The sequence below is a fragment of the Mesoplodon densirostris genome, chromosome 11, assembly GCF_025265405.1.
Source record: "Mesoplodon densirostris isolate mMesDen1 chromosome 11, mMesDen1 primary haplotype, whole genome shotgun sequence".
Lineage (NCBI taxonomy): Eukaryota > Metazoa > Chordata > Mammalia > Artiodactyla > Ziphiidae > Mesoplodon > Mesoplodon densirostris.
The window spans coordinates 8,503,667-8,647,845 of record NC_082671.1 but is presented as its reverse complement, the minus strand read 5'-3'; the positions used below and the strand labels follow the sequence as shown (position 1 = coordinate 8,647,845).

The following is a 144,179-nucleotide window of genomic DNA, read 5'->3' as shown; positions in this document are numbered from 1 at the left end:
GATGTATCTATCTGAGATGAGTTAACTGAACTGACCAGTGTCATTTTAGGCCCTTCCTGAAGCCAACTTTTCCACAGCCCATCACCCATTTCAAAATCTGTTACTGATTCATCAGTCAAGATGGATGGATCAATACATAACTGTCTCCTACTGGGAGACCAGCTGAAATTTCTTATTTGCATCACATTCTATTGTTAATTTGAAATTTTCATTGACTCACAGATATTTTGAGCATCAGTACGGTTTTGAGTCTATTGCACTGGAACAAATCATTCCTAAACTTAGCTACTTAAAACAGCAAACATTATTATCTCACATTTCCTATGGATCAGACATAAAAGCATTACTCAGAGGGGTCCTCTGGCTCAGGATATCTCAAAAACCTGCAATGAAGGTGTAACTATGGCTGTCATTTCATCTGAAGGCTTGACTGAATAAAGAACCACTTCCAAGCTCACTCATATGGCTGCTTGTGGGATTCAGTACTTGTGGGTTATTGGAATGAAGGCTTTAGTTCCTTTAGGGCTAATGGCCAGATGCCCCTCCCAGTTCTATGCCATGTGAATCCTCATATAGGGCTCTCTAAAACATGGCAGCTCGTTCCCATTAGAGTAAGTGAGTATGACAGCAAGAGAGTATGAGCAAAATGAAAGTCAGAGCCTTTTTGAAATTAATCTTGGAAGTGACATTCCATCACTTTTGCTATATGCAAGTTAGAAGCAAGTCACTAGGTCCAAGCCACGCTTAGGGGAAGGAATTTAAAAAGTGCATCACTGAATAGTCTGAGGGAATTGAATGAATTATGCTGATTGATAAAAAAAATTATTTTAGCAGCAAGAATTTATGGTGAATGGTTAAAAGATCATACGGTTCTCAGGGCAGAGATAGATGTGTATCCAATGAGGTGTTTCTTTATTTATAAAACTGGGGGGGAAATAGAATAGACATCAGAAGGTGTGATGGGAAATCTCAATTCTTTGTACAGTTTTCAGATGTAAGCCTATCAACAGAACTAGAGCCAATTTATTAAAGAGGGGCTGGGTACTCTGATGAAGGACCATGAGTGGGACCACAAGTATATGTAATATACTCTTTCAATTCTTTTTCAAATGAACTATATTTAGCTGCAGGCAGAACTCTTACATTGGTTGACTGATCTGTGGAATAAGAGCAGTTATGGAAGAAAAAGTCAAGTGAAAATCAATGAATCTGCATCTGAATCTCCACATCCATCACCCAGAAATAGTTAATCAGAAGCAATCCCACATTTGCAGGCAGGGGGGTAATTGCAGATATTAGTAGAACCATCGAAAAGCTTAAAAATAAACAGTGATGGTCCTTTCTGTATTCCCATCTTTCCTTCTTCTTGTGTTTTTTTTTAAAAAAAGTCTTATTGAGATGTAATTTATATAACATAAAATTCACCCACTTAAAATATACGATTCAATGGTTTTTAGTATACTCATAGAGTTGTCCAAGCATACCACACATTATCTCAGAACATTTTAATTGCTCCCAAAAGAAACACCATACCCATTAGCAGTCCTTCTGTCTCCCCTCTCCATACACACCCCCACCTTCAGTCCTATAAAACCAATAATCTATTTACTGTGTCTGTGGATGTGCTGATTTTGGACATTTCATATAAATGTAATCACACAATATGTCATCTTTTGTGACTGACTTCTTTCCTTAGCATACTTTCAAGGTTTATCAATGTTGTACTTCATTCAGTACTTCATTTGTTATTATTATTGCCAAATCATATTCTATTGTATGTATATACCACATTTTGTACATCCAGTTGGTAGACATTCTGGGCTATTATAAAAAATGTTGCTACGAATGTTTGTGTACAAATTTTTGTGTGGACATATGTTTTCATATCTCAGGTAAAAAAAATAGGAGTTATAACAGAATTGCTAAGTCATATGTTCTAGGTCATATGTAAAGGTAAAAGAGAATAGAACATTAAAAATAAATATAGCTACTTCAATTTAGTAACAAACTAACAACATAAAAAAGGATAATTTGTGACAAGAAAAAAACATAAAAGGAGAAGAATAAAAGGATGGAACCTGTATGGGCAAATGAAAATAAGATGCTATCAGCAGAAAAAGGACTATTTTATCTATAAGACATTTAAACAAACCACATGATAACTACAAAAAAACCTGGAGCAGAAACACAAAATGTAAAAAAAAAGGAAGTGGAGAAACACATCATAGAAAACCACCAAACTAAAATGGCAAACAGAAACACAAGGAAAGAGAAACAATGGAGATATAGAACAACCAGAAAACAAAAGATAAAATGGCAGTACAAAGTCTTCATTTATCAACAATCAGTCTAAATGTAAATGGATTGAATTCATCAACTGAAAGAAACACAGTGGTGAGGTAGATTAAAAAACAAGATAAAACTATACGCTATCTCTACGCTTATCTCAGTCTGAAGATGGACACAGGCTCAAAGTGAAGGGATGGAAGATAATACTCCAAACAAATGACAGCCAAAAGAAAGTGTGTATAACTATACTTATATTAGACAAAATAGTCTTCAAGCCAAAAAGGCTCCCATTTCACAGTGATGGATGGAAACTGGACTTCTGGTGGTGAGTGAGCAAGTTATAGTGTATACAAAAGTCAAATTATAATATTGTACACATGAAACATATGGTGTTATAAAACAATATTACCTCAATAAAAATAGAAATCAAATAGATTTGAAACTTAATAAAGTAAGAAATAAAGTCAAATATATACTTTGTTCGACCAAATACTGAAGTAAAAATACAATGGAGGGCTTCCCTGGTGGCACAGTGGTTGGGAGTTCGCCTGCCAATGCAGGGCACACAGGTTTGAGCCCTGGTCCGGGAAGATCCCACATGCTGTGGGGCAACTAAGCCTGTGCGCCACAACTACTGAGCCTGCGCTCTGAGCCCATGAGCCACAACTACTGAGCCCACGTGCTGCAACTACTGAGGCCCAGGTGCCTAGAGCCCGTGCTCTGCAACAATAGAAGCCACCGCAATGAGGAGCCCGCTCACCACAACGAAGAGTGGCCCCTACTCGCCACAACTGGAGAAAGCGCACACCCAGCAATGAAGACCTAACGCAGCCAAAAATAAATAAATAAGTAAATAAATAAATTTTTAAAAATACAATGGAATATTATTTAGCCATAAAAATGAATGAAGTTGTGATACAGGCTGTAACATGGATGAACCTTGAAAATGTCATGCTAAGTGATACAAGCCAGATGTAAATGGACTATATTGTATGATTCCACTTATGGGAGGGACCTAGACTAGGCAAATTTATAGAGACAGAGAGCAGAATAGAGATTACAGGGAGCTGGGGCAAAGGGGAGCTGGGGAGCCATTGCTTAACGTGCACAGAGTTTTCTGTTTGGAATGACAAAAAAGTTTTTGAAATAGATAGTGGTGATGGTTACGTAAAGCTGTGAATGCTCGTAATGCCACTGAATTGTACACTTAAAAATCATTAAAATGGTAAACTTTGTGTTATGCGTATCTTACTGCAAAAAACGAGAAAGAAAAAATTACAAGAATCTAGAAAAAATATTAAAAGGATGGTGAGCAATAAAACCAATTAAATATGAGAATTAAGTCTAAGTAATGGCTTTAACTAGGGTTATAAAATTATGTGAGCATAAAAAATAGTTCTTTAAAGAGAAATGGGAAACCTACAGAAAAATTAGTGATTATAACAGCAATCATAATAACAACACAATTCTAAAATCTTTATTTAGAAACCAAATATGTAACAAGGTGGGGAGGAAAGAGAAGAAACAAGTATTCAAATTTCTTAAATTTTCAGTGTATTTTTTTTTCAATATTGATATTTGAACACTTCCCTTAGGGAATTACCATTATTTATTTTTTATAGTTTGACCATAGGTCCTTAAACCCAATGTGTGAGTGGGAATAAAATAAAATTGAGGTGAGTATTAATAGCATAAAACATTCACATTCACCTCAATCTCTGCCAGCTAACTCCATGGCAAACAACCAGAAGTACATTTTAATGCTTGTCTAATCTTTCTTAGACAGTGTAGTAAGCATTTTATAATCAGTGCCTCATTTAAACTTAACAGCATTTCTAGAAGGCAGGAATAATTTGAAGGAGCACAAACATAGGACGAGGCAAACTTATTGTCATCTCTCTCATTGAGACACAGACACAGAACAGTCTAAGGCTTAGAGCAAAAGGAGGCAGGAAACAAGTTACCTTCACTGGTAAATCAAGGTTTTATAGGTCTAGAAGACTGAAGATAGAGGTAAACAAGCTGTAAAGAATAAATTCAAGATGTGTTATAAACTAACAGGAATATGACATATTTGAGAGAGAGCAGTTGGAGATACCTAAGAGGACAGGGTGCATGAAATAGGATCATAAAGGCGTAACCTAAGGGAGTGCCTAGGAAAAGGTCTAGGAAATCCTGGAGAAAGTAAAATTATGAAGCAGCTGAGGTTGCTAAATAGGATGTATGAATTTCACTGATGGGAATCAAGGAAGAGATTTACAGCTGTGCACACACACAACACACACACACACACACACGCACGCACAAGTTTTTAGATACAATCCCAGTAAAGGCTTACCTAACAGAAAGACTAAGCATGTGCTTAGGGTACCACCAAATTATTGCATTCAAATGCAATTGGAGAAAATTTTTTCATATTTTAAATGAGAACAAACCATTGAAGGAGTAATTGTTGGGAAATAACCCAGAATTTTGTTGAACTTCCTTATATTTTAAGGTTTACTATATTTTTATTTTGAATTATGTATATGAAAGAGCACCATGTCTTCAGATCTTGGAATACCCCGAAGGTCTCAATTCGACCCTATGTTCAACTCTTTTTTTTTTTTTTCCTATGTTCAACTCTTGCTACCATCCTTTTTCTATCTTCCATCACTCCGTAAGGACCAGTAACTTTTAAGCCAGGTCAACTAAATAGGATTCCATAACATAGTCTTACGAGAAAAAAGTGACAGGGAAAACTGATAGTCTTTTAACCCCAAATCATAGCCTTCCAAATCATATGAGCCTTCCTGAACACACGACCGCCCTCATTTTAATTGCTGTAATTCAGAGTTGCACGTTTTTACTTCCTTTCTCTGGTTAAGAAGAGGTCATAGCCCTTGCATTGACTGCATCTTCTCATTCCTTCCACACTTACTTCCCCTTCATGCTTACTTTCTCCTTCCCTCACTAACCCTAGAGACAGTAGCCAAGGAAGGAGGACTGGGGAAGGAAGAAGAGTATGGCAAGAGGTGAAAAATGCAACCACAAATTCTCCTGAATAATAAACTCAGCATTTCCTCCCATGCTTAGTTTTGCTGATTCCAAACATGCTTACTCAGTAGTCCTGCTGACACACATTTTCTTCTGTCTCCCTTTGCTTTGCTCCTTGTTCTGCTTTCCCATATCTTTCTGAGTTAGTTACTTATGTTTCTTCTTTATAAAATAATTTTGGGCCTTGTGTGTGAATGTACATATTCTAAAACCTTACGTAACTAAAATATTCTGCCGTCTTCACATGTGACAGATGACTTGATTGGGTAGAATTAATGGAACATAAACATTTTCTTTCAACAATTCCTTATTCTGTATCCATTGCCATCTGTTGCAGAAGGTAAATCTGAGTCCAGTGTTGTTTTATTCCTTTGGATTATAGGTTATCTATTTTTCTCCTCAGAATTTAAGTAGAACGTCATTATATGTATGTCTGGTTTTTGACATTTTCAGCTTGTAGGATACTTTGAAAATTATAATACATTCCCATCCTCCACAGGGATGTGGCCACATCCCAATTCATTTTCTATTCCTGATCAGTAATTAGAAGCATCAAAGTCTTAAAAAGGACAATTCATGATGGCAGCTAACTTCATTTCAGCTGAAGTTCAGATCTGAGCAGTTGATCTTGACAAATATTTGTATGAGTAAAATCCTTTGGTCAATATTCACGTTTTATTAAATCCTGTCTCTGTTTCTCATTCATTTAACTGCCCATCACTAGGCAAATACCAGAAATATTAGGAGAAAAGTGAGGAGGCTGATTATGTCACCCTTACACAGATTAAGATGTTTGATCTTGGACATATTGTTCAAGACTCTTATTTTATTCTTATGGGCTCCTGATAGCTTGTGGGACTGGAAATGTACTTACAAGTTCTGGACAGTCCTAACATCCTGAGATCAAGGATGCATGGTGTTCATACATGTTTTTTCTAGTTCTTTCAGACACCATCAGGTAAGTCATTGTTAATTAAATACAAAAACATAAAATGTGGAGTAGACACTATATTGTATTGAGTTTGTTTGGGTGAAAGGAAAAGCAAATTGTGAACATAAACTGTTTTCTCACAAAGAACTCTTAAAAGGGAAAAGCTGAAATTTCAAATCTTAACTGAAGAATATTGCAGAACTCAAATATCAAATGCTGAGGAATGTCAAGTACTAAAGTGAAATCTAAGCTACCAGGGATAAAATTGGAGTCCAGATTTAGAGCAAAGGGTTTATATTATGGGAAACATGGAGAAAGAGCAAGAAAAGATTGAGAACAAGAAGAAAGGTCAGTGTCGGATTATCCATAACATATTCAATAGCTGCTGTGTACAAAAAGTGTAGTTGTGTTTGACTAGCTTAAAGAACAAATGCAAGGCTAAGCAAATGATAATTTTCAGGGGGATCGTGAACATGGAGGGGCATCCATAACGTTACTTGGTAGAGAAAAACAATTTATACTCAACATGGGTGTAATCTAGGCAAGCTGTAAACCATAAAATTGTGATATTAGGTAGGTTAGCCATAGCAATTGTTGGATGGAGTAGACAGAAAGATAAGCAGTCTGTGGCTGGTGATAAAATGGTACAAAGACAACATATTGCTTTTGTCTCATAAATATCTGTTGTAAAGCAGGACCCCCAGTTTTGTTTTTTTTGTTTTTTTTGTTTTTTTTTGCGGTATGCGGGCCTCTCACTGTTGTGGCCTCTCCTGTTCCGGAGCACAGGCTCTGGACGCGCAAGCTCAGCGGCCATGGCTCACGGGCCCAGTCGCTCTGCGGCATGTGGGATCTTCCTGGACCGGGGCACGAACCCGTGTCCCCTGCATCGGCAGGCGGACTCTCAACCACTGCGCCACCAGGGAAGACCAGGACCCCCAGTTTTGAAGCACTCATTGATTTGGAGAGGAAGTGAAGACAGTAAGTGATGCACAAGGGGATCATCCGGAACAAATGACTGGAACTGGTACATGACAAAAACTATCACAAGGACGAACAATAGCAGAAGTCCATTTACTAGAATTGAGGGAAAAGAAAATCAGTGTATGATGGAATCAAAGCCAACTATTTGTCAATAAGCAGGCTGTAATGAACTATTTATACACAACAAGCATCATATTATGCCACCATCCACACTTTATACGTTCAATGTAAATGGCGAGTTTGCAAATGTGAAGCTTAAATTTATACTTGATGTGCTAGAACATTAGGCAAAATAATCTAAGAAAAAGGACATATTGAGTTAATTAAGGTGAAGAGCATAAAGGAGTCAGAAGACATTGCATTCTGGGGATGTGAGGAAAAAATATGTATGAAAGACAAAAAAATTTCCAGAAAAGTTGAAAAATAATAGTTGAAGAATTTGAAACCAAGGGAGTCCTGGTACTCTCTATCACAAAGGATAATTAGCTCTAGGTGGCCATTCTCCATAAAGGGCAAAAGAAGACTAGACAATTAATGCGAGCTCAGTCTAATTCACTACTAGTATAACCTTATATATCTATCTCCTTTTAAACAAATTCTGACAAAAGTTATATTTTCTTAGTAAAGATTATTTCTTATTTACTTAACATAATGTATGTGTTACAATCAAAAATATTTGTGAATGTTATTATTGTCTAATGATATATTTCAAAAAATAACAAAATCTTTATTCACAAATTAATGTTTCCCTCTAATATAATCCAGAAAATATTTTTATTTTATTCAATATTTTTCAGCTTTATTGGGATATAATTGACATATATCCCTGTGTAAATTTAAGGTATACAGCATAATGGTTTGAATTACATATATTGTGAAAGGATTCCCACAGTAAATTTAGTTAGCATCTATTATCTCATACAGATATGATTTAAAAATCAGAAAATGAAAACATTGTTTTCCTTGTGATGAGAACTCTCAGGCTTTACTGTGTGAACCACTTTCATACGTGGTGTCATCAGTGTTAACCATAAACATCCTGCTGTACATTACATCCCTAATTCTTACCTATCTTATAACTGAAAATTTGTACCTTTTGACCACCTTCCTCCAAAAAATATTTTAAAATTATGTATCACATTGTCTAAATTCATGCAACCTAAATCAAGTTATAAAAACTAGGCCCATTGATAGCTAAAATTCTTCAATCATTAATGGTTATAGTTTCAAATTTTGGGTGTATAGAATAATTTAACTATATCCAAATAATAATAAGCGGCAGCAACTTTTTAAATTTTTAAATTTTATTGGAGTATAGTTGATTTACAATGTTATGTTAGTTTCAGGTGTACAGCAAAGTACACAAAGATTCAGTTATACATATACATATATTCATTCTTTTTAAAATTCTTTTCTCATATAGGTTATCACAGAATACTGAGTAGAGTTCCCTGTGCTATATGGTAGGTGCTTGTTGGTTATCTATCTTATATATAATAGTATGTGTGTGTTCATCCCAAGCGCCTGAATTATTCCCCCATGCCCCGTTTCCCCTTTGGTAACCATAAGTTTGTTTTGGATACCTGTAAGTCTGTTTCTGTTTTATAAATAAGTTCATTTGTATCTCTTTTTAAAAATTAGATTCTACATATGAGTGATTTCATATATTTGTCTTTCTCTGTCTGACTATTTCACTTAGTATGAGAATCTCTAGGTCCATCCATGTTGTTGCAAAGGGCATTATTTCATTCTTTTTCTATGGCTGAGTAATATTCCATTGTATATAGGTACCACATCTTCTTTATCCATTCCTCTGACAATGAACATTTAGGATGCTTCCATGTCTTGGCTATTGTAAATAGTGCTGCAGTGAACATTGGGGTGCATGTATCCTTTAGGATTATGGTTTTCTCCGAATATATGCCCAGGAGTGGGATTGCCGGATCATATGGTAATTCTATTTTTAGTTTTTTAAGGAACCTCCATACTGTTCTCCATAGTGGTTTTACCAATTGACAGTCCCACCAACAATGTGAGAGGGTTCAGTTTTCTCCACACCCTCTCCAGCATTTATTGTTTGTAGACTTTTTGATGATGGCCATTCTGGCTGGTGTGAGGTGATACCTCATTGTAGTTTTGATTTGCATTTCTCTAATGATTAGTGATGTTGAGCATCTTTTCATGTGCTTTTTGGCCATCTGTATGTCTTCTTTGGAGAAATGTCTCCTTAGATCTTCTGCTCATTTTTGATTGGGTTGTTTGTTTTTTCAACAATAATAAGCAACTTTTAACATCCTTGTCAACTATGTTCCAGATCCACTTCATCACATTACCTTTGATCCAATCTCACTGCTACATACACCCACTTGAAGGCTCCCAAACTGTTCCCCTTAAAGTGTAAAATATTTTTATAATTTTTACTAACTTTTTCAACAACAGTAATTGAAATATCCTGTTACCTCATTTACTGATATAATTATTTTTTACTACTGTAACAAACCCGTGTTTTTCAAACCAGTGGTTGGAAAAAGTTGCTCTCTTCCAAATTTCCTAAAGTTTATTTATTTACTTATTTTTAAAAATTAATTAATTTTTTTTTTTTTTGGCCATGCAGCACGTGGAATCTTAGTTCCCCGACCAGGTATCAAACCCATGCCCCCCTACAGTAGAAGCGCAGAGTCTTAACCACTGGGCCACCAGGAAAGTCCCTCCTGAAGTTTATATTTCATGAAATATTAGAATGCGAAAAGGACCTTACATATGATCTAGTTCAGCAGTTTTCAGACTTGAGTACCTGTATCTCTGGTGGTATTTCCGAAGGTCATGCTGGCAAAGAGGGCTTAAAGGAAATCATTGCCCAGATCTTCAATTTCATATGAACTTTGCTAAAATTTCTCCCTTCCAAATTCCCCCATCACAACTGCTTTTCTCTACCTCACAAAAGAAAGAAATATATCTTTCTTTCCTCTCAATCTGATCAAGGTACACTTCCCTGGAGTGTAGTAAACTCCAATGTGTCAATTAATATAACATGAAATACTGGTTCAGGTTTAAAAGAAAATTTCTCTACTTGTAGGTGACAACTACATTTGAAAGAATGTTTCCATTTCTTTGCTTTTAGTAAAATTGTAACCGAGCAGGACCCTATGAGGCCTTCCCAGAATAGACCCCCATTCATGTCCTCCCCCTGCCTTTTGAATTATTCTATATTTGGATTTTAACTTTATACATAACAGGAGCTGTTGGCCATTATATATGCCTCTTGTCTTCTTTTTTTTTTTCTCAGTTTAGGTACTACTAATTGAACCAAGGTGGTAGTCTCCTTCAATGTGGGCTGTTTTTATATTTCAAGGACATGATAAGAGTTAACTTCAAGTTTTCTCCTAAGAATATTTTTGTGCTCTCAGGGTTAGTGTTCTGAAAAAAAGTATTTTATCATGCCAGCTTTCTCTAACTGCACATGCCAAAAGAACAAGTTTTGGAATTTCAAGAGAGTTTCATCGTAACCAATTTTCTCCAGAGTCTAAAGAATATTGTGGCCACACAGTATTAAATCATTTTTTTCCTTAGTCATAGACTCATAGCTATAGGCACTTCTGGGAAGCATGCAGTTAACTTCTTCCACCTGGTAGGGGTTTCAGTATCTGCAAAACAGCTCAAAGGACATGGCTCAGAATGTTATCTATAGTCCTTGAGGAAGAACTAAAAGTCCTTGACTTTTTTGAATGGCTGAAGTATTTTTATTTTGTCTTGATTGACTGTTTTCCTTTCTGCATTTTCTCACTTCTCTGATTAAATTTATTCTTTCACTAAAGTTTTCTATAGACAAAAAACAGGCAGAGGACATGGGTCGGGGTCTATTCTGGGAAGGTCTCATAGGGTCCTGCTTGGTTACAAAATTGAAGGAGTATCTGTTAGAATGGTTGACTGAGTCATCATTAGTAATAATTATTAATCATATTTCATTACATGATTTTTTTATTAGAGTATAGTTGATTTACAATGTTGTATTAGTTTTTGCTGTACAGCAAAGTGAATCAGTTATACGTATATATATATCCACTCTTTTCTAGATTCTTTTCCCATATAGGTCATTACAGCGAATTGAGTAGAGTTCCCTGGCTTACACAATAGGTTCTTATTAGTTATTTATTATATATATAGTATTGTGTATATGTCAATCCCAATCTCCCAATTTATCCCTCCCCCCTGCCCCCCGCTTCCCCCTCTCATCACAATAAGTTTGTTTTCTAAATCTGTGACTCTATTTCTGTTTTGTAAATAAGTTCATTTGTACCATATATGTACCACATCTTCTTTATCCATTCCTCTGTAGATGGACATTTAGGTTGCTTCCATGTCCTGGCTATTGTAAATAGTGCTGCAATGAACATTGGGGTGCATGTATCATTTCATTACATGATTTTTGGAATATACCTTAAAAGGAGTTAAACAAATCAAATGGCATTGCTATAACAAAAATTTCTCCATTTCTATTTCTATTATTTATCTGAACAAGATTTCACAGCATTTTTTTAACATCTTTATTGGAGTAAAATTGCTCTACAATGGTGTGCTAGCTTCTGCCCCACAACAAAGTGAATCAGCTATACATATACTTATGTCCCCATATCTCTCCCCTCTTGCGTCTCCCTCCCTCCCACCCTCCCTAACCCACCCCTCTAGCTGGCCACAAAGCACCGAGCTGATCTCCCTGTGCTATGCGGCTGCTTCCCACTAGCTATCGGTTTTACATTTGGTAGTGTATATATGTACATGCCACTCTCTCACTTTGTCCCAGCTTACCCTTCCCTCTCCCTATGTGCTCAAGTCCATTCTCTAGTAGGTCTGCATCTTTATTCCCATCTTGGCCCTAGGTTCTTCATGACCATTTTTTTTAGATTCCATATATATGTGTTAGCATATGGTATTTGTTTTTCTCTTTCTGACTTACTTCACTCTGTATGACAGTCTCTAGGTCCATCCACCTCATTACAAATAACTCAGTTTCTTTTCCTTTTTTTTTTCTGCTTTATAACAAATTTAATCAGTTATACATATACATATGTTCCCATATCACCTCCCTTTTGCGTCTCCCTCCCACCCTCCCTATCCCACCCCTCCAGGCGGTCACAAAGCACCGAGCTGATCTCCCTGTGCTATGCGGCTGCTTCCCATTAGCTATCTACCTTACGTTTGGTAGTGTATATATGTCCATGCCGCTCTTTCGCTTTGTCACAGCTTACCCTTCCCCCTCCCCATATCCTCAAGTCCATTCTCTAGTAGGTCTGTGTCTTTATTCCTGTCTTACCCCTATGTTCTTCATGACATTTTTTTCTTAAATTCCATGTATATCTGTCAGCATACAGTATTTGTCTTTCTCTTTCTGACTTACTTCACTCTGTATGACAGACTCTAGGTCCATCCACCTCATTACAAATAGCTCAATTTTGTTTCTTTTTATGGCTGAGTAATATTCCATTGCATATATGTGCCACATATTCTTTATCCATTCATCAGTTGATGGACACTTAGGTTGCTTCCATGTCCTGACTATTGTAAATAGAGCTGCAGTGAACATTTTGATACATGACACTTTATGAATTATGCTTTTCTCAGGGTATATGCCCAGTAATGGGATTGCTGGGTCGTATGGTAGTTTTGTTTTTAGTTTTTGAAGGAACCTCCATACTGTTCTCCATAGTGGCTGTATCAATTTACATTCCCACCAACAGTGCAAGAGGGTTCCCTTTTCTCCACACCCTCTCCAGCATTTATTGTTTGTAGAGTTTTTGATGATGGCCATTCTGACGGCTGTGAGGTGATACCTCATTTTAGTTTTGATTTGCATTTCTCTAATGATTAATGATGTTGAGCATTCTTTCATGTGTCTACTGGCAATCTGTTTATCTTCTTTGGAGAAATGTCTATTTAGGTCTTCTGCCCATTTTTGGATTGGGTTTTTTATTCTTTTGATATTGAGCTGCATGAGCTGCTTGTAAATTTTGGAGATTAATCCTTTGTCAGTTGCTTCATTGGCAAATATTTTCTCCCATTCTGAGGGTTGTCTTTTCATCTTGTTTATGGTTTCCTTTGCTGTGCAAAAGCATTTAAGGTTCATTAGGTCCATTTGTTTATTTTTATTTCCATTTCTCTAGGAGGTGGGTCAAAAAGGATCTTGCTGTGATTTATGTCATAGAGTGTTCTGCCTATATTTTCCTCTAAGAGTTTGATAGTTTACGGCCTTACATTTAGGTCTTTAATCCACTTTGAGCTTATTTTTGTGTATGGTGTTAGGGAGTGTTCTAATTTCATTCTTTTACATGTAGCTGTCCAGTTTACCCAGCACCACTTATTGAAGAGGCTGTCTTTCTCCACTGTATATTCTTGCCTCCTTTCTCAAAGATAAGGTGACCATATGTGCGTGGGTTTATCTCTGGGCTTTCTATCCTGTTCCATTGATCTATATTTCTGTTTCTGTGCCAGTACCAGAGTGTCTTGATTACTGTAGCTTTGTAGTATAGTCAGAAGTTAGAGAGCCTGATTCCTCCAGCTCCGTTTTTCTTTCTCAAGATAGCTTTGGCTATTCGGGGTCTTTTGTATTTCCATACAAATTGTAAAATTTTATGTTCTAGTTCTGTGAAAAATGCCAGTGGTAGTTTGATAGGGATTGCATTGAATCTGTAGATTGCTTTGGGTAGTATAGTCATTTTCACAATGTTGATTCTTTCAATCCAAGAACATGGTATATCTCTCCATCGATTTGTATCATCTTTAATTTCTTTCATCAGTGTCTTATAATTTTCTGCATACAGGTCTTTTGTCTCCTTAGGTAGGTTTATTCCTAGGTCTTTTGCTCTGTTTGTAGCAATGGTAGATGGGAGTGTTTTCTTAATTTCACTTTCAGATTTTTCATCATTAGTGTATAGGAATGCAAGAGATTTCTGTGCGTTAATTTTGCATCCTGCTACTTTACCAAATTCATTGATTAGCTCTAGTAGTTTTCTGGTAGCATCTTTAGGATTCTCTATGTATAGTATCATGTCATCTGTAAACAGTGACAGCTTCACTTATTCTTTCCTGATTTGGATTCCTTTTATTTCTTTTTCTTCTCTGATTGCTGCGGCTAAAACTTCCAAAACTATGTTGAATAAGAGTGGTGATTGTGGGCAACCTTGTCTTGTTCCTTATCTTAGTGGAAATGGTTTCAGTTTTCACCCTTGAGGATGATGTTGGCTGTGGGTTTATCATATATGGCCTTTATTATGTTGAGGTAAGTTCCCTCTTTACTTACTTTCTGGAGGGTTTTTATCATAAATGGGTGTTGAATTTTGTCAAAAGCTTTCTCTGCATCTATTGAGATGATCATGTGGTTTTTCTCCTTCAATTTGTTAATATGGTGTATCACGTTGTTTGATTTGCGTATACTGAAGAATCCTTGCATTCCTGGGGTAAACCCCACTTGATCATAGTGTATGATCCTTTTAATGTGCTGTTGGATTCTGTTTGCTAGTATTTTGTTGAGGATTTTTGCATCTATGTTCATCAGTGATATTGGCCTGTAGTTTTCTTTCTTTGTGACATCTTTGTCTGGTTTTGGTATCAGGGTGATGGTGGCCTCGTAGAATGAGTTTGGGAGTGTTCCTCCCTCTGCTACATTTTGGGAGAGTTTGAGAAGGATAGGTGTTAGCTCTTCTCTAAATGTTTGATAGAATTCATCTGTGAAGCCATCTGGTCTTGGGCTTTTGTTTGTTGGAAGATTTTTAATCACAGTTTCAATTTCAGTGCTTGTGATTGGTCTGTTCATATTTTCTATTTCTTCCTTGTTCAGTCTTGGAAGGTTGTGCATTTCTAAGAATTTGTCCATTTCTTCCCGTTTGTCCACTTTATTGGCATGTAGTTGCTTGTATTAATCTCTCATGATCCTTTGTATTTCTGCAGTGCCAGTTGTTACTCGTTTTCATTTCTAATTCTATTGATTTGAGTCTTTTCCCTTTTTTTCTTGATAGTCTGGCTAATGGTTCATCAATTTGTTTATCTTCTCAAAGAACCAGCTTTTAGTTTTATTGATCTTTGCTATCGTTTCCTTCATTCCTTTTTCATTTATTTCTGATCTGATCTTTATGATTTCTTTCCTTCTGCTAACTTTGGGTTTTTTTTGTTCTTCTTTCTCTAATTGCTTTAGGTGTAAGTTTAGGTTACTTATTTGAGGTGTTTCTGTTTTTTTTTTTTTTTTTTTTTTTGCGGTACGTGGGCCTCTCCCCATTGTGGCCTCTCCCGTTGCGGAGCGCAGACTCAGTGGCCATGGCTTATGGGCCCAGCCGCTCCACGGCATGTGGGATCTTCCCGGACCGGGGCACGAACCCATGTCCCCTGCATCGGCAGGCGGACTCTCAACCACTGCGCCACCAGGGAAGCCCTGAGGTGTTTCTTAAGGTAGGATTGTATTGCTATAAACTTCCCTCTTAGAACTGCTTTTGCTGCATCCCATAGGTTTTGGGTCGTCATGTTTTCATCATCATTTGTTTCCAGGTATTTTTAAAATTTCCTCTTTGATTTCTTCAGTAATCTCTTGGTTATTCAGTAATGTACTGTTTAACCTCCATATGTTTGTATTTCTTACAGATTTTTTCCTGTAATTGATCTCTACTCTCATAGCGTTTTGGTCAAAAAAGATACTTGATATGATTTCAATTTTTTAAATTTACCAAGGCTTGAATTGTGACCCAAGAGATGACCTATCCTGGAGAATGTTCCATGAGCACTTGAGAAGAATGTGTATTCTGTTGTTTTTGGATGGAATGTCCTATCAGTATCAATTAAGTCCATCTTGTTTAATGTATCATTTAAAGCTTATGTTTCCTTATTTATTTTCATTTTGGATGATCTGTCCATTGGTGAAAGTGGGGTGTTAAAGTCCCCTACTATGATTGTGTTACTCTTGATTTCCTCTTTTATGGCTGTTAGTGTTTGCCTTATGTAATGAGGTGCTCCTATGTTGGGTGTGTAAATATTTACAATTGTTAAATCTTCTTCTTGGATTGATCCCTAATCATTATGTTGTGTCCTTCTTTGTCTCTTGTAATAGTCTTGGTTTTAAAGTCTATTTTGTCTGATATGAGAATTGCTACTCCAGCTTTCTTTTGATTTCCATTTGCATGGAATATCTTTTTCCATCCCCTCACTTTTAGTCTGTTTGCGTCCCTAGGTCTGACGTGGGTCTCTTGTAGACAGCATATACACAGGTCTTGTTTTTATATCCATTCAGGCAATATATGTCTTTTGGTTGGAGCATTTAATCCATTTAAATTTAAGGTAATTATCGATATGTATGTTTCTATTACCATTTTCTTAGTTATTTTGGGTTTATTATTGTAGGTCTTTTCCTTCTCTTGTGTTTCCTGCCTAGGGAAATTCCTTTAGAATTTGTTGTAAAGCTGGCTTGGGGGTGCTGAATTCTCTTAGCTTTTGCTTGTCTGTAAAGATTTTAATTTCTCCGTCAACTCTGAATGATATCCTTGCTGGCTAGAGTAATCTTGGTTGTAGGTTTTTCTCCTTTATCACCCTAAATATGTCCTGCCATGCCCTTCTGGCTTGCAGAGTTTCTGCTGAAAGATCAGCTGTTAACCTTATGGGGATTCCCTTGTGTGTTATTTGTTGTTTTTCCCTTGCTGCTTTTAATATTTTTTCTTTGTATTTAATTTTTCATAGTTTGATTAATATGTGTCTTGGCGTGTTTCTCCTTCAGTTTATCCTGTATGGAACTCTCTGTGCTTCCTATACTTGACTAACTATTTCCTTTCGCATATTAGGGAAGTTTTCAACTATAATCTCTTCAAATATTTTCTCAGTCCCTTTCTTCTTCTCTTGTCCTTCTAGGACCCCTATAATTCAAATGTTGGTGTGTTTAATGTTGTCCCAGAGGTCTTAGAGTGTCCTCAATTCTTTTCATTCTTTTTTCTTTATTCTGCTCTGCAGTAGTTATTTCCACTATTTTATCTTCCAGGTCACTTATCTGTTCCTCTGCCTCACTTATTCTGCTATTGATTCCTTCTAGAGAATTTTAAATTTCATTTATTGTGTTGTTCATCACTGTTTGTTTGCTCTTTAGTTCTTCTAGGTGCTTGTTAAACTTTTCTTGTATTTTCTGCATTCTATTTCCAAGATCTTGGATCATCTTTACTATCATTCTTTTTCAGATAGACTGCCTTTTTCCTCTTCATTTGTTAGGTCTGGTGGCTTTTTGCCTTTCTCCTTCCTCTGCTGTGCATTTCTCTGTCTTCTCATTTTGCTTAACTTACTGTGTTTTAGGTTTCCTTTTTGCAGGCTGCAGGTTTATAGTTTCCATTGTTTTTGGTGTCTGTCCCCAGTGGCTAAGGTTGGTTCAGTGGGTTATGTAGGCTTCCTGGTGGAGGGTACTAGTGCCTGTGTTCTGGTGGATGAGGCTGGATCTTGTCTTTCTGGTGGGCAGGTCGACGTCTGGTGGTGTGTTTTGGGGTGTCTGTGGCCTTATTATGATTTTAGGTAGCCTCTCTGCTAATGGATGGGGTTGTGTTCCTGTCTTGCTAGTTGTTTGGCATAGGGTGTCCAGCACTGTAACTTGCTGGTTGTTGAATGGTACTGGGTGTTGGCATTGAGATGGAGATCTCTGGGAGATTTTCACCATTTGATATTACGTGGAGCTGGGAGGCCTCTTGTGGGCCAGTGTCCTGAACTTGGCTCTCTCACCTCAGTGGCACAGCCCTGATGCCTGGTTGGAGCACCAAGAGCCTGTCCTCCACACAGCTCAGAATAAAAGGGAGAAAAAAAAGAAAGAAAGAAGGAGATAAGTTAAAATAAAATAAAATAAAATAAAGTTATTAAAAAATAAAAAATAATTATTGAGAAAAAGTTTTAAAAAGAGAAAAAAAGGGCAGACAGAACCCTAAGACAAATGGTAAAAGCAAAGCTATACAGAAAAAATCACACACAGAAGCATACACATACACACTCAGAAAAATAGAAAGAGGGAAAAAAATATATATCCTTGATCCCAAAGTCCACCTCCTCAATTTGGGATAATTTGTTGTCTATTCAGGTATTCCACAGATGCAGGGTACATCAAGTTGATTGTGGAGATTTAATCCGCTGCTCCTGAAGCTGCTGAGAGAATTTTCCCTTTCTCTTCTTTGTTTGCACAGCTCCCGGGGTTCAGCTTTGGATTTGGACCCGCCTGTTTGTATAGGTTGCCTGAGGGCGTCTGTTGTTTGCTCAGACAGGACGGGGTTAAAGGAGCAGCTGATTCGGGGGCTCTGGCTCACTCAGTCTGGGGGGTGGGAAGGGTACGGAATGCGGGGTGAGCCTGCGGTGGCAGAGGCCGACGTGACGTTGTACCAGCCTGAGGCACGCCGTGTGTTCTCCCGGGGAAGTTTTCCCTGGATCACGGGGACAACTCCCAGGAGGCTCCCAGGAGGGACAGTGTGGATAGTGACCTGTGCTTGCACACAGGCTTCTTGGTGGCTGCAGCAGTAGCCTTAGCGACTCATGTCCATCTCTGGGGTCTGCGCTGATAGCCGCATCTTGCTCCCGTATCTTGAGCTCCTTTAAGCGGCGCTCTTAACCTCCTCTCCTTGTACACCAGGAAACAAAGAGACAAGAAGAAATCTCTCTTTTTAAAAAAATTTATTTTTGGCTGCGTTGGGTCTTTGTTGCTGTGCGTGGGCTTTCCCTAGTTGCGGTTAGCAGGGGCTACTCTTCGTTGTGGTGTGTGGGCTTCTCATCGTGGTGGCTTCTCTTGTTGCAGAGCATGGGATCTAGGAGAACGGGCTTCAGTCGTTGTGGCACATGAGCTCAGTAGTTGTGGCTCGTGGGCTCTACAGTGCAGGCTCAGGAGCTGTGGTGCATGGGCTTAGTTGCTCCACAGCATGTGGGATCTTCCAAGACCAGGGCTCGAACCCTGCATTGGCAGGCAGATTCTTAACCACTTTGCCACCAGGGAAGCCCAAGAAGAAGTCTCTAGCCTCTTCGGGAGCTCCATACTTTTTCCTGGACTCCCTCTTGGCTAGCTGTGGTGCACTAGCCCCCTTCAGGCCAACCCTAGTCCTCTCCCTGGGATCTGACCGAAGCCGGGGCCTCAGCTCCCAGCCCCCACCTGTCCAGGCGGGTGAGCCGACAAGCCTCTAGGCTGGTGAGTGCTGGTCAGCACCGATCCTCTGTGCGGGAATCTCTCCGCTTTGCCCTCTACACCCCTGTTGCTGCGCTCTCCTCCGTGGCTCCAAAGCTTCCCCCCTCCGCCACCCACAGTCTCCACCCGCAAAGGGCCTTCCTAGTGTGTGGAAACCTTTCCTCCTTCACAGCTCCCTCCCACTGGTGTAGGTCCCGTCTGTATTCTTTTGTCTCTGTTTTTTCTATTTTCTTTTGCTGTACCCAGGTACGTGGGGGTGTTTCTTGCTTTTTGGGAGGTCTGAGGTCTTCTGGCAGCATTCACTAGGTGTTCTGTAGGAGCTGTTCCACATGTAGATGTATTTCTGATGTATTTGTGGGGAGGAAGGTGATCTCCGCATCTTACTCTTCCGACATTTGAAGCTCCTCCTCTCAGCATCTTTATCTATAAAAAATTAAGATGGAATTCATGCTGAATTCTACAGATTATGGTAATAAATAGCGTTTATAATTTATAAGTACATGCTACAATTGTTTTTAACATCTTTATTGGAGTACAATTATTTTACAGTGATGTGTTAGTTTCTGCTTTATAACAAAGTGAATCAGCTATACATATACATATGTCCCCATATCTCTCCCCTCTTGCATCTCCCTCCCTCCCACCCTCCCTAACCCACCCCTCTAGCTGGCCACAAAGCACCGAGCTGATCTCCCTGTGCTATGCAGCTGCTTCCCACTAGCTATCTATTTTACGTTTGGTAGTGTATATATGTCCATGCCAGTCTCTCACTTTGTCCCAGCTTACCCTTCCCTCTCCCCATGTCCTCAAGTCCATTCTCTAGTAGGTCTGCATCTTTATGGCTGTCCTGCCCCTAGGTTCTTCATGACCTTTTTTTTTTCTTTTTAGATTCAACATATATGTGTTACATGCTACAATTTTACAAACTAATTTATTTAATTAAGAGAAGCTTTTCCAATAAATTTGTATTTTAATGTTTAATAATTATACACTGACATTTCAGTACAATTATGTTGTTTTGATTGTTTCTGTGTTAAAAAAATGTATTCACAACTAAATGCAGAATTTTTTTTTTTTTTTTTTTTGCGGTACCCGGGCCTCTCACCATTGTGGCCTCTCCCATTGCGGAGCACAGGCTCCGGACACGCAGGCTCAGCGGCCATGGCTCACGGGCCCAGCCACACCGCAGCACGTGGGATCCTCCCGGACCGGGGCATGAACCCATGTCCCCTGCATCAGCAGGCGGACTCTCAACAACTGCGCCACCAGGGAAGCCCCCAGAATTTTTATTTAGAATTTAAAATTGAGGTAAAATAAAATTTTAAATGGAAATGAAAGAAAAAAGTTATAGGCTTTTCTCTTCCAGGCTGGAATTAGCCATTTATCTAAGGAATCCTGGTTCTTTTTGTAGAGAATGGTATTTAGAAACTAATATCTCAGCATTAAATGAGTTTACTGCTTCTGGGGTGTCATTACTTTTAGGTTCTCACATCAGTCAGAGCCACTTACACACACACACACACACACACACACACACACATCTATGTCTCCATGTCTCTATTTATCTGTCTATTAAAATCTATGAATTCATACTGATACTTCCAAATCCAATTCACTATCCCAGGGTTCACTTTAATGGCTCTAACCAGCTCTACAACAAATGCTAAAGGAACTTCTCTAGGCAGAAAACACAAGAGAAAAAAAGACCTACAGAAACAAACACAAAACAATTAAGAAAATGGTAATAGGAACATACATATCGATAATTACCTTAAATGTGAATGGATTAAATGCTCCAACCAAAAGACACAGGCTCACTGAATGGATACAGAAACAAGACCCATATATATGCTGTCTACAAGAGACCCACTTCAGGCCTAGGGACACATACAAACTGAAGGTGAGGGGATGGAAAAAGATATTCTATGCAAATAGGAATCAAAAGAAAGCTGGAGTAGCAATACTCATATCAGATAAAATAGACTTTAAAAATAAAGAATGTTACAAGAGACAAGGAAGGACACTACATAATGATCAAGGGATCAATCCAAGAAGAAGATATGACAATTATAAATATATATGCACCCAACATAGGAGCACCTCAATACATAAGGCAAATGCTAACAGCTATAAAAGAAGAAATCGACAGTAATGCAATAATAGTGGAGGACTTTAACACCTCACTTACACCAATGGACTGATCCTCCAGACAGAAAATTAATAAGGAAACACAAGCTTTAAATGACACAATAGACAAGATAGACTTAATTGATATTTATAGGACATTCCATCAGAAAATAGCAGATTACACTTTCTCCTCAAGTGCACATGGAACATTCTTCAGGATAGATCACATCTAAGGTAACAAATCAAGCCTTAGTAAATTTAAGAAAATTGAAATTATATCAAGAATCTTTTCTGACCACAGCACTATGAGATTAGAAATAAATTACAGGGAAAAAAAAAACATTAAAAGTACAAACACATGGAGACTAAACAATACGTTACTAAATAACCAAGAGATAACTGAAGAAATCAAAGAGGAAATCAAAAAACACCTAGAGACAAATGACAATGAAAACACGATGATCTAAAACCTATGGGATACAGCAAAAGCAGTTCTAAAAGGGAAGTTTATCACAATACAATTCTACCTCAAGAAACAAGAAAAATCTCAAATAATCAATCTAACCTTACACCTAAAGGAACTAGAGAAGGAAGAATAAACAAAACCCAAAGTTAGTAGAAGGAAAGAAATCATAAAGATCAGATCAGAAATAAATGAAATAGAAACAAAAAAGCAATAGAAAAGATCAATAAAACTAAAAACTGGTTCTTTGAGAAGATAAACAGAATTGATAAACCTTTAGCCAGACTCATCAAAAAAAGAGGAAGGGGCCTCCCTGGTGGCGCAGTGGTTGAGAGTCCGCCTGCCGATGCAGGGGATACGGGTTTGTGCCCCGGTCTGGGAGGATCCCATATGCCGCGGAGCGGCTGGGCCCGTGAGCCATGGCCGCTGAGCCTGCGCGTCCGGAGCCTGTGCTCCGCAACGGGAGAGGCCACAACAGTGAGAGGCCCGCGTACAGCAAAAAAAAAAAAAAAAAAAAAAAAAGAGGAAGGAAACTCAAATCAATACAGTTAGAAATGAAAAAGGAGAAGTTACAACGTACATTGCAGAAATACAAATCATCAAAAGACACAACTGCAAGCAACTCTATGCCAATAAAATGGACAACCTGGAAAAAATGAACAAATTCTTAGAAAGGTAAAACCTTCTGAAACTGAATCAGGAAGAAATAGAAAATATGAACAGACCAATAAAAAGTAATGAAATTGAAACTGTGATTAAAAATCTTCCAACAAACAGAAGTCCAGGACCAGATTGCTTCACAGAGAATTCTGTCAAATATTTGGAGAAGAACTATCACCCATCCTTCTCAAACTCTTCCAAAAAATTGCAGAGGAGGAGCACTCCCAAACTCATTCTACGAGGTCACCATCCCCCTGATACCAAATCTAGACAAAGGTACTACAAAAAAAGAAAATTACAGACCAATATCACTGATGAATATAGATGCAAAAATCCTCAGCAAAATACTAACAGAAAGAATCTAACAACATATTAAAAGAATCATACACCATGATTAAGTGAGATTTATCCCAGGGATGCAAGGATTCTTCAATATATGCAAATCAATCAATGTGATACACCATATTAACAAATTGAAAGAGAAAAACCATATGATAATCTCAATAGATGCAGGAAAAGCTTTCGACAAAATTCAACACCCATTTATGATAAAAACTCTCCAGAAAGTAGGCATAGAAGGAACTTAACATAATAAAGACCATATATGACAAACCTACAGGCAACATCGTTCTCAATGGTGAAAAACTGAAACCATTTCCACTAAGATCAGGAACAAGACAAGGTTGCCCACTCTCACCACTACTATTCAACATAGTTTTGGAAGTTTTAGCCACAACAATCAGAGAAGAAAAAGAAATAAAAGGAATCCAAATCAGAAAAGAAGAAGTAAAACTCACTGTTTGCAGATGACATGATACTATACATAGAGAATCCTAAAGATGCTACCAGAAAACTACTAGAGCAAATCAATGAATTTGGTAAAGTAGCAGGATGCAAAATTAATGCACAGAAATCTCTTGCATACCTATACACTAATGATGAAAAATCTGAAAGAGAAATTAAGGAAACACTCCCATTTACCATTGCAACAAAAGAATAAAATACCTAGGAATAAACTTACATAAGGAGACAAAAGACCTGTATGCAGAAAACTATAAGACACTGATGAAAGGAATCAAAGATGATACAAACAGATGGAGAGATGTACCATGTTCTTGGATTGGAAGAATCAACATTATGAAAATGACTATACTACCCAAAGCAATCTACAGATTCAGTGCAGTCCCTAACAAACTACCAATGGCGTTTTTCACAGAACTAGAACAAAGAATTTCAAATTTTTTATGGAAACACAAAAGACCCTGAATAACCAAAGCAATCTTGAGAAAGAAAAACAGATCTGGAGGAATCAGGCTCCCTGACTTCAGACTATACTACAAAGCTACAGTAATCAAGACAATATGGTACTGGCACAAAAAACAGAAATATAGATCAATGGAACAGGATAGAAAGCCCAGAGGTAAACCCAGGCACATATGGTCAGCTTACCTTTGATAAAGGAGGCAAGAATATACAATGGAGAAAAGACGGCCTCTTCAATAAGTGGTGCTGGAAAATCTGGACAGCTGCATGCAAAAGATTGAAATTAAAAAACTCCCTAACACCATACACAAAAAAAACTCAAAATGGATTAAAGATCTAAATATAAGGCCAGACACTATGAAACTCTTAGAGAACCACATAGGCAGAACACTCTATGACATAAATCACAGCAAGATCCTTTTTGACCTACCTCCTAGAGTAATGGAAATAAAATTAAAAATAAACAAATGGGACCTAATGAAACTTAAAAGCTTTTGCACAGCAAAGGAAACCATAAACAAGATGAAAAGACAACCCTCAGAATGGGAGAAAATATTTGTAAATGAAGCAACCAACAAAGGATTAATCTCCGAAATATGCAAGCAGCTCATGCAGCTCAATATCAAAAGAACAAACAACCCAATCCAAAAATGGGCAGAAGACCTAAATAGACATTTCTCCAAAGAAAATAAACAGATTGCCCACAAACACATGAAAGGATGCTCAATATCACTAATCATTAGAGAAATCCAAATCAAAACTACAATGAGGCATCACTTCACACCAGTCAGAATGGCCATCATCAAAAAATCTACAAAGCGGGCTTCCCTGGTGGCGCAGGGGTTAAGAGTCCGCCTGCTGATGCAGGGGACACGGGTTCATACCCCGGTCCAGGAGGATCCCACATGCCGCAGAGCGGCTGGGCCCGTGAGTCATGGCCACTGGGCTTGCGCGTCCCGAGCATGTGCTCTGCAATGGGAGAGGCCACAGCAGTGAGAGGCCCACGTACCACACACACACAAAAAAAATCTACAAAGAATAAATGCTGGAGTGTGGAGAAAAGAGAACCCTCTTGCACTTTTGGTGGGAATGAAAATTGATACAGCCACTATGGAGAACAGTATGGAGGTTCCTTAAACAACTAAAAACAGAACTACCGTATGACCCAGCAACCCCACTACTGGGCATATTTCCTGAGAAATCCATAATTCAAAAAGAGTCATGTACCGCAAAGTTCACTGCAGCACTCTTTACAATAGCCAGGACATGGAAGTAACCTAAGTGTCCATCGACAGATGAGTGGATAAAGAAGATGTCGCACCTGTATGCAATGGAATATTACTCAGCCATAAAAGGAAATGAAATTGAGTTATTTGTAGTGAGGTGGATGGACCTAGAGTCTGTCATACAGAGTGAAGTAAGTCAGAAAGAGAAAAGCAAATACTGTATGCTAACACATATATATGGAATCTAAAAACAAACAAACAAAAAAATTGTTCTGAAGAACCTAGTGGCAGACAGGAATAAAGATGCAGACATAGAGAATGGACTTGAGGATACGGGGAAGGGTAAGGGTAAGCTGGGACGAAGTGAGAGAGTGGCATTGACATATATACACTACCAAATGTAAAATAGATAGCTAGTGGGAAGCAGCCACATAGCACAGGGAGATCAACTCAGTGCTTTGTGCCCACCTAGAGGGGTGGAATGGGAGGGTAGGAGGGAGATGCAAGAGGGAGGGTATATGGGGATATATGTATACGTAAAGCTGATTCACCTTGTTATACAGCAGAAACTAACACGACAATGTAAAGCAATTATACTCCAATAAGACTTAAAAAAAAAAACCCTACAATGAGGTATCACCTCACACTGGTTAGAATGGGCATCATCAGAAAATCTACAAACAACAAATGCTGAAGAGGGTGTGGACAAAAGGGAACCGTCTTGCCCCGTTGGTGGGAATGTAAGTTGATACAGCCACTATGGAGAACAATTTGGAGGTTCCTTAAAAAACTAAAAAGAGAACTACCATAGGACCCAACAATCCCACTACTGGGCATATACCCTGAGAAAACCGTAATTCAAAAAGACACATGCACCCGAATATTCACTGTAGCACTATTTACAATAACCAGGTCATGGAAGCAACCTAAATGCCCATCGAAAGACAGTGGATAAAGAAGATGTGGTACTACATATATACAATGGAATATTTCTCAGCCATTAAAAGGAATGAAATTGGGTCATTTGTAGAGACATGGATGGACCTAGAGATTGTCATACAGAGTGAAGTAAGTCAGAAAGAGAAAAACAAATATCATATATTAACACATATATGTGGAATCTAGAAAAATCATACAGATGAACTGTTGTGCAAGGCAGAAATAGAGACACAGATGTAGAGAACAAATGTATGGACACCGAAGGGGGAAAGCGGGGGTGGGTGGTGGTGGTGGTGGGATGAACTGGAGATTGGGATTGACATGTGTACACTAATATACACTATGTATAAAATAGATGACTAATAAGAAAAAAATAATATACTCAAAGACAAAGATGGCAGAACTACTTCAGATTAAAGGAGACTAAACAGACATTGCAACTAAATAAAATGACATTGCATAATAGACCCGGTGGTAGTGGAGTGGATGAAGAGAATATTTACATATTCTCCAAGCATCTTTTCACAAATTACTTAAGTACACAGTGGAGAAACCTGGGAGACATCACTTAACCAAGTGATCAAAGCAACACCTGGTCTGGGATTTTCTTTTGCTACAGAAGATATTATTGAGAAAATTAGCAAAATATGATTAAGGTTTGTAGATTAAATAAGAGAACTGTACCCATGTTAATCTCCTGATTTTGTACATTTCTCTTGATTTTCACAATTGTACTGTGGTTGTGAAAGAGAATGTTATTATTTTTAGAAAACACACACACACACAAAACAGGAAATACTTCTCTGTTTTATGGAGATATTTAGGAGAAAATGAACAGCATGTTTTCTACTTCACTTTCAGATGACTCAGAAAATAAAATGTGTGAGAATATATATACCCAACTGAAAACATGTAAATGTACATTCATTCTCCAATTTTTTGATAGAGGGCCAAGGCTATTCCTTTTTTATTGGTTTCACTGACTATAGTTATGCCTCCTTATTCTGGAATACTCTTACATCTATACAGTCTAAGATAACCAGTTTTAGATTCTTTCAAATAGAGTCAGAGCTTAAACACATTTTTCAAGCAATCTGTATGTAGGGTCTGTATAGATTTTTAGGTTTTTTGCTAATCTTTTTCAATTCCTATTTGCATTTAATCCAATAACATCTTTTTAGTCACTCACTTTTCCAAGATGATTCACTCTTATAGAAACAACTCTTCATTGAATTCATATTTTATCCATTAGTGAAATGTTTGTTAACTTTGTAGAGAACGTAAGGGTACAGGGCCTAAAATGTATCGACTAGTGACAATGTCTCTAGATAAATATTTTTGGAAGAAAGTTCCAAGGGATATTACTACTAATAAAATGAAAATAATGACGTTCACACCCACCAGCGCTGTGACGTTTCCAAGGCTGACCATAAAAGGCCAAAAAGTGGGCAGTGGCCCAATTCCTGGAAATCTTGACCCCTTCTCCAAAACAGTTGGAATAATCCTCCAACTTATTACCTATGAAATTATCCAGCCCATAAAAACTAACCACCACATATTTCAGGGCCTCTCGCCTTCTGAGATGGTCAATACTCTGTGGAGTGTGTTTCTCCCAGGGCCTCTCTTACCTTTTGAGACGGACTGCATTCTGTCTATGGAATGTGTGTCTCTCTAAATAAATCCACTTCTTACCTATAAAAATTAATTAATTGATAATGTTCCAAAAATGAAGTAAGGTGCAATGTTACATGGATCTCCCCATCACTCCCAACCAAGTGATAATAACAGTGAACAGCATCAGTTGTTTTGTATACTGGGCAGACTGTTATGAACAATACTAATTAGAATATTTGGCACTAACCTATTAAGAAAAAGTTATAATTGAATCTCATTAGTCTACTCAGAAAATGTACCAAGCAGTTTTCTTTTTTCTTTGTTGAAGTGTAGTTAATTTCCAATTCTGTGTTAGTTTAATGTGTACAGCAAAGTGATTCAGTTATATATATACATTTGTTTTCAGATTCTTTTCCATTATAGGTTATTACAAGATATTGAATATAGTTTTCTGTGCTATACAGTAGGTCCTTGTTTATCTATTTTGTATATAGTAATGTATATCTGTTAATCCCAAACTCCTAATTTATCCCTCCTTCTGCTCAAGTAGCTTTCTAAGTGCCGGAAATATATCAGAGAACAAATTCTCTCCTCATTATGGAGCATATATTCAGATGTGGCAAGTGGGGAAAGGGAGATACTGACAGCCAGGAAAAAATATGCCAAATAAATAAGTAAATTATACTGTATGTTAGGAAGTGAAAGTTATATAGATTAAAAACAAAGTGAATCCAGCAGTGGAAATATAAGGATGGAAAACTATTTTTTAAATAATTATGGGAAAGACTCGCTGAGAAGCTGACTGAGTTGCGATTTGAAGAGGGTGAGGGAATTAATGTTCAAGACAAAGGAAACAGCTAGTACAGTGGTCCCAAGAAAAGACTATGTTTGGTGTGCTTGAGGAATAACAAGGTGGGTGAAGATTAATGAGTGGAGAAGGAATAGAAGTAGATTCAGTGAACTAAGGAGGGTGGTGGTGGTGGGAGCTGGTCAGCCCCCTGCAGACCACTTTAAGTAGTTCCACTTTTACTCTGAGTGAGATAGAGAGCATTTGGAGAATTTCAAGTAAATGAATGACACAATCTGATTTAAACTGTAAAAGAGTTACTCTAGTTATCTTGTTTAGAATAGATACTAGGGAGGGGTAAAGAGAGTTAGAAGGCTGAGGCAGGATTCTAAGCATCAGATAATGATGACTCTGACCAGGGTCATTGTCACAGATGGAGATATATTTCTAAACTAATGCAAATAGGAATCCCCAAAGAACTGGGTATAAGATATGGGAGAGAGGAAACAAGGATGACTTCAAGAATTTTTGTCAGAAGAACTGAAAGTTAGTGGTGTTTCCATCAAATATCTTTACTGTGACAGTGAGTGCTTGCTTTGGCAGAACATATACTAAAATTGGAATGAAACAGAGAAGATTAGCATGGCCCCTGCACAAGGATGACACACAAATTTGTGAAGCATTCCATATTTTTGGTGAAAGACTTGTACTCAGAAAACTTAAGCACTGATGAAAGAAATCAAAGGTGACATAAACAGATGGAGAAATATGCCATGTCCTTGGATTGGAGAATCGATATTGTGAAAATGACTATACTACCCAAAGCAACCTACAAATCCAATGCAATCCCTATCAAACCACCAATGGCATTCTTCAGAGAATTAGAACAAAAAATTTTACAATTTGTATGGAAACACAAAAGACCCCAAATAGCCAAAGCCATCTTGAGAATGAAAAATGGAGCTGGAGGAATCAGGCTCCCCAACTTCAAACTATAATACAAAGCTACAGTAATCAAGACAGTATGGCACTGGCACAAAAACAGAAATATAGATCAATGGTACAGGATAGAATGCCCAGAGATAAACCCACACACATATGGTCACCTAATTTATGACAAAGGAGGCAAGAACATACAATGGAGAAAAGACAGCCTCTTCAATAAGTGGTGCTGGGAAAACTGGACAGCTACATGTAAAAGAATGAAATTAGAACACTCCCTAACACCATACACAAAAATAAACTCCAAGTGGATTAAAGACCTAAATGTGAGACTGGATACTATAAAACTCTTAGAGGAAAACAGGAAAAACACTCTTTGACATAAACCACAGCTCTTTTTTGACTCACCTCCTAGAGTAATGAAAATAATAACAAAAATAAACAAATGGCACCTAATGAAACTTAAAATCTTTTGCATAACGAAGGAAACCATAAACAAGATGAAAAGACAACCCTCAGAATGGGAGAAAATATTTGCCAACGAAGGAACTGACAAAGGATTAATCTCCAAAATATACAAACAGCTCCTGGAGCTCAATATCAAAGCAACAAACCACCCAATTAAAAAATGGGCAGAAGACCTAAATAAACATTTCACCAAAGAAGACATACAGATGGGCAAGAGGCATATGAAAATCTGCTCAACATCACTAATTATTAGAGAAATGAAAATCAAAACTACAATGAGGTATCATCTCACACTGGTCAGAATGGCCATTATCAAAAAATCTAGACAATAAATGCTGGAGAGGGTGTGGTGAAAAGGGAACCCTCCTGCACTGTTGGTAGGAATGTAAATTGATACAACCACTATGGAAAGCAGTATGGAGGTTCCTTCAAAAACTAAAAACAAAACTACCATATGACCCAGCAATCCCACTACTGGGCATATACCCTGAGAAAACCATAATTCAAAAAGAGTCACGTGGGCTTCCCTGGTGTCATAGTGGTTGAGAGTCCACCTGCCGATGCAGGGGACATGGGTTCGTGCCCCAGTCCGGGAAGATCCCACATGCCATGGAGAGGCTAAGCCCGTGAGCCATGTCCACTGAGCCTGCGTGTCCGGAGCCTGTGCTCTGCAACGGGAGAGGCCACAACAGTAAGAGGCCCACGTACCACAAAAAAAAAAAAAAAAAAAAAAACAACTCATTTTTTGAATATAAAAATAAAATATTTAGTATAGATCAGTCATAAATTAAATACACTTCAATTTTTGTTTTATCACTTCAGAGCTTTAAGTATATGCATAGATGTATGTGTACAAATACAAGTATTTTCAGATATTTGTAAAATTTTATCATATTGTATCATAATATTCCTGCTTCCCTCACTTATAAAATAGTATGGATTTTCCCAGTCAGTACATAGAAAGTGAATTTTTATTTTTAACAGCTACATACAATTCCATTGAATGGATGTTCTAAATTTTATTGACAATTGTCTCTTGTTAGACATATGCTTATTTGAAAACTTTCACTATCCTAAATGACTATGCATATTTACATTTGCATACTTGTCCACTTGTTTCCTCTGCATCTATGCCTATGAGTGAATTCGTAAATATCTTGGACTTAAGTGTTTAATAGTAAACACAGGGGGAAAGTCTGTGCTGTGTACATTTTGTACCCTTCTTACGGATATAAAAGGCTGAGGTTTTCTGCAAGTAACTGGGTGTGATGTTCCTGGTTTTTGCAACAGCTGCTTTCAAAAAGGGAAGAACATTACACCCTTCCGAAAAGAATCCATTTATGAAAACATTCATCTCTATGCTGACAAAATATAAAGCAATTTTACCAGAATGAACTTAGCTCACATACCACTTTTGGAATTCAACAGGAAGAATAATTTTGGTTGTCACCTAACTTACTACTCTTTTTTTTTCTAGAAAGAATAAGAGAAATGATTCTTTTAACCATAAATAAGTGACAACATCCTTACACAGGGAATATTAACAATAAAAAAAGATACAGAGATCTCAGAACCCCACCAAGTTATATTTGCCCACTTGTACTGGCACTTTATTAAGGATTTAAGTTTTGCTTGAAATTCAAATTTTCCCTTCTTTCCAATTTCTTCATCCGAAATGCAAGTTTCTGGCCTCTGGGTTTATGTTCTTCATGATGGAAAGGCATTGTATGATTTGCTTTCCCTTAAGGATTTCTGGGATCTCTTGATAAAGAGTTCAAAGAGTTTTCTACCTCTGAAGTAGGATATGCTTAAATGGAAAGGAAAGTGGGCATGGAGTAAAAATGTCACTGTGTCAATCCTTGTTCTTCTACATAATAAACAATGTTGGGTAAACCATTTAACTTATTTAAGCCTCAGTATTCTTATCTTCAAGATGAAGAAATTATTAATTATTTCACAAGGTAGCGGGCAAGAGTAAATGAAATGTACAGCACATTACCTGAGTAAAGAATGAGTCGTTTGCGACTGTTAGTAGACGAGATTAGCTTGCCTTTCACAAAAGCCTTAGTTTCCTTCTCTTTGTTCTTTTGATGTCAGAATTCAGTATTTAGTATTCCTCTTTGTCCCTGGGAATAGGTTTTCCTTCCTCATGTTCAATATCTGGTTTTTAGGGTAACTTTTCCTTAATTTTAAAAGAAGAAGTCTAATTCTTTCCAATTTTGATACCCATTTCCCAGACCTTATGATTTTGCAGAAAGGAAAAATACTTCTGCAATGTCTGCTTTCTGTTCTGGATATCCTATTCTGTAGCCCCCTCATACTGGCAATCCTGCTATTTTGTGCATGTATAACAGCACCAGCAAAATTTAATAAACCAAAGGAAGTGCCCTCTTTCCTGCATTCTTGCCTAATGGCTACAACTGGAGTCTACTCCTGCCTCATATCCTACGTTTCTGTTTTTAATACTCAAGGGAACGCTTGCTCTGTCCTGTGTCCTAATCCTCTCTCATTTGGTCAGCCTGCTATTTCTCCCCACTTTGATCATTCTTATACCTTCACTATTTATTGGACCTAATTTTTAAATGACCTACTTTTATATCCTGCTTTTTTATTCTTTTAAATTTAAATCGTATATGCCTGAGTTTATTATTGTGTGCAACTTGACCACAAAATAATCCAGCTGTGAAAGCCAAAGCATCCAGCTCAGAAGACACTTTAGAAATGCAGTGAAATTCTACTATCTGGGAGGGTCTCTGGGGTCAACTTCTAATATAATAATATCTTCAGCATAAATATTTTCCATTTTTTTCCATTTTATTACTTATGTATTCATATAATTATTTAAAATAGGGTTATCTTACATTATTGGACTGGAATTTGTTTTGAACCTCCAAGTAGAGTACCAAGAACAGAGTTAATAAGTTCTGCTTTTTTAATGCTCTCATAAAACTTTTTTTGGTAACTCTCTAAGTTCTAAATTAGATAGTAAATTCTTCGAGGGCAGGGATCATATTTATTTTTATTTTACACTTATGACAGATTCTGGCATACACTGAGCTGCATTAACTAAATTACATGGACTAATAGATCCATTAAATGAAAATTTTCTGCATGGTATACTCAGACATTATCTTAGAACAAGACTCAAATGAGAGACTGTATAAAAAAAAACTTTTGAACAAAATATTTTGAAACTGCAATATATTCTTTTATTCATTTACTCAGTAAACATATTTTCATTTCGTGCCCAGTATTATGTGCCAGGCTCAAAAAAATTACTTACACTGAAGTGGTTTCTAGCTTTATCCTGTGACTTGTTTTGTTAAACTAAACTTTGTTTTTGATAATTTATCCTAAGATTCATGTTCTACATGTCTATTGATATTTTTCTATCTCTTGCAATTTTCCTTATGGGCCTTAATGACACAGTTTTACCTAGTATTTCATTCCCAAATCTTGACATTTTTAGAACTATGTTTTCCTTTACCTTTCCTGGGAGTTCCACATGCTATTACCTATTTATTTGGTAAAGAAATTTCTGCTAGTTTGATTATTAACAGACCTTAACGAGCTCATATGCAATTACTCTCTGATATGATGTTTGCGTTTTTGTCTAAGAATCATCTCATTAAGTTTTTTCATCATAATAGTTCATAATTCAGATATAGTTTTCCCCTACGTCAAGTTGCTTTCTGTGCATACATATTTTACTCTTATGTTTGAAGAAGTAAATTTTGATACATATTTCAATAATCATTTGATCCAGATGGTTAAATTTTATAAATATCTTCTCACCCAAAGGTGAAATTTTCAACATCTGAAAGTAATTCTAGTAAAAACTGTTGAAATGTATTTCTTACATAGTCATAAAGTAAATTGTAGGAAATGCTTTGGCAAAAAGTGACTAGAAGGGCCTCCCTGGTGGCGCAAGTGGTTGAGAGTCCGCCTGCCGATGCAGGGGATACGGGTTCGTGCCCCGGTCTGGGAGGATCCCATGTGCCGCGGAGCGGCTGGGCCCGTGAGCCATGGCCGCTGAGCCTGCGCGTCCGGAGCCTGTGCTCCACAACGGGGGAGGCCACAGCAGTGAGAGGCCCGCATACCGCAAAAAAAAAAAAAGTGACTAGAAGGTAAAAATTCATGTATGATTGGAAACTTTTGAAAGGGGCTGAAATCAGAGAAAAAGCAAATAAAAATCAGTGGAACTATTTTTCTAAATTAAAAATAAAAGTAAACAGTCAAAACATTCTAGAATATGTTTCTCACATACTGAGAACTAAGATTTACAGTGTTGCAGTGCCAAGTATAAACCTCAAATATGCAGGAAGATTTAAAAAGGTGTTTTTTAAGATGCAAGAAACTTGAATGAACTTTCAGGTACTGTAGCAGGATAGCAGGGCTCACACTTCTCCTTTCTCCTCTTATCAGTTCAACCGAGAAGGTCCTGAATTCAAACTCATGTTGACGGTGATTCCCTTTACTTCTCAGAAAAGGAGATTGGTTAAATTCATAAATCGTTTCTTGTTTCTTGGAGCCATATATGCATGGGCTATGTCAATAGAGTACTGAAATTAACAACCCTATAGGGCTTTCATCTGCTCTACATTGCTGTTTTTTTCTCTTCACTTGTCTAGTGTCAAGTTAAGTAAAAAATTATCTTTCTTGTCTAATTTCTAAGACATTACAATTTGAACTTTTTTATGTTCCTTCAAGATACATATTATTCCTGTTTTTGAAACCACTAACCTTTAACTCTCCTTTCAGTCGAACTTTTACTGTATCTATTACTGGAAATTGCAGTGGCCAGTTGCAGGATAAGAGAAGTGTCATCTATCACATTTCTTTAGGACATTTTCACAGGGGCTAGAAGAAAATATTTACACAATGGTCTGGTGAAAAAAAAAAGTGGGATGGGAATAATGGGAAGTGGCCCCTTTCTTGTAGGATTGCAGTGTAATTGCTTCTGAGATTAGTAAGAATGATGAATTGTTACACAATGGTGGGGAAGTTCTGAGTGGGTGACCCAGAGAGACATTGTCATTGGATTTTGTTCTGCTCTAGCTTATCTCCCCTGGCAATGATCATTGCTAAAAAGAAAATGAACAGATAGGAACCATTTTAAATGATCTCAGTCCTCACCTGGGCCCTCAGTTCTGTCAGTAGGCTCATTCTACCACAATCTGTGCTATGTCACTTTCTCATATTTCACAGGAAAAAAAAATCACTTCACTGAAGTGCTTCTCACCAAATTCCTTATCGCCCTCTACATCACAAATCAAAAACCTCTTGCCAGTCCTCATTTTATTTGATATGTCAACATTATTTGACACATGGACTATTTTCTTTTTGTTTGTTTGTTTCTAATATTTTATTTTCTTGAGTATAGTGTTTCATTCTCCAGGATTTTCTCGTATATACCTGAGCATTTCTCCTCTCTTTTTTTTTTGAAAACTTTTTCTGCTTTATTTAACCACTCCATACTGGAGTTTCTTGTATGTTCATCATACCCATACTCTCGTGGTAAATGACCTCTTTGATTTCTGTGTCTTCAATTGCCATCTGCATACTCCCAAGCTTACATCTCCAGTCCAGATTTCTCCTCCATGATCCTTAATTGCACATGTATTGTTTACTCATTGCCTCCTCTTGGATTTTTCAAAGAGATTTCAAATGTCACACGTGCCATTTTGAACTTGTTACCTTTCATTCCAAATCTGCCCTTTTTCCATCCAGTGTCTTTATCATAGTTAATGATAACCTTATCTGTTGTGCAATCCATAAGCTTGAATTCTTTCACCCCTTCACCATCAATCATCAAAGTTTATCTTTTAGACTACCAGAATGTATTTTGCCCATATCCACATGTTTTTTTCTCCCTCTATTCTTGGATCTCAAGAAGACGTAATAGAATCACTGATATCCTTGAGCTATGGCACATTGTCATTATCCGTACATGTGTACACCTTATTTATTTAGTCAGTCAGTCGTTTATTTCTAAGAATAATGAAATGCTGTTGAACCCACCACTACATCCAACATCCATACCACATGTCATTTATTACTGAGCATCATTAAAGCCTCCTATCTTGCATTATTACATCTACTTTTGCCCTTTTGCAAGCTCTTTTTATAATGTAGCCAGAGTAATTGTTGAAAACAGAAATTTGACCATATTACTATCTTGTTGGCTACCAATCAGGATCTTCTTTATGCCCTTAAGAAAAAGTTCTTAACATGGCTTTGAGTGTTCTGTGAGATCTGTCCCTGCTCTGCCTCTAAACTCATCAAATGCCAATCTCATCCTCAGTTTCTATGTTGCAGCCATACTGCATTTGTAACTCCTTCAGTGAAACAGTCTATTTCTTACCTCATGAACTAGAAACATGCTTTCCCTTCTGCCTGGAGAACGTTCTGTTCTCTTACGGTAGCTATATAACTCATCCTTCAGAGCTCAGCTTATAGGACACTTTCCCTAGGATGTCATACAAACCCTCTAGAATTGGTTGTAAGAGGTTAAGTCCACTTGCTGTGTTCTTGCCCTCTATATCACGTAGAACAATTTATTTGCTTATGTTTATGTCTATCATCCCTCCTAGACTATATGCTCAATAAAATGAGAGGCCTTGAATGAATGAATTCCTACTGTATCCCAAGAAGCTAACAGTATTTAATACAAGTAGACATTTAAATATATTTGTTTATTAAATGTAAAAATATAAAATATGGAGTGGAAACCATATTGTATTGAGTTTAGCTGGGTGAAAGGAAAAGCAAATTGTGAACAAAAACTGCTTTCTCACAAAGAACTCTTAAAAAGGAAAAGCTGGAGTTGCAAGTCTTTGCTGAAGGATATTGGGAAACTCAAATATCAAATGCTGAGGAATGTCAAGTACGAACATGAAATCTCAGCTACCAGGAATAGATCAGAGTCTAGAGTTAAAGCAAAGAGTTTATATTACAGGATGTGTGGTGGGAAAAGAGCAAGAAAAGATTGAGAACAAGAAGAAAGGTCAGTGTCAGATTATCCATAACATAGTCAATAATTGCTGTGTACAAAAAGTGTAGTTGTATTTGACTAGTTTAAAGAACAAATGCGGGCTTCCCTGGTGGCGCAGTGGTTGAGAGTCTGCCTGCTGATGCAGGGAACACGGGTTCGTGCCCCGGTCAGGGAAGATCCCACATGCCGTGGAGCAGCTGCGCCCGTGAGCCATGGCCGCTGAGCCTGCGCGTCCGGAGCCTGTGCTTCGCAATAGGAGAGGCCACAGCAGTGAGAGGCCCGTGTACCGCAAAAAAAAAAAAAAAAAAAAAAGAACAAATGCAAGGCTAAGCAAATGATAATTTTCAAGGGGATAGTGAACATGGAGGGGCATCCATAACGTAATTTGGTAGAGAAAAATAATTTATACTCAATATGGGTGTAGTCTAGGCCAGCTGTAAACCATAAAAGTGTGATATTAGGTAGGTTAGCCATGGCAATTGTTGGATGGAGTAGAGAGAAAGATATCCAGTCTGTGGCTGGTGATAAAATGGTACAAAGACAACATATTGCTTTTATCTCATAAATATCTGTTGGAAGGCAGGACCCCCAGTTTTGAAGCACTCATTGATTTGGAGAGGAAATCAAGATAGTAAGTGAGGGCCTCCCTGGTGGCGCAAGTGGTTGAGAGTCCGCCTGCCGATGCAGGGGATACGGGTTCGTGCCCCGGTCTGGGAGGATCCCATATGCCGCGGAGCGGCTGGGCCCGTGAGCCATGGCCGCTGAGCCTGCGCGTCCGGAGACTGCGCGTCCGGAGCCTGTGCTCCGCAACGGGGGAGGCCACAACAGTGAGAGGCCCGCATACCGCAAAAAAAAAAAAAAAAAAAAAAAAAAAAAAAGATAGTAAGTGAAGCATAAGTGGATCATCTGGAACCAATTACTGGAATTGGTACATGACAAAAACTATCACAAAGCATGAACAATAGCAGAAGTCCATTTACTAGAATTAGGGGAAAAGAAAACCGATGTATGATGGAATCAAAGCCAACTATTAGTCAATAAGCAGCCTGTAATGAACTATTTGTACACAACAAGCATCACATTATGCCAACATCCACACTTTATATGTTCAATGTAAATGATGAGTTTACAAGTGTGAAGCTTAAATTTGTACTCAATGTGCTAGAATATTAGGGAAAATAATATGAGAAAAAGGACAATATTGAGTTAATTAAAGTGAAGAGCACAAAGGAGTCAGAACACATTGCACTCTGGGGTTTTTAGGGGAAAAAAATCAGATATGAGGGGCAAAGAACTTTCAAGAAAAGTTGAAAAATAATAGCTGAAGAATTTGAAACCAAGGGAGTCATGGCACTCTATCACAAAGGATAGTTAGGTCTAGATGACCATTCTCCATGAACTGCAACAGAAGACTAGGTAATTAATGGACTGTTTATTCAGTTATTGGTAGTGCCTAAAAAAGGAAAAATTGATAAGCATTACAAAGAAACTATAACTCAGGCAAATTAGAAAGAGAACACAGATATTCTCAACAATTGGGTGGTGGAAAGCTGAGTAAGGCATGGGTGTGTTCCATGGTTTGTATAATAATACTATAAATTTGTAATTTGTATGTAGAGATTTTTTTAAACAGCAATACAGAAGTTTATTTCATTGTAAAAATACTAGGTGATTCTAACAAAGCTAATGACTTCATTTAGAGAAGGAATAAATGGGAGAAAGGACACAAGGACTTTGCTAACAAGCCCAAAATCTGTTCCAAAATCCAAAATGAGTTCCAAAATCTGGTACCACCTCTTTCTCTATTCCTGTTCCTTCTTCCTTTTGCCATGCACAAGCCCATATAAAAATATAAAAGTTTTCCTACCAAATTATCTTCTAACTTTCAGGTCCACTCAAAAATGTTCACATCTTCAGTTTTCCCCAAAATGGCTCTCATTGAAGGGTTTGCCTTGCACCAGGTATTGCTGTAAACCTGAAAGATGGGGCTAATGCTAGAGTTTTCCCTTTTCTTTTTTTTTTTTTCTAAATATCCCAATAACCTGCACAGTAGGTATTAATCACACTGTTTTTTTTTTTGTTGTTGTTGTTTTTTGTTTTTTAAAGAAGATGTTGAGGGTAGGAGTTTATTAATTAATGTATTTATTTTTGCTGTGTTGGGTCTTCGTTTCTGTGCGAGGGCTTTCTCTAGTTGTGGTAAGCGGGGGCCACTCTTCATCGCGGCGCGGGGGCCTCTCACTATCGCGGCCTCTCTTGTTGCAGAGCACAGGCTCCAGACGCGCAGGCTCAGTAGTTGTGGCTCACAGGCCTAGCCGCTCCGCGGCATGTGGGATCTTCCCAGACCAGGGCTTGAACCTGTGTCCCCTGCATTAGCAGGCAGATTCTCAACCACTGCACCACCAGGGAAGCCCAGTTTTCCCTTTTCTTTATCCTCCGTCAAAAAGCATTCACTGCGACTTCTCTGTTGGTGTAGTGGTTAAGAATCCGCCTGCCAATGCAGGTGACGTGGGTCCGAGCACTGGTCCGGGAAGATCACACATGCCGCAAAGCAACTAATCCCGTGTGCCACAACTACTGAAGCCTGAGTGCCTCTTGCAGAACAACTAAGCCTGTATGCCGCAACTACTGAAGGCTGCGCGCCTAGAGCCCATGCTCCACAACGAGAGAAGCCACCACAATGAGAAGCCCGCGCACTGCAACAAAGACCCAATGCAGCCAAAAATAAATAAATAAACAAACAAACAAATAAATAAGTTTATTTTTTAAAAAAAGCTCACTAAGTTTTTCTAAACAGCTTTATTGAGGTAAAATTGATATACACTACTCTGCACATATTTAAAGTGTCCAGTTTTTTATTTTTGATAAACAAGTGTGTACCTGTGAAACTATCAACACAATCAAGACAATGAACATATCAATTACCCTCTGAAAGTTGTGTCATTTTTACCCCTTGGTGTAATCCCTCCTTTTCACCCTTCCCAATCTATCCCTAAGCAACCACTCCTTCCAGTCACAATAGATTAGTTTGCATTTTTCAGACTTCTATATAAATAAGATCGCAAAGTATAAGATTCATTGCTGTTATAACACATATCAACAGTTCATTCCTTTGTAATGCTAAGTAGTAGTCCCACTGTTCGTTTACCCATTCACCAGTTGAAGGACATTTGGTTTGTTTCTAGTTTTTGTCCATTACAAATAAAAGTGGTGCAAACATTCATGTACAAGTCACTAAATGGATATATGTTACCATTTTTCTTAAGTAAAACCTTAGAAGTTTGTTTAGTGTTCAAAAAATAATTGCCAAATTATTTTTGACAGTGCTTACATCATTTAAATTCCATTAAGACTGTAGTATCTAGGAATCCTTTGCCTAGTCTAAGTTCACGAAGATTTTCTCCTCTGTTTTCTTTTAAAAGTTGTGTAGTTTTAGGTTTCATATTTATGTCTATGATCCCTTTTAAGTTAATTTTTGTATATGGCTTAAGGATTGAAATTTACATTACTGCATATGGATAGCCAATTGTTCAGCACCATTTGTTGACAATATTATATACTTTGTCAAAAATCAGTCATGGTTATGCTAATACAACAGTGTCTTTATTATGGCAGCTCTATAAATAAGTCTCAAAATAGGCTAGTGTTAATCCTCCAATGTGTTCATCACTTTCAAATTTGTTATGGCTATTCTAGACCCTTTGCAGTTCCAAATAAAATTTAAAATCAATTTTCCAGTTTTTATGAAAAAATGCCCACTGGGATATTGGTTCTGGTTACATTGAATTTAGAAATCAAATTGTGAAGCATTGAAATCTTAATAATATCTTCTAACCCAAGAATGCAGTATACCTCTCAAATTATTTAAGTCTTCTTTAATTTCCTTCAGGAATATTGTGTAGTTTAGAGTGTATAGGACTTTCACATTTTTGGTCAAATTTATTCCTAAATATTTTGTATAATTTTGATACTACTACAAATGGAATTTATTTTTTCAATTTTAATTTCTGATTTTTTTGTTGCTTGATTTTTGTATATTGATCATGTATCCTGCAACCCTGCTAAACTCAATTACTAGTTCTAGTGGTCTTTTTGTACATTCTATTAGATTCTTTTCTATTAGATTGTAATCATCCTACACAGACGATTGTGTCATCTGCAAAACAAGACTGTTTTACTTCCTTTTCAATATGGATGCTTTTATTTCTTTACCTTGACTGATTGTACTGGTTAGTATCTCCAGTACCATGTTGAATAGAAATGATTAAAATGAACATTTTTGTCTTTTGATCTTAAGGAGAAAGCATTCAGTCTTTCAGCATTAAGTGTGATTTTAGCTGTAGGTTTTTCATAGGTGCCCTTTATGAACCTAGTTCACTATTATTCTTAATATTGGTAATTTATGCCTGTCTTTTTCCTAATCAGGCTAGTTTTAGTTTTAACCATTTTATTTGCATTCTCAGAGAACCAGGTTTGGGTTTCATTTATATTCTCTGTTTTTCTGTTCTTTATTTCATTGATTTCAGCTTTGATCTTTAGTAATTTCTAACTTCTACTTACTGGGTTGAATTTTCTCTTCTTTTTCTAGTTTCTTAAATTGATGCCATTAATTGAGACCTTTCTTCTTTTTTAATGTAGGTGTTTAGTGTCATAAATTTCCCCTTAAGTACTGTTTTAGTGACATCCCACAAATTTTGATGTGTTGTATTTTCATTATTATTCATTCCTAAATATTTTTAAATTTCTTTTTTGATTTTTTCTTTTTGAACCCAACAGCACATTAAAAGGATCATACACCATGATCAAGTGGGGTTTATCCCAGGGATGCAAGGATTCTTCAATATACGCAAATCAATCAATGTGATACACCATATTAACAAACTGAAGAATAAAAACCATAAGATCATCTCAATAGATGCAGAAAAAGCTTTTGACAAAGTTCAGCACTGATTTATGATAAAAACCGACCAGAAAGTAGGCATAGAGGGAACTTACCTCAACATAATAAATGTCACATATGACAAACCCACAGCCAACATTGTTCTCAATGGTGAAAAACTGAAACCATTTCCACTAAGATCAGGAACAAGACAAGGTTGTCCACTCTCACCACTATTATTCAACATAGTTTTGGAAATTTTAGCCACAGCAGTCAGAGAAGAAAAAGAAATAAAAGGAATCCAAATCAGAAAAGAAGAAGTAAAGCAGTCCCTATTTGCAGATTACATGATACTATACATAGAGAATCCTAAAGATGCTACCAGAAAACTACTAGAGCTAATCAATGAATTTGGAAAAGTAGCAGGATAAAAAATTAATGCACAGAAATCTTTTGTATTCCTATACACTAATGATGAAAAATCTGAAAGAGAAATGAAGGAAACACTCCCATTTACCACTGCAACAAAAAGAATAAAATACCTAGGAATAAACCTACTTAAGGAGACAAAAGACCTGTATGCAGAAAACTATAAGACACTGATGAAAGAAATCAAAGATGATACAAATAGATGGAGAGATATACCATGTTCTTGGATTGGAAAAATCAACATTGTGAAAATGACTATACTACCCAAAGCAGTCTACAGATTCAATGCAATCCCTATCAAACTACCACTGGCATTTTTCACAGAACTAGAACAAAAAATTTCACAATTTGTATAGGAAAACAAAAGACACCGAATAGCCAAAGCAATCTTGAGAAAGAAATATGGAGCTGGAGGAATCATGCTTCCTGATTTCAGGCTATACTAAAAAGCTACAGTAATCAAGAGAGTATGGTACTGGAACAAAAACAGAAATGTAGATCAATGGAACAGGATAGAAAGCCCAGAGATAAACCCATGCACCTATGGTCACCTTATTTTTGATAAGGGAGGCAAGAATATACAATGGAGAAAAGACAGCCTCTTCAATAAGTGGTGCTGGGAAAACTGGACAGCTACATGTAAAAGAATGAAATTAGGACACTCCCTAACACCATACACAAAAATAAACTCAAAATGGATTTCTTCTTTGACCACTGGATTATTAAAAGTGAGCTATTTTGGCTTCCAAATATTTGAGGTTTTCCAAAGATATTACTGTTATTGATTTCTACTCCCATGTGATCAGAGAAGATATTTTGTATGATTTGAATTACTTTAATTTGTTGAGAATTCATTTATGCCCCCAAACATTATCTTAGGAAGTGTTCCATATGCACGTGAAAAGAATGTAAGTTCTGTTGTTATAGGAAGAAATATTCTATATATGTTGTTCAGGTTATGTTGATTGATAGTATTGTTCAGTTCTATTCCTACTGATTTTCTTCCTACTTGTTTTACAAATTGTTGAGAGACATTTTGAAATCTCCTACTATAATTCTGGATTTGCTATTTCTCCTTGCAGTTTTATAAGTTTTTGCTTCATGGATTTTGAAGCTCTGACGTTAATTTCACAATCATTTAGGATTGATACGCACTCTTGATAAATGCACCATTTATCATTATGAAATGATTTTCTTTATTTCTGGACATATTTATTCTCTGAAATCACTTTGTGCTAATTTTAACCTAGTTACTCTGTCTTCCTTTAAATTGGTGTTAGCATGGCATGTCTTTTTCCAACCTTTTACTTTTATTCTACTTTTTCTTTATATTATTTAGACATTATATAGTTGAATTTTGAGTTTTAATCCAGTCTGCCAATTTCAGCTTTTTAAGTGGGTGTGCTCTATTTACATTTAATGTGATTATAGATACAGTTGGGTACAAATCTACTATCTTGCTCTTTATTTTCTACTTCTCCAATCTATTCTTTGTTCATTTTCCTTCCTTCCTTTTATGCCTTCTTTTGGATTAATTAAATACTTTTTATGATCTCATATTATCTACTTTATTGGCTTATTAGCTGTAACTCTTTGTTTTATTATCTTAGTGGCTGCTTTAGGTTTATAGTATACGATTTTAGCTCACCATAGTCTGCCTTTGACTACTTTACATAGAGTAAGTAAACTTTATAATAATATTCTTTCATTTGTGTTTTCACCCTTTGTGTTATTTTCATACATTTTCCTTTTACATGTTATAAGCTCACCTTGTATAGCTGTTATTCTTGTTTAAACAATCAATTATTTTAAAAATAATAATGATAAAAACCACATATTTACCTATGTAGTTACCATTTCTGGTGCTCTACATTCCTTGTGTTGAACCATATTTCTATCTAATGCCATTTTTATTCTGCCTGAAAGACTTCCATTAACATTTCTTGTGGTGTGGGTCTACTGGTGATGAATTATTTCAGCCTTTTAAAGTGAAACAAAAAATCTTAAAATTCGTATGGAAACACAAAAGACCCCGAATAGCAAAAGCAATCTTGAGAAAGAAAAATGCAGCTGGAGGAATCAGGCTCCCTGACTTCAGACTATACTATAAAGCTACTGTAATCAAAACAGTATGGTACTGGTACAAAAACAAGAAATGTAGATCAATGGAACAGGACAGAAAGCCCAGAAATAAACCCACACACCTATGATCAAGTAATCTATGACAAAGGAGGCAAGAGTATACAATGGAGAAAAGACAGTCTCTTTAATAAGTGGTGCTGGGAAAACTGGACAGCTACATGTAAAAGAATAAAATTGGAATGCAGCTTCTTCACACATTGATTGAAAGTCTTACCTGAGCAGGTAACTTCTTGTAAAAGAATAAAATTAGAACACTCTCTAACACCATATATAAAAAATAAATTCAAAATTGATTAAAGACCTACATGTAAGACTGAATACTATAAAACTCTTAGAGAAAAATGTAGGCAGAACACTCTTTGATATAAATCGCAGCAATATCTTCTTTGATCCATCTCCTAAAGTAATGGAAATAAAAACATAAATAAACTAATGGGACCTAATTAAATTTAAAAGCTTTTGCATAGCCAAGGAAACCATCAACAAAACAAAAAGGCAACCTACTGAATGGGAGAAAATATTTGCAAATAATATGACCAACAAGGGGTTAATATCCAAAATATATAAACAGCTCATGCAGCTCAACATAAAAAACAAAAACAAAAAAAAACCCTTATTTAAAAATGGGCAGAAGACCTAAATAGATATTTCTCCAAAGAAGAAATACAGATGGCCAACAGGCACATGAAAAGATGCTCAACTTCACTAATTATTAGAGAAATGCAAATTAAAACCACAATGAAATATCACCTCACACCAGTCAGAATGGCCATCATCAAAAAGTCTACAGACAATAAATGCTGAAGAGGGTGTGGAGAAAGGGAACCCTCCTACGCTGTTGGTGGGAATGTAAATTGGTACAGCCACTATGGAGAACAGTATGGAGGTTCCTTAAAAAAATAGAGCCACCATGATCCAGCAATCCCACTCCTGGGCATATATCTGGAGAAAACCATGGTTCCAAAGGATACATGCACCCCAATATTCATTGCAATACTGTTTACAATAGCCAAGACATGGAAGCAACCTAAATGTCCACCAACAGATGAATGGATAAAGAAGATGTGGTACTTATATACGATGGAATATTACTCAGCCATAAAAAAAGAATGAATTAATGCCATTTGCAGCAACATGGATGGACCTAGAGATTGTCATACTGAGTGAAGTAAGTCAGATAGAGAAAGACAAATATCATATGATATCACTTATTTGTGGAGTCTAAAAAAAATGGTACAAATGAACTTATTTACAAAACAGAATAGAGTCACAGATGTAGAAAACAAACTTATGGTTACCAGGGGGGAAAGTGGGGGTGGGGGGAGGCGGAAGGACAAACTGGGAGATTGGGATTGACATATATACACTTATATAAAAAATAGATAACAAATAAGGACCTACTGTAGAGCACAGGGAACTTTTCTCAATACTCCATAATGACTTATACAGGAAAAGACTAAAAAAGAGTGGACATATGCATATTTATAACTTATTCACTTTGCTGTACACCTGAAACTAACACAACATTGTAAGTCAACTATACTCCAATAAAAATTTTGAAAAAGAAAAGAAATGCAAGTGCTGTCTGTAGGTAATCTGCACAAAATTATTCATTAGACACATTTGATTATGCAAATAATATTAAAAGTTGTTATAACAATCAAGCTTTAGTGATTTAATTATATTTTGCCTATTTTACTTTAATTTTGACATAATTTAACTACAAAACAATAGCTATTTTATGCTTTTAATATATTAGTCCAAAACAAAGTGCAGAAATTTAAAATATTCAATCCAATAACAACAGTATATGAGTCAATATTTCCCCTTTAATTTTTATAAATCTGTAGTGAATGTCTCTCAGTTTTCTTTGGTTGTTTCATGTCCCAAATGGAAGAAAACATCAGCACGAAAGAGAACATCCCTCTTTTAATTACTTCCCTTTTCTGGTTGACTCCACCTCCATTATGAAGTCTTTCTGTTTTTTTGTGGCTGTGAAATGATTTTTAGGATTCTTAGTGGTCCTCTTCTTTAGGAGACCATTCCTAGGGAATAATACAAGAAGATTTAAGTATCATAAAACTTTGGAATGGACAAACTCAGAATGGTGCTACATGAAAAGTCTGGATGTGCTGGTAAAAGCTTCTCATTTGTTCTATTTACCCTTTAATGGAGTATAGCAATATTCTGGCAGTCAGTGGATCTGATTTTATAGTGATGGGCATCAGGAGGGTAAGTTATAGGAAAAGGGCAATAAGCCTATAAGGCAGTACGTTTTATCTTCCATAGATTCGAAATTGAAGATGTGAGATAAGGATTAGATTTGGCATCAAGTCTGTAAAACTGCTGAGGTGCAATTAAGTAAGGAACTAAAATTAACTGAATTGTATTGAGTTTGAAACTAACAGTCGTTAGAAAAATAGAACAAGTAGGAATGCATATTGATTGAAAGTTGACTCCCTAGAGGACATTTAGAATAACACACCTGAGTGTTGAAATCTACTTCGTAACCTATGTGGATGCATTAAACTTATTTAGCATTCTTACTCTTTTTTTTTTCAAGCTTTTAGACTGAGGTATAACATACCACATGAAAGCATAGGTCATCAATGCACAGTTCAGTGAGTTATCGCAGAGAGGTGACTATCATAGCATTTTTACTTTTAAATTACTGTTGGGTGAGAGTAAGAAGGAGAATTGAGTGGTAGAGCATTTTATGCTATTTTTGGAGATAAGGCCCAATAGTGGGGTTTTCAAACATGACCTTTGTCACTTTTTCCTCCAATGTATGGTTCAACTACTATTTAGCAGGCACTGTGCCTGGTACTGGTGAAACTGGTGAACATGATGGATATAATTCATTCCCTCATGGAACTTGTCATCTAATAATGTGGATCCGGTAGGCTTGGAGATGAGGGTGTCAGTGGTTGAATATTGCTCTGTGCCTGAAGGGAGAACTGCCCGCTTCTAAGTTTCATCAATGCCTTTTCCGTTTTCCAGGTTTTAAGGCTCAATCTTGCAATGCTTTTTCCATCCCCAACTCTCTTCTAATTCCTCACCCCTAGATTGCCTATAAACATGAACGTTTTCAAAGCTATTTCACTGAGGCTGTATGATCCTGGGTATGAATTTTTCCTGTCTGCCTTGCCATTTAGGGGGAAGGAGATTCTGTCTTGGTTTGATCTTCTTTGTTAACCTCAAACCTCTGAAACCATCTGTCTCCTCCAAAGCCTCATTTTGGGAAGACTCTACTTTTGCTCTCTTTTGTCTTTTCACAGAATTTAGAAGATGTTCTGCCCACCTAAGTCCCTTCACTATTGCTGTGGTCTCAGTTCTCAGTGCCTGTTTGGTCACCAGTTCCCTTGGTGAGTACATGGTCAGATTTACTCACAACCTTAGCCCACTGTGGCAAGAGTCACTAAAAAGCAAATAATTCTCCTGAAGGCTAAATAGCATCTAAAAACATGCTTCATGGTTTCAAAGTAGAAGATAATAGGAAAATATCTCCATTTCACTTTCCATTTGAGTCAATAAGTTTCAGTCAGATTTTTAACTAGCATTTTTAAAATTCATGGTATTTCCCATATATGTGTGAAATAGGCACTAAGTGCCTTACAGCTGTTCTTTTCATCCTCACCCTCAGCCTTCTTTCTACTGATCTTAGGATTCTGGAGAAACCTACATAGCTTATCCCTATAAAATTTTGTAATATCTTTTTTTATAGTAAACTATCCATGAGAATATATAAATTGACGTTATAAAGAATATCAGCCATTAAATAAAGATATCATACAGTATTGGATTACCCAGATTTACTGGTTTTATGTCATTGCTTAATTTGAAGCCTGTGATACTGATATTTGTTTTTTTAATTTCTATGAAATAACATTCTCCTATTTTACCATGGATAGGTCCAGAAATATTTCTTGAATCTGGCTTTGAAAAATAAATAAGTAATCTAAAGACTAATAGTTTTCTACTTGCTCTTTGGATCTTGATCAATTGCTGCCTTTACCTATTGTTACAGGAGGAACAGACAAGGAGCTGAGGCTGACAGCTGGTGAAAACAAGTGTTCTGGGCGAGTGGAGGTGAAAGTCCAGGAGGAGTGGGGAACTGTGTGTAATAATGGCTGGGACTTGGCCGCAGTCTCCGTTGTTTGTAGGCAGCTGGGATGTCCAACTGTTATCAAAGCCACTGGATGGGCTAATTCCAGTGCAGGCTCTGGACGCATTTGGATGGATCATGTTTCTTGTCGAGGGAATGAATCAACTCTCTGGGACTGCAAACATGATGGGTGGGGAAAGCATAACTGTACTCACCAACAGGATGTTGGAATCACCTGCTCAGGTAAGACTTGCATAAGTCAAGCCTTAACATGAAATGCTTTGTGAAAAAAAATCTATGGGTTAAAAATTAAAAGGAGCCAGTTTTCTGTAAGTAATCTAGTCCATGTATAAAATTACCCAATCCATTGCTAAAAGACCAGAAAACACATAAGGCCCATATTTAAAAAAAAATCAAAAGAGATTTTGAATACTACAATCAATGAGGAAGTGACTAGCTTCAATTTCATATTAAGTAATCCTACTATAATTTCCTACTTCTACATAAAAATATCATGATATCTAAGTTAATTCCTTATCCCCTTTCCCCATAAAATGATGCTTTCATGCATTGGCCCATAAATCATGACCCTTTTGCCCATTAATTGATAATCAACTTACTCTATCAGGAAATAAATATTCTTAGCACTAATCCTTTTTTGTTGGAGGAAGGATGTTTTCCAGAGTAGAATTGCTTCTTCCACTGTACAGTGCTATTCATTTACTATTACAAGGTAGTTTTAATTTATAAAACATTTTATAAGTTTCATCTCACTTGTCCTTACAATAGCCCAGACCTTTCTGCTGACAAATCCCAAGGTCATGTTTCTGACCCAGTTCAGATTCCTGGGCTTCCAATTTCTCTTTGCTCATGTCATTGACCTTTATGCAACTTTATCACCACCCAGCCTTTCTATTAGAGATCATCTCCTCCATAGGACTGATTTTAGAAAGGACTAATCTCTATCCAGGCATGGTGGTGTAATGGGAGCAACACAGGCTAGTATCTAGAAAATTGCTCAGCTGCTCATTAAAGCTATTATTTTGAGCAAGTTGCTAAATCTTTCTAAACTCCAGTTTCTGAGCACCCAATGATATAATACATGTAAAGCTGCTGGTACACTGGTAGGTAATAGGTGTTAAAAATTAACATTAGTTTCCTCGTGGCTCACTGCTTCTCATTACCTAGACAACTCATTTCTCTTTCTTCTTCCTTCTCTTCCTCCATTCTTCTCCTCTTCCCCCTTCTTCTTCTCTTCTTCTTGTCTTTTATTGTTAATCATTTTGCAGGGAAAGATAAGAAATAACAATTGTAACATCTACAACAAAGTTAAAAATGATAATAAATCTTGCCAGGCTCTTACTATAACTATTGCTGTCTATAGAGTTGACTGTTTAAGCTAAGACATCAGTGTAGTACTTTTAACTCGTGTTCTGTTTTTCATACCTTTACATAAGGATCCTTTATATAAAGATGACGATAATCAAACTTGGTTTTTGAAGTTTATACACCTAAACCTCCAACCGATGTGTAATAATAGAAAGGAATGTGTAGCCACTCAGGGACTCATGAGTTTCATGAGGTTTCTGAATTCATATTTCTGAGGTTTCAGAGTCTGTATTTCTGAGATTCTCTACCCTGGTCAATGCTCAATCCTCAGAGCATCTACTTGGGAAATTCTATTATTGGGAAATTCTATTATTATCACATGCATAATAGTAAAGAGGATAGACTCTGGTGCTAGATTGTTTTTTTGTTTGTTTGGGTTTTTTTACATTGTCTCTACTGTTTTCTGGGTGTTTGATCCTGTGTCAATTATTTAACCTCAGTTTGCTTATCTGTGAAGTAGAGATAGTGGTAATGACACATAATGCTTAATGTTGTTAAGACTGAAGATAGCATATGTAATACATTTGGAACAGCATATGCACATTTTGATTGTAAGCTATTATTATTATTCATGATACAAAATCTTGTTGAGTGGAGGTCCTTGTCTGGAGTTCAGTGCTTTTAAAATTGAATTACTTTTTCAAAAAAGAACTTCTAAGCATTTTATTCAACCACAAACAGTTTCTGGTTTTTAGGTGTCCCAAAATTTCATCCCAAGTCTCTTTTTCTCAGGTATTTTAGTCATCATAGAAAATCTAAGGATAGCATATAGAGAGAATTTTCTTTATGAAAAAGCCATTCTTTGCTAAAAATGGTAACAGGTGCTTCGGGGGAGGGAAAATAAAGCTTTGATTCAGAAAAAAATGGTAAGAAATAAATTATCTTGATTAATTTTTCCCCCAATTTTTAATGTTTTTTCTTTAAATTGTTTATTTATTTTTGGCTACATTGGGTCTTCATTGCTGTGCATGGGCTTTTCTCTACTTGGGGCGAGCAGGGGCTACTCTTTGTTGCAGTGCGCGGGCTTCTCATTACAGTGGCTTCTCTTGCTGTGGAGCACAGGCTCTAGGCACGCGGGCTTCAGTAGCTGTGGCATGCAGCTTCAGTAGTTGTGGCTCACGGGCTTAGTTGCTCCACAGCATGTGGAATCTTCCCGGACCAGAGCTCAAACCTGTGTCCCCTGCATTGGCAGGCGGGTTCTTAACAACTGTGCTACTAGAGAAGTCCTAATGTTTAATGTTTTTGTATACCATTTTGCAAACTATCATGCATGCTTATGCATTTTTTTTTTTGCTTTTTCCTGTTTTCTAATTTCAAATTCAACTTCAAGCAATCATTCATGCTCTAAACTGATGGTCATAAAAAAGATTAAAATAAAAATTTTAACTGTTCAACAAATGACTGGTTTTTCATTTTTGCTTCTTTTTAGTATGAACAAATTTTATTTTTTCAAGCTTTTTAAATAAATACTTTGAGGCAAACGTATCTATTTCTACATAGAAGTGTTTATTATGCCTCAGTAATGGAAGGAAATAAAACAAAACACAAAGTAAAGTTTAATCTGTAAAAGATTTTTTTACAGATTAATCGTTGGTTGGTTTTCAAAAGATTAAAGTTCTCCAAAATGTGAATGGGGCAGCATCCAAAATGAAGCATCATTTTTAAGGATAAGATCAAATCTCAAGTGACTAGAGGAATAATATTTTCTAAAATCACTTCTGAATAAATATTACTTCTGAATTCTGGTCTTTTCTCCACTCTAGATGGATCTGATTTGGAGATGAGGCTGATGAATGGAGGAAACCGGTGCTCAGGAAGGGTAGAGGTCAAATTCCAAGGACAGTGGGGAACTGTGTGTGACGATAACTTCAACATAGATCATGCTTCTGTGGTTTGTAAACAACTTGAATGTGGAAGTGCTGTCAGTTTCTCTGGTTCAGCTAATTTTGGAGAAGGTTCTGGACCAATCTGGTTTGATGATCTTGTATGCAATGGAAATGAGTCAGCTCTCTGGAACTGCAAACATGAAGGATGGGGAAAGCATAATTGCGATCATGCTGAGGATGCTGCAGTGATTTGCTTAGGTAAGGACTGGCCTGTGTTTTTTTTGTTCTCCATGAGAGGACAAAAAAAGGGGATAAAAGTCTCAAAAAGCTGAACTCCTAATGAAGTCTGCTTCTTTTATCGCCTTATTATTACCTAATTTCAGGATGCAGTTCTGATACCTGTGGAATTTTTACCTTAACTGTAATTAGGATAAATAGGTTAGGGGGGAATGATGACAGTGAAATTGAGATCCAAGTCATGAGGGTAGAAAGAAGTGTTTAGAGAATAGTCCACTCCCCCCATCCCTCCAAAAAAAGGAAAAAAAGTTAACTGTTAAAAACAGGTTAAAATTTTGCTTTCTGAATGTTTTGAAGCACCCCCCTTATCACCCTCTACCTACAAAAGTCTCCTCTTTAGCCATTTTGACCCACCCTTTCTTAAACCCACCTTTTCTTAAATTCACAGAATCAAATGATTTAAAAAATTCGTTTCCGATTAAAACTTCATTTATACTAGTGCTATGTTGTGAGCAGGCACACTGTGTCTGTCTAGAAACTTTCATGTTTCACACTTGATTACGGGACAGGGACGTGGCTTTGTGTGTACAAGACTGTCACTCTCCTTTCTTCACTTGAGTGCCGAGTTTGAAGAAGACCTAGTAAGTCTTGAACCCCAGGAAGTATTTAGGAAATTATAACTAGGGTAAAAATGTCCCTGTATTCACCAGGTATTTTTTTTTTCAAATGAATGAAATTCAATTCAAACTAACTTTAAAATGAGAGAATACTGGCTCAGAAAACTGGGAAATCCAGGAGGTACAGTTGGCTCCATCCAAGCACTGTGCGGCTTGCAGGATCTTAGTTCCCCGACCAGGGATTGAAGCCCGGTCACAGCAGTGAAAGCATGGAGTCCTAACCACTGGACAGCCAGGGAATTCCCAAATTGGCTTTTTTCTTGTTGAATAATGTGACCATCTATAGTCTAAACCACAAAGAATGGGATTCCTACAGAAAAGATGGATTCTGTTAGCTGAAGAAAGTGAAAGGGATTTGGCGTAGAAAAAACACAGTATGTACCTTCTGTTTCCCTTTACCCATCAAAATCTTTCTAGGTCCCCAATCAGCATGTTTCTTCTCAGTGTGTTTTATACATGCTGAGTAATCACAATAAACAGCATTGTGACAACAAAAACCAAAACTGCCTGAGGAAAAAAACAATTTATTTATTATAGGATATTACTTAGAATCAAGTTCTGTTCTTTGAGGAATATTGATTGGGGGAAGTTGAAAGTAGTAATGGTGAGGTCCCTTTTCTCTTTGCTTTGCTTTTAAACTACAGAAGTGGTCAGAAAGGGGTCAGGCATGTAATACAAACAAGGTAGTCTGGGTAGGCAATGAAGTCAGAGGCAAAGGTGAGTATTGAGGCAAACAGGAGTGTTTAGGTCCCACCTAGACACCTGCAAATATATATTTAAAAGGGAAAAAAACCAAACAATTCCAACAAAAAATCTGTGGTGATCAAACAAGCAGATCTCTAGATAAATTTCAGTCCCTGGGCCTCCTGTTAGGAACTCTTCCTATAATGCATGCTCTCCATAGTGAAAAGCCATGTCTTCTTTTTTGTTTTTTAATTTTTATTTATTGATTGATTGATTGATTGATCTTTTCCATTATGGCTTATTACAAGGTATTGAATATAGTTCTCTGTGCTATACAATAGGACCTTGTTGTTTATCCGTTCTATATATAATAGTTTGCATCTGCTAGTCCCAAACTTCCAATCCGTAAAAAGTCCTATCTTCTTGCCTGATCCACTCCTCCTTCCATCTTTAACGATTTTCAGTCGTAATATATCACTGTTTTCTCTATCTCTCCTTATATCTCCCCCCTTAACTCATCTCAGGTACAGCTGTTTAGAGTGCCTTCATTCTTGTTTCTTTATCACTGACTTGTTTTGTTTCCCTCTTACAGAGGGAGCAGACCTGAGCCTGAGACTGGTAGATGGAGTCACTGAATGTTCAGGAAGATTAGAAGTGAAATTCCAAGGAGAATGGGGGACAGTGTGTGATGATGGCTGGGATAGTAACGATGCTGCTGTGGCATGTAAGCAACTGGGATGTCCAACTGCTGTCACTGCCATTGGTCGAGTCAACGCCAGTGAAGGAATTGGACACATTTGGCTTGACAGTGTTTCCTGCCATGGACATGAGTCTGCTCTCTGGCAATGTAAACACCAAGAATGGGGAAAGCATTATTGCAATCATAATGAAGATGCTGGTGTGACGTGTTCTGGTAAGTTAAAACAAAACAAAAAGAAAAACAGAGGAGGAAGGACCTGTGTTCTTTAGGAGTAGGAATAGGTGTGAGACGTGAGAGAGAGAAATATCTAATAATTTCCTTGTTGGGAATTCTTTTACAGTTGTGAGGAATCTTTAACACATTCTTTATATGACTAGTTTGGTGGGTTGTCTGACTCTATTTTCTATAATAATTTTTCCGACTGCTGTTAGGGACCACACTTCAAATTCTAAATCTACCTGGAGCTCCAAAAGACAAAATGATATAGGTCTTTTCTTTATATCTGATTTGCTTGTGTTTTTTTAGTCACTGACAAGTTTTATTAAGTTTTGAAACTGTAATTCCATTTCTAACCAAATTCATGGTCTATACTGACTCTTCAAAAAGCCAGGAGATGGGTAAGCCAGAATTTCCAGTGTCTCAGTATCTGGGAAGGAACAAGATTTTAAAAATACCCTTTGGGAGCTAACCTCCATATGTATCTATGGCCTAAGTTTATGTTTCTTTTGCAGATGGATCAGATCTGGAACTGAGACTCAAAGGTGGAGGCAGCCACTGTGCTGGGACAGTGGAGGTGGAAATTCAGAAATTGATAGGGAAAGTATGTGACAGAGGCTGGGGACTGAAAGAAGCTGATGTGGTTTGCACGCAGCTGGGATGTGGATCTGCACTCAAAACATCCTATCAAGTTTATTCCAAAATTAAGCCAACAAACACATGGCTGTTTTTAAGCAGCTGTAATGGAAATGAAACTTCTCTTTGGGACTGCAAGAATTGGCAATGGGGTGGACTTAGTTGTGATCACTATGATGAAGCCAAAGTTACCTGCTCAGGTAAGACTTCAATCAATGTGTTAAGAAGTTGCATTCCAATTTTATTCTTTTACATGTAGCTGTCCAGTTTTCCCAGCACCACTTATTGAAGAGACTGTCTTTTCTCCATTGTATGTTCTTGCCTCCTCAGTCATAGATTAGATGATCATAGGTGTGTGGATTTATTTCTGGGCTGTCTATCCTGTTCTATTGATCTATGTGTCTGTTTTCGTGCCAGTACCATACTCTTGTTGACTGTAGCTTTGTAGTATAGCCTGAAGTCAAGGATCCTGATTCCTCCAGCTCCGTTCTTCTTTCTCAAGATTGTTTTTGGCTATTTGGGGTCTTCTGTGTTTCCATACAAATTTTAAATTTATTGTTTAGTTCTGTGAAAATATGCCTTTGGTAATTTGATAGGGATTGCATTAAATTTGTAGATTGCTTTGGGTAGTATGATCATTTTAACCATATTGATTCTTCCAGTCCAGAAACACAGTATATCTTTCCACCTGTTTGAGTCATCTTCAGTTTCTTTCATCAGTGTCTTATAGTTTTCTGAGTACAGGTCTTTTGCTTCCTTAGGTAGGTTTATTCCTAGGTATTTTATTCTTTTTTATGTGATGATAAATGGGATTGTTTCCTCAATTTCTCTTTCTGATAGTTCATTGTTAGTGCATAGAAATGCAACAGATTTCTGTATATTAATTTTGTATCCTGTAACTTTACTGAATTCGTTGATGAGTTCTAGTAGTTTTTTGGTGGCGTCTTTAGGACTTTCTATATACAGTATCATGTCATCTGCAAACAGTGACAGTATTACTTCTTCCTTTCCAGTTTAGATTCCTTCTATTTCTTTCTCTTGTCTGATTGCTGTTCCTAGAACTTTAGATACTATGTTGAATAAAAATGGCAAGAGTGGGCATCCTTGCCTTTGTTCCTGATCCTAGAGGAAATGCTTTCAGCTTTTCACCATTGCATTTGATATCAGGTAGATTGCCTATCTACACTTCACTTAGTTCTTATTCTGGGGTTTTATCTTGTTCCTTTGTTTGCAACATGTTCCTCTGTTGCCTCATTTTGCCTAACTTGCTGTTTTCAGTTCTACATATCTGGTAGATTGGTTACATTTCCCAAACTTAGAGAAATGGACTTTTGTAGGAAATGTCCTATGCTTTCAGCAGCACACTCCCCTCTGGTCACCAGAGCTATATGCTCTAGGGGTGCCCCCCATGTTGACTGCACAAGTCCTTCTGATGTGTTTGGCATGGGGTAGCTGGCTGCAGAGACCAGGGGTGTCCCAGGACTAGTGCTGTTTCACTGTGGGTTGAGCCAGGTTCTACAATGGGTGATTGCAGAGCCAGGGTTCTCAGATCGAGTGTCATACTGCTGGTGGGTGGAGCTTTTTCCTGACATAGCTGGCTGTGGGTTCCGGGATGTCCCAAAGCTAGTGTTGGCCTGCTGGTGAGTGGAGCTGGTTACTGGGGCAGATGGTTGAGAGGTCCAATATGTCTCAGGGTTGGTGTCCACCTGCTTATCAGTGGGACCAATGTCCAAGGGATCCTGGAGCTGGTGCCCACCTACTGGTGAATGAAGCCATGTCCTGGGGCTAATGCCAGCCACTGGAAGGCAGACAGGTCCTGGGGTCCCAGCTATAGGGCCCAGGAATCCCAGAGCTGGTGTTGGCCTGTTGATGGACAGGGCCAGGGTCCCAGAGGTGCTGGTACTGGCCTCCTGGTGGGTGGGCTGTGTCCTGACAAGGCAGGTTGTGGGGCTACAGTGGTCCTAGGGCTGGGGTCTGTCCACTGGGGGATAAGGCTTGTCCCAGAGCTAACACCAGCCCTCTGGTGGGTGGGGCTGGGTCCCAGGGTCTCTGGCTGCAGGGCCCAGGGGTCCAGGAGCTGATGTTGGCCTGCTGGTAGGCAGGGCCAAGGCCCAGGGTGTCCCCAGGCTAGTGTCAGCTCACTGCTGGGTGGAGCCGGGTCCCAGGGGCTCTGGCTGCAGGGCCCTGGGGATCCCAGGGTTGGTATGTCAGCCCTCTGATGGGCAGGGCTGGAGCCCAGGGATTCCTGGGGATGGTGCCTGCCCACTGTTGTGTGGGGCTGGCTCCTGGGCCCTCTGGTGGGCAGGGCCATGTTCCAGGGTAGCTGTGGGCTCAGGATGTCTCAAGGAAGCCTGCCTGCTGGTAGGGTCAGTAGTGAGCGAGGGGTGTCACTGCCTGATAAATTGGTTGGTCTCAGGTGTCTCAGTACTGGTGCTGACAGGCTGGTGAGTGGGTCTGGGTCCTGGTGCTAATAAGCTAAAAAGAGGATTCCAAAAATGACTTTTTCTAACACCAGTATTCTTGTGGTAGAATGAGCTCCCCAAAATGACTGCTGCCAGTGTCTGTGTTCTCAGGGTGAACTGCAGTCACCTCCTGCCTCTTCGGGGGGCTCTCCAAGATCAGCAGGTGCATCTGACCCAGGCTCCTTTCAAATTACTGCTTCTGCCCTGGGTCCCGGAGAGGGTGAGATTTTGTGTGTCCTTTATGAGTGGAGTCTCTATTTCCCACAACCCTCAGCTCTCCCAAAAGTAAGCCCTGCTGGCCTTCAAAACCAAAAGTTCTGGGGGTGCAGGACCCCTGCGCTTGTCTTCCTGGTGCAGGATCCCTGGGCTGGGGAGCCCGATATGAGACTTAACTTCTCAAGTTGGATGCTTAATTAATTTTGATTCTTTCCTGTTTATTAATATAACCATTTGAGGTTATAGGTTTTCCACTGAGTGTACCAGTAGCTGTATCGTATAATTGATGAATTGATGCTCTGTGAATCTGGGACACAGAACTTCCTATGACTGTTATGGGGTCACTGTGAATTGCTCTTTTTAGTATTATAAGGTTTCCATCTTTTATGGTTGTACAATATTTTTTTCTGGCTATGCCACACAGCTTGTGGGATCTTAGTTCTCCAACCAGGGATTGAACCCACGCCCTCGGCAATGAAAGCAAGGAGTCCTAACCACTGGACCGCCAGGAAATTCCCCAAAAATTTTTGTTCTGAATCAAATTTGTCTGATATTAATATCTCACCTGTTGCTTTATTTTCTATTCTCTTACTTTCAATCTTTACAAATAATTTTGTTCCAGGTGCATCACTTGTACTCATAATAGAATTGGGATTTATGTTGAAAAGGACTCTGATAGAGTTACTTTTTTGGAATGGGAGATGTATTTGACCTTAACTTAGTCATATTATGCATTATTATGTTGTCATATTATATATACATAATATTTATTGTCGTGTAATATGCTACAACTGAAAACATATTTCACTCTATGACCTTTATGGGGCCTTTGCATGTGTTTGGGACTGTATAAGCATATTTGTATGTCTGATAATTTCCTTCTAAATTTAGAAAGGGTTGTCTATTTTCCTATTAATTTATTTTATTTAATTAGTTTGAAGTTCAGCTGCAACTACAAGAAAAACCACCTGAGTGGCTAAAGAAAAAAAAATTTTTTTTCCTCATTTAAAATAAGTCAAATAGGTAAGAAGTTTAAGGCTGTTTGGGTGGTGCTGTGGTCACCAAGAAACACCTCGAGTTGTTCTTCTGCAGTAATTATCAAATCCTACTGGACAAGGATAATGAGTTGCCCTACAAGTGATGAAATGTGTTGGTGAGCCAGTTTGATAGACCAGGTTCTGCCCTCTGAGAAGCTGCTGTCTGCGCACTGTCCTTCATGAGTCCAGGTGCTCTTCTCAGGGCAGTACTTCCTAGTGCATTTTTCTCATAGTCAATTCTAAGTTCAGTTTGGAGAGTATACCTGTCCGGGGGCTGCACAGCTTTCACAACCCACTTTCTGCTGATACTGATTTAGGGACCCTTGGATTGCTTTTAGGGTTGAGTAATCATTAGCTGATGTCGGCTGTCCTCAAAGTCAGCAAAACATTCTCTCCAAACTTAGTAGGCTTCTAGTCTGTTTGCTTTTTTTTTTTTTACAACTTTATTGGAGTATAATTGCTTTACAATGGTGTGTTAGTTTCTGCTTTATAACAAAGTGAATCAGTTATACATATACATCTGTTCCCATATCCTTTCCCTCTTGCATCTCCCTCCCTCCCACCCTCCCTATCCCACCCCTCCAGGCAGTCACAAAGCACGGAGCTGATCTCCCTGTGCTATGCGGCTGCTTCCCACTAGCTATCTACCTTATGTTTGATAGTGTATATATGTCCATGCCTCTCTCTCGCTTTGTCACAGCTTACCCTTCCCCCTCCCCATATCCTCAAGTCCATTCTCAAGTAGGTCTGTCTTTATTCCTGTTTTACCCCTAGGTTCTTCATGACTTTTTTTCCTTTCTTAAATTCCATATATATGTGTTAGCATACGGTATTTGTCTTTCTCTTTCTGACTTACTTCACTCTGTATGACAGACTCCAGGTCTATCCACCTCATCACAAATAGCTCAATTTCGTTTCTTTTTATAGCTGAATAATATTCCATTGTATATATGTGCCACATCTTCTTTATCCATTCATCCGATGATGGACACTTAGTAGTCTGTTTGCTTTAATCCAATGCCATGTGAAAGTAACAAAAAAGAATAAATTACGTACTTTGATCTATCCTGTGACCAGGCCCTTCCTCTTAATTTATTGGCCACTGCCCTAAGGTCACTTGAAACCCTGTGTTTGGAAAGGCAAGACCTAAATCCTGTCTCTGCTGGTAAGCTCATTGTCTTTGTATGCAGAGCATCAATTTTATTTTCTGCTAAATCCGCAGTTTTATCACCACCTTAATTTAGGGGACAGCATACGTAGGGGCTTTTCTTCTTCAATCCTGTTAAGTTCCAAATTATAGGACTCTCAATTAACTACCTATAGTAGCTGCAGGCAGAAGATGTCTCCCTCACGAAATTAGTATTTATCCTTCCATTTCTTCTTGCAGTCTAGCTTCTTCTAGTCTGAGCTTATCTCTCTCTTAAGTGTTAAAAGTGGCAAGGAGGATTCATGCCATGTCAACATTCTGATATTTTTCTTTTTTTATACCTTGATAAAAGTATACTTTTCTTTTTTTACACTTTTCCCAATATGTTCTCAAATTTTCCAGCTTTAGTAAGCACATGGTTTTCTTTTCAAGGTGACATTTGTCCAAATATCTTACCATGGATAACATGACTTATTAGCTTTCCAGCCTACAATATCTGAGTCATTAGTATATTCTGCCCATGAATTCCATTCAACCACATCCAAAATTTAGGTTTTATTACTAGAGTACCTCACTTATGATAACACATTCTGAATTATTTAGGATTCTATTAAGCTGCCTATAATAGAAATCGCAAATAGCATAAATCTGCAACTTAAGGTGGACCCCTCTCTTTACAAAATTATATTTTTGTTTGTTATCTGCCGTATGTGCACTTTGCTTCCTTTTGTAAACTCTCTTACTATATTTCTGTAGCTTTTTGGAAGCTCTTCTATTGATACTTATTTGGGGGCCTAGATTTTAGCTCTCTCCTTGTTTTTCTAGAAATAGAGTTTGTAATTTTATTTTTTGATTTACTTGATACTTTCAGAAGATTTCCAGGAAAAAAATTACAGAAATACTGTCTCTGTGCCTGTCAAGTTCAAATTACGAATTCCATAATCTGTTCAAATTCTTAGACTTTTATAAAGCACAAGGCTTTATGGCTGATAGGGGCCAGAACTCAGTAAACCTGGAAGACTAGAAAGACAAAGTAACAATTTATCCCTGACACGTAGTTTAGATAAGCCAGCTACAAAGAAGTCTAAGAATTTTGGCCACAAAATTGCTTTGAATCCCAGACATTTTGTTTGTGATGACTGTATATTTGCTGTAGAGGACATCTGAACCTAAGAAATGGTTCATTTGAGTTGTGTTTTATTTTACTAAAGTCTAAAAAATAATTTTGAGACTAGAATGATTTATACTTCTTCAGAGTCTGGAAAGGAATAAATGATGAAAATGTATCAATGCTTCTTTAAAGCATATTGTACATTTTATCTATGACTAAACTAAAGGAAGAAACTCTAATTAATTATTTCTTATATTTGTTCTTCATTTCTCCATTTCTTCATTTATTCAGTTCTACAGAAAGAAATGAATACAGATTTAGTTATTGATGTCAGGGAAAGTTTAACTTATTGATTAAAGGAGCTAAATCCAGGCACAAAAATTCAATTAATGGCTTTTATGTTAAAATGCACTCATAGGTTTAACAGGAAAAAAAATCCCTTAAAGGGGTAAATTACCAATATTCTAACCATGTGCACAGAGTAAATGGTATAAGGAAGCCAATCTGTGGTACAGATTAATGTGTTACAAGCAGATTCATGGAATAAAGGCTGAGGATACAGTCTCCAAGGCATTTCTGGGTGGAAGAATTTCTCTTTTGCCCTGGACTCAAATATTTTATGACAAAGGAAATAAGAGGATACTTACAGAAGGGACTTGTTTTCAAGTGCTTCACAAGTTTTCACCATTAAAGAGAAAGTTATTTGTTTTTGCTTTTTTTTGGTTGCGGGGAGGTTGTTTTTTCACCTGTTGCGTTTTATTTTGTTTGAGATTGATCTAGATGAGAGAGCAAGAGGTTAAAAGAAAGCCGAATTTGGCTGAATCTAAGAAACTGTTTTTATTCAAAGGTTTAGGTCTGTCCAAAAGTGGAATAGGATTATATGAATATTAGCTAATGATATCATGGAGGAATTTCATGCTCAAATAATGATTCAACAAGATTAAATCAAGGACTTGACTCAAGAATCTTTCATTGTTTGTGTTGTAGAGGCATTATTTGCTTTAAAGTCTTAGCTGTGTTTAGAAAGCAACGTGTTCTTCAACTCAAATTTGGATGGAACTTGCTTTGTACATATTTAATGGATAAGTGGTGAAATTTTTGCATGCTGAGTTATTCTATGCTTCTATAATAGAGAATATAGTCAGATCTAGAACACTTTAGGAAATTGGCGAAGGCTGATAGTGTATCTGTGTCATGCTGATAGTAATGTTGAGGGATCATAAAAATTAGTGATATTTAACAGCAGGCATCTCTAAAAAACGTATGCCTTTTAGAAAGTCCAATTTCATATGCATTTCCTTTCTTCCCTCTCTTTTAAGATGAATTAAAGAAATAGTTTGTATCTCGCACGTAACTTGAATTACCGCTGAGTATGTTAGAAGAAACTCACACTTATCTTGATGAGTGTGCTCTCAACCTGGCAAAGAATGTCCTTAAAACCTGAGCCCCATTTCTTCAGCTTTATTTCTGGTGTGTCTTTTCTTTACGTTTTAAATTCCAACCATGGTAAATTATCCATAATTTCTCAATTACATCATGCTATTTCATGACTGTATTCTTTAAATGCCATATCACACATTATTTACTTGGCAAACTCCTCATCTTTTTATCAGACTCAGTTCAGATTTAATAGAGCTGATGACTCCTTCATTTGTTAGTTTTGTATCTAAAATATGTATCTAGTTTGGGACTCAAATTATTATTTGAACATGTGTATCTTCTACTAAATTATGTGTTCTTGAAGGAGAGAGCAATTAATGAGAAACTGAGCAGCCTTGAAAAGAAGTAATTTTTTCCCAGGTACATAAGGTTGGGAAATACATAATAAGTAGAGAGAAAAGTGTCTGCAGAGGTACAGAAGCTTGAGAAAGCATATTTAGGCTGAGGTATCAGGTATGATTGGTAGAGTAATAGATGTTAAGGCTTTTCAGGTGACATCATAGAGTATTTTCAAGTATGCTAAGAAAACAGTGCTTATTATCCCCCCTTAATTTGAATAGATGGGTGATATTGGGGAAGCTGCCAAAGCTCTCTGTGCTGCAATTTGCTCAAAAGAAAAAAATGGTGATAATAATAATATCTACTCCCTCATGGGAATTACACAGCAAGTGATCAATACATGTTAGCTACTTTGGTTATGATTATTAGTAGTAGTATTAGAATTATCTATCCTCACTGATAGACTGAACTCTGTGCCCATCCAAATGCCTAAAATATTGTAGGTTCTTAATAATATTTGTTAAAAAAAATAAATTATTATATAAGTAGTAAAGAAACACTGACTTACCTTGAAGACAAAGAAATTACGTGAAAATACTTGAACTTTAATAATACACTCATGGTCATGGTGTAGATTTATTGGAAAGAGGATTTAGAAGCTAGGAGACCACTTAGGAAGCTATTGCAGAAGTCTACATGACAGGGCTTCCCTGGTGGCACAGTGGTTAAGAATCCGCCTGCCAATGCAGGGGACACGGGTTCGATCCCTGGTCAGGGAACTAAGATCCCACATGCTGCGGGGCAGCTATGCCCGTGCGCCACAACTACTGAGCCTGCGCTCTAGAGCCCATGAGCCACAACTACTGAATACCGCATACCTAGAGCCTGTGCTCCACAGCAAGAGAAGCCACTGCAGTGAGAAGCCCATGCACCACAACGAAGAGTAGCCCCCACTCACCGCAACTAGAGAAAAGCCCGCGTGCAGCAACGAAGACCCAACACAGCCAAAAATAAATAAATTAAATAAATAAATAAAAAGTCTACATGACATATGATGACAAATTACATCAAAGTAACTATAAATATGGAGGAAAAATATGCTGGAGGACTGACACATACTGGTGGCTTCTACATGTGCAGTGTATTGTAGGGGACCAAGATTCTAGGCTCTCTAGTATACTGCCTGGCTTCAAATCCTGGCCGTTCACTAATTTGCTGTGCGACCTTAGCAAATTACTACAGTTCTCTCTGTTTTAGTTTCCTTGTCTGTAAAACTGGAATGTTATTAATAGTTATATCCTAAGGCAATTGTACGGGTGAAATAACGTTTGTTAAATACTTACTAAAATGCCATATATATATATATATATATATATATATATATGTATATATATACAAAATAAGTGATCACTTTAATATTCACTACTATCATTATTACCATTATTTATGGGGAGATAAAAAGGGGGTTCAATTTCAGGTGATTCTAATTTGGTCCTGGACACCATTAATTGAGTAAGGAATACCATGGGCTTGTCAGTACATAATTCATTCAGTTTTGAACACCTTAAGTTCCAGATGTCCAAGTAGATCTGTTTATAAATATAAATTTAAAGAGAAATGTATAGATGAAAACATATTTATTGGCAGTTAAGAGAAGCTGTCCATTGAGAAGATGAGAAAGGAGGATAGAACTTTGGTTGGGGAACACGTGAAAGGTTCTGATAAAGGAGGAGAGAACAGGAGAAAAGGAGCGTCTCCTGTCAAATGTAATAGGGGAGAAGAGGTCTGCTGTTCATTTTGGAAACAGGAAGTATTGATATATTAAAAATCCTTACCTAGAACCATTTGAAATGGTTGGGGCAGACCACTTGGGTGAAGGACTGCATATAGGGCTAAAAAGTAGAGAGAATGGACACCCATTATCTGTGGTCTCCAATGTGATGCACAATATAGGCAAAATACTGAAAAGAAAGAGTAATCATGCTCTAGGAATTACAGGTTCCAGGAGGCAAAGTTCCAGAATTGTCTCCGATGAAGTGGTCCAATGAAAGATGGGGAGGTCTGGACTCCAGGCAGAAAAGCCAAGAGGAAAGAATAGCTTCCCTTTCTCACTTTTCACTCCCTGCCTCACTCTCATCATGAAGGAAAATCTTGGAATCATGTTCTCTCTCACTGAAATATTATTTTTCAGCCCACAGGGAACCCAGACTAGTCGGAGGGGACATTCCCTGCTCTGGTCGTGTTGAAGTGAGACATGGCGACACCTGGGGCACCGTCTGTGATTCTGACTTCTCTCTGGAAGCGGCCAGTGTGCTATGCAGGGAATTACAATGCGGCACAGTCATCTCTATCCTGGGGGGAGCTCACTTTGGAGAAGGAAACGGACAGATCTGGGCTGAAGAATTCCAGTGTGAGGGGCACGAGTCCCATCTTTCACTCTGCCCAGTAGCACCCCGCCCAGACGGGACTTGTAGACACAGCAGGGATGTTGGAGTAGTCTGCTCAAGTGAGACCCAGAGTACAAGTTCAATTGTTCCCATACTGTGAAGAGGGTAGGGTTAGGTAGTCACAGACATCTTTTTAAAGCCCTGTCTCCTTTCAGGATATACAGAAGTTCGCTTGGTTAATGGCAAGTCCCCATGTGAAGGAAGAGTGGAGCTCAAGATTCTTGGGACCTGGGGATCTCTCTGCAACTCTCACTGGGACATAGAAGATGCTCATGTTTTCTGCCAGCAGCTTAAATGTGGAGTAGCCCTTTCTACCCCAAGAGGAGCACCTTTTGGGAAAGGAAGTGGGCAGGTCTGGAGGCACATGTTTCACTGCACTGGGACTGAGCGGCACATGGGAGATTGTCCCATGACTGCTCTGGGTGCATCGCTATGTTCTTTGGGGCAAGTGGCCTCTGTAATCTGCTCAGGTAAGAGAAAAAGGGCAGCCAACGATGAATCTCTCCTATGGTGGTGTGCCTTAAGAGAGGGTGTAACTATAGTGAAGAACAGAAGCAAAAGGGAATGATCCATTTTGAGGGATCATGAGAAGTGTGCCAGAATATTAACTTCATTTATCTTTTTAGAGGGAAAGTAAACTTAATTTGCATGGACCTCATAATTATTTAATGCTTACCATAAATATATATATATATATATATTCTCAGAGTACCTGATTCATTCCCAGCCTGGTTGACCCATCCACCTTTCTCTAAAGCTATGTTTGTCCTAGCTCACCTATTTAACACTCCAGCTGACCTCCTTTCTTCACTCCAACTTTTTGTATCTCTTGTGATTGATGACGTTTGGTGTTTGCAGGAAACCAGAGTCAGACGCTACCCCCGTGCAATTCATCATCCTCGGACCCAACAAGCTCTATTTTTTCAGAAGAAAGTGGTGTTCCCTGCATAGGTAAGAATCAGTGACCAGTCTATGAAAATGATCTCAAAATCCTTAGAAATGCATTTATATTTTATTTTCTCTTTGCAGGGAGTGGTCAACTTCGCCTGGTAAATGGAGGCGGGCGTTGTGCTGGGAGAATAGAGATCTATCATGAGGGCTCCTGGGGCACCATCTGTGATGACAGCTGGGACCTGAATGATGCCCACGTGGTGTGCAAACAGCTGGGCTGTGGAGGGGCCATTAATGCCGTTGGTTCTGCTCATTTTGGGGAAGGAACAGGGCCCATCTGGCTGGATGAGGTGAACTGTAATGGAAAAGAATCTCGTATTTGGCAATGCCATTCCCATGGCTGGGGGCGGCACAACTGCAGACATAAGGAGGACGCAGGAGTTATCTGCTCAGGTAAGTTCTGCATAATTACAATTGATTATAATTATATAAGAAAGGACTGAGGTGGGGTAAAGGGTAGTGAAGGATATTAATCTGAGCAAATTCCCTAAAATACAGGTTCAGAGGGAACACTTGTGAGATTCAGGCTGCCAGAAGTGTGGATTTGATGAATGAGTACTACCTCATGTGCAAGGTAGTATAATATCAGAAAGAGAAAAATTCAGAAGTGAGTTTGCATATCATGAAAATGACAGTAAAACTAATCATAAGTTCTTTTATAAACATATGTGGAGCTGGATATTGGGTAAGGATTTAGTGCACCACTTGATGATAGCTGTATTAATAAAGTAGATTAAAAAGGACAGCAGAAATACATTTGGTGCTACATTCTACAGAGAAAAAGATAATCACCATGCCCAAGTAATTTTTAATGACAGATAAATTACCATAATAGGACACTGCTCTTGTTTTGTATACATGGTAAGATTTTAGAAAGCATTGTGAAGTACAGAAATGTACTCAGTTGTAATGTATGGGGAAAAAGAGTGCTATGACTTAAGGAAGTGAAAAATTCTGTATGCCAGAAGAGATTTTGCTACCACTCACATTCAGTGACATAAATCTGGTAGAGGACATACACAACAAAACTGTGAAGTGTCAGAAAGGGAAATATTTCATTTTAAGGAAATGTATATAAAACATTGGTTTTAGTGGCTGAGTATCTCAATAAATTTTAACTATCAAGGACAACTGCCAAAACATGAACAGAATAGGGTTAGAAAGCTAAAATTACAGTAATTTAGGGAGAAAAAATTCCAAACTATGTAATTCATAAAAGGCTCTGAGCCTTTGATTAAGATTTAGAAGTCAACTTAGAATCACTGTTGGCATTTTAAAGAGGTCTCTAATTACAAAATCCAAGACTAGAAAACCAGAAATATTTATAGAACAAATACTATATTTTAACAAAATCTACCAAATATCCAGAAGTTTCTGAAGAATTACTAGTAATGAAATTACTAGTGTATCATGACTATTTTTAAATCCATTCTCACATCAGAGTAAAGGGAGAGAGTCCTCTGAATCTTCAGAAAAGATTTAAAACTGCTAACTCTCTATTTCACCCCAGAGTTCATGTCTCTGAGACTCATCAGTGGAACCAGCAGAGAGACCTGTGCAGGACACCTGGAAGTTTTTTACAATGGAGCTTGGGGCAGCGTTGGCAAGAGTAACATGTCTGCAGTCACGGTGGGAGTGGTATGCAGGCAGCTGGGCTGTGCAGACAAAGGGAGCATCATCCCTGCATCTTCAGACAACACGATGTCCAGACACATGTGGGTGGACAATGTTCAGTGTCCTAAAGGGCCTGACACCTTATGGCAGTGCCCATCATCTCCATGGAAGAAGAGACTGGCCAGCCCCTCGGAGGAGACCTGGATCACGTGTGCCAGTGAGTATCCGTCGGACTATATGAAACTTCCATTCTGTAGCTCCACTAGCATCTCCTGATCTAACTAAGCAAGAATGAGTAAACTTTGGTTAATCTTTATTCTACCTGGATAATGTAATGGGTTGTATTTAATTTGGCCTGTAGGTACTCAGGGTCAGTGATCATTTCCCCCAAAACTATCATACTCTGACGGTCTCCTCAAAGTTTTATTCAGTTGCTATCTCTGTGAACAAATGAGGAGAAGAGAATATGTAATTCAGCATTTGACTATTGAATCGCCCCATTTTTCTTTCAAATAGTATCTCATTACACTTAATATAGAGAGAGAAGCAGTCAGAAAGATGAATCCTGAATTATTTTCCCATTCTACACCTTTTTAAACTGGAAGAAGATTTCTATCTACCTGGCAGTTTGAGAGAATTTAACATGATATATTTACAATGTTAACTTTATCTATTTGACATTTCCTAAGTCACACTAACATTCTTCTTAAAAAAATTTTATTGGAGTATAGTTGATTTACAATGTTGTGTTAGTTTCACATGTCACACTAATATTCTTATGTCCAGGATGAAATACACACAGTTTGCTGGAGGGACATATGTTTTCATAAAAGATGAATTTTGTAAAAATGTAAAATTTAGGGCTTCCCTGGTGGCGCAGTGGTTGAGAGTCCGCCTGCCGATGCAGGGGACATGGGTTCGTGCCCCGGTCCGGGAAGATTCCACATGCCGTGGAGCGACTGGGTCCGTGAGCCATGGCCGCTGAGCCTGCACGTCCGGAGCCTGTGCTCCGCAAAGGGAGAGGCCACAACATTGAGAGGCCCGCGTACGGCAAAAAAAAAAAAAAAAAAAGTAAAATTTAAAATACACATTAAATAAGCAAAGTTTTAAAACAGATTTTTTAACATTGTAATCCTTTTATTTTTAAACATCTTTATTGAAGTATAATTGCTTTACAATGGTGTGTTAGTTTCTGCTTTATAACAAAGTGCATCAGCTATACATATACATAAATCCCCATATCTCCTCCCTCTTGCATCTCCCTCCCACCCTCCCTATCCCACCCCTCTAGGTGGACACAAAGCACCAAGCTGATCTCCCTGTGCTCTGCGGCTGCTTCCCACTAGCTATCTATTTTATATTTGGTAGTGTATATATGTCCATGACACTCTCTCACTTCATCCCAGCATACCCTTCCCCCTCCCTGTGTCCTAAAGTCCATTCTCTACGTCTGTGTCTTTATTCCTGTCCTGCCCCTAGGTTCTTCAGAACCATTTTATTTTTTTATTCCACATATATATGTTAGCATATGGTATTTGTTTTTCTCTTTCTGACTTACTTCACTCTGTAGGACAGACTCTAGGTCCAACCACCTCACTACAAATAGTTCAATTTCGTTTCTTTTTATGGCTGAGTAATATTCCATTGTATCTATGTGCCACATCTTCTTTATCCATTCATCTGTCAATGGACACTTAGGTTGCTTCCACATCCTGGTTATTGTAAATAGAACTGCAATGAACATGGTAGTACATGACTCTTTTTGAATTATGGTTTTCTCAGGGTATATGCCAAGTACTGGGATTGCTGGGTCATATGGAAGTTCTATTTCTCATTTTTAAGGAAACTCCATACTGTTCTCCATAGTGGCTGTATCAATTTACATTCCCACCAACAGTGCAAGAGGGTTCCCTTTTCTCCACACCTGCTCCAGCATTAATTGTTTGTAGATTTTTTGATGATGGCCATTCTGACTGGTGTGAGGTGATACCTCATTGTAGTTTCGATTTGCATTTCTCTAATGATTAGTGATGTTGAGCATTCTTTCATGTGTTTGTTGGCCATCTGTATATCTTCTTTGGAGAAATGTCTGTTTAGGTCTTCTGCCCATTTGGGGATTGGGTTGTTTGTTTTTTTAATATTGAGCTGCATGAGCTGCTTGTAAATTTTGGAGATTAATCCTTTGGCAGTTGCTTCATTTGCAAATATTTTCTCCCATTCTGAGGGTTGTCTTTTCATCTTGTTTATGTTTTCCTTTGCTGTGCAAAAGCTTTTAGGTTTCATTAGGTCCCATTTGTTTATCTTTATTTTTATTTTCATTTCTCTAGGAGGTGGGTCAAAAAGGATTTTGCTGTGATTTATGTCATAGAGTGTTCTGCCTATGTTTTCCTCTAAGAGTTTGATGGTGTCTAGCCTTACGTTTAGGTCTTTAATCCACTTTGAGTTTATTTTTGTGTATGGTGTTAGGGAGTGTTCTAATTTCATTCTTTTACATGTAGCTGTCCAGTTTTCCCAGCACCACTTATTGAAGAGGCTGTCTTTTCTCCATTGTATATTCTTCCCTCCTTTATCAAAATAAGATGACCATATATGCGTGGGTTTATCTCTGGGCTTTCTATCCTGTTCCATTGATCTATATTTCTGTTTTTGTGCCAGTACCATACTCTCTTGATTACTGTAGCTTTGTAGTATAGTGTGAAGTCAGGGAGCCTGATTCCTCCAGCTCCATATTTCTTTCTCAAGATTGCTTTGGCTCTTCAGGGCCTTTTGTGTTTCCATACACATTGTGAAATTTTTTGTTCTAGTTCTGTGAAAAATGCCAGTGGTAGTTTGTTAGGGATTGCATTGACTCTGTAGACTGCTTTGGGTAGTACAGTCATTTTCACAATGTTGATTTTTCCAATCCAAGAACATGGTATATCTCTCCACCTATATATCTTTAATTTCTTTCATCAGTGTCGTATAGTTTTCTGCATACAGGTCTTTTGTCTCCTTCGGTAGGTTTATTCCTAGGTATTTTATTCTTTTTTTTTGCATTGGTAAATGGAAGTGTTTTCTTAATTTCACTTTCAGATTTTTCATCATTAGTGTATAGGAGTACAAGAGATTTCTGTGCATTAATATTGTATCCTGATACTTTTCCAAATTCATTGATTAGCTCTAGTAGTTTTCTGGTAGCATGTTTAGGATTCTCTATGTATAGTATCATGTCATCTGCAAACAGTGACAGCTTTACTTATTCTTTTCTGATTTGGATTCCTTTTATTTCATTTTCTTCTCTGATTGCTGTGGCTAAAATTTCCAAAACTTTGTTGAATAATAGTGGTGAGAGTGGACAGCCTTGTCTTGTTCCTGATCTTAGTGGAAATGGTTTCAGTTTTTCACCATTGAGAACGATGTTGGCGTGGGTTTGTCATATATGACTTTTATTCTGTTGAGGTAAGTTCCCTCTTTGCCTACTTTCTGGAGGGTTTTTATCATAAATGGGTTTTGAATTTTGTCAAAAGCTTTCTCTGCATCTATTGAGATGACCATATGGTTTTTATCCTTCAGTTTGTTAATATGGTGTATCACATTTATTGGTTCGCATATATTGAAGAATCTTTGCATTCCTCGGATAAACCCCCTTGATCATCATGTATGATTCTTTTTTTTTGCCTCTCCACAAAATGTAATAATTTAATTTATAATCTAAAACTCCCCATTGTATATACTACAGAATAAATGCACAGTGTAGTCTCTGATCATCACAGCTGTTTGGCTGTGAGATATAATTATCCTCAAGTAAAGACTGAAAAACTGAGGCTTTAAAGTGCTTAATAACACCTCCTACACCCCATAGTTATTTAGCTGCAAGGTCTACAAAATACACCTTCAAATCAATAAAAATTGCTTAGCTACAAAGTCTACAAAATTGTCTCTTCTTGGGTCATTCTGACGTTTCTCACATCAGAGATCTCATTCACCTCACAGGACGTTTTTAGGAAGGGATGAGTTCCTGATGGACAGATGGTTAGGGGGCTACCATTATCACCTTCTCCGGGGAGCTCAGGACTAAAGAACGGACACAAAGGCTCCAAACAGGAGAAATTACTGTGTATGTAGATGAGGGCATCATTGCTAACATCAAAAAACTTGATTTCTTCCAACTCAATATCTAGAAAAATTCCTACTTGGCTAAGGCCAGGGCTTGCAGGAATTCTAGTTTCTGGGATAGAGCAGGTATAGATTATTCCCTCCTTCATGCTGATGATCCAGAAGCCATGTTCAGAGGAAAAACAGCTCTTCCTCTTCCTGTCAACTGATTTTTTGCAGACCCCCAGAGCCCACTCATTCCCCTCTCCCACTTCTACCACCCAGTAATGACAGCCAGAGGAGAAGCACGGAGTGCCCAGGATACAAACCCAGTATGCAAATCTCTGGAGATCTCCCATCAGGTTCTGGCAGATCTTCCCACACTGGACACTCCTTAGGTCATCAGAGAGGACAAGAAAGGGGTTGGCGGTGGCTGCATCCAGAGTTATGTCCTCCCAGAACTTCAGGTACTCATCATTCACATGCAGACCCTGCTCCAGTTGGGAACTGTGCTGTGTGATGAGAAGAATAAGTTCTCCAACTTGCCATTCCTCCAAAGGAGGATTCTCATTGATGCCTCGACATACGGGACAGATCAATTTCAGATCCTTCTGTTCTTCCATCCAAGTTTGCATGCAATGAAAGTAGAAACTGTGGGCACAAGAGAGAGCAATGGGGTTGAAGAAAACCTCCTGACAGACTGGACAGGCTGCCTCCTCTTGCAGACGGTTGGCCATGGTCCTTGAAGTCCACTCTTTAGCAGAACTGATCTGAAGTGGCCTTTTATTAGCTTCTGGGAGTGATCGGGAGCCTTCAGGACCTGATCTGCTCTTCAGTAGTCAGGATGTACATTGATTTGGGGACTTTCAGCTGATGCCCTGAAGCTCTGGAGTCTGCACTTCTACCTCTCCAGGCTTCTTGGTGAAGTCCATGTATGATTCTTTTAATGTGCTGTTGGATTCTGTTTGCTAGTATTTTGTTGAGGATTTTTTTTGTGTGTGTGTGTGGTCCACGGGCCTCTCACTGTTGTGGCCTCTCCCATTGCGGAGCACAGGCTCCAGACCAGTGCACCACCAAGGAAGCCCTCTCATAGCGTTTTGGTCAGAAAAGATACTTGATACGATTTCAATTTTCTTAAATTTACCAGGGCTTGATTTGTGTCCCAAGATATGACCTATCCTGAAGAATGTTACATGAGCACTTGAGAAGAGAGTGTATCCTGTTGTTTTTGGATGGAATGTCCTATAAATATTAATTAAGTCCATCTTGTTTAATGTATCATTTAAAGCTTGTGTTTCCTTATTTATTTTCATTTTGGATGATCTGTCCATTGGTGAACGTGGCGTGTTAAAGTCCCCTACTATTATTGTGTTACTGTCAGTTTCCCCTTTTATAGCTGTTAGCATTTGCCTTATGTATTGAGGTACTCCTATGTTGGGTGCATAAATATCTACAATTGTTATATCTTCTTCTTGGATTGATCCCTTGATCATTATATAGTGTCCTTCTTTGTCTCTTGTAATAGTCTTTATTTCAAAGTCTATTTTGTCTGATATGAGAATTTACTCCAGCTTTCTTTTGATTTCCATTTGCATGGAATATCTTTTTCCATCCCCTCACTTTCAGTCTGTATGTGTCCCTAGGTCTGAAGTGGGCCTCTTGTAGACAGCATATATATGGGTCTTGTTTTTGTATCCATTCAGCCAGTCTATGTCTTTTGGTTGCAGCATTTAATCCATTTACATTTAAGATAGTTATCAATATGTACATTCCTATTACCATTTTCTTAATTGATTTGGGTTTGGTATTGTAGGTCTTTTCCTTCTCTTGTGTTTCCTGCCTAGAGAAGTTTCTTTTCTTTTCTTTTTTTTTTAAAAGAAGATGTTGGGGGTAAGAGTTTATTAATTAATTTTTTATTTATTTTTGCTGTGTTGGGTCTTCGTTTCTGTGCGATGGCTTCCCCTAGTCGTGGCAAGTGGGGACCACTCTTCATCGCGGTGTGCAGGCCTCTCACTATCGTGGCCTTTCTTGTTGCGGAGCACAAGCTCCAGACGTGCAGGCTCAGTAGTTGTGGCTCACGGGCCTAGTTGCTCTGTGGCATGTGGGATCCACCCAGACCAGGGCTCGAACCTGTGTCCCCTGCATTGGCAGGCAGACTCTCAACCACTGTGCCACCAGGGAAGCCCTAGAGAAGTTTCTTTAGCATTTGTTGTATAGCTGGTTTGGTGGTGCTGAATTCTCTTAGCTTTTGCTTGTCTGTAAAGGTTTTAATTTCTCTGTCAAATCTGAATGAGATCCTTGCTTGGTAGAGTAATGTTGGTTGTAGGTTTTTCCCTTTCATCACTTTAAATGTGTCCTGCCAGTCCCTTCTGGCTTGCAGAGTTTCTGCTGAAAGATTAGCTGTTAACCTTATGGGGATTCCCTTTTATGTTATTTGTTGTTTTTCCCTTGCTGCTTTTTTTTTTTTTTTTTTTGTGGTATGCGGGCCTCTCACTGTTGTGGCCTCCCCCGTTGCGGAGCGCAGGCTCTGGACGCGCAGGCTCCGGACGCGCAGGCTCAGCGGCCATGGCTCACGGGCCCAGCCGCTCCGCGGCATATGGGATCCTCCCAGACCGGGGCACGAACCCGTATCCCCTGCATCGGCAGGCGGACTCTCAACCACTTGCGCCACCAGGGAGGCCCCCTTGCTGCTTTTAATATTATTTCTTTGTATTTAATTTTTGAAAGTTTGCTTAATATGAGTCTTGTCATGTTTCTCCTTGGATTTATCTTGTATGGGACTCTCTGTGCTTCCTAGACTTGATTGACTGTTTCCTTTCCCATATTAGGGAGGATTTCAACTATAGTCTCTTCAAATATTTTCTCTTCTTTCTCTGGGACGCTTATAATTCATATGTTGGTGCATTTAATGTTGTCCCCGAGGTCTCTGAGACTGTCCTCAATTCTTTTCATTCTTTTTTCCTTATTCTGCTCTGCAGTAGTTAATTTCCACTATTTTATCTTCCATGTCACTTATCTGTTCTTCTGCCTCAGTTATTCTGCTATTGATTCCGTCTAGAGAATTTTTTATTTCATTTATTGTGTTGTTCACCATTGTTCGTTTGCTCTTTAGTTCTTCTAGGTCCTTGTTAAACATTTCTTATATTTCCTCCATTCTATTGCCAAGATTTTGGATCATCTTTACTATCATTACTCTGAATTCTTTATAGGTAGACTACCTATTTCCTTTTCATTTGTTAGGTCTGGTGGGTTTTTACCTTGATCCTTCATCTGCTGCATATTTCTCTGTCTTCTCATTTTGCTTAACTTACTGTGTTTTAGGTTTCCTTTTTGCAGGCTGCAGGCTCGTAGTTCCCGTTTTATGTGGTGTCTGCCCCCAGTGGGTAAGGTTGTTTCAGTGGATTGTGCAGGCTTCCTGGTGGAGGGAACTGGTGCCTGTGTTCTGGTGGATGAGACCGAATCTTGTCTTTGTGGTGGGCAGGACCATATCCAGTGGTGTGTTTTAGGGTGTCTGCGATCTTATTCTGATTTTAGGCAGCCTCTCTGCTAATGGGTGGGGTTGTGTTCCTGTCTTGCTAGTTGTTTGGCATAGGGTGTCCAGCACTGTAGCTTGCTGGTTGTTGAGTGGAGCTGGATCTTAGTGTTGAGATGGAGATCTCTGGTAGAGCTTTCACCGTTTGATATTACATGGAGCCGGGAGATCTCTGGTGGACCATGTCCTGAATTCAGCTCTCCCACCTCATAGGCACAGGCCTGACTCCTGGCTGGAGCACCAAGGGCCTGTCCTCCACATGGCTCAGATGAAAAGGGAGAAAAAGAAGAAGAAAGAAAAATATAATAAAATAAATTAAAGTTATTAAAATAAATAAAATATCATTAAAAATTTAAAAATTAAAGTCATGAAAGAAAGAAAGAAGAGAGCAACCAAACCAATAAAGAAATCCGCCTCTGATAACAAGTGCTAAAAACTATACTAAAAACAAACAAACAAAAAAGACAGAAAGCAGAACCCTAGGACAAACGGTAAAAGTAAAGCTATACACATAAAATCACACAAAGAAGCATACATATACACACTCACAAAAAGAGAAAAAGGAAAAAACAATGTATATCTATATATAAAGAAAAAGGAATAAAGCAACCAAATCAATAAACAAATATACCAATGATAATAAACTCTAAATACTAAAATAAGGTAAACATAAAACCAGAAACAGGGCTTCCCTGGTGGCACAGTGGTTGCGAGTCCGCCTGCCGATGCAGGGGACGCGGGTTCGTGCCCCGGTCCGGGGGGATCCCATGTGCCGCGGAGCGGCTGGGTCCGTGAGCCATGGCCGCTGGGCCTGCGCGTCTGGAGCTTGTGCTCCACAATGGGAGAGGCCACAACGGTGGGAGGCCCACGTACAGCAAAAAAAAAAAAAAAAAAAAAAAAAAACAGAAACAAATTAGATGCAGAAAGGAAACCCCAAATCTACAGTTGCTCCCAAAGTCCACTGCCTCTATTTTGGGATGATTATTTGTCTATTCAAGTATTCCAGAGATGCAGGGTACATCAAGTTGATTGTGAAGTTTTAATCCACTGCTCCTGAGGCTGCTGGGAGAAAATTTCCCTTTCTCTTCTTTGTTTGCACAGCTCCTGGGGTTCAGCTCTGTATTAGGACCCACCTCTGCGTGTAGGTCACCTGAAGGCGTCTGTTCTTTGCTCAGACAGGACAGAGTTAGAGTAGCAGCTGATTCAGGGTCTCTGGCTCACTCAGGCCAGGGGGAGGGAGGGGTACGGAGTGCGGGGCGAGCCTGTGGCAGCAGAGGCCAGTGTGATGTTGCACCAGCCTGAGGTGCACCGTGTGTTCTCCTGCGGAAGTTGTCCCTGGATCACGGGACCCTGGCAGTGGCGGGCTGCACAGGTTCCTGAGAGGGGAGGTGTGGCTAGTGACCTGTGCTTGCACACAGGCTTCTTGGTGGCGGCAGCAGTAGCCTTAGCATCTCATGCCCGTCTCTGGTGTCTGCGCTGATAGCTGCGTCTCACACCCGTCTCTGGAGCTCGTTTAGGTGGTGCTCTGAATCCCCTCTCCTCACGCACCCCGAAACAATGGTCTCTTGCCTTTTAGGAAGGTCCAGACTTTTTCCTGTACTCCCTCCCGGCCAGCTGTGGCGCACTAACCCCCTTCAGGCTGTGTTCACGCTGCCAACCCCAGTGCTCTCCCTGGGATCTGACCTCGGAAGCCCGAGCCTCAGCTCCCAGCGCCCCCACCCCCCGCCCGCCCCAGCGGGGGAGCAGACAAGCCTCTCGGGCTGGTGAGGGCTGGTCGGCACCGATCCTCTGTGCTGGAATCTCTCTGCTTTGCCCTTTGCACCCCCGTTGCTGCACTCTCCTCCGTAGCTCCGAAGCTTCCCCTGCCCACCCACCGTCTCCACCCACGAAGGGGCTTCCTAGTGTGTGGAAACCTTTCCTCCTTCACAGCTCCCTCCCAGAGGTGCAGGTCCCGTCCCTATTCTTTTGTCTCTGTTTATTCTTTTTTCTTTTGCTGTACCCAGGTACGTGGGGGAGTTTCTTGCCTTTTGGGAAGTCTGAGGTCTTCTGCCTGCATTCGATAGGTGTTCTGTAGGAGTTGTTCCACATGTAGATGTATTTCTGATGTATTTGTGGGGAAGAAGGTGATCTCCACGTCTTACTCCTCCGCCATCTTGAAGGTCTCTCCTTTATTGGAGTATAATTGCTTTACAGTGATGTGTTAGTTTCTGCTTTATAACAGAGTGAATCAGCTATACATATACATATGTTCCCATATCTCCTCCCTCTTGAGCCTCCCTCCCACCCTCCCTATCCCACCCCTCTAGGCGGCCACAAAGCACTGAGCTGATCTCCCTGTGCTATACGGCTGCTTCCCACTAGCTATCTATTTTACATTTGGTAGTGTATATATGTCCATGCCACTCTCTTACTTCATCCCAGCTTACTAACACAGAGATTTTAAAAAGAGTTTCAAATCTCTCTTTTCCCCTGTGACCTCCTGGGAGTTTTATCTTCTCAGAAATGATCTAGGTGTCTCTCTCTGGCTTTTCAGACAAAATAAGACTTCAGGAAGGAACCACTAATTGTTCTGGACGTGTGGAGGTCTGGCACGGAGGTTCCTGGGGCACAGTATGTGATGACTCCTGGGACCTTGACGATGCTCAGGTGGTGTGTCAACAGCTGGGCTGTGGCTTAGCTTTGGAGGCAGGAAAAGAGGCGGCGTTTGGCCAGGGGACGGGGCCCATATGGCTCAATGAAGTGAAGTGCAAGGGGAATGAGTCCTCCCTGTGGGATTGTCCTGCCCTGTCCTGGGGCCACAGTGACTGCGGCCACAAGGAGGATGCTTCTGTGAAGTGCTCAGGTGAGTGCAGGGAGTCTGGATTGAGCTTGGAATCTCTGGCAACAAAGAGAGGGTGGGCGGTGACGTGCATTATGGAAGGACTGGAAGTACCAACCCAGGGATCTAGTGGGGAAATAATCATGATGTTTCAGTCTGAAGAATGATGAAAACATGTGTTGTTATACATTGGCCTTCACCGAGGACAAGCACGTAACTTACATGTATCCGTGTGCAGAGAGACGAAAAACTAGGCGCCTCTAGTTTTGGGTGGGAAAGAGTAATTTTCTTGGTTGAGAGGCTAAAGCCTCAGACAGGAAACAGACATAGGGGTTCCATATATCACTCCCAGAACTGAGTCTCTCCTCTTTTCTCCTACAGAAATTGCAAAGAATGAAGGATCACTAAATGCCACAGGTATACAAGGGGGTTATGAGCATGGGACGAATTGTCTGCATTATTTAGAATCCCTCTTATTAAGAGGCTTTGGGTCAGAAGTTCTGAGGGTTTGAAATTTACTTCAGCAATCCTGTATCTGACTTAAGAGGGGGATAGTAACTGGTGACCCAGGTCTTTTAGCTAAGACGTGATTACCTCTTGTGATGTTTACCTGTGCTCAGGTCACTCATCCGTTGTTGCACTTGGGATCCTTGGGGTGATTCTGTTCGCCTCTCTCACCGTACTCCTCTTGTGGATTCAGAAGCGAAGACAGAGACAGCGGCTTACAGGTCTGAGCCAAATTATGTTGTCTCTAACATTTCTATGGGATAAGAAGTTTCTTGGGATAATAAAACAAAAAAAATTAGATTCAGGTATCAAATGGCCAGAAGGAAGAAACCTAGTAGAGCTCTAAGCAGTTTCCCAAAAGAGGGGACAAGAATTCACAGAAGAAAAGGGGCACTGCTTGTATTGATGATTGCTATACATTATCTACATGTATAATTGGGACATTATAGAATTGATAGTTTAGAATGAGTATGCTTGTATGGTTCAGGATGACTCCTTTACTGCCCAAACATTTATTTGCTCCTACTATATACTTATTACTAATTTCACTGTTCTGTCAAGAAATGTGCTAGGTTCTGAAGATGGTTCAGACTCAGATAATCAAATGTTTTTGTCTTCGTGGAATTTCCAGTCTAGTGGAAAAGATATATATTTAAACAAATAAATTGCAATGCATTATTGTACAGTAGTATGAATAAGGAACAAAGGGACACAGAGAATAATTTACTGAAAGGGGAAGGGGAGTATTGGAGGCTTCTAGGAGGTTCCGAGACAAATTTTGAAGATAGAGATCAAAGAACTGGGTAAAGTGCATTCCAGGGAAAGAGAAAAAAATGTACAAGTGTAGAGAAGCTTAAAGGATGGAACGTTTATTGTTTTGGGGGGAAGTAAAAGTTGAGTTCAAGGAGAGAAGCTCCTGATAAGGCTGAAGAAGAGGGAAGAAACAAGTAATGAAGTTCTGTATTGCCCAGTAAGAAGGCTAATCGTCATTAAGGAGTACAGTGTAGGGGAGCAAAGTAGTCAGGCAGAGGCTCTTACAAAGTTCTGTTTGGCAACGGGATGTCTGAGGGGTTGAAAGAAAACCACATTACTGACAAGGATAGGATTTTGAAATTGTTGAGATGAAAGATAAAAAGGACTTTATAGTGAGAATGAAAGGGAAAGGATAAATTTTATAAAGATGCTACATAAATCTCCAGTGAATTACAGAAGACTGCTGGCTGCCTTGGGGGAAGAAACTGGGTTGTTATAAGATGGCAACTGGGGACACGGTTTAGCCTCACCCTATTATGTTTGAGTTTGTGGCATCATGAGGGTAAAGCTTGGTAGTAGAATGGAATGGAAACAAGACTAGGGCATGGGTAATAATTAGCTGTGTTTGCACTGCTGGGAAAAAGCACACATAGGGAAGGAAAGTTTTATTATGGCCTTCTGATCCCTAAACTACAACCTCTGTTGCCAGTTTTCTCGAGAGGAGAGAATTCTGTCCACCAAATTCAATACCGGGAGATGAATTCTTGCCTGAAGGCAGATGACCTGGACCTACAGAATTCCTCAGGTCTGTGAGTTCTTTGAGAGTCTGTGGCCCTGGGGTTCAGACCAGTAGCTGCAGTTGAGGCTGAGGCATTCTACTTTACATAGTAGTGGAAAGAAATCTCAGACATAATAGGAAGTCTGTGATGTACAAAAGGAAGAAAAGCAGGAATGAACTAAAAATTATTCTTAGAGAACTTAAAAATTGCAGTCATGAGGAGACCTCTGGCTAAGAGGTCCATGATTATTTCTGACAGAGGAAACATGTAGTAGAATATTATGACTTGGACCTCTTTTTATTAAAACAGAAATTAATCTTCTAAAAGTTAAACTTTTCATATCTCTTTCATAGTTTCTTCCATTCCCACTCCCTGCTACTTTCCTTTCTCTAACTTATATTTATTATATTTTTCTAAAAATTTAAACTTTCTATGTCTTCATCCCATCAGAAGCCATCCCTAGTCACAGGACTAGCCTTATTTCCCATTACATAATAATTCTTTCTTTGTCCTCTGACTTCTATTTAGCACCAATTCTACCTCTAGGAAGCGTAACTCTGCTGGGTTGTAAGAAATATCGCAACAGTCACTTACTCTATGAAGGCTCAGTGCCTTCTCAATAGTCCTTACCTTCTGAGAGGCACCTGCCTCACTTCTTCAATCCAAGGGATTTGGTATTTGCCAAAACTAATGCAGGGAAATATATATAAGTCATAGGAAAGACTTTCTGTGCCTCTTAAATCACACTGTTTGTCTTCCTAATTGTGAACATTGTTTTGTTTCATTTTTAACATCTTTATTGGAGTACAATTGCTTTACAATGGTGTGTTAGTTTCTGCTGTATAACAAAGTGAATCAGCTATACATATATATATATATATATATATATCCCCATATCTCCTCCCTCTTGCGTCTCCCTCCCACCCTCCCTATCCCACCCCTCTAGGTGGTCACAAAGAGCTTCTAAGGCACTTGAGGGGAGGTCTGATTTATTTCCCAGTAATTATTTTCTTCTTTTCAGAAAATTCCAATGAGTAAGATGGTTTTAATGATGCTGGACTAATTTCTGTGTCTAAATCTCTTCCTATTTCTGGATGAAAAAAAGGAGACTACTCTGAGGTACAATGAAAAGGAAAATGGGAATTATAACCCAGTGAGGTGGGTGAGAAGAATTTATTCATCATTGTTCAAAACAGATTCCTTTTGAGGATTGAGAACACCTCTGGTATTAAAAAGAAAGAAAGAATGTATATACACATATATTTCCATCTATATGTTTATGTTTGTATGTATATCCATACTCAGAATATGCAACAACTTTTTATAAGTATGACTCTTGTCCATCCCTTAGTTACATATATTTTAAGCAATAGCAATTGTACATCATGTTGCTAAGGAGAAGCTGCGTAAGTAAATATGAATAACTTTTCTAAAGATATTATAGGAGTCATTTCAGAAAAGAGATGAGACATATCTACAGTTGCATAATGCCTGCTAGGGTAAAGATAGTATAAGATACTATAGGAGTATAGAAAGCTTGCCTGAGACAGTTTGGAGAGACTGTGAAGATGTGATGTTCAAGATAAACATCAGATGTCTGAAAGATAGACCATTCTAGGGAAAGGACATAGCATGTACAAAATGTGGCATAGAAGAGAATCACACCTTTGGGGAACAGTAAGTGTTTCATTCAAAAATATATTATGTTAAAAAAAATATTGAACATATTTGTGGTGACAAGTGGTGTCCTGAGCCCTGAAGATACAGATATAAAAGATGCTATTGACAATGACATGATTGTTTAATGAAAGATCTCACAGTCTTTGTGTGGGAGTGTGGAGAGGCTATGTGGAGGGAGGGGAGTGATGAGAATCTAGGCGGGGAAGTCTGGGTAGAGCCCAATGACAAATGGTCTTATCTGTTGTATTTCATGTTCATACTTTATTTTAGGGACTGTTGGGGAGATGGTGGGCTTTGGAAGATAAAGCTGGGGCAAGATATGATCAGATTTGCATTTTATAATTTGCTTTCATGAGGAAAGTGTAAAAAAAAGTGAATAAGGCAAAAAATTTAAGTTATACATCAAAAATAAAAGATGGTGAAATGAGTTAGTGGGTACATCTCTATTTTTAAAAATTAATTAATTTATTATTTATTTTTGGTTGCACTGGGTCTTTGTTGCTGCACGCAGGCTTTCTTTAGCTGCGGTGAGCCGGGGCCACTCTTCATTGCGGTGAGCGGGCTTCTCACTGCGGTGTCTTCTCTCGTTGCTGAGCACGGGCTCTAGGTACACGGGCTTCAGTAGTTGTGGCACACGGGCTCAGTAGTTATGGCTCGTGGGCTTTCTTGCTCCACAGCATGTGGTATCTTCCTGGACCAGGGCTCGAACCCATGTCCCCTGCATTGGCAGGTGGGTTCTTAACCACTGTGCCACAAGGGAAGCCCCACATTTTCTATTTTTTAAAACGATTTTGGGAGGACTACACATTTGGAAATGATATATGGCAAAAGTATGGGGGTTTTTGTAGGGATATTTTACATGACATATAAGAAATACAGATTGAGACAGAAAAAATTTGGAATTCTTAAAAGTATATAAATGTAAAGTGTAATATCATATTTATATACACATACACATAGAGCTGTTATAAATTGTATACAGGATAAAGTGTTAATGTATGTATACAAAACATATATAGTATTATATATATATATATATATACATAAAACCAATTGTTAAGACAAAGACAACATGTAATAAATAATTGGGCAAAGTTATGAAAAACAGTTCACAAAAAATGAATTTTAAATGACTACTAAATTTTTTTTGTAAATGCTCAGGTTCACAGTATGTCTGGGAAATTCAAATTATGATTAACAATGAGATATTGCTTTATATAAATCAGACAAACAAAAATTTAAAACAGCACCAATATTTCTTGTTGGTGGGAATACAGAGAAAAATGTAATTTCAAACATTGCTGTTAGAAATGAGAAGTGTGGTAGCCTTTGGAGAAAGCAATTTGGAAACTTCTATTAATTTTAAAAAAAGTACTTCAGGGATCCTTTGATCCAACAATTCTACCCCTAAAAAGTTCTTCCATACAGATAAAGCTATTAGTATGTAAGAACAAATATACAAGGGTTCCTTTTTGCAGCCTTGTTAGTACTGCCCAAAAGTTGGAAACAAAATGAATGCCAATCAGTGGGGTAGTGGCTGGAAAAATTATAGTGCAGCCAACTAAAAAAGGAAAAATCATGCACAAAATTTAATAATATGATTCCAATTTTGTGTTCATGTTATTGCATACAATTAAACATAATATTTACGTCTATAAAATTATCCTGTGTATACATGTAAAGAAACATTTAAAAATTCTAACAGTTTGTAAACTAAGGACTGTGAATGACTTTTTTTTTTTTTTTTTTTTTTTCTTTTTGCGGTATGTGGGCCTCTCACTGTTGTGGCCTCTCCCGTTGCGGAGCACAGGCTCCAGATGCACAGGCCCAGCGGCCATGGCTCACGGGCCTAGCCGCTCCGCGGCATATGGGATCCTCCCAGACCGGGGCACGAACCCGTATCCCCTGCATCGGCAGGCGGACTCTTAACCACTGCGCCACCAGGGAGGCCCTGTGAATGACTTTTTAAAAAATTTTTATTGGAGTATAGTTGCTTTACAATGTTATGTTAGTTTCTACTGTACAGCAAAGTGAATCAGCTATACATATACATATATCCCCTCTTTTTTGTATTTCCTTCCCATTTAGGTCACCACAGAGCATTGAGTAGTTTTGATTGATAATCTCAAATATATGAATATTATTCTGATGTAATAAATAATGATTAAACTACCTTTTCCTTAAAGAGTAATCACTACTGAACCACTGCTTCAGAATCACATGGGGGTGCTTTTCAAAATGGCATTTCTGCACTGTAGTTCTCTGGAATAGAAATAATTCTTATGCACACTGAGGTTTGAAAATCTTTGCATTTAAGTTTTCTGTTCAGGAAAGTAGTATGATTTTTAATATATGTGAGTGAGCAAGCATGTGTGTGTGTGTGTGTGTGTGTGTCTGTGTGTCTGTGAGAGAGAGAGAGAGAGAGAAAGAGACAGAGGGACAGATGTAATGTAATACATTATATTACATTATAATGTAATTCTTCTAGCATGTGCGTATGAAGAGAAAAGTAACACTTTTTCTATTTATGTCTTTAGTTCAGCATTTAAGATACCTTGATGAAGACCTGGACTATTGAATGAGCTAGAATCTACTTGTATACTGAAGATTACAGTACAGTCCTTTGTCTCTTAGTGTTCCAAAGACTGCTGATGAATTTCTAAAAATTAAATTGGTGAATGTGACTACTAAAAATTGTATGTAAGACTTTCAAGGGTATTAAAAGGAATACCCTTTTAATAAATAAATAAAAAGGAATATTGCTGATTTGAATTTGTCTTCACTTCTTGTTCTTGATGTTATGAATTTCTGAATGGGCTTTCTGACTTTTTTAGGATTTTATAAATATGTATTTTTATTTGACAATGTTTTCATTTGCATGTATCTTTTTCTAGTTTGGTTTAAATAATAATTTTCTTCTTATTACCAAATCAAACGTATTTTTCCTATACTTTTTTTAATGAAGGGAAAGTTAATGATTTTTGAAGGCTTTATTAATAACGTATGGTTATCTCTACAACGCATAACGCTCTTGGGTTCTTTCACTTCTTTCTGTCACTGTAATTCTGATCACTGACAAAAAATGCACAGCAAAGCCTGCTAAAGGTACAAAGACTCAATGGCTCACTTCCTCGTTTCTTAGGGCAGCATAACTAAAGCTGAAATGAATGCATAAATTATGTCTTTTCTATATAAATATACCTCTTATAGTGAAAGTTTATATTTTACTAAAAATCACTTATCCATGTAACATATTAATATAAGGAAAGGTTAACATTTAAAGAAAGATATATAGTAATTCAAGACTGTTTAGAGTTTATTGACTTGTTAAATATCCAAGTGTTGGATGCAACTCGATTTCTAATCCTTTTTCACTATCTGAGTACTGCATGCACCTTTTTCTAGCACTTAGGGCTTCAAAGCAGGTATCATGTAGAAACATGACATTTGGCCCATTTCCCTTTTCTTTTGCACCTCTTGTCAATTTCAAAGACAGATCTTCCTCGACTTACAATAGGGTTGCCTCCTGATAAACCCGTGGTAAATTGAAACTATCCTAAATCGAAATACTTTTAATACTCTTAACCTCCCGAACAAGACAGCTTAGCCTAGCCTACCTTAAATGGGCTCAGAATGCTTACATTAGCCTACAGTTGGGCAAAATCATCTAATACAAAGCTTGTTTTATAATGTTGGATACCTCACATAATTCATTGAATGCTGCACTGAGAACGAAAAACGGAATTGTCATCCGGGTACAGAACGGTTGTTCGCCTTTGTGATGGTGTGACATTGGGAGCTGCGTCTCGCTGCCACCACTGCCCAGCATCACGAGAGTATCCAGCAGCATGTCACTAGCCCAGGAAAAGATCAAAGTTCAAAACTAGAAGTACAGTTTTTACTAACTGTGTATTGCTCTGTCCCATCTCTACACGTGCTTGGGTTCTTTTATCCTTAATCCTATTTCAAAATCAAATTTATAACGACTGACTGGAAAAGATTCAGTGTCACCTTTCCTTTTACTGTTGAGCACGTAATGTGAGGACTTCATCCCTGAGTCAGTTGAAAGAGGAACATCACAGAAATAGACAAAAAGGAGAAACATTTCCACCTACAGGAACTAATGAGTGCTCAGAATGAAACATAAGTTTGATATATGTTCTCCCCAGAGAGAAAGCTCAGAGACTTCACTGAGAGGAAGGGGAGGTGTCATGCAGAACATGAGGGGGCTGTCCCACTGGGACCACATTTGTGTGTGATGTCTCAAACTATCTAGTGCATGGACTGTGGACCTGACGAGAGCTGCCAGCTTATGGGCAGAAAAACCCAAAGGTGAAGGGTAGAGAATACTCACCTGGCCTTCCTAGATGGCCCATCTTTATAATACTGTCATCTTTATCCTTATATACAGCACAGAGAATATCTGTATCTGAGCAAGACTAAGATAAAGTTCTCTGGGTCAGAGACAAATATCTGGAAACTCTTTCACAGATCCTCAGATTCTATAGGGTTTCCCATATCCTTATACCTAGGCATTAACCTCAGCTCTGTTAGGGCCCCAAATACTTCCTCAGGCTCACAAGTATACCAGGAATGGACTTCCTAGCCCAGTCCTGACCTGTGTCCCCCAGGTATTTCTATCATACGTGAAAGTGCGAGTTTTAAGAACTCTTAGCCCAGGGTCATTGAAAAGTCTCTAAAGCACAGAGAAGAGGAATTGTTTCCCCAGACCATGTAGTAAGGAACATATTTTTCAGTACCTCACATGTTAATGGAACCCCTCCCTTCCATATCTGTATATATATATTTTCTAGGCTCCACATTGAGATAATGTGTTCATTAACCTCACTGAAAAGGGGGGAAAATAAGAAAAATACATTGAAAAGGATGGTCATTGCAGATAGGACATATAGCCAAAAGGCCACATTTAAGGGTACACTGGTGCCTGATTCAAACTCACACATGAAGATGCAAATAAGGATAAAGGAATTCTCTGCCCCAGTTGTGTCACCTTCTGAGTTATCAGGATGATGAAGCCACAGAAGCAATGGGAATAATGAATGTCTCCGTTGAATTAGCCAGGCCTTATCCTATATATATCATAAAGGAAATGTTTAGTAAAATCAGATAGCTTCATTTCTATGAAAGCCTCAATGGTTCCTTAACTCCAGCACATCTTCCTCCTCCAAAATAGCCCTTTCCTCCTTATGCAGAACTCTGTTCAAATATTTTTATCCTTTTTCATATAAAGTCTGTTTATTTCTCCTTGTATGAACATCAGGGGAAGATAGCATTTAAATAATCATGAGTGAGATATTTTTAAAGTATATAAATATTTGCCTTTCCATTTAAAAATGATGTTTGAAATTTTAAGATTAATGACCCAAAATACTAATATAAATAGCTAAAGGAGTAATATGTGGGTTTGTTGATTTTAAATGATATATGAAGATCACAGGGAAAGACATTAATAGTACAATGGAACCATCCATTTTTTATTTTTATATTGAGCATTATTTTATCAAGGGAGTGGCAACTGAGGGGTTTCTGGAAGTTTTAGTCCATAACATCCTTAGCATAAGAAACAACTCCTTTTGACTTCGGAAGTTTTTTATACAAGTATAAGGGAAGTAACCAACCACTGTCCATGAAGAAAACTATCTATTCAAGGCTATCTTGAATTTCAATTTATGTCCCAGAGGTTGGGTAGCAATGTGGGGTTTTTTTGTTTTTGTTTTTGTTTTTGTTTTGTGGTACGCGGGCCTCTCACTGCTGTGGCCTCTCCTGTTGTGAAGCACAGGCTCCGGACGCACAGGCCCAGCGGCCATGGCTCACGGGCCCAGCTGCTCTGCGGCATGTGGGATCCTCCCGGACTGGGGCACGAACCCGTGTCCCCTGCATCGGCAGGTGGACTCTCAACCACTGCGCCACCAGGGAAGACCAGCAATGTGTATTTTAAAATAAATATATTAGGCATATTCCTTGCCAGGGAGCATCTTTGAAGAGCAATGGTTTCCTGGGCAGGAAATTAAGGCTAGAATGTTGGTGCCCCACACATGAAGTTATGTAAGTTGAAGTAAGCAAGATTTGAAGGCAATGAATGAAAAACTATTGTGATGGTAGTATACTTTTAGAAAGCTAAGAGGATAGTTTCCATTCTTGGAATTAATTTCTAGAAGAATGAACTCATTATAGTATGTGACCAATGTTTAACCCTCCTGACCCAGCACCCTGAAGAATCCCTGTGAAGAAAAGAAATAGAAGTAGCTAGAGGAGTCCTGTGGTGTGATCACTAGGTTTTCTGCTGAAGGTAAACAGAGCGCTCCCCTTTGCACTACATAGGCAACAGAGCTGCATTTCCTCTCATCAGTTCCTCACTGCTTCTGTCTCCTTTTATGCTCTAACTGGTGGGGGCTGGAAGACTTACAATTTCCCACAATCACTTGCAAGAAGAAGCTGAGGTAAATTCCACCAATGATAGGTTCTCCTATTTAGGGGAGATTTAGTTTTGCAGGGGCCTTTGCACTTGTCTGAAAATTGCTAGCCTTGGTGTTTGTGCATCCTTCAGAAGTGGTTTCCTGGGGTATTTGAAACTTTCTGATGATGATTTTGTAAGCACTTGATTTCCTGTAGTAAACCACTTCCTGCTTTAAATACCTACAGGGCTTTTTGTCTGATGTCTGATTTTAGAACCTCAGGTCTCCTTGAATTCACTTAACCCTTAGAAAAATTACATTTCAGGAGCAGGACAATCTGGCTTTAGAGTTGTATCCTCTCACTCCAAAGTAGTGAAAGATGAAGAATAAAACAACATTTACAAAGAATTGGTTGGGCAGGTAGACCAATGAGAGAGACAGACAGAGAGACAGAGACAGAGAGAGACAGAGAGAGAGACAGAGTAAAAGAAATTATACTCAAAAAGAAATAATCAGAAACTTAAGAAACAAAACTACAAAAGAAATGCACAAGCCTAGAGATGAAGAAAACAAAAAATAAAACTTTTGAAACAATCAAGCTATTAAGAAAAATCAATAAAGTTTAATAAATAGAGACTTCCCTGGTGGCGCAGTGGTTAAGAATCCGCCTGCCAATGCAGGGGACACCGGTTCAATCCCTGGTCTGGGAAGATCCCAATGCCATGGAGCAACTAAGCCCGTGCGCCACAACTACTGAGCCTGCACTCTAGAGCCCGCAAGCCACAACTACTGAGCCCATGTGCTACAACTATTGAAGCCCGCGTGCCTAGAGCCCGTGCTCTACAGCAAGAGAAGCCACCGCAGTGAGAAGCCCGCGCACCGAAAAAAAGAGTAACTCCCACTCTCTGCAACTAGAGAAAGCCCACATGAAGTGAGGAAGACCCAACGCAACCAAGAAATAAATAAATAAATTTATTTTAAAAAATTAATAAATAACATATTTTTAAAAGTACAATAAAAATAAGATGGAAAATAAAAAAGAAGAAAGGTGCCCCCAGAAACTGCAGGAGCACCTATGAAGAGAAAAAGAATATACAAACATAGAAAGTGACACACACCCCCCAGAGAAACAGATGCAGACAGAAAAGACCAACATCCCACGGACATTTTGAATATCACCTTAATAGACATCCACACAGTTTTACAAACACCAAAATGAATTGTGATTTCAACAGCTCTTTATCACAAATTATTATAATTATTAGACAATGAAGGGACTTTCCCAGACTATTTTAACTTCCCACTCAATGTGGAAATTCCTCACCTAACAGTTCTGAAAGGTAGCACCAGATTTTTCTTTAATATTTCTACTGACAGTTTGTTTCACCTCAAAACAATCTATTTCATGTCTCCAGTCCAGGTATCTCTCTTCTCTTCGCCCCTCCACTCCTCTATCCTCCCCTCCTTCCCTTCCCCCAACTCCTTCTTTCTTTGTCTCCCTCCCCCTCCTCCTCTTTCTTCTCTTGTCCATCCTTCCCCCGCCCCCTTCGCTTCCTCTGTGCCTCTCTCTTCCTGTCTTTCTCTTTCCGTCTCCCTCTCTCCCCACCCCCCTCCAGTTCCTTATATGCTTCTCCAACTAGAGATTCCAAGTAGATGCCTTAATGACCCATCTGGATGAACATATTGCACTTGGTTAAGAGAGGTGAACAGAGGTAAACAGGTAAACATGATAGGTAAAGCTGAGGGAGAATTATTCTAGGAACTTACATGAAAAGAAAACCTGATGTGGGAGAGGAGTGATAAAAATTAGTTTCACTTGATAATAAAGAAGAAATGTTTGGGGGCCATGAAGCTTTGGGTAGAAAAATAAAATCTATAGAAATTCCTTCTCTGGGCATCTGTCTCTGTGAAACCATGTTCCATTCCAAGATGGGAGAGAAGCATGGTGCTGATATAAGAAAACAGTGCAATGTGGACAGAATATTTCAGAATGTTCAGATGAGTTTGCTACAAGATCATCTTAGATGGAGAGAGAAAAGTCTCAGCTATGGTCTTGGATTAAGTGACTGCTTGGTCTTTTAAGGACCATGAGTTTTTCTTCCCCTGCAAGAATGACTATATATGTTGCTTTAGGAGAATAAGATAATGTAAGTCACTCGCCTAGGATTTCACCTGGAAATAGGAAATTCTCTTGAGATTTAAGTTGAGTAAAAACAGTTGAGTGTAAGAAGCTATCAGTTCAACAAAAAATTCCTGTAGCACAGAACTTTTCTGAGAGTCTCAACATATTTATTATCTTTTTTTCCAGTATAAACACAGATAATGAGGGTCTCAAAAGACCTCCCCCATCTGAGATAGGATGTCACAGGACTCCTTGCAGGCTTAGCCACTCTCAAACTGATGGCCCAGGGGCACAGATCTCAGCCTCAGAATCCCTGGGCTCTCTTGTTACCCTCACGAATAGTGGGGGATCTTCTTTCATCTCATCTTCCTGCCCTCCAAGAACTTCGGTCCTTGGTGACTCCAGGGGACAGCCTGAAACACGAAGAAAAGTGTTTGATTCTACCTGTGACCCAGAAGAATGATAACACTCATTTTAGAGAGCAGAAGTAATGGAAGAGACGCAGACTGTAAAAATTTCTGTACATCATCAGACACTTAGAACCATCCTGTCACGACAGGACTTTATGACTCTTGGCCCATAGTCTGGGGAAAACTTGTAACAAGAGACTACTATTTCTCAAGGTGAATACACAAGAAATGGGAAGGAGGAAAACACAGCTCCAAAATAGTCAGTCCTCAGTGACAGACCAACCTTTTCTTTGTGACTTGTCCTGATTTCTGAAATATCTATGCAGATAATCCCAAACTTTATAATGCTTGTTATATAACGGGAGTTGCTACATGAGCTATAAAAAACGCCAGCCTTCACCAGAAGGCTTACAACTTTTCACCTTATACAGAAAAAAGAAAACAACAGCTTTCTAATCTGCTAATTTAAAAATATTATGGCTGATATTTTCTACACGAGCTCTCATGCTTCTATCTCTAAGGTCCTATGGGTTTCTAAAGAAATCTGGATTAATGTTCTCCCCCATCTAACCCAAGAAACTATATATCTGTAAGGAAGGTCAATCTAGTATATTAGGGACAATGGCCCTCGTAATGTAAGAAATGTCATAAAATGTTCATATTCTGGCATTTCACCAGACACGTTATACTTTGGTTCACATGCAGAATTAGTGCAAAAATCATTTGACAGTGCATGGAACTAATATTCAAGTTTGAGAAGTATGGTCATAGAAGCACAGCATCAGTGACTGAGAACAGGGGTGGAAGGGAGGTGTAACCACAGAAACCGAGATCTAGCCAGCCTCTGTGAGGACACAGAAATGACAGAAATGTCTTGAAAAGGGCAAAGTTGATGTATGAGAGAGATAGGAACCCACTCAGATTTTCTACTCTCAGAAAGGATAGCTGTACTTTCCTTGGTCACTTAGAGAGGCCTAGGTGACAAACCTGTACCCTTCCACGAAGGAGATACCCACTTCACTCATTGCTGGAAAAGGAACACTAATTTGACTTCTTTGAAATCATCACTTGGGGAATTGTGTTCTGACTTCGGACTCTAAAGGCAGACAAGGGTCTCAAGGACAGTGGCAGAAGTGAAGTGCAACATGAAATAGGGAAATGGAGACATTTATACAGATGATTGTGAGTTACAGTGACTTCATGTGAAGTTTGGGGCAATTGACTTAAACTTTTCCAACTACAACAATAAAGTATGTATTCTCATTTATATAATGGCAGTGTGGGGTTAGATGCTCTGGTTGCTTACAATTAAAAGCATGTTCTACTTTATTTTATCTCAGAGAAATCCAATAACCTTTTACAGACCAGGCATTTTAATTTTGTGTGAGGGAAACCTGGTCAGACTATGTGTAGGACATCTGACGTTCATATTGAAGGAGTGATATGGTTGATTCAGAGAACCGAAGGAGTCCTCTCCCAGTGATGTCACAAGGGAGCCATAGAACAGCACAAAGAAGAAAGGAACTGCCCTTACCTGGAGAGGCAAATCACCTGACATACACAATCTGCGGGAATTATGGCCAACAGGTGGTCAGAATGTCCCCTAGAAAAACGGACTTTCAGTCTCCCCAGGGTGTTTGTATGATGATCTATCCCATCACTTATCCCTATCACAATGACAACTTTATAACAAATGCCTGGAGAAGAGGCACTTTGTTTTTCACTGTCTAGCATGAAAAAAAAAAAGGTAGCTTAATCACTGAGTCACTTGAGAGGGAACTTTGATAAGAAGAGGAACATCACAAGTATAGATGAGAAAGAGAAACCTTTCCACATACAGGAGCCCCTAAATCATAAACCTATGTTTATTATGAAGGTAATGAGGAGTTATTGAGAGCTCAGAACAAGATATCTGCTTGAAAAATGTTCTCCCTAGAGAGAAGACTCAGAAGTCTTAGGCTAAACAGAACATGAGGGGGATGTCTCACTGAGACCAGATTTGAGTTTGGGATTCTCAGATATCTAGCACGTGAGCTGTGAGAGTAACTAGAGCTGTCAGCTTATGGCCATATGAACCCAAAGGTGAAGGGCAAAGAATACACACCTGGTCTTCCCAGATGATCCATCTTTATGTCATTGTTTTCTTTATCCTTACGGGCAGCATTATGCAGAGAATACCTGCATCTGAGCAAGACTAAGACAAAGCACACTGGGTCAGAGATCATCATCTGGAAACTCCATATATTCCCAGGTCCCACAGGGTTCCTTATATCCCTAAGCTTGGGCATGATGTAGGCTCAGGCAGGGCCCCTGATACTTGCTCATACTCCACAGGTACACCAGGAATGGACTTAGCTCAGTCCTGACCTGTGTTACCCAAGTACTTCTATCACATATAAGATTATAATTCTAAGACCTTTAGCCCTGGATCATTGAGACCTTGGAGATCAGAGAAGAGTAGACATTTTTCCTCGTGTTCCCCGCATTTTAACATATTATATATAACATATATAATATATTATACATATATTATATAACATATATATAACATATCATATATGTTATATATTATATAAAATATAATGTAACATATAATAATAACACCTTCTCCTCACTCCATACACACATTCCCTCATTATAGTTGGCCTGTGTCCTAAAGCCCACCATGGCACTTACATTTCTTTACATGTTGGTCTATCTCAAGTAAAAAGGAAGAAAACATGACAAAGAGAAAAAATACGAAGAGCATAGCAAACAAGGCATAGAGCCAAGGAACACCATTTGGTAATAAACTGGCCCCTGGTACAACTTCTGCCATTGAGATCTGAGGACACGGAATTCTCTGCCGCAGCTCTCTCGTCTCCTAGGTGATAAGGGTGATGAGGTCACAGCTTCAGGCACAATAGGAATCATGAAGATCTGGATGGCAATTGGCCAAGCCTCATCCTATAACTGCTAGATAGAAACAAGTAATCTCAGGGAACTTCACTTCCACCACAGCTCCACTGAACCAAAAATATTAGACAATCAGATTAGCTTGCCCAAGGTCAAACAGCTTGTGAGCAGCTGATGTGGCACTGAAAGCTGGCCTGCTGAGTCCCAGCTCCAGGCCTTTTCTAGTGCCCACAGTGCTGCCTGCCTTGCTGCCTGCCCGGGCCTGTGCTCTTGCCTGGCACTGATCTCAACTCCTTATTCTCTCCCTCAGCCATGCCCAGCTCATTTGTCACCCAGCCCTTCTGTTGCTAGTTTTCATTTTTTCATTCTTTCAAGGAGAACTGCTTCTCTCCTGGGTCTGGGGTCAGGGCTCTCCTAGGGCTGGTAGTGAGAGGCTGGCAGGCCTGATAGCTGACCACTCAGTAGTTACTTCCACTGCTGGGGCCCATATTTGGATACCTCAGCACTGACCCCAGATAAGCCACATGCTACTTTCACCCTGTGCCTCTCTAGCCTCAAGGCCACCCCTAAGTAGAAGACTCACTTTCCTCTGCTTAGCTGGGCAGTAGGGGCTGCTGGGATGGCAAGAGTAGACCTAAGATTTAGAGGAACCCTGGGTCTCCCGTCTCTGCACTCCCAGGAGAGCACATCTCTTTCCCTAAAGCTTCCTGATTTAGGGCTCTCTGTGAATGCCCAAAACGTAATGTGAGCTCCAGCCCCAGGCCAGCCCCAGGCCCTCTGAGGGTAGATTTTACTACACATATTCAGAATGTCCCTGAAGTGTAAGATAGTAGTCCAGTTTCATTCTTTTGCATGTAGCTGTCCAGTTTTCTCAACACCATTAATTGAAAAGACTGTCCTTTCCCTATTGTATATTCTTGGCTCCTTTGTCAAAAACTAATTGACCATGCAAATTTAGGTTTATTTCTGGGCTGTCTATTCTGTTCCATTGATCTCTGTGTCCATTTTTATATCAATACCATACTGTTTTTATTAATATGGCTCTGTAATATAGTTTGAAATCAGGAAGAATGACACCTCCAGCTTTGTTATTCTTCCTCAAGATTGCTTTGGTTATTCAGGGTCTTTTGTGGTTTCATGCAAATTTTAGGATTGTTTATTCTGTATCTGTGAAAATTTCCATTGGAGTTTTCATAAGGATTGCAGTGAATCTGCAACTGCTTTGAGTAGTATTGACATGTTAATAATATTAGATCTTCCAATCCATGAGCACTGAATATCTTTCCATTTATTTGTGTCTTCTTCAATATCTTTCATCAATATCTTAGAGTTTTCAATGTACAGGTCTTTCATCTCCTTGGTTATATTTATTCCTAGATATTTTATTCTTTTGGTGCAATTGTAAATAGATTTGTTTTCTTAATTTCTCCTTATGGCAGTTTGTTGTCAGTGTGTAGAAATGCAACTGATTTTTGTATATAGATTTTATATCCTGCAACTTTACTGAGTTTATTATTCTAACAATTTTTTGGTGAAGTCTTTAGGGTTTTAGGTAGTGTCAGTTTTGCCTCTTCCTTTCACATTTAGATGCCCTTATTTTCTTTCCCATCGCAAACCATCCTCACACGTTTACTGGAGTTGAATCAGAAGAGAGAGACAGCTGGGGAGACAGGGGCAGGTAAGCCAAACAATGCCATTCTCCTGCATAAAAAAAACATTACTGGCTCATAATTAGCTACAGTAAATTTTCCAAAATTCAGTTATTTGCATTACTGCATAATGAACGTCTCCACACCTTTATCCTAACTGTATAATCATTTAACCAATATTTTCTTTACATTTACTACCTTTTTAACTTATTTTGTTCAAAAATAAAACATACATTGCTACCAAAGATATCCATGAAAAAATGGAAATTTTTCTAAACAATCTGTACAGTTATTTTTTAAAACTGCCCATGCTCTACCTTAAAACAAAATTTGGGAAACAATAAGCTACATTAGGAAACTCAAAGCCCTTAACTCAGTTTATGAAGCTCCATGTTTGGAATTTTAAATACTTTCTTTCTTCAGCCTCACTATTTCCTTACAGTCATGTTAGGAACAAGCAATATTGACCTGATCAGCATTCCCTAAACACATCAGATTCTTTTGCAATTTTGTGTTTTATACATGGTTCTTATCTCTGTAATGGCCCTCCTTACTCCCCAGTTCTTACCTTTTTCTCCCTCACTTCTCTCAACGTTGAATAAGTTGTAGTATTTTCACTCACATCAATTATCAATTCAATAAGTTAAACTTGGTTGGTGTACTTATCAGATATTTAATGAGGTAGAATCCTACTAGAAAATATCTATGTATTATTGACTTTGCACTGCTTAAAATAATTAAATTTAAAAATGAATAAATTTCTTATTTGAAAGAGTATGTTTGTTTTTACTACCTCTTTTAATAGGTGCATGGCTTGAATGAATGTTATCTGATCTTGCTATCACAATTACTTTTTCCAGAAATGGTAAAACTAGAGTTGATTCTGTCCTGTGCACCACATATATCAAATACAAGAGAGAGACAGAAGCAACATTCTCTCCAGCTAACCAACACAAAGCTTTTGGAATCTCTAATGTCATTCAACCATCAAATGAGCACTAAGACAAATTCATTAATTGATGAGCCCAGTCTTTTTGCACATCAATTTTTACCTTTTTGTGTATCCTGCCAGAAAAGTTTGCCTGGATCTCTCCAAGTGGTAATAATTCTCTGGACCAGATCTAAGTTTTATTCCCTTGGCAGTTGCCCTAATTACATTATACAGAAAAGTGACCCAGGTTAGAGAACACTCAGTTGCCAATGAGAGGCAATAAGATTAAATGAGAAGGAAGACCTATTTACTAAATGAGGATCAGACTCTCTGCAGCATAAAGCAAAGAGAAACCGTTTGATTGTGATCCAGAAGATCCTTTTGCTCTGAAGAGAGTTTGAAAGAATGACTTTGCATCACCTTCTGTGTGAGGACTCTTTTCCTGTCACTATCTCCTCCAACCTAGGTCTAAACCAACCCATTGATCCCATAGTCATCTCTGTGCCACAGTCAGGTAGATCAATCTAGGACAATGGGAAACATAGAGAAAACCACATTCATTTTCTCTATTTAGGTATAAGGTCAAAAATATAATTTACAAATCTAAATCAATATCCAAACTAAATCAAAGAAAATGAAGTGGAGATCTGTAGGATAAAATTCTTGTACCTCTACCCTCTATCAGTCGAGAAAAGAACCATACAGGAATAAACGTCTAGCAGTTTTCACAAGATGCTATGAAAATTATGTGATAGAACATAATATGTGATAGGGTAAAAAGGGTAGAAAGACTAAAGAAATGTAGCTTGTTAAATTGAGTGTTGATTTGGGTTTCTTATTGACTACAAATGGGTTAATTATTTGTGGGTGCCCAAAAGTTAGGATAAATAACTCATATCCATTGAGAAATGAGAAAGATTATGTAAATAGGGTAGAAAATATACTCACCACTGTGGAATCAGTAAGAGGTTGAAGAAACAAGCAAAGAAGAAAGAAATGTTTATGTATATTTCTAGATATAAACAATAGGGAAGTTTAATATTATGTTTTACTACCAAGTCATCTCCTCTATTAATAAAAGCAAAGTACTGGGCTTCTCTGGTGGTGCAGTGGTTGAGAGTCCGCCTGCCGATGCAGGGGACATGGGTTCGTGCCCCGGTCCGGGAAGATCCCACATGCCGCGGAGCGGCTGGGCCCATGAGCCATGGCCGCTGAGCCTGCACGTCCAGAGTTTGTGCTCCGCAACGGGAGAGGCCACAACAGTGAGAGGCCCGTGTACCGAAAAAAAAAAAAAGAAGCAAAGTACTGAGTTCATGCTTACATGAAAGAGTGAAACCTGAAAAATTATACAAAATGAAAGAGATTTCTAAAGTGACCTTTAGTCTCATTTCTGAAACTGTGCTGATCCTGCACCCTAGGTGTCAACGCAGGAGGAAGGTGAAATTGCATTTGTGTGTGCATGTGAGTGTGTGCACGTGTGCATGCATCTGTACACATGTTTAGTTCTATGCAATTTTATCTCATGTATATATTTATGTAATCACAACCAAAATCAAGATATAGAACTAGTCAATCACAAGGAAAGAACTCCTTCATGATATCTCTTTGTATTCACACCAACCTCCCACCTCAACCCTCCCCCTCCCTGTCATCAGGCAGCTGCTACTCTGGTTTCCATCTCTATAGTTTTTGTCATTTTGGTAATGTTATATAAATGGAATCATATTGGATGTAACCTTTTGCAATTACTTTTTTTTTCTAAGTATAGTATTCTTGAGGTCCATTCAGACTGTTGTATGTATAAGTAGTTCATTCCTTTTTATTGCTGAGACGTGTTCCATTGTATGGATGTACCAGGTTTGTTCAACCATTCACACATTGAAGACATGTAGGCTGTTTCCAGTATTTTTTATTACAATGAAACTGCTAACAACACTTTTGTGTAGTTTTTATGTGAACATAAGTTTTCATTCCTCTGTGATAAATGCCCAAGAGTATAATGGATGCATCATATGGTAAGTGCATGTTTTGTTTTGAAGAAATTGCCAACGTGTTTTCCAGAGTGGCTATATTCCTACCAGCAATATGTGAGAGATCCAGTTTCTCTTCATCTTCATCAGCATTTGGTATGATCACTATTGTTTATTTCAGCTGCTCTAATTGGTGTGTTGTAGTCCAGATATGCCTTTTAATTAGAGGGCTTGGTCCATTTACATCTAATGTAATTATAATATAGTTGGATTTAGTTTTACCAATTTGCTCTCTATATTTTTTCTATTTGCACTATTACTCTTTTGTTCTTTTTCTACCTTATTTTAAGTTAATTGAACATATGTAATACTGGCTTTTTAGCTGTACATCTTTACATTGGAACATGCACCATTATCTTATCACAGTCTCCTCCAACTTCTACCTAAATTAGGTTACTCTCCAATATCTTCAAATAGTTGGATTTATATTTCCTCTCATAGTTCATAGTTGTTATCTTTGTCAGGGTTAGTCTAAACTAAATTACTCTGCCTTTTCCAGAATTCCCAAAAATGATTTAAAATTGATGATCCTGAAGATTAAATTGCTCTCTCAAAACTTCAGCACCAAACAATGAAAAGCGTTAGCATTCAGTAAAGTCTGGAGGTTCTCACTTACTTATATCCTGAACATTTAAATAAAGGTGGCAACAGTTGCATCTTTCAGCTTCACAAAAACTTGATTCATCCTTCTAAAAAACTGAGAGGAAAAAGTATGCAAAACTGAGATTCCCAATTCTGGACACACTAAAGAGATCAGTCAATTAAGTCAAAACCCTCCACTTAATGACCATTAACATTGCTGGACAGAGAACACTAAGACCCACTGAGAATCACTGAACAGTTTGATGAAGACTATGATTAACAGTAACTCATCAGCCATACAAATGTCTATACTGAGAACATGGCTCTTCTTCTAAAGACAAGTTTTAAACAAATTTTACACTTTCTGATAAAAGACTATGCTTATTAAACTCAATATATTCCATCCTTCACATAAGAGGGGGGTCTTATGTCCAGAGAGACACGCTAGTTGAGCCAAACCACAAAGGCTACTCCAAATTTAAATATGACCCTCATTCTATTTCATTAAAAACTCAGAAACTAAGAGTATTAAGGGTATAGATCAGATCAAGGACATTGGATGAACAAGCATAAAAGAATCCCAGAATGACAGCTGTGCATGATATTATAGTAGGATCTGGGAAAGATTTTTAAAGACCAAATTGATAGAACATATAACTGTCTGAATAGCTTGTAAAGTAACTTAAAGAATTAACATAGATTTGGGGGTAAAATCAGTGTTTAAGATGTCAACAAATCAAATAGAAAATAATATTTAAAAGGAAATTAAAACTGCAGGAAAAGTATTAATTATATACTACTTGAAAACTGGAAATAGAGTGTATAATCATAATAATGTAAATGATGAATGTTAATCCACCAAAATTATATTATAACTATTTTGGAGGCTGGGAATATGGGAAGGGTTTAATTGTGCAGGCAGAGAAGGTATTGGGAGTTAGAGAAGGTGAAAGTTGAATGAAAGTGTGTTAAATCCTCATTTTCCATAGCAGAAAGGCAAAAAATAAGCTGATTAAATAGAAAAAAAAGATATTACATAAATACATTGAGGAACATAGCAAAAAAACAACAAAATGTGTTTTAAAGTGTTTGACATTCTTGGTGAGTGTTCAGAGAAGGCAGAAGAGAATACTAGCGATTTTGGCAAGAAGCCCTATTCAGCTTTTGACTCCTTAATAAAGTTAATATATAAATATGATAAAAATACAAAACAAGAAATGAAAAACCACGATTGTGTGCTTTCAGCTCCATAGTATATCTGTTATTTCTTTAGGTATCATTGACCTAAATCCATATGCCTCTGGCAAGGAAAGAGTTAATGACAGGTCTGTAAATTGTCTGATTCCCTGTTCCAGGACATCAGGGCAGTGTTAACCTCAAATAGACCTCCTTAAAAATTTTCTGATGGGATTCGCTAGCTGGAAGATACACAAGGAAATTTTTCTCTAAAAATATTTTATCAGCATATAAGCACTCAATTAAGATCAGTGATAAAAAATAAGCCTGGATTGATTTATGGAATGTAGCTGACCAGACAATGGAAGTTAATCACTTTAACTACCTACTAATTAACAATATGTAAAAACTAAGAAACCTCAAATCTAAATGAATTCTTTTGACCTAACTTGTACCACCCACATAAAGCTCATCTGAATCCCAACATGAGAAAGGGTTATAAGGAAGCTATATCTACCTGTTTGATGTCCCTCTGAAGACAGATTCTCCATTTGTGCCTGCCTTTTCAGTAAATCTTGGTGTTGTTAAGTTCTATGATTCATTTGATTCATTTGACCCTTGTTTAATAATTCAAGCTCTGTGGTACTACTGTCTTAGAAGTTCACATAAAGTCAGGAATGCACTAAGCTTGAAGACTCAACAACTGCAGATTTACCACTTTGGGTCAAGAAATGATTTCATTTAAGCCGTATCACCCAAGCCAAAAACTGGGGCTATAGATTGATAATATCTGGCTGTGCCAAGTTTTATCATCTAGTTCTGACTTTGAAATTTACTTGTATTGAACACCTCCTCTGTACAATTATAAAATCCTCTTAGCCTCACTTCTTACTCTAGATATTGATGAAGTGACCAATTCTATGCAGGGTTTGACTTGCTCTCTGATGGTGATGCTTAGAAATGCTGCCATAATGAAACCTGCAGCTTTTTTTTTTCTCTGTAGAAATCATATCATTACCTGCCACACTAGGTTATTACATTGGAAGTTGCCATGTAACCTAATCCCTGACATTTTCATGTATTTGTAACTTACTCCACTCTGCCCAGAGTAAAGTATTTATAGGTGTTAGCTACCTGGGAAGTTTCAGGGAAACCTAGGGACTTCCAGTGGGTCCTCCCAGATAACATGGGACAGGCCTCCAAGCTTAAAATGTGAACTACACTGTTGATAGGAAAGAATTTTCTATAAATTCTTTCCCCACATGACATTCTGGATGTCTTGTCATAATTACTACTATGCAGAGAAGCTTTCTGGCTTTTGTGGCAGGCCCTGGAATGAAAAACCCTCCAAAAACACCCCTCACAAAAGTCACCTTCACAGGGGACATGGATCACTTGGAATGATTGCCCTGATCTCCCTGGTCTAAGCACTCTGAAAGTCTGTTCACCAATTCCTGGCTGCTTGTTGAGCACCCAAATCCATAACAGCCTTATGCTGGAACTCTCCCAAATCTGGCTGGTGAATCTTGTCATACTCACCTCTCCCTTAATTTTGTATGATTTTTGTGTGTGTGTGTGCGCTATGCGGGCCTCTCACTGTTGTGGCCTCTCCCATTGCAGAGCACAGGCTCCGGACGTGCAGGCTCAGCGGCCATGGCTCACGGGCCTAGCCGCTCCGCGGCATGTGGGATTTTCCCGGACTGGGGCACGAACCCATGTCCCCTGCATCGGCAGGTGGACTCTCAACCACTGCGCCACCAGGGAAGCCCAATTTTGTATGATTTTTATCATTAAAAAATGTAGTAACCAGCTATTTTGGCTTCGTTGACACCATGCATCAGAAATAAAATATAAGATTCTTGGTGGGTATACTTTACTCTGTCATTTATTTCATCACTTCCCAGTGGCAAATGGCCATGTGAGCTGCACTGGGAGAAGCCCTGGGCATCTTCCAAACCCCATGCCCAGCCAAAAATTATGAAGATTGCAAACATGAGTGTAGGTTGGACCCCTGGACACCATGCAGAGCAACCAAGTAACAAGTTGGGCTCAGCTCATACACAGGCCACCACTCCCAATTCTTATATTAGTTCAGCAGCCTCTCCACATGTTTATAATGTAATAGGATATTTTGGAAATGTAATCCTTACTTGGCCACTCCTACAAGACAACTTGTTCTTTCCTGAAGAATCACAGCAGGATTATATTTACATTTTGAATAGTTACAAGAGCAAAGCAATCTTGAAACAATATGTTTTCAGAGAAGCCCACTGGTCTGAAATTCGTCCCCTAAGAGTTCAGTCATAGCAGACCCCTCCATCCACAACTGTAAAACTCAAGTAGCCAAAAGTTCCTGATCTTTCTGTCTACATTCCTTCTTACAGTTTCCCTCTGCCTAGGTCTCCACTTTCTTGCCCTCTTGGCCCAGTTGGATACAGGATGTGGGTAAGCACCAATTTTCCCTCCATCAACTTGCAGTGAAGAGAGATATGAGCTGATAAAATTCACTTAGAAGGCTAGAGATTTGGACAGACAAGAAATGACAGCATCCTGAAGAAATAGGAAGAAGTGCTGGAGAGGGAAGACTGGATTTAAAAGAATTTGATAACCAATGAGGTATGGGAGAAGATTGAGAATGAGTCTGTATGCGCTTGAGTAATACGTGGAAAGAGTAACTTAGGAAATTAGAAAAGAAAAAGGAAGACGTAGTTATGCAGAGTTAGATTTTTAACTGGCCATGACATTTTAGACAGGATAAGTAAGGCTGTATCCATTCTCTCCCACCAGCCAACCTCCCAGGCTAAACTTTGAAACTCACACCCAAGTCTGGTGCCTGGGAATATTTAAAAACAGATGATGTGACATCTCAGGGAAAAGCATACATAAATGTTCAGGAGTGGTTTTTTCAATGAGTTCATCTTGCTAGGAATGAGGGTGTGAGTGTGGACCAAGTTTAGAGTCCCTTGTCTAAGTAAGAGTGACCTGGAGCATTTCTGAGCCTGGGCAAAGTCATGCCTACATTAGCCTTTGGGGGAGGTGAGAAAACAAGTCAATTCACTCACCTTGCATTTCCTTTGAGGGAAACTGAAATTGAAGAGACCAATCCTCTAAGAGCATTTGATGTGCAACTTGCTAAATTATCAACGAAGCAAAAAATTACTTTATTCAGAATATTTCATTTTCAGCAATTTCCATATAACACAATTATAGGTCAGCACTACTCTACTGAAATACAGGCAATTAGAATATCTGAGGATTCATCTCATATTTAATATAACATCATGGGAAAGCCACTGTGGATGTTCCAGGGACACTTAGTTCAACGTCATCATACCCAGGGTCCCCTTTTTCCACCTGGAGAAACCAGGGGCTCTCTTCTCCTTTCCCAGGATCAGCCGCCTCTCTAAAGAAGTTCAGAGAAGAGCCTGAAATGGTAAAGAGAAGTTTAATTAGAACTGAGACAAAGGGACAGGACAGCGCCCTGTGGTGGAAGGAAGTCAAGTAAGTGTTGATGACAAAGCATCACTGGGGACCCAGTTGTGCTCAGGGAGGCTCAGACTGTTTCACATTAGTTACAGTAAGGCTATATCAGGGCTATCCTAGCAGGATCCAGTCCATGTGGGTCTGGGGCTTCAGCTCTTCTGGAAAACTTGGGATCTTAAAATGTCTGTGCCCAACACAGGAGCTCTGTGAAGCCCTGCTTCCTGGCTGACCCCAGCTGCAAGGAGATAACCCAAGAATGGTAAGAATCATAACAATGAATTTAAAGTCTTCTACTTGCACAACTGACAGATGTGAATTCACAATGAGAGGGAGACCAGAGACTGGAGAAATCGGAGTTCCTCACTGACAACCCAACTCTGCCCTTAGTTGCCTTGACTTGTGTTTGCAAATGCCCACAAACACTGTCACAGGCTGCATCCACAGCTGGCCCCTCCCCAGGAACCACATGGGCCCTCACATGGAGAAATACTCTTTTCTGGAGAATGAGTATCTTCTCCTGGCCACTGAAATGTCTGGAGCAGATTAGCCCTTAGCTGCCCACAAATTCTGAGTCTGTGATCTACCACCATGGCTTAATTTTAAGGCCACCATATATCATAGACATTGTACATGTTAGTGTAACATACGAACACAGTGCCTCTTTTTTAAATATCTTTATTGAGATATAATTGCTTTACATTGTTGTGTTAGTTGCTGCCGTATAAAAAAGTGAATCAGCTATACATATACATATACCCCCATATCCCCTCCCTCTTGCGTCTCCCTCCCACCCTCCCTATCACACCCCTCTAAGTGGTCACAAAGCACCGAGCTGATCTCCCTGTGCTATGCAGCTGCTTCCCACTAGCTATCTATTTTACATTTGGTAGTGTATATATGTCCATACCACTCTCTCACTTTTTCACAGCTTACCCTTCCCCCTCCCCATATCCTCAAGTCCATTCTCTAGTAGGTCTGTGTCTTTATTCCAGTCTTAACACTAGGTTCTTCATTTTTTTCCTTAGATTCCATATATATGGGTTAGCATATGGTATTTGTCTTTCTCTTTCTGACTTACTTCACTCTGTATGACAGACTCTAGGTCCATCCACCTCACTACAAATAACTAAATTTCTTTTTTTTTGGCTGAGTAATATTCCATTGTATATATGTGCCACATCTTTATCCATTCCTCTGTCCATGGACACTTAGGTTGCTTCCACATCCTGGTTATTGTAAATAGTGCTGCAATGAACATTTAGGTACATGAATCTTTTTGAATTATGGTTTTCTCAGGGTATATGGTCAGGAGTGGGATTGCTGGGTCATATGGTAATTCTATTTTTAGTTTTTTAAGGAACCTCCATACTGTTCTCCATAGTGGCTGCATCAATTTACATTCCCACCAACAGGGCAAGAGGGTTCCCTTTTCTCCACACCCTCTCCAGCATTTATTGTTTGTAGATTTTTTGATGATGGCCATTCTGACCCATGTGAGGTGATACATCATTGTAGTTTTGTTTTGCATTTCTCTAATGATTAGTGATGATGAGCATCCTTTCACGTGTTCATTGGCAATCTGTATATCTTCTTGGGAGAAATGTCTATTTAGGTCTTCTGCCCATTTTGGATTGGGTTGTTTGTTCTTTTGAATTGAGTTGCATGAGCTGCTTGTATATTTTGGAGATTAATCCTTTGTCAGTTGCTTCATTTGCAAATATTTCTCCCACTCTGAGGGTTCTCTTATCGTCTTGCTTATGGTTTCCTTTGCTGTGCAACAGTTTTTAAGTTGCATTAGGTCCACTTGTTTATTTTATTTCCATTTCCCTAGGAGGTGGGTCAAAAAGGATCTTGCTGTGATTTATGTCATAGAGTGTTCTGCCTATGTTTTCCTCTAAGAGTTTGATAGTGTCTGGCCTTACATTTAGGTCTTAATCCATTTTGAGTTTACTTTGGTGTATGGTGTTAGGGAGTGTTCTAATTTCATGCTTTTACATGTAGCTGTCCAGTTTTCCCAGCACCACTTATTGAAGAGGCTGTCTTCTCTCCATTGTATATTCTTGCCTCCTTTATCAAAGATAAGGTGACCATATGTGCATGGGTTTATCTCTGGGATTTCTATCCTGTTTCATTGATGTATATTTCTGTTTTTGTGCCAGTACCATACTGTCTTGATTACTGTAGCTTTGTAGTATAGTCTGAAGTCTGGGATCCTGATTCCTCTAGCTCCGTTTTTCTTTCCCAAGATTGCTTTGGCTATTTGGGGTCTTTTGTGTTTCCCTGCAAACTGAGAAATTTTTGTTCTACTTCTGTGAAAAATGCCATTGATATTTGACAGGGATTGCATTGAATCTGTAGATTGCTTTGGGTAGTATAGTCTTTTTCACAATGTTGATTCTTCCAATCCAAGAACATGGTATATCTCTCCATCTATTTCTAACATCTTTACTTTCTTTCATCAGTGTCTTATAGTTTTCTGCATACAGGACTTCTGGCTCCTTAGGTAGGTTTATCGTACGTATTTTATTCTTTTTGTTGCAGTGGTAAATGGGAGTGTTTCCTGAATTTGTCTCTCAGATTTCATTGTTAGTGTATAGGAATGCAAGAGATTTCTGTGCATTAATTTTGCATCCTGCTACATTACCAAATTCATTGATTAGTGCTAGTGGTTTTCTGGTAGCATCTTTAGGATTCTCTATGTATAGTATCATGTCATCTGCAAACAGTGACAGCTTCACTAATTCTCTTCCGATTTGGATTCCTTTTGTTTCTTTTTCTTCTGTGATTACTGTGGCTAAAATTTCCAAAACAATGTTGAAAAATAGTGGTGAGAGTGGGCAACCTTGTCTTGTTCCTGATATTAGTGGAATGGTTTCAGTTTTTCACTGTTGAGAATGATGTTGGCTGTGGGTTTTTCATATATGGCCTTTATTATGTTGATGTAAGTTCCCTTTATGTCTACTTTCTGGAGAGTTTTTATCATAAACTGGTGTCGAATTTTGTTGAAAGTTTTTTCTGCATCTGTTCAGATGATCATATGGTTTTCATCCTTCAATTTGTTAATATGGTGTATCACATTGATTTGTGTATATTGAAGATTCCTTGCATTCCTGGGATAAACCCCATTTGATCATGGTATAAGATCCTTTTAATGTACTGCTGGATTCTATTTGCTAGTATTTTGTTAAGGATTTTTGCATCTATGTTCATCAGTGATATTGGTCTGGTGTTTTCTTTTTTTGTAACATCTTTGTCTGATTTTGGTATCAGGGTGATGGTGGCCTTGTAGAATGAGTTTGGGACTGTTTCTCCCTCTGCTATATTTTGGAAGAGTTTGAGAAGAATAGGTGTTAGCTCTTCTCTAAATGTTTGATAGAATTCACCTGTGAAGCCTTCTGGTCTTGGGCTTTTGTTTGTTGGAAGATTTTTAATCACAGTTTCAATTTCAGTGCTTGTGATTGGTCTGTTTATATTTTCTATTTCTTCCTGGTTCAGTCTCAGAAGGTTGTGCATTTCTAAGAATTTGTCCATTTCTTCCAGGTTGTCTATTTTATTGGCATAGAGTTGCTTGTAGTAATCTCTCATGATCCTTTGTATTTCTGCAGTGTCAGTTGTTACTCCTCCTTTTTCATTTCTAATTCTATTGATTTGAGTCTTCTCCCTTTTTTTCTTGATGAGTCTGGCTAATGGTTTATCAATTTTGTTTACCTTCTCAAAGAACCAGCTTTTAGTTTTATTGATCTTTGCTATTGTTTCCCTCATTTCTTTTTCATTTATTTCTGATCTGATCTTTATGATTTCTTTCCTTCTGGTAACTTTGGGATTTTTTGTTCTTCTTTCTCTAATTGCTTTAGGTGTAAAGTTAGGTTGTTTATTTGAGATTTTCCTTGTTTCTTGAAGTAGGATTGTACTCCTGTAAACTTCCCTCAAGAGCTGCTTTTGCTGCATCCCATAGGTTTTGGGCTGTCATCTTCATCATCATTTGTTTCTAGGTATTTTTTGATTTTCTCTTTAATTTCTTCAGTGATCTCTTGGTTATTTAGTAGCATATTATTTAACCTCTCTGTGTTTGCATTTTTTACAGCTTTTTTCTTGTAATTGATATCTAGTCTCATAGCGTTATGGTAGGAAAAGATACTTGATAGGGTTTCAATTTTCTTAAATTTACCAAGGCTTGATTTGTGACACAAGGTATGAGCTGTCCTGGAGGATGTTCCATGAGCACTTGAGAACTGTATTCTGTTGTTTTTGGATGGATTGTCCTATAAATATCTATTAAGCCCATTTTGTTTAATGTTTCATTTAAAGCTTGTGTTTCCTTATTTATTTTCATTTTGGGTGATTTGTCCATTGGTGAAAGTGGGGTGTTAAAGTCCCCTACTATGATTGTGTTACTGTCATTTTCCCCTTTATGGCTGTTAGCATTTGCCTTTTGTATTGAGGTGCTCCTATGTTGGGTGCGTACATATTTACAATTGTTATATCTTCTTCTTGGATTGATCCCTTGATCATCATGTAGTGTCCTTCTTTGTCTCTTGTAATAGTCTTTATTTTAAAGTCTATTTTGCCTGATATGAGAATTGTTACTCCAGTTTTCTTTTGATTTCCATTTGCATGGATTATCTTTTCCCATCACCTCACTTTCAGTCTGTATGTGTCCCTAGGTCTGAAGTGTGTCTCTTGTAGACAGCATATATATGGGTCTTTTTGTATCCATTCAGCCAGTCTATGTCTTTTGGTTGGAGCATTTAATCCATTTACATTTAAGGTAATTATCAATATGTATGTTCCTATTACCATTTTCTTAATTGTTGTGGGTTTGTTATTGTAGGTCTTTTCCTTCTCTTGTGTTTCCTGTCTAGAGAAGTTCCTTTAGCTGGTTTGTTGGTGCTGAAATCTCTTAGCTTTTGCTTGTCTGTATAGGTTTTAATTTCTCCATTGAATCTGAATGAGGTCCTTGCTGGGTAGAATAATCTTGGTTATAGCTTTTTCCCTTTCATAACTTTAAATATGTCCTTCTACTCCCTTCTGGCTTGCAGAGTTTCTGCTGAAAGATACGCTGTTAACCTTCTGAACATTCCCTTGTATGTTTTTGGTTGCTTTTCCCTTGCTTTTAATATTTTTTCTTACTATTTAATTTTTGATAGTTTGAGGATTATGTGTCTTGGCATGTTTCTCCTTGGATTTATCCTGTATGGGACTCTCTCCACTTTCTGGACTTGATTGACTATCTCCCTTCCCATATTAGGGAAATTTTCAACTATAATCTCTTCAAATATTTTCTCAGTTCCTTTTTTTTTCTCTTCTTCTTCTGGGACCCCTATAATTCGAATGTTGGTGTGTTTAATATTCTTCCAGAGGTCTCTGAGACTGTCCTCAATTCTTTTCATTCTTTTTTCTTTATTCTGCTCTGCAGTAGTTATTTCCACTCTTTTATTTTCCAGATCACTTATCTGTTCTTCTGCCTCACTTATTCTGCTATTGATTCCTTCAAGAGAATTTTAAATTTCATTTATTGTGTTGTTCATCACTGTTTGTTTGCTCTTTAGTTCTTCTAGGTCCTTGTTAAACATTTCTTATATTTTCTCCATTCTATTTCCAAGATTTTGGATCATCTTTACTCTCATTATTCTGAATTATTTTTCAGGTAGACTGCCTATTTCCTCTTCATTTGTTTGGTCTGGTGGGTTTTAACCTTGCTCCTTCATCTGCTGCATGTTTCTCTGTCTTCTCATTTTGTTTAAGTTACTGTGTCTGGGGTCTCCTTTTCGCTGGCTGCAGGTTCGTAGTCCCCATTGTTTTTGGTGTCTACCTCCAGTGGGTAAGGTTGCTTCAGTGGCTTATGTAGGTTTCCTGGTGGAGGGGACTGGTGCCTGTGTTCTGGTGGATGAGGCTCAAACTTGTCTTTCTGGTGGGCAGGACCTTGTCTGGTGGTGTGTTTTGGGGTGTCTGTGACCTTATTTTGATTTTAGGCAGCCTCTCTGCTAATGGGTGGGGTTGTGTTCCTGTCTTATTAGTTGTTTGGCATGGGGTGTCCAGCACTGGGGCTTACTGATCATTGCGTGGAGCTGGGTCCTAGCGTTGAGATGGAGATCTCTGGGAGAGCACTCGCCGATTGATATTATGTGGGTCCAGGAGGTCTCTGGTGGAGCTATGTCCTGAACTTGGCTCTCCCACCTCAAGAGGCTCAGGCCTGACACCCACCCGGAGCACCAAGACCCTGTCAGCTACGTGGCATAGACAACTGTGGTAAAAGTCTGACTGGTGTGTTGGATTTTTCTTTGCTGGGTGATTTATCCGAGCCAGGTTCCCTTTGTCAGAAACACAGCAAGCTAAAACGCTGAGACATCCGAGGTTTGCAGCAAAGACAGGGCTTATTCACAAAGCAGCCAAAGAGAAGACAGGAGAACAAATCTCAGATCTGGCTCCCAGAAGACAAGGGGTTGGGGTATTTATGGGATAAAGAATAACACAGCAGGGTTGTCTGAGGAGTGGGAATTGTGGGGAGCATGGGGATCTTGGGGAAAGGTGATTTGGGGAAAAGTTGTGGTAGGTGTGGTAATCACCCGTTCTGCACAGGTGTAACTAAGCTACAGGACTCTAGTTTCAAAACACCACAGTGCATCTTAAATTATCAAAATGCTTCACAAATTCCAGTACTGCAATATCTTTTTTAAAATCTCGAACTACCTTTCATGTATGAGACAGCACGAAGATGTAATCAAAACAGTTGTTCCATTTTTGGATTCAGTAAATATGGTCAATTAATCTATAAGCCTTTTTTTCTTTTTGGCTGCGCTGCACCACTTGCAGGATCTTAGTTCGCCTGCAGGGATTGAATCCAGGCCCCAGCAGTGAAAGAGCAGAGTCCTAACCACTGGACAGCCAGGAAATTACCTAATCTATAAGTCTTAATGCAGGCGCATCACTCATAAAGTAATAAATTTAGGTTGAACAATTTGGAGAAATACATCCCAAGAACATAGAGTGATTCCTCCCTCCCAAGTAGTCTGACAGCATTAAAGATGACATATGTTAGTGGTGATCCTATCAAACACATGAACTCATCCAAATTTTGAATCTCCAGGAAGGATGGGCGTTGAGGAGCTCAAATTCACCCTTTCCAGGACAGAGACCAAAGATTACAGGAGATCAGCTAACCCCACTCACCTGTCTGAGAGACCCTCACCCCATTCTCCTTCTCTGGGGGCACTTCCCCCTCACTCCTCCGAGAGGCAGGAGGAGCCCCAGGCACTGGCACCTCTTCAACATCATCATAACCCTCACCAGCGTCATCAGTCTTCTGCTCTGGTGGTTCTAGGGGCAGAAAAGGGGGTCAGATAAAACCACATAAAAGGGTTGGCCTGGGAAATACCTAAGATCCCTTCTGACCCAAAGTTTCTGAGCTGCGAAATAGAGGCACCAGTCACTCCTTGCTTCAACAGATTTTTTCTAAGGCCATGTTTCATTTTGATGTGCCCATAAACCAAAAAAATGACGTTCAAAATCTCAATATTTCTTGTTTAAAACTATATATCTCAAAGCAACTTTACACCAATGAGCGTTACTAAAATATTCCAACAAATTATGCTTTCCAGATATTAATTTTTAAAACAATATGTGCCTGTTGTGACCGAATGAGTGTGATTCTGGACACAGAGAGCCCAGCCCCAACCTGAGACATTGCAGATCAGCCAGGGAAGGGGGAGGATGGGCCCCATCTGGACTCAAGGGATCCCTCTAGTCCCAGTCAAAGGAAGATTGTTCCCTTTGCATCTCATTTCTATAAGGGAAATTCTCCCAAACCCTCAATACCCAGCTGAGGCAGGTCCACCTCTGCTACCTGGAGTGGACTTGTAGTCGCTATTGTCCTCGCCATCCCCAGTGTCATATGGCAGTTTGGTCAAAGAGTCATCTGACAGAAACCCTAATGTGGAGAAAACCATCACACAAAAAACAGAATGACCCTCCCCACTCCCATGGGACCTGTGTGAGCCTGAGAAGAAATGCAGGGACAGGCTTGACTTCTGCAGTTTAGAGGGAGGCTGGAAACTCACAGGGCCTCTGGAGCGGCCAGCCTGCCACCTTTGGAGGGGCTGCCTCTGTGAGCCTGGAGCAGATGTGGGGTCTGTGGATGCTGAGAATATGGCTCACAGCCAGTGGGGGGCTGACAACCAGAGGTCCCAGGAGGACAAGGCAGAGATACCCACCTGGCCTGCCCAGAAGATCTTCCTTCGGTGTCACAAGGTAATCAAGCTCCTCATACATGGCCTCAGCAAGAGCATCTTCAAAACCGGATACGGCTGAGAAAACCACCAGCAGGTCAGAGATTGCCACCCTAGACACCAGGGGCCCCCAAGCTAACCCTTCATTTCCCCGATGCTCACATGTGGAAAAGCCCTCAGGGCTGCCAGGACCTCTGTAGAGTCTCCCACCCCAGGTACCATGTCTGCACCTTCTGCCTTTGTCTGACTCTGAGTCCGCAGCTCAGCCCCAGCTCTTTCTGGTCTCACAGAAGAGGCCATGACTTATGAGTGTTCACACCTCAGTCCTAAGAACCTCTGTGTATTCAGCCTTTAGAGTTTAACATGAAGCAGATGGAGTTCTGCAGACTAAAGGGGGAAAGAACAAAGACCTGGCCCAAGTTTCCCCTCCTCCCACCTGGCCCCATTTCCTGCCTCCACGCACTTTCCATGGTACCCAGTACCCCCTGCAGCCCACCTCTGCGCTCTGCTCTCCATCTGAGCAGCTGAGTCACCAGGATGATGAGGACCAGGAAGAGAAGGGCCCCCAAGATGAGGCAGAGGGTCCCAGGCAGGGAGAAGATGCCAGGGATAGGATATGAGCCTGGTCGGGTCCCTAAGGATAACAAGGCAAGAGGGTTTGGAGAAGGTCATGGGTACAGAGAAACTCCCTATGCCAACATTTCCAGGGAGCACTGGACAGTAAAGTCCCAGCCTGAGACACAACTGGACTGACAATGACTGGGCTCCCCTAGGTCTTGCCCTGGGATAATTCAACACCACTCCAGCCAGTGTGGCCCAAGGGAGAGCTGGGGATTAGTAAGGAGCTTCCCTGCTGAGGACCCAGCCTCTGAGTACCCAGCTTACAATTGCATCCCTTCCCCTTGGGCTTTATGAGACCAGAGCATCAAACAAGTCCTGGGACTGGCACCTAGGGAAGGTAGGAAACACTCAACACTCAAGGGCAGGTAGGAAAAAGTTAGATTCTGCAACACAAGAACCAGCGTCCCTTGGGCCTCGGGCATGAGAACTTTCTGGCACCGTGAACCAAGGCACGGGATGTTTTCCGAGGAAAATGCTCTGGTTCCTCCCTACCAGCCAGTGGCTTCTCAGGATCTTTCCTCTCCTGAGTTGGCTAATTCTGCCAGAGAGTCCACAGAACAGGTCCCAAGACTCTGAATATTCTCCCCTACCCAGGGATTGTAGCACAGTACCTGCTGTAGTGGGGGGCAATGTTGTTCTTCCACCTAAAGAGAAAAACAGGAGTTTGGAGCACAGGAATTGGCAAGAATGTATGGGAGCCCATTTCTCCCTCCTGAGCCCTGAAATCACCGCTCAGTCACCACAGCATCAGTGTTGAATCTTCCCAGCTCCCCCTTCCTAGGTCATAGCTACAGTACCTGGATGCTATCTGAATACAAAAACTCCACAGCGGGCTTCCCTGGTGGCGCAGTGGTTGAGAGTCTGCCTGCTAATGCAGGGGACACGGGTTCGAGCCCTGGTCTGTGAGGATCCCACATGCCGCGGAGCAACTGGGCCCGTGAGCCACAACTACTGAGCCTGCGCGTCTGGAGCCTGTGCTCCGCAACAAGAGAGGCCACGACAGTGAGAGGCCCGCACACCGCGATGAAGAGTGGCCCCCGCTCGCCACAACTAGAGAAAGCCCTCGCACAGAAACGAAGACCCGACAAAGCCAAAAATAAATAAATTAGTTAATAAACTCCTACCCCCAACATCTAAAAAATTGAAAACAAAAAACAAAAAACAAAAACTCCCCAGCACACCGCAGCCCAGCGCACTGCTCCAGCACTGCCCCAGCTCAAGCAGCGTGGAAGCCAAGCCCCTCCACTGACCAGAGCACCTCACTCCAGCATCCTCCTCGTGCTTGCAGTCGTTCTGCCCCCAGGGCTCCGCAGCACAGTCCCACAAGGAGGACTCCCGGCCCCCGCACTGCACCTCGTCCAGCCAGATGCTCCCATTTCCAGGGCCAAATGCTGCACCCCGCACGGCTTCCAGGGCATGGCCACAGCCCAGCTGCTGACACACCACCTCGGCCTCTGCCAGGCTCCAGGAGTCATCACACACTGTGCCCCAGGAGCCGCTGTGCCAGACCTCCACCCGCCCTGAGCACACGGTGTCTCCTCCCCTGAGCTGGAGCTTCTCTTTGTCTGAAAAGACAGCAGCCCCTCCTGTTACTGCCCCTGGTGGGAAGGAAGGAGCCCCTGGGAGCCACAGGGGATGAGGGAGGGGCTGCGTACCTGTGCAGGGGGCAGCAGTTGGGCAGCTCTTAGGTCTCCTTCCTGCAGAAGTAAACAATGGGAAGTGCTGGATCAGGGACAGCTGGGGGTGGTCTTGTCCCCACACAAAATTGTCTAAGGTCCTTCCCTCAGTCCAAATGACAAGTGAAAACACATGCTTCATAATCTAATGGGATGAGGCATTCACTGGATCTTATCACCAGCTGAAGTAACTTTACGTTTTTACCTGTTTATCACTCTCCACATCCCACAACAAATACATACACAGACATCCACACACACACAAGCACACTCCTGAATGAAAGCTCCACTAGAGGAAAGACCTTGCATATATTACTCATTTTTTGGCTATTAAGACAGTGCCTTGCACATTGTATGCATTCATTCAACAAGGATGTATGGAGAACTTTCTCTGAATACTATGATAAGGGCTTGATATTTAATGAGTGAATGAATAGATGAAATACAATTGTTTTGAATTCTTGCTAATAAGTAAAACAATAAAGGATATACAAATTAAAATTAATGATTTACAGTAATAGAGAAGAGATATTTTAAAAATAATAAGTCCAGAATCACAGAAGTAATTTGTATTCAATATTACATTTATACTTTTAAAAATGAAATTATATAACAGATTCTAAACTTTTCTTATCCATTTTTCAGTATGACATATGGACAAGCAAAGAGATTACTATAAGAAGAGGACATTTTTTTTTAAAGGAATAGAACAAGTAGAATTTAGAGAAAGATAGATAAGTAGAAAAACAGCTAGGTAGTAAGTGTCCAGGAGACACAAATAAATATACTGAGAAAAAACTATATTAAGAGGACGCAGAGATAAAAACCACAGAACAAAAAAAAAAAGCACATAAAAGTATTGAAGACAAAGAAAATAGACATACACGCCAAGACACATATTAATCAAACTATCAAAAATTAAATACAAAGAAAAAATATTAAAAGCAGCAGAGGAAAAGCAACAAATAACATACAAGGGAATCCCCAGAAGGTTAACAGCTGATCTTTCAGCAGAAACTCTGCAAGCCAGAAGGGAGTGGCAGGACATATTTAAAGTGATAAAAGGGAAAAACATACAACCAAGATTACTCTACCCAGCAAGGATCTCATTCAGATTCGACAGAGAAATTAAAAGCTTTACAGACAAGCAAAAGCTAACAGAATTCAGCACCACCAAACCAGCTTTACAACAAATGCTAAAGGAACTTCTCTGGGCAGCAAACACAAGAGAAGGAAAAGACCTACAATAACAAACTCACAACAATTTAGTGTAACACACTGTGTGTGTTAATATATATATATATATATATATATACCCTTTGATCTAATAATATCAACATTGGGAGTAATCCTAAGTAATAAACTCAGCAATATATAGAGATGCATGTACAAAATGCTTACCGCAAAATTGTTTGTTGAGGGGAATAATTTTAAAACAATTGAACTACCAGTAAACAGGCAAATGGTAATATGAACTGGAGTACCAACCTCTCATAATGAAATATTATGCCATTGTTTTACAAAAGAGTTAGAGCTACCTGAAGGAATATCCATGATATATTATTAAGTGATAAGAAACAAATTTAACGATAATGTGTATGGTAGAATCCCAATCTTGTAAAAATAAATAACACTACACCATCAACATCAACTCTTTTATGGGTATATGTGTTTGGATATAAATATGATAATGGAGGAATTTGAAAAATAACATATATCAGTCCATTCATCTTGTTTACATCAGGAGGATAAGAATGGACAAGAGGTCATGGGATGTGATTCATTTATCTTTTTACATTTTTTTTTTTTTTTTTTTTTGCGGTATGCGGGCCTCTCACTGTTGTGGCCTCTCCCGCCGCGGAGCACAGGCTCCGGACACGCAGGCCCAGAAGCCATGGCTCACGGGCCCAGCCGCTCCATGGCACGTGGGATCCTCTCGGACCGGGGCATGAACCCGCGTCCCCCTCATCGGCAGGCGGACTCCCAACCACTGCGCCACCAGGGAAGCCCTCTTTTTACATTTTATATGTCTTCTCTGTTTACAGTAAATAAGTAATGTCTCTGTAATGTAGATGAAAGAGAAAGGAACTGGTCTTTCTTTAGGCATAAAACAAACCAGTGGAAAGGACACAAATTCCCTAGTGCCAAGCATGCTACAAGTCCAGCAGTAGCAAATGTGGCTGATTCAGGGAAGAGACACAGAGACAGGCAATAGGAGACATAAGGGAAGGAGGGCTGGCCTTCCTTTGGGCCTCCAGTGTTCTTTGACCTGGTAGTATTTTTCTTTCCCTGGGGTATCATCACAGGGGTGAGATTCCCCTACACTGCTTATACTGAGGGTGAACCCAAACATGCCTCCCTGAAATCTCCATCCGTCATCAGTGTCCTGCCCCCTGGAGCAGCTCTGGTGAATCTCCTCCCTCTTCCACGGGAAAGTCCTTCAAACTCTGAGGTCAACAATTAGGCTGCATCTACTCTGGCATTCCTGCTAATTAGCCTGATTATAGACTCCCTGTGACATGGTTTCCAGTTGTTTTTGCACTTGGAACACATGCACCTAATCTCTGTGGTATTTTTCACATAAACTGCTGTCAGCACAGATTTCTTTACTTTTCCCTTTGAAACAATATTGGAACATGTGGATTAAATAATCTTGATCCAAAATTCATTTTGTAGACTCAGCTTAAACTCATCACTTAGATCTGAAAATACAAAATCTCACTAACAATGACCTACAAGGTTGGCACCGACACACAGAAACAGACAGTAAGTCACCTGCACACGAGATATAGGCTTCCTCCTTTGGAGAGCATGAACTATATTTCCAAGGGTCAGAAGGACATTGCCAGAGAGAGGTATCAGTTTTCCGACAGTGGATTTCATCTACCCACCGGGGTCTAGAACCTTCCCTAAGAGCAACAGAAGAGTTGAGAGTTCCACTGTCCCCACAGCCAAGCTGACTGCAGATGATGGACAAGGTGATGTCTCCCATGGGGCTGCGGCAGACACTGCCCCAGGTCCCGTTGTAGAAAACTTCCAGCCACCCAGCACACTCCTGGTCCTCGCTCACCATCCTGAGGGCCAGGAACTCTAAAATTGAAAGGGAGGAAACAGGACACAGTAAGCACCCTACTCAGTGCTCTGGGTTTTCCTCTCTTCCAGAAATAGTGACCACTCATCCCTGACCCAGCTGAGGAAACACCCACCAGGTGACAAGACTGAAATCTTTCTCCTTTTTTGTCTATTTGTGTCTGTCTTTCTATTTCTACCAAAATGATGTAGTGGATATGAACAGAGAGGAAAACCAACCTGGGCACCTGCAGCAGCGGGGAGGTGAATCCTGCTTCCTGAAAAAAACCTCTAAGACAGTATGTGAAAGGGACGTGGACAGTGAGGTGATAGAATAATGGACCCCAGAGAAGTCCACATCCTAATCTCTGAAACCTGTGAATACCTTATATTTCAAAAGGGACTTTATAGAAATTATTAAGACTAGGACCTTGGGATGGTGAGATTAACCTGCAATATTATGAATTAACAAAGTAAATCCAATCTAATCACATCCTAAGACCCACTATCCGTAAAACTGGAATACTCTTCCTGACTGGATAGAAGGAGATGAGACATGGAAGAATCGTCAGAAGAGGGAATGCTGTCTGTAGAATAAGGGAGCTCCAAGCCAAGGAACGCAGGCCACCATTAGAAATTAGAAAAGGCTGGGGAAAAGGAGTCCTCCCCAGAGCCTCCAGGAAGAATGCAGCCCTGTGGACACCTGGATGTTAGCCCTCTGAGACCCTTGTCAGACTTCTAACATACAGAATTGTAAAATAATAAATTTGTGTGTTTTTAACTACTCAATATGTGGTTTCATTACAATAGCAACAGGATCTCGAGACTTTACTACCAAAGGTAACGGAAGAGTGAGCCCTGCTTTCAAGTGGAAACTGTAAGAAACAGCTCTGCCAGGAGCTATTGCTGAGAAGAAAGGACCAGAACCTCAGCAGCTGCAGGAGGAAGTGAAAGCACCTCATCTTCACGTCTGCTGGAAGGACGGGCTCCATGGGACGAAGTTCCTTCTCTGGCCCTTTCAGGAACTCTTCCTCAGGGCTCAGACCCCCGTCCTCCAGGGTCCCCACCCCCTCCTCCAGCCTGGGGACAATGTGCAGCGCAGACCTGAGCAGATGACTCCCGCGTCCTCCTTGTGTCTGCAGTTGTGCCGCCCCCAGCCCCGGGAAGGACACCTCCACACATGGGACTCCTTTCCTGTGCAGTTCAGGTCGTCCAGCCAGATGGGCCCTGATCCCGCCCCGAAGCGAGCCGACACCGTGGCGTTGAGGGCTTCTCCACAGCCCAGCTGCCTGCACACCACGTGGGCATCGTCCAGGTCCCAGCCGTCATCACAGACGGTGCCCCAGGAGCCCTGGTGAAAGATCTCCACTCTCCCGGCGCAGTGACCATGCCCGTCCACCAGGCGGAGCTGTGTGCTGTCTGAGGAGAGAGGGAAGGGACAATGGGGCATTGACACAGGGACTGAGAAGGATCTTCTGGTCTAGTGGGACCCCTCACCTGAGCAGTTGGCAGCAGCGCTCTCCTCTGAGGCTTCAAAGCCAGCTAGTTCAGGCACGGAGTCGTTGCACTGGGGCAGCACCTGGCTCTGGTTTCCTGCAGAAACAGTAATGATCAGAGGATTGGTAGGGTTGGTGGTTTTTAAACATATCCACAGAATCTTTGATGTTGCCTCCACTGAGAAGTGAGGTCTATGCCTCCTTCCTTTGAATATCTGCTGACCTTCGTGAGTCCCTAGAAAGCAAGAGAAGGAAGTAAAGGTAGCATTGCTTGACTTTCAGCACTAGGTCTGAAAAGTCACGCAGCCTCCTGTGAAATCATAGGCAAGTCTACCCTCTTGAGACTCTCGTCCTGCAGAGACTGTCATGTGCAGGTCTCTGGTCACTCAGTTCAACCCAGCTGAACTTCCACCTTGCCAGGCTTGTTCATGAACCATCCTGGATCCCCAACTCAGTTGGATCCTCAGATGACTTCAGCCCCAGCTGATATCTGACTGCAACCTGATGAGACCCCAAGACAGAACTGCCAATCTGAGCACTTCCCAAATTCCAGCAAATCACGGGCAAAAATAAAAAGGAGTTTTAAGGGAAATTTTGTTATGTAGCAATAGTAACCAAACACTTATACTCACCATATTACTAAGTATTTACTGAAGACAAATGAAGTGTTTGTCTTCAAAAGGACTTGTATATGCATATACATAGCATCTGTATCCATAAGGGCTCAAATTTGGGATGCCACCTAAAACATGTGACATTGCTTTTGGAACAAAGTAAGAGGCAGAAGCTAAAAGTGGGAGAGGAGCTTATTAGCAGAAGCCTAATGAGCTTGGGCAATGCTGTCAATGAGGACTTAAAGCAAGTGAGGAAAATGTGATTGGGAGCTGGAGAAAAAATACACAGTAATCTGTGTTATGCAAACTGAAATGGTTGCTTTAAGTGACTAGATTTCGAAATAATTTGTTATGCAGCAGCAGTAACCAGAAACCACCTTCTATCAGCCTCAGTAACTGATAGAGCAAACCGGCAAAACCAGTCAGTAAATATTTTGAATATTTGAATGGTATCACTTAACAAACATGCTTCTCAAAACCACAGAACAGGGCTTCCCTGGTGGCGCAGTGGTTGGGAGTTCGCCTGCCGGTGCAGGGGACGTGGGTCCGTGCCCCGGTCCGGGAGGATCCCGCATGCCGTGGAGCGGCTGGGCCCTTGAGCCATGACCGCTGAGCCTGTGCGTCCGGAGCCTGTGCTCCGCAATGGGAGAGGCCACAGCGGTGAGAGGCCTGCATACCGCAAAAACAAAAAACAAAAAACACAGAACACATCTTATTCCGAGGGCTGATGGGTCATTTACCAAGGCTGATCATGTTATACAAAAATGAGATCCAAAAGTTTTCAAAGGGCTAAAATCATTAAAAATATGGTATTTTACTGAAGTAGAATTAAGCTAAAAACAAAAGACAAATAGTAAACCATCTGTAGTGAGGTATAACTTTCATGCAATAAAATACCCTTATTTTGAGTATGTTTTCATGAGTTTTGACGATTGTTTGTGCCAGTGTATCCACTACCACAAGTAAAATTCAGAATATATAAGATTACCCCAAAAGTTCCTATATGCTTTTTGCAACCAATAAAAGCCCCCAGCCCCAGCCCCAGGCAAATACTGATCTGTCTTCTATAACAATAGATTAGTTGTGTTTTTCTAGAATTTAATAAAATCATATAAAATATAATCCTTTTTACATGGCTTCTTTCACTCAGCATGCTTTGAGATTTATCTGTGTAGTTGGATTTATGAGTAGTTTATTCTTTATATTGTTAAAGGCTTACAGTGTATGAATATGCCATAATTTGTTTTCCATTCTTTTGCTAAAGAAAATTGGAGTAGTTTATAATTTTTGCTCTTTTAAGTAAAGATGCTATGACTTGTCTTGCCTAAATTTTTTGTGGACAAATCTTTTCATTCCTCTTGGGTAACAGAAATTTTGGGTAACATGGTAAGTGTATGTCTACCTTTAAAAACTTGATTTTTCCAGAAGAGTTGTCTTCTTTCACATTACTATCAGCAGTGTATGAGGGTTCTAGTAAATCAATATACTTCCCCAGAACTTGGAATTGTCAGTCTCTTTAACTCTAGCCATTCTAGCTTGTGAATTTATATCTCCTTATACTTTAATTTGAATTTCCTTAATAACTAATGATATTGAGTATCTTTTCATTTACTTATTGGCCATTTGTATATCATCTTTGGGGAACTGTCTTTCTTAATCTTTTGCCCATGTTTAAACTGGGTATTTCTTTTCTTATTTTTCTGTTATAAATTCTTATCTTATTCTGGATACAAGTCCTTTGTTAGATATACGGATTGCAATTAATTTCTCCCTATCAGTTGAGTACCTTTTCATTTGCTTAACGTTTTCTTTCAAAAAGCAAATGTTTTAATTTTGATGAAAATCACTTCTCACTTTTTTAATGGTTAATGCCTTATGTGCCTTAGGAAATGTTTGCCTACTCCAGGGTCATGATAATTTTTCTTAGTTTTCTTCTTCAAGTTTTATAATTAAATTTTACATGAGACTGATCATTTATTTGAGATATTTTGATGGATTGAGGGGTTTTCTGCAGGGTGAGGATGGGGGAATGGGCTTATGGTGTGAAGTAAGGATTGTGGTTCATTTTTTTCCCATGCAGATATCCAGTTAGCCAATCATTTTTTGAAGAGATTATATTTTCCTTTGAAATATCTTTATGCCTTTGTAGAAAATCAACTTATTATACATGGGTTTGGATCTATTACTGAACTTTATTACGTTCCATTGATCTATTTATCTATCCTTATTCAATGTCCACGTTACTTTGGATACTTTGTAGGAAACTTGAAGTTAGGTTACTTCCATTTTTGTCCTTCTTTTTCAAAACTGTTTTGTCCATTCCAGTTCCTTTCCATTTAAATATATAATTTATAATTGGCTTAGAAAGTTCCATAAAAATATTGCTGATATTTTGATTAGGATTAAATTGATTGTGTAGATCAAGTGAGGAGAATTGACAACTCTATTGAGTTTTCTAATCCATTAACATGGTATATATATATATATATATATTTTTTTTTTTTTTAGATGTTCTGTGACTTTCAAAGTAAAGGCCTTGAAATATTTTGTTTAGTTTCTTCCTACATATTTAACAGTCTTGACACTATAATAATGGAATTTTTCCAATTTTTCCCTAGTTTTTGCTAGTAAAGAAATATCACTTATATTTGGTTACACCTCATTGATCATTAGAAAGACAATCTGCATACCTGGACAAACCATATGTAAGTCATCAATCTGCAACCCTAATCAACGTGAACAAGCTGGTCCTGGATGTTACCAGTAGAGTTTCAAATTTTAAACAGCACATTATAATCATTTAGTTATTCCACTTTATTCAATATTTTTTCTGCTACTTTTATGATTCTTTCTTTGTCTTTGATTTTTACGTTTAATTATAGTGTTTCTGGGAGAAGGTCTTTTTGCATTCAGATCATAAGGTGATCTATTAGCTTCATCAGTGTTAATTTTCAAGCCTCTCCCCAAGTTTGAAAAGTTCACAGCTATTATTCATTTAAATAAACTTTCTCTCAGCATCTCCTTCTCTTCTCATAGAACCCTAATTACTCTAATATTTGTGTGTTAGATGGAGACCCATAGATGACATAGGATATCCTTGTTCCTTTTTACTTATTCCTTTGGTTCTCCACTGACTGATTATTTCAAAGATTGGATCCAGTAGTCACTGAATCTATCTTGAATTTGATCTACTCTATTAGAGATGCTCTCTATTGCATATTTTTTTCATTTCATTTATTAAATTCTTCAGCAGCAGAATTTCTGTTTGGTTCTTTTTATAACTTCTCTTTGTTAAATTTCTCATTTTGTTCATCTATTGTTTTCTTGATTTCATCGAGTCGTCTTTCTGTGTTTTCTTGTACCTCATTCAGTTTCCTCAGAACAGCTATGTTGGATCCTTTATAAGCTAGATCACAAAATTCCACATCATCAACATGTGTCTTTGTCAGTTTTGGAAGGTTATTTTGACCCTTTGGTGATGACTACTTTCCTTGATTCTTCAAGTTCCTCACAATTTTGCGTTGCTGCTTTTGCTTTAGATGTAACAGACACCGCATCAAATCTTTACTAATTACATTCAGGTGGTATATACTCTTCTCGGACCTTGTATAGACTCACTTGCTCCACATTTCTTGCTCCTTCTTGCAGCAGAAATCTTAAGCTTTTATGTCTCCTCTGGTTCTTACAACTCACCAGGCTGCTGGAAACCACTCTTCTGTTTTACAGCATGTTGTGCTACAGCTCAAGTCTGTGGTTACCTCCTTGCCCACAGACCCTAGTCTGTTTTTTTGAGATCACTCCATTTACTGGAGCTTGCTTTCACCTCCACACTTGGGAACACACAAAAGCAGCTGTCAGGAGAGTGGCAGTACGTGTGAGTTAAGTACTCGGGGAATTGGAGGTGCCCACAGGCCCAGGGAGGGAGATCTTTGGGTGACATTCTCCCAGAGGATTATGGATGGGCTTCCTGCTGAAGTTCTGAGCACAGTCAGCATGAATTGCATCCCTTTTACGCCCTTTGACATTCTTTTTTTTTTTAAATTAGTTTCTGCTTTATAACAAAGTGAATCAGTCATACATATACATCTGTTCCCACATCCCTTCCCTCATGCATCTCCCTCCCTCCCACCCTCCCCATCCCACCCCTCCAGGCAGTCATAAAGCACCGAGCTGATCTCCCTGTGCTCTGCGGCTGCTTCCCACTATCTATCTACCTTACGTTTGGTACTGTATATATGTCCATGTCTCTCTTTCACTTTGTCACAGCTTACCCTTCCCCCTCCCCATAACCTCAAGTCCATTCTCAAGTAGGTCTGTGTCTTTATTCCCATTTTACCCCTAGGTTATTCATGACATTTCTTTTTAAATTCCATATATATGTGTTAGCATACGGTATTTGCCTTTCTCTTTCTGACTTACTTCACTCTGTATGACAGACTCTAGGTCTATCCACCTCATTATAAATAGCTCAGTTTCATTTCTTTTTATGGCTGAGTAATATTCCATTGTATATAAGTGCCACATCTTCTTTATCCATTCATCCGATGATGGACATTTAGGTTGTTTCCAGCTCCGGGCTATTGTGAATAGAGCTGCAATGAACATTTTGGTACATGTCTCTTTTTGAATTATGGTTTTCTCAGGGTATATGCCTAGTAGTGGGATTGCTGGGTCATATGGTAGTTCTATTTTTAGTTTTTTAAGGAACCTCCATACTGTTCTCCATAGTGGCTGTACCAATTCACATTCCCACCAGCAGTGCAAGAGTGTTCCCTTTTCTCCACACCCTCTCCAGCATTTATTGTTTCTAGATTTCTTGATGATAGCCATTCTGACTGGTGTGAGATGATATCTCATTGTAGTTTTGATTTGCATTTCTCTAATGATTAATGATGTTGAGCATTCTTTCATGTGTTTGTTGGCAGTCTGTATATCTTCTTTGGAGAAATGCCTATTTAAGTCTTCTGCCCATTTTTGGATTGGGTTGTTTGTTTTTTTGCTATTGAGCTGCATGAGCTGCTTATAAATTTTGGAGATTAATCCTTTGTCAGTTGCTTCATTTGCAAATATTTTCTCCCATTCTGAGGGTTGTCTTTTGGTCTTGTTTATGGTTTCCTTTGCTGTGCAAAAGCTTTGAAGTTTCATTAGGTCCCATTTGCTTATCTTTGTTTTTATTTCCATTTCTCTAGGAGGTGGGTCCAAAAGGATCTTGCTGTGATTTATGTCATAGAGTGTTCTGCCTATATTTTCCTCTAAGAGTTTGATAGTTTCTGGCCTTACATTTAGGTCTTTAATCCATTTTGAGCTTATTTTTGTGTATGGTGTTAGGGAATGATCTAATCTCATACTTTTACATGTCCCTGTCCAGTTTTCCCAGCACCACTTATTGAAGAGGCTGTCCTTTCTCCACTGTACATTCCTGCCTCCTTTATCAAAGATAAGTTGACCATATGTGCGTGGGTTTATCTCTAGGCTTTCTATCCTGTTCCATTGATCTATCTTTCTGTTTTTGTGCCAGTACCACACTGTCTTGATTACTGTAGCTTTGTAGTATAGTCTGAAGTCAGGGAGCTTGATTCCTCCAGCTCTGTTTTTCATTCTCAAGATTGCTTTGGCTATTCGGGGTCTTTTGTTTTTCCAAACAAATTTTGAAATTTTTTGTTCTAGTTCTGTGAAAAATGCCAATGGTAGTTTGATAGGGATTGCATTGAATCTGTAGATTGCTTTGAGTAGTAGAGTCATTTTCACAATATTGATTCTTCCAATCCAGGAGCATGGTATATCTCTCCATCTATTTGTATCATCTTTAATTTCTTTCATCAGTGTCTTATAATTTTCTGCATACAGGTCTTTTGTCTCCTTAGGTAGGTTTATTCCTAGATATTTTATTCTTTTTGTTGCAATGGTAAATGGGAGTGTTTTCTTGATTTCATTTTCAGATTTTTCATCATTAGTGTACAGGAATGCCAGAGAGTTCTGTGCATTAATTTTGTATCCTTCTACTTTATCAAATTATTGATTAGCTCTAGTAGTTTTCTGGTAGCATCTTTAGGATTCTCTATGTATAGTATCATGTCATCTGCAAACAGTGACAACTTTACTTCTTTTCCAATTTGGATTCCTTTTATTTCCTTTTCTTCTCTGATTGCTGTGGCTAAAACTTCCAAAACTAGGTTGAATAAGAGTGGTGAGAGTGGGCAGCCTTGTCTTGTTCCTGATCTTAGTGGAAATGGTTTCTTTCATATCTCTTCTCTCCCCGTAGTCATGGAGGTCTGGCCCCAGAACTCTGGGTGCTACTGGAGAGAAACTGGCTTCTCCAGCAGTATTGAGTGGACACTAACTCACTGCTCTCCTTTTCCCCCATGGGAGAGGCACCACTGGCTAGTTCAGACTTATGCTGTGTCACCTTGGGGTGAGGGGCAGCACTAACAAAATTCTTTAATCCTCTCCAATCATTCAAACTTTTTTTTTTGGCTCCAACAGAGTACTGAAATCTCCTCTCAGGAATCCTGGACTTCTAACAATTTTCATAAATGTCTGACCAAATCAGCACTTGCCAACTTTCTCCAGGTTTTCCTTGACCATGGCTCAGGGGGCTGGGACAGTTTCACTAACTCCTGTTGGGTCCGCAATCTGTACCAATGTCTATCTGCCTATTACTGGATGCCCAGGTGGGTGATCATCTTCCTGGTCCCTTGGTATAGGATGTTGGATCCCACAACTTTCACAGAGGCACTTTTGATCATTAGTTGTTAAAAAGAGAGACAAAAAGGAGGGACATCTTACACTACCATGATGCTGATGTCACTCCCCCTTTCCCAAGACTTTTAAACATTTAGCTAAAGTGGAGAAATTCTTTGAAAAGCACCAGTTGAAGTGACACAAGAACAAATAGAAAATCTGAATAATCCTGATTTATTAAAAATATTGAATTTATAATTAAACTTTTCTACTATAACAACAAAACCAAGTAAAAAACAAACAACTTCAGGTTCTCATGTATTTCAAATAAACAGTTAATAATACTGTGTGAAATTAAAATTTCCTGAATTTGAATGAATGTCTTTGCACTTAAGAAATACATGCTGAGGTACCTAGTAAAGGAATCTGATGGGTATAGTAATTCTCACATGGTTCAGTGGGGAAAAACGCTGACTGAGGAATATACTTACTGCTTATACCTTGTTCTCTATGATTATACTTAAATACCTATGTTTATTTTAAAAAATATTATTCCCCTTAATGCTTCTTGCCCTGCTCTGCAAAATGAACAATGACAAAAACCATATTTCACCATGCAATATCTAAGTTTTGAGGTCAGTTTTCCCTCACTCTCTGCTCTTGGGGACATTTCACTCAAGGAGCATCTTGAGTACAAGTTAGCCCTTCCTTCTCTCTTACCTGAGCAGATCACATAGGCCGTGTTTCCATGGGTACAGTCAGGAACACCCAGGGCAGTCACAGGGCAATTCCACAAGAAAGATTCAGCCCCCAAGCAGTGAAATCGGGCTTCCCAGATTTGATCACCTCCTTCTGCTCCTTTTGGAATGGAGATGGCAACTCCACAGCCAAGCTGATGACAGACAACATTGGCATTGGCCCTAGTCCAGTGGGAGGCACAGAGCCCTCTCCATCTTCCAGAAATATTCATCTCCACTTGCCCCTCACACTGAGCAGTGCCATTTCTCATGAGCCGGACTTCTGTGTATGCTGGTTGGAAAAGATAGAATTTTAGTAAAATCTCATGTTTTTCTGACCTGAACAGAGTATGCAGGGAGGTTAATGTCCTGATCTGCATCTCACCTGAACAGACAACTTGAACAGCTCCACTGTGGTGACAAGTCCCCCCTGGACAGGGCACTCTGGGGCAGAACCAGAGCTCAGACTCCTCGCCCTCACATCTGAACTCTTCAGCCCAGACCCGGCCATCTAATGCTCTGAAGGGCACGTGTCCCAGGACAGACACAGCCTTGCCACATCCCATCTCTGCACAGATGACCTGGGCTGTGGGGAATGTAAAGTTCCCATCAGACACTGGGGTCCAGTCTTGTCCAGAACGCACTTCTACTTGCCCTGAGCAGGGTCCATCCCCTCCAACCAGACGCACACGTGCTAAGAGAAACAAACAAAGCCAGTGAGTGTTCATGATCTTGGCTTGACAATTGAAAACAATATCTAATAGGCAATGGTGTGAAAGCTTTTCTTTTCCAGGAGTGGGACATGGAGAGAGAATTTGACAGTGTCAGAGTTGCATTTTCATGAGCAAGTTTCTGAAGAGAAACCCAGAAGTATTTGCAGGGTCAGTTAGGAATGACTGAATCCCAGCAACAAATACTTTGAGATTGGTTAGAAATGTGAATTCTTTATCTAGGGGCCAGGAAACTACAGGGCCCAAGACAGATCATCAGGAATGGCTGAATACCAGGAACATATATTTTAGCATTTGTTGGAGAAGTAAATTTCTCTTTTAGGACCCTGGGACTTCCAGAGCCCAAGGAAATAATGCATATTGTGTGGGCACTCAAACTTGAGTATAGAGGTATGAAGAACAGAACAAACCAGAGTGAAATGGCTATGAGAGAGCAGAGACCTATCATCCAGACAAAGTTATAAAGCTTTCCTGAGACTTGTGGGGTTCATAGTCTGATCAGTTTTATGACCCACGAGCCAATCCTCAAGTGACTTGGGGTAGAGAAAATCATAAAGGTTGGATCCATGAGAGCACGCCAACTGTAGATGGATGATGGTTCAAGAGAAGAAATATAGACATTATAACGAATCCACTTTTATGGTACCAAATTTTATTTTCTGACAATTTCTGATGGCAAAAAATTCCAAGAGGTGCTTAGGTGACCTAAATGGGGAAAAAGATGAGTCCGGGGGCTTCCCTGGTGGCGCAGTGGTTGAGAATCTGCCTGCCAATGCAGCAGACATGGGTTCGAGCCCTGGTCTGGGAGGATCCCACATGCCGTGGAGCAACTGGGCCCGTGAGCCACAATTACTGAGCCTACGCGTCTGGAGCCTGTGCTCTGCAACAAGAGAGGCTGTGATAGTGAGAGGCCCGTGTACCACGATGAAGAGTGGCCCCTGCTTGCCACAACTAGAGAAAGCCCTCACACAGAAACGGAAACCCAACACAGCCATAAATAAATAAATAAATAAAAATTTTAAAAAATGAGTCTGTTATGTTAAGTAAGCTCAGAGAGTCACAGGAGGGAGAAGGGATGGTCCTAGACATTTCTCTTGAAAACTCAGGATTTGTCAATGAACCAGAGTGAGTTCTGAGTGGAAGTGTACAAGACAGAGTTTGCCAAACAGTTCCTAGAAGAGGTTTTTCTTCTGAGACATGAGTCATAGAAAATGCTCAGGGATGATATGAATTGATTTTAATTCTACCATTGTGCTAATTCTGTATTCATATCCAATGTCAATGAGATGACAGAAAAGGAGGTTCTCCAACCCTCATTCTCCCACAGAAACAGTGTGCCCTCAGCAACATGCCTGCCATGTTGTTATTCAGACACAACTGTGAACCCCGAAGCTGCTTCACGATGTGGCTCCAACCCTGCACCACCATGGTCCTAGAGGAAGTCCTGCCTTCCCAGAGGTACAGAAGGAGCCACACCATTTGGCATCCCTGGTAACAGGATTGCCAACTGTGGACATGAGAGTGAGTACAGAGTCTAATGCAGCCCTGTGACCTAGGTTCAGCCCCACTCTACCACAGTAGGGAGGCAATCCTGCCCACCTAGGCACCCAGAGGAAGCCACACCCATCCATGCCCCTGCCAACAGGCCCACTGACCAGACACAAAAACCACCCAGCAGCAGCCACATAACCTGAATCCAGCTTTGCTAGACCAGATCTGTCCTACCTGCTCAGGGACCTGGCAGAAAAGATCTTTATTTGTCAAAAACAGTCTGTAAAGTCTGGAAGCAGTGTCTTCTCCTTCAAATGCATATTCACCAATGCAAGCTTACACATATCATGAAGAATCTGGAAAATATGATACCACTTAAGGAAACCAGTAAATCTCCAGTAACCTACCCTGAAGAAATGAAGATTTATGAACTCCTTGACAAAAAATTCGAGAAAATTGTTTTGAACTCAGTGACTACAAGAGAATACAAACAGACAACTGAACACAAACAGACAACTAAACACCATCAGGAACATAGTACATGAACAAAATGAGAAGTTTAATTTAAAAATAGAAAACACAAAAAGAGACCAGACAAAATTCTGGAACTCAAGTATACAACAACTGAACTGAAAAATTCAATAGTGCACTTCAAGCAAACTGTATGATGCAAAACAAAGAATCAGCAAACTTAAAGACAGATTATTTCAAATTATATGATTACAGGAACAAAAAGAAAAAAGAGTAAATTATACATACATGATATATGGGAAACCATACAGCAAAATTATATATGCATTATGAAAGTCCCAGTAGGAAAAGACAAAGAGAAAAGGGCAGAAAGATTATCTAAAGAAATAATGACTGAGGACTTCCCAAATCTAGGGAGACAAAAAGACATCTTGGTTCATGAAGCCCAAAAGTTCATAAATAGGTAGAATCCAAAGAGGTCTACGCCAAGACACACTATAATTAAATTAGCAAAATTCAAAGACAAAGATAATTTTGAAAGCATCAAGAGAAAAGTGACTTGTCACATACAGGGGAGCCCTTATAAGACTAATAGCAGATTTCTCAGCAGAAACCTTGCAAGCCAGAAGAGAGCAGGATAACATATCCAAAGTATTTAGAGAAAAAAACCTGCCAATTATCAACATTTTACCTGGCAAACTGTCCTTTAAGAATGAAGGAGAGATTTTAAAAAATTAAAAACAAACAAACAAACAAACAATAACTTAAGGGTTTCACCACAACTAGACTTGCCTTTCATTGGTAAAGATAAATATGAAGAGAAATACAGAATATTGAAATACTGTAATCATGGCACATAACTTGCTTTTAACTTTAGTTTACAAATCAAAAGTCAAACATAGTATAACTATAACCACAACAATTTGCTGATGGAAATACAATATGTAAAGAAATAAAATCTGACAGCAATTACATAAAGTGTGGGGGAATAGTAAAATGTAGAGTTTCTGTGTGCTATTAAAGTTGTTACCTTAATTGTACTTAACTTCAGTTATAGACTGCTATAACTATCAAATGTTTGATGCAAGTTCCCAGGTAACCACAATTAAAGTATAGTACAGACACAAGATAGGAGAAAAGAGTCACTTCACAAAGACAGCAACAGAAGAGAAGAACAAGAGAACTACAAAATGACAGAAAACAATTAACATAATGGGCAACAGTAAGTCCTGACCTTTCAATAATGATTTTAAATGTAAATGTACTAAACTTTCCAATCAAAAAACATTGAGTGCCTTAATGGATTAAAAAACAAGACCCAACTATATACTTTAGATTTCATGACACACATAGGCTGAGAGTGAAGAGGTGCAGAAAGAGATCCCATGCAAATAGTAAACAAAAGAGAGGAAAGTCAAGCAAAAGAGACTTTAAGTCAAAAACTGTCACAAGAGACATAATGATAAAATAGTTCAACAAGAAGATATAATACATATAATTACATATACATATATATATACATATACACCCAACAGTAAAGCACCTAAATATACAGAGCAAACATTGACAGAGCTTAAGGGAGAAATAGAAGCAATACAATAGTAGAAGACTTCGGTCTCTCATGGTGGCCTCAAGAGTCAATTATGTCAAAACTGAGTCTGATACTGCTAAATCATGACGGAATAACAGGCATAGATTAGCTGGTGATGCAAGAGTTCAGCAAAAATCAATGAAAGCATTAGCCATGTGGCTGAAAGGGTCTTGGTGCTCTGGCATGGTGTCAGGCCTGAGCCTCTGAGGTGGGACCATAAGGTTAACAGCTGATCTTTCAGCAGAAACTCCTTTCCTTACACCTAAAGGAACTAGAGAAAGAAGAACAAACAAAACCCAAAGTTAATAGAAGGAAAGAAATCATAAAGATCAGAGCAGAAATAAATGAAATAGAAACAAAGAAAACACTGGCAAAGATGAATAAAACTAAAAGCTGGTTCTTTGAGAAGGTAAACAAAATTGATAAACCATTAGCCAGACTCATCAAAAAACAGTGGGAGAGGACTCAAGCCAATAAAATTAGAAATGAAAAAGGAGAAGTTACAACAGACACCGCAGAAATACAAAGCATCCTAAGAGACTACTACAAGCAACTCTATGCCAATAAAATGGACAACCAGGAAGAAATAGAAAATATGAACAGACCAATCACAAGTAATGAAATTGAAACTGTGATTAAAAATCTTCCAACAGGGGGCTTCCCTGGTGGCGCAGTGGTTGAGAGTCCGCCTGCTGATGCAGGGGACGCGGGTTTCTGTCCCAGTCTGGGAGGATCCCACATGCCGTGGAGTGGCTGGGCCCGTGAGCCATGGCCACTGAGCCTGAGCATCCGGACCTGTGCTCCGCAACGGGAGAGGCCACAACAGAGAGGCCCACGTAGCACAAAAAAAAAAAAAAAAAAAAAAAAATCTTCCAACAAACAAAAATCCAGGACCAGATGGCTTTACAGGTGAATTCCATCAAACATTTAGAGAAGACCTAACACCCATCCTTCTCAAACTCTTCCAAAAAAATGCAGAGGAAGGAACACTCCCAAACTCATTCTATGAGGTCACCATCACACTGTTACCAAAATCAAAGATACTACAAAAAAAGAAAATTACAGACCAATATCACTGATGAATATGGATGCAAAAATCCTCAACGAAATACTAGCAAACAGAATCCAACAACACATTAAAAGGATCATACACCATGATCAAGGGGGATTTATTCCAGGGATGCAAGGATTCTTCAATATATGCAAATCAATCAATGTGATACACCATATTAACAAATTGAAGGAGAAAAACCATATGATAATCTCAATAGATCCAGAAAAAGCTTTTGACAAAATTCAACACCCATTTATGACAAAAACTCTCCAGAAAATAAGCATAGAGGGAACCTACCTCAACATAATAAAGGCCATATATGACAAACCCACAGCAAATATCATTCTCAATGTTGAAAAACTGAAAGCATTTCCTCTAAGATCAGGAAGAAGAGAAGGATGTCCACTCTCACCACTATTATTCAACACAGTTTTGGGAGTCTTAGCCACAGCACTCAGAGAAGAAAAAGAAATAAATGGAATACAAATTGGAAAAGAAGAAGTAAAACTGTCACTGTTTGCAGATGACATGATACTATACATACAGAATCCTAAAGATGTTACCAGAAAACTACTAGAGCTAATCAATGAATTTGGTAAAGTTGCAGGGTACAAAATTAATGCACAGAAATCTCTTGCATTCCTATACACTAATGATGAAAAATCTGAAAGAGAAACTAAGGAAACACTTCCTTTTACCATTGCAACAAAAAGAATAAAATACCTAGGAATAAACCTACCTAGGGAGATGAAAGACCTGTATGCAGAAAACTATAAGACCCTGATGAAAGAAATTAAGTATGATACAAACAGATGGAGAGATATACCATGTTCTTGGATTGGAAGAATCAATATTGTGGAAATGACTATACTACCCAAAGCAATCTACAGATTCAATGCAATCCCTATCAAATTACCAATGGCATTTTTTACAGAACTAGAATAAAAAATCTTAAAATTTGTATGGAGACACAAAAGGCCCCGAATAGCCAAAGTGGTCTTGAGGGGAAAAAAACGGAGCTGGAGGAATCAGGCTCCCTGACTTCAGAACATACTACAAAGCTACAGTAATCAAGACAGTATGGTACTGGCACAAAAACAGAAATACAGATCAATGGAACAGGATAGAAAGCCCAGAGATAAACCCAGGCAACTATGGTCAACTAATCTACGACAAAGGAGGCAAGGATATACAATGGAGAAAAGACAGCCTCTTCAATAAGTGGTGCTGGGAAAACTGCACATCTACATGTTAAAGAATGTAATTAGAACACTCCCTAACACCATAAGCAAACATAAACTCAAATTGGATTAGAGACCTAAATGTAAGACTGGACACTATAAAACTCTTAGAGGAAAACATAGGAAGAACATTCTTTGACATAAATCACAGCAAGATCTTTTTTGATCCACCCCTAAAGTAATGAAAATAAAAATAAACAAATGGGACCTAATGCAACTGAAAAGTTTTTGCACAACACAGGAAACCACAAACAAGATGAAAAGACAACCCTCAGGATGGGAGAAAATGTTTGCAAATGAATCAACAGACAAAGGATTAATCTCCAAAATATATAAACAGCTCATGCAGCTCAGTATCAAAAAAAAACCCAATCAAAAAATGGGTGGGGGCTTCCCTGGTGGCGCAGTGGTTGAGAGTCCGCCTGCCGATGCAGGGGACACGGGTTCGTTCTCCGGTCTGGGAAGATCCCACATGCTGCGGAGCGGTTGGGTCCGTGCGCCATGGCCGCTGAGCCTGCGCATCCGGAGCCTGTGCTCCGCAACGGGAGAGGCCACAGCAGTGAGAAGCCCGCGTACCGCAAAACAAACAAACAAACAAACAAACAAACAAAAAAATGGGTGGAAGACCTAAACAGGCATTTCTCCAAAGAAGACATAGAGAAGGCCAGGAAGCACATGAAAAGCTGCTCAACATCACTAATTATTAGAGAAATGCAAATCAAAACTACAATGAGGGGATTTCCCTGGTGGTGCAGTGGTTAAGAATCCACCTGCCAGCTCTATTTACAATAGCCAGGACATGGAAGCAACCCAAGTGACCATCGACAGATGAATGGATAAAGAAGATGTGGCACATATATACAATGGAATATTAGCCATAAAAAGAAATGAAATTGAGTTATTTGTAGTGAGGTGGATGGACCTAGAGTCTGTCATACAGAGTGAAGTAAGTCAGAAAGAGAAAAACAAATACCGTATGCTAACACATATATATGGAATCTAAAAAAAAAAAAAAGGTTCTGAAGAACCTAGGGGCAGGACAGGAATAAAGATGCAGACGTAGAGAATGGACTTGAGGACACGGGGAGAGGGAAGGGTAACCTGGGATGAAGTGAGAGAGTGGCATGGACATATATACACTACCAAACGTAAAATAGATAGCTAGTGGGAAGCAGCCACATAGCACAGGGAGATCAGCTTGGTGCTTTGTGACCACCTAGAAGGGTGGGATAGGGAGGGTGGGAGCGAGATGCAAGAGGGAGGAAATATGGGGATATATGTATATATATAGCTGATTCATTTTGTTATAAAGCAGAAACTAACACACCATTGTAAAACAATTATACTCCAATAAAGATGTTTAAAAAAAAAAAAGAATCCGCCTGCCAATGCAGGGGACACGTGTTCGAGCCCTGGTCCGGGAAGATCCCACATGCCGTGGAGCAACTAAGCCCGTGCGCCACAACTGCTGAGCCTGCGCTCTAGAGACCATGCACCTAGAGCCCGCACTCCACAACAAGAGAAGTCACCACAATGAGAGTAGCCCCAGCTCAACACAACTAGAGAAAGCCCGTGTGCAGTAACGAAGACCCAATGCAGCCAAAATTAAATAAATAAATAAATTTTAAAAAGAAATACAGGGCCTCCCTGGTGGCGCAGTGGTTGAGAGTCCGCCTGCCGATGCAGGGGATACGGGTTCGTGCCCCGGTCTGGGAGGATCCCATGTGCCGCGGAGCGGCTGGGCCCGTGAGCCATGGCCGCTGGGCCTGCGCGTCCGGAGCCTGTGTTCCGCAACGGGAGGGGCCACAGCAGTGAGAGGCCCGCATACCGCAAAAAAAAAAAAAAAAAAGAAATACAATGAGGTATCACCTCACACTGGTCAGCGTGGCCATCATCAAAAAAATCTCCAAACAAGAAATGCTGGATGGGCTTCCCTGGTGGCGCAGTCGTTGAGAGTCCGCCTGTTGATGCAGGGGACACGGGTTCGTGCCCCGGTCCGGGAAGATCCCACATGCCGCGGAGCGCTAGGCCCGTGAGCCATGGCCGCTGAGCCTGCACGTCCGGAGCCTGTGCTCTGCAACGGGAGAGGCCGCGGCAGTGAGAGGCCCGCACACCGCGATGAGGAGTGGCCCCTGCTCACCACAACTGGAGAAGGCCCTCGCACAAAAACGAGGACCCAACACAGCCAAAAATTAATTAATTAATTAATTAAAAAAAAAAAACTCACTCACTTTAAAAAAAAAAAAGAAATGCTGGAGAGGTTGTGGAGAAAAGGGAACCCTCTTACACTGTTGGTAGGAATGTAAATTGATACAGCCACTATGGAGAACAGTATGGAGGTTCCTTAAAAAACTAAAAATAGAATTACCATATGACCCAGAAATCACACTCCTGGGCATATACCTGGAGAAAACCATAATTCGAAAAGATACATGCACCCCAATGTTCATTGCAGCACTATTTACAATAGCCAGGACATGGAAGCAACCTAAGTGTCCATCAACAGATGAACAGAAAAAGAAGATGTGGCACATATATACAATGGAATATTGCTCAACCTTAAGAAGGAACGAAATTGTGCCAGTTGCAGAGACATGGACGGACCTAGAGACTGTCATACAGAGTGAAATAAGTCAGAAAGAGAAAAACAAATATCATATTTTAATGCATATATGTGGAATCTAGAAAAATGGTTCAGATGAACTTATTCACAAAGCAAAAATAGAGACACAGATGTAGAGAACAAACGCAGGGACACCACGGGGAGAAAGGCGGTAGGAGGGGGCGGTGAACTGGGAGATTGGGATTGGCATATATGCAGTACTATGTATAAAACAGATAACTAATGAGAACCTACTGTATAGCACAGGGAACTCTACTCAGTGCTCTGTGGTGACCTAAATGGGAAGGAAATCCAAAAAGGAGGGGATATATGTATACATATAGCTGATTCACTTTGCTGTACAGCAGAAACTAACACAACATTGTAAGGCAACTATACTCCAACTTAAAAAATAACAGAATCAGGATAAGTTAACTGCTGCATCTGCTCAGTCATGACCACCACGCTAGCATGTTCACTGGAAGAGTTCATCTCTACCAAAACTGTTCTTGGACCCAAGAAGATGGGAGAGAAGAAATTCTCTTATTGATGAATCTGTTACATGAACATGGATCCTTGCTGGAGAAGATCCAAGTTTGGGCAACCAGAAACTTATATAACGTAATATACAAAATGACAAATATAAAATTATGTACAAAAGTGAGCATTTCTTTAGAATGATAAGAGAAATCATAACAAATTGCACATTTTTAAAAAGGTGATAAATATCACAAATATCATAGAATCCAAAGCATCCGAGGGCCAGAGCAGTGCGGAGCTCTGGAGTTTGTTCCATCAGGGTAAGTAACTCTGACTTTAACCCTAGAGTTCTTTTTTTTTTTTTTTTTTTTTTTTTTTTTTGCAGTACGAGGGCCTCTCACTGTTGTGGCCTCTCCCGTTGCGGAGCACAGGCTCCAGACACGCAGGCTCAGCTGCCATGGCTCACGAGCCTAGCCGCTCCGCGGTATGTGGGATCTTCCCGGACCGGGGCACGAACCCGTGTCCCCTGCATCGGCAGGCGGACTCTCAACCACTGCGCCACCAGGGAAGCCCCTGCCAACATTTTTTAAAAGGTTGTCTGTCTTCCCCTCTTCCATTTCCTCACCAATGAGTCCCTCCCTAATCGCAGGCACTTCATTCCAGTCCACACCACTCCACTGAAACTATCTTCTCAAATGTCCCCAGTGGCTCCTCGTCACCAAATCAGACGGGTTTTGCTCAACTTTTGTGCTCCTGGTCTCTTTTTGCTGGTAGACACTCATAACCGAAACCAAGTCCCCCTAAAATTGACTTCCCTTACTGAGTTTATGATTAATTTTTCTATCCAACACTTTATTCCCTTTCTTATCCCCTCTGACCTCAACCCTGTGCTAACTGAACACTGATCAACCAGAGTCAGACAACTAAGATTGCTGTTGTCCCTAACATAATGCACTAAAGTTGCTGTTGCCGATTTCATCATTAACATACAAACTCAAGTTGCTTCTCTGGGACAAGGTGAGCTCACAGACCCCTAAGCCATGGAACTGTCTGGCCAGAGAATCATAAACTGGAGGCCTCCTAACTCCAAAAACCACAATTAAGAAAAGTCACAGAAATGTCACAAGAGGATGATTCATCCCAGTTTCTTTGTTCTTTCCCTTTGAAACATCCCTAACTCAAAGCCCAAGATGGAGTGGATCTGAGACTTGTCTCCCACTCCCTTGCTTGGCACCATGCAAATAAACCCTTACTTTGCTGCAAAAAAAAAAAAAGTTCAGCTTTTTGCATGTCAATTGTACCTCAATAAAGTAGCTTAAAATTGAAAATAATTATTTTCTTAGGGGCCTCAACTAGTATCATCAAAGATCTGCTGAGGGTGAGATTGGAAAAATCACTTTTCCTGTCATCTTCCCCAAAAGAGCTGATGGGCTTTGGGTTGCCAGAAACCTACAGCAGGTGTTCGCAGGGCTTCCCCTGTCCCACCATCAGATGGTTGACCATTTTCTAAGACTCAAACACCTACGTTAGGAACTCACTGTGATATCTGAATCTGCCTCCAATCCAGCTGTTCTGATGGGATTAATGTCCTGGGCATTTCATCCACCATTGTGAGAACGACTGGAAACATCTCTGGCAGATCCTGTGACCACCCACTCACACTCTAGTTTCACTGCTGTCTTTACTGCATCCACCTTGACACAGGTCGAATACACTTAGGCAGTACTGAGCACTTCTTATGAGTCACTTCAGGTTCTCTTAGCCTCATTGGCCTTTGTACTTGTTTTGCTCCACTTACTGTGTTGTAAATGTTAAAACGTCATGTTTCCCTGCTGCGTGAATATCCCCACAAACAGGATGTGAGCACCCCATCAGGTGTCCACGTGCACCTGTGATGACTAAACCCAGCCACAAATTCCCCTTCTTGCCCTCCCCTGACTGTGACCTAGTGACATTCAAATGCATCAATGAAATCCCCTCATGCCTTTTCCTTGTGTAACTCCACTCTTACCCCTAATATTGTCACTTGTCCATGAGTCTTCACTCCCTCTTATGGCTCCCCATGTTTCGTTGAGCTTGCTCCCTTGGTGCCTCCCCGATGTGGCCTCCTTATGGTATGTGGTGGCCCTGTCTCTCTAGGACCTCTGAGTATAATAAACTATGTTTGCCTGTCCATCTCTTATGTCCTCTCTTGTGGCCGAAACTGACTGAACATCCCATGAAAGAATAAAAAGTAACTGCCATGATGAAGCTAATTCATAAAAGTACAACCCAGCAGTTGTACCTCTTGTAATATTTGACCTCCTATTGACTTCCCTGACTCTTATGAAACACCACAGAGATCTGAAGGGTCTGATTGTACACAGGTCTGGAGACTTTAATATCCAGGGCCAAGCAAGCCCTTACACCCCCTTGAGCAACTAATGCTCTAGGAATAACTGTGTGGCTGGAGTCTTCCCCCAAGGATGCTCTAAATTCTGTGATCTGGTATTCCCATAGTTATTCTGGGAATGAGACTGAAGCTTTTCCTGCTGGGGATCCCCTCCCAGACCAGACAGGCCTTACCTGAGCAGACTACTCCAATACTTTGTTCATGAGAGAAGGTATGATTATAGTTTTCAAAATTAGAATAAAAACAGTCTTTGATGTTGAAACTTGATGCTGTTGCCTTGCACTTATAATAGACATGCCAAATGGGGCTAAGTCTTGGTCCAAAATAAGCCCCTCTGGGAGCATCAACAGCAGCTCCACATCCCAGCTCTCGGCACACCACATCTGCATCGTCCACGAACCAGTACTTAACATACACCATGCCCCATACTCCTTGATGCTTCACTTCCACTCTCCCCTCACAGCGGTGGCCTCCATCCTTCAGCCTCAGCTCCAGAGCTGCAGGAGAGACAGAGACACAGGACACAGGACACAGGAGAGATTTTAGGAGACCATGTGGTGGTGTGCTGGTAAGTATTAAAAAATGAGCTCTCTGAGGGGAAAAGTTCCCTGTGTATAGCATTTGTTCATTTCTGAGGTGTAAATATTCCCATTGTGGCCAACTCTCAGCTATCAATGTGGTATCACTGAACGTGCAGCTGGGGAGGGATGTACCCAACTATTTCTCACAAGCCTGTAGAACCCACCTTCATGGACACCACCAAGGACAGGCCTTCAGAGAACTCTGGATGCTGTCCAAAGCTACTAAGGGGTAGATGTGCCCAAAGCTACTAAGGGGCTCAGCTTCCCCATTTCAGTTACAGCTCATGGCCCAGGATGCCAGGGAGGAATCTTCCCTCTCCTTCTCTGTCCCATAGGGAGCACTCTCGTCTAGCTCAGGAACAGAGGACCATGGTAAGCAGATACTCAAATGTCCCAATTATCCAGCCACCTGGTATTCATGTCCTTGTATAATCCCCACACTTGAATGTATCTAGTAACACGCACCTAACAACTGGAATTTGGCAAAAGTGATGAGATGTCACTTAAGAGATTAGGTTTCAAGACGACCCTGGTTTCTCCCTTGTGACCTCTCTTGCTCTCTCTCTTGCTCTGATGAAGCCAGCTACCAGGTTGTGAGCTGTTTATGGAGAGAGCCTCATGACAAGGAATTGAGGAAGGCCTCTAGCCAACCGCCAGCAAGGGACTGGGGCTCTCAGTTAAACAGTCCACCAAGGCCTGAATGCTGCCAACATCCAGGTGAGTAAGTGTGAAGGATACCCACCCCTGGGTGAAGCTTCAGACGACTGCATATTGTGAGACATCATGAGTCAGGTAAACCATGCCAATTCCTAGCCCACAGAAATTATGTCATGCTAGATGTTTGTTTGTTGTTCTAAGCTGCCGTGTTTGGCAGTAATCTGTAGCACAGTAACATATAACTAACATAGGGCTTCCCTCCAGCGTCAGAAAACAGCAGGATGATCCCAATGCTAGCAAGGCAGGTTTCGTCCTGAGACCTCTTCTCCTGGCCTGCAAGCCACTGCTTTCTCACTGGTGTTCACATGGCCTTTCCTTAGTGCACGTGCACAGGGAGAGAAAGAGAGAGAGATCTCCCTCTCTTCCTTTTCTTATAATGCTACCTACTGGATTAGGGCTCCACACTTGTGACCTTATTTAACCTTAATTACCTCCTAAAGACCCTATCTCCAAATGCAGTCACACTGGGGGTGAAGGCTTTAATATATGAATTTTGGAGGGACACAGTTCAGTCCATAGACCTGGGTTCATTATAGGAAGGAAATAAAGATAAATGGGAAGGAGGCAAAGGAGGTAGTAGAAGAAGTGAGACATCCTGTGAAGTTTATTTGGGTTTTTTTTAGAAGTCTGACATCGACCTTTTTAGGATTGAAATGGGGTCCTAAAAGCACACAGGAAGCTACTTTTATTAATACTAAAATTATCTGTTTTGAGACAGGTCCTGTACTTAGTGCTGTAAATGCAGAAAGCAGGAAGACAATATTCCTGCCTTCATGTACCTTTTACCTAGTCGATGACACAAAACAAATAAGTACATGATTTCAGAACTGTGAAAAGTTCCAAGAGATTATCTCAGTGATGGTAGGCTTGGTTATTGAGGCTATCTCATCTGCTGAAAATAAAGTGGAATAAATTTACTAAAAATTGTCTTAAAAGCATTAAAGACCTGATAAGATAGGAAGAAAAAGTAAGGCCAAATCTGAAGGGAAAATGGAAATTCACTAAGATACAAGAGCATGGAATGTGCTTTTGCCTTGAGGGCATTAGCCTATTTGGGGTTGGGGAGGAGTTTCTGCCCTTTGATGGTGAAGAGCCATAAATCAAATCCCAAACCCACACCCAGATGAGACATCCAAAAGAAGGCATTCTCCACAATAAGCCAGGACACCACTTGAAATAGACACGCTCTTGCATAAAACTAGATTCAGAGTTTAAATGTACAGACTGTCCAGATAGTATCCATTTTTTGCACTTGTATTAAGGAGATCCACTACTGATAATAGCAGGAAATTATGAAAAAATAAAAATAAAACCCTTTCTAGAGCAAAGTACCTTGTTCAAATTACCTCTATTAATAATTTTTATAAATACAGTGACCAGCATATTTTCAAAAAAAAAAAAAAGCAAACACACAAAGAAACAAAGTTCCATTAACAAGAACCAAGAGAAACTACTGAAGCAGACACAGAGGCTTCTCATATTAGATATATCAGATATCAGGCTATAGAACTACCATATGTACTATATTTGAAGAAATAAAAATACACTCTTAAAGAAAGTGCAAGGAATTTTTTAAATGCATAGAAAAAAATTTTAAAGCTAACTTCTATGAATGAAAAATATATTTGTTGAAATTTAAATTTTTACATAATATCAAATTCAGGTAAAGAGTGAATTAGTGAGGTGAATAATAATTAGAATAAATTACCCGGAATACTGCACAGAGAAACAAAATGATGAAAATTACAGAAGAGAAAATCAGAGATACAAAATGGAACTGTGAGGTTTTAATTAAGTTAAAATGAAACAAGGGAAAGAAGAGAGGGAGACAGACACAGAGAAATACAGAAAGAGAGAGTACTGAGCAGAGGCAATATTTGAAAAATACTGAGTGAGAATTTTCCAGAACTGATGAAAGATACCAATCCTTACAGTGAATAAGCCCAACAGAACTCAGTCAAGACATATAAAAAGGAATCCATTTGTAGAAACATCATAGATGGAAACATTACTAGTGTTCAATGACATTTAAAATTCTCTTTTTCTGAGCACATGGAAATATTAATACTTCTTTGTTTGCCTGTTTGAAGTGAAGCATAACCATGTGATCTGGCTCATCCAATGAAGTGTGAGAACAAATGATGTCACTTCCACATAGAAGCATTTAGGAGACAATATATTTTTTAAAAAAGAGAGAGGGGGCAATATATTTTTCTGCCACAGCAAATACTGCAGCCTTGTGTTGAAGTGGTAGCGTAATAAGATGGTAGGGCATTCAACAACCTGAGTAGTTGAATAATTATGATAGCAGAAATCCTGCCAAAGTGAATAGAACACGTCATGTAAGAAAAACTTTTGGTTATTTGTTACTACAACATAATTTAGCTTATTCTTCCTAAAGTGGTAAGAAACTGACAAAAAGAAAAATATCAAGATATAGACTAGGTGTATAAAAATGAGAAACATCTATACCAACATCTAAGTCCCCAAGAACAAACAGAGATGCCAGTATAGAGTAGACTGAAGCCCTTAGATGTGCCAAAAGAGAAAAAAATTGCCAATCTAAAATTCTATACTCAAAACCATTCTCTCAAAGAATAATGTCCTCAAACATGATATCACCAAAATGTTGATGTAGGAGACAGCAGCCTCCATCCCCCAACAAAGACCAAAAATTAGACAGTTTTCAGGAATAAAAACAGCTCTGGAAAGGTCTGGAGTCCTCTAAGAAGTCTGATCACACCAAGACACTGTCATGTGGTGGCATCATTCCATCCTCCAAGCCAGCATTGCTCAATGCCAAGGGTGCCAAGAGAGCTCCTCTCACCAGGATAGTGAGAGCAGGCTGAGTAGCCAGTGTCCCTAGCCTTTGGGGAGCATGATATGAAAGTCCTGCTTCACCGGTATGGTCCCTAGCCACTGGAACTAGAGGCACTGCTGAGGACAACAACAGCCATTCCAGTGACTGCAGACCCCCTGAAATCCTTGCCAAAGACCACAAAGTTGTCAATGCTGTGGACGTCAGCAGCCTGAGCCAAACAGACATCATGCCCTCCCAGACCCAGTGCCACCATATGACTCTGCACTTGGCACCCTGCAGTACAATCCAGTGTGCCCCTACCCAGAGGCGAAAGGCTTTCCCTACTGAAGTCAGTACATAGAGTCTGGAAGAGGTGACTGCTCCTTTAAACGTGCAGACATCTACTAGAGAGTAAGATATCAAAAAGAATCAGGGAAACAAAATTCAACCAAAGGAATACAGCAAATCACCTGTAACTGGCCCCAAAGAAATGGAGGTCCAGGAATTGCCTGACAAAGAATTCAAAATAACTCTTCTGAAGATTCTCAGGGACTTCCCTGGTGGTCCAGTGGTTAAGAATCCGCCTTTCAATGCAGGGGATGTGTGTTCGATCCCTGGTCAGGGAACTAAGATCCCCCATGCTGCAGGACAACTAAGCCCGCGGGCTGCAACTACTGAGCCGGAACACTCTGGAGTCAGCCTGCCACAACTAGAGAGAAGCCTGCGCACTGCAACTAGAGGAGCCCGAGTGCAGCAAGGAAGATCCCGCGTATGGTAACTAAGACTTGACACAACCAAACAAATGAATAAATAAATAAATAAATATTAAAAGAAAAACAGTGCTGTTTTGAACATGTGTGCACATTTCTATTGTTCCTCTTTTTTTGCAGGGGTGGGGGAAGAAATTTCTTTATTTAAAACTGCTTTTTTTTTTTCTGTGAAACTACAAGTGTACAAGTGAGGAGAGAACTGCTCCCAGCACATGCTTCCCACCCCCACCCATCACACTCCCAACCTGCTCCCCAGTCCTGCCTGGATCTTTGATGGGAGAAGTTCCCCACTATTACAGTCTTGTAGAATCCTGAGGATATTTGAGGGGTTCAAATAGTAGGATTCAGGGCCGAGGATGGGACAGTGGTGATTTTACCTTCCCTCATAACTGGCCCTTTGCAGCCTCCCTCCTCTCTCTCCCTACCCTCTTGATTTTGGACTGAGAAATAAAAAGATACATCATTTCTGGGGAGATTGAGGGAGATACATACACAGACATCCCAACCCATGTTTAACATATTTGGCAATAACCCCCTCCCCATTCCTCCCCCTCCAATCTGCAAATGGTAGTTTAAAAAAAAGATTGTAGACATGTCACTCACAGGGGCAGGTGACATTTGCTCAAAATTATTGAGTCTAGTCCTGCCCAATGGTGGTGGGAAGAGGCGGGATAAGCTGGCTGAGCAAGCCCTGACTCCCTCCACACCAAATACAGCAGAAAGCTGCCTGTACAAGCAAAGAACACCTCAGTGACTTTAGCAAAGGAGAGCACCTAAGTGATTTTGGGGGGCAGGCGT

General features: G+C 39.5%; 3 protein-coding genes and 1 non-coding gene across 4 annotated transcripts; 2 read left to right on the top strand and 2 right to left on the bottom strand.

Moving 5' to 3' along the window:
* The first annotated feature begins 29,066 nt into the window (after positions 1-29,066).
* On the top strand, positions 29,067-29,173 carry LOC132499676 (U6 spliceosomal RNA). Its single transcript, XR_009533906.1, has one exon. It is a non-coding gene; the product is annotated as a U6 spliceosomal RNA (small nuclear RNA).
* Positions 29,174-46,419: 17,246 nt separating this feature from the next.
* On the top strand, positions 46,420-81,095 carry LOC132498316 (scavenger receptor cysteine-rich type 1 protein M130). Its single transcript, XM_060111692.1, has 16 exons — positions 46,420-46,465; positions 47,609-47,695; positions 48,358-48,678; positions 51,588-51,908; positions 53,841-54,161; positions 54,680-55,000; positions 64,684-64,998; positions 65,095-65,409; positions 65,798-65,890; positions 65,969-66,283; positions 67,401-67,721; positions 77,644-77,952; positions 78,310-78,345; positions 78,549-78,656; positions 79,898-79,993; positions 81,073-81,095. Exons 1-16 carry the CDS (start codon positions 46,420-46,422, stop codon positions 81,093-81,095), a joined length of 3,348 nt encoding a protein of 1,115 aa, XP_059967675.1.
* On the bottom strand, positions 71,410-72,315 carry LOC132498983 (ret finger protein-like 4B). The gene has a single exon (XM_060113298.1). The coding sequence runs from the start codon at positions 72,313-72,315 to the stop codon at positions 71,410-71,412; it is 906 nt and encodes a 301-aa protein (XP_059969281.1).
* Positions 81,096-103,137: 22,042 nt separating the features above from the next.
* LOC132499087 (antigen WC1.1-like) lies at positions 103,138-143,768 on the bottom strand. The gene is made up of 16 exons (XM_060113432.1): positions 143,759-143,768; positions 143,605-143,649; positions 138,687-139,010; positions 126,846-127,154; positions 126,444-126,752; positions 118,430-118,525; positions 118,037-118,351; positions 116,639-116,953; positions 113,843-113,884; positions 113,438-113,752; positions 112,799-112,831; positions 112,063-112,200; positions 111,552-111,644; positions 111,185-111,268; positions 110,512-110,658; positions 103,138-103,283 (listed from the first exon to the last, which is right to left on the bottom strand). Exons 1-16 carry the CDS (start codon positions 143,766-143,768, stop codon positions 103,138-103,140), a joined length of 2,721 nt encoding a protein of 906 aa, XP_059969415.1.
* Positions 143,769-144,179: the final 411 nt, after the last annotated feature.

Coding starts and splice junctions, on each gene's coding strand:
- LOC132498316 (XM_060111692.1), top strand. CDS start 46,420: ATGGACAAACTCAGAATGGTGCTACATGAAAAGTCTGGATGTGCTG. Junction 51,909..53,840: donor TGCTGCAGTGATTTGCTTAG/GTAAGGACTGGC, acceptor TCCCTCTTACAG/AGGGAGCAGACCTGAGCCTG. Junction 78,657..79,897: donor ACAGAGACAGCGGCTTACAG/GTCTGAGCCAAA, acceptor CTCTGTTGCCAG/TTTTCTCGAGAGGAGAGAAT.
- LOC132499087 (XM_060113432.1), bottom strand. Junction 127,155..138,686: donor TATTGGAGTAGTCTGCTCAG/GTAAGGCCTGTC, acceptor TGTTTCTCTTAG/CACGTGTGCGTCTGGTTGGA. Junction 112,201..112,798: donor ATTGCCCCCCACTACAGCAG/GTACTGTGCTAC, acceptor TGTTATCCTTAG/GGACCCGACCAGGCTCATAT.
- LOC132498983 (XM_060113298.1), bottom strand. CDS start 72,315: ATGGCCAACCGTCTGCAAGAGGAGGCAGCCTGTCCAGTCTGTCAGGAG.